The sequence below is a fragment of the Rhinolophus ferrumequinum genome, chromosome 3 (assembly GCF_004115265.2).
Source record: "Rhinolophus ferrumequinum isolate MPI-CBG mRhiFer1 chromosome 3, mRhiFer1_v1.p, whole genome shotgun sequence".
NCBI lineage: Eukaryota > Metazoa > Chordata > Mammalia > Chiroptera > Rhinolophidae > Rhinolophus > Rhinolophus ferrumequinum.
Window position 1 is genome coordinate 80,808,914 of NC_046286.1, and position 128,029 is coordinate 80,936,942.

At 39.0% G+C, this 128,029-nt stretch overlaps 2 protein-coding genes across 3 annotated transcripts; one reads left to right on the forward strand and one right to left on the reverse strand.

The window, feature by feature from the left end:
* The first annotated feature begins 26,469 nt into the window (after window positions 1–26,469).
* On the forward strand, window positions 26,470–54,742 carry TBPL1 (TATA-box binding protein like 1). The gene is made up of 7 exons (XM_033102463.1): window positions 26,470–26,771; window positions 48,119–48,297; window positions 50,267–50,349; window positions 50,511–50,574; window positions 52,119–52,222; window positions 52,315–52,409; window positions 54,214–54,742. The coding sequence occupies exons 2-7, from the start codon at window positions 48,163–48,165 to the stop codon at window positions 54,291–54,293; spliced, it is 561 nt and encodes a 186-aa protein (XP_032958354.1). The 5' UTR covers window positions 26,470–26,771; window positions 48,119–48,162; the 3' UTR covers window positions 54,294–54,742.
* A 3,269-nt stretch (window positions 54,743–58,011) lies between these two features.
* On the reverse strand, window positions 58,012–106,766 carry SLC2A12 (solute carrier family 2 member 12). 2 transcript variants are annotated; one of them, XM_033102459.1, is made up of 5 exons: window positions 106,552–106,766; window positions 86,802–88,142; window positions 70,230–70,352; window positions 65,695–65,827; window positions 58,012–58,601 (listed from the first exon to the last, which is right to left on the reverse strand). In XM_033102459.1, the coding sequence occupies exons 1-5, from the start codon at window positions 106,664–106,666 to the stop codon at window positions 58,454–58,456; spliced, it is 1,860 nt and encodes a 619-aa protein (XP_032958350.1). In that variant the 5' UTR covers window positions 106,667–106,766; the 3' UTR covers window positions 58,012–58,453. The 2 variants fall into 2 exon arrangements, with proteins under 2 accessions (XP_032958350.1, XP_032958351.1); XM_033102460.1 differs by lacking the exon at window positions 106,552–106,766 and adding an exon at window positions 102,312–102,510.
* Between the last annotated feature and the right edge of the window lie 21,263 nt (window positions 106,767–128,029).

Sequence of the window (128,029 nt, forward strand, 5' to 3'; positions counted from 1 at the left end):
AATCTCGCCTCCTCCACTAGCTGTGGCCCATGGCTCTAGGGACCTGCAGTGGGTTTGCTCTTTGGTTCCTCTGCCAAGTCACTGATGTGGGTTGGAGTGAGGGGAAGGGGTCTGGCTTATCTATTCCTCTACTTTACTCAAGAACTTATGTCTCTGGTGACTGGGGTTCAAAGGGAGGATACGAGAGGATGCTCCTTTATTGACTGTCCAATGTTGTGATCCTCTATTGCTTGCTGCTTCTCACTCGCCCTGGCTCTCCTCCGTGTTTAGTAAGGGCTCAAGAGGAAGTTCTTCTGCAAGCTCTTTTCTGGAGGTGGGTACATTGGGAGGGGAGAGGATGCTGTGAAGCCATCTTCTGCACAGTTGTCTGAAGTGGAATTTGTCTCTACATATTCACGTCTAGCTTTCCCAATCCCTTCAGACCCTGCCCTCTTGCCACTGGCATCCCTTCACCCTGTCATCAGCTCTCATCAGTCTGCTTTCTACTTCCAGTTCTGTTTTCCCCTGTTCATGTAGGTACATGGGCAGACTGATGAATCAACTGAGTAAACTGAAACCCCAAATATTCCTTTGGGGAACAAGATGCCAGTTTCATAGTTTTTTAGACACTTTCAATGGCTGTAAGCAATTATCCTGACTCTCCCTCCCTTACTTGATTCGTGGAGTAGGATAAGATACTCCTTCCTTGTTCCATGAGAAGTCAGTGAAGGATAAGCAGAGCTCCCACATAAGCTAACAGAATCTGACTCCCAAGACTTTTCCTACCCTACCACTATTTCCAGGTCTTCTGTTTATAGGACTGTAAGGGAGCACGAGGTGATGGTTGAGGTGGGAGGAAGGTGACGTTCACTGGCATAAAAATTGGAGGCAGCAAGCTAATCTGCCCAGTTGTCCATAAGCCTTAATAGAAATGTCAGCGCACAAATGTTTAATCATCCTTGGAGGGCATCGCCATAGAACAGAGTAGTTGATGCCCTTTTGTCCACAGCATATAGCTTTAGTTGCCATTTCTAAGCAATAGTTGCCATTAAAAGCCTCACTCAACAATTTGTGTATGAAAAATGAGAACGTTTTAAATTTTATTTTTCAGCTTGCTTTTTAAAAAGTCATGGCTACATATAACTTCAGTAGTTGTCAGGGGTTCGAGTGGATGAGGGAGGGATAAACAGGGGGAACACAGAGCAATTTTAGGGCAGTGAAAATACACTTTATGCTACTATGATGGTGGGTACACATCATTATGCATTTGTCCAAACCCGTAGAGTGTACAACACCAAGAGGGAACCCTAATGTAAGCTACAGATGATGGGTGATAATGATGTAGGTTCATCAGTTATAATAAATGTATCACTCTGGAGTGGGGTGTTGATAATGGAAGAGACTGCATGTGTGGAGAAAAGGGGTACACAGGAAATTTCTGTACCTTCCTCTCAATTTTGCTCTGAACCTAAAACTGCTCTAAAAAAATACAATATTAGAAAAAAATCAATAGATGCCATTACTGAGATGGCAGAGATGTTAGAATTATTGCTTCAATGAGCAATTACAAACATGCTTGAAACAAATGACAAAATACAAAGTTTCAGCAAAGAAAAGAGAAGTTTTAACCAAGAAGAAGAGGAAGGAGAAAGAGAAGAAGAACAAGAAAAGGAAGAGGAAGAAGATATAAAGACTAAATGCAAAATTTAGAACTGAAAAATACAATAACCAAAATAGATATGAATGGACGCAATGGCAGAATGAAGGTCACAGAGGAGTCAGCGAACTGGAGTACAGGAGAAGAGAAATTACTTAATCTGAACAAAAGAGAGAAAATACACTGAAAAAAATGATTAGGTCCTTATGGTCCTGTGGGATTATAACAAAAGATCTGGCATTGTATTATCAAAGTCCTGGAAGATAAGGAAAAAAAGAGCAGGACTAAAAAAGTACTAAAAATATAATGACTGAAAATTCCCCAACTTTAGCAAGAGACCATAAACCTAGAGATTCAAGGTGAGTGAACTCTAAACAGAAAAAAACAAAAAAGGGAGAGAGAGAAAGAAATCCAGAATAAAGATTTGACTAATGCTAAAAGTTTTCAAAACTAAAAAAAAAAACAAATAAATAAAAGTCTTGAAAGCAGCCAAAAAAAACTGGTACCTCAGCTATGAGGATAAAACAATTTGAATGACAGTGGATTTCTCATCAGAAACAATAAAGTTCAGAGAGAGGTGACCCATTATTTTTTAGGGGCTGAAAGAAAGAATTATCAAGGCAGAATACAATACCCAGGGACTATCAAGACAACCTCAGATGAAAAAAAAACTAAGAAAATTTGTCAGGGACAGATCTACCTAAAAATGACTAGAGGAAGTTTCTAAATAGAAAAAAAAAAAAAAAGATACAAGAAGGAACCCTGGAACATCAAGGAGAAAGTAAAAACAGGTAAGTAAAAGTATTGGTAAATACAATAGACTTTCATTCTCTTGAGTTTTCTAAATTATGTTTGACAATTGAAGCAAAAATTACTGTAACACTGTCAGATATGGTTCTAAATGTATGTAAAGGAAATATTTAAGGCAGCAATTATATTATAAATGGGGGAGGGTAAATGAACATGAAGAGAGGTAAGATTTCTATATGTCACTTGAACTGGTAAATGGTGACAGCAGTAGATTGTGATATGTTATGTATATATAAGGTAATGTCTTAAAAAAGCACTGATAAAACTATACAAAGAGATGCACTGAAAACACGATAGATAAAAAATTGAATTTTTACAAATATTCAAGTATCCCACAGGAAGTCAGGAAAAAGAAAACAAACACAGCAAACAGACAGAACAAAAAAACACAAAATAATAGACTTATTTCCTAATATATTATAATTACATTAAATGTAAATGATTTAAATATACCAATTAAAAGGCAGGAATTGCCAAAATGGACTTAAAAACATGACCCAACTATATGCTGTCTACAAGAAACTCACTTCTAAAATATAATATAGGTAAGTTAAAAGTAAAAGAATGGAAAATATATATATTATGTAAACAATCAAATAAAGCAGGGGTGACTATATTAGTATCAAAAAATAAGATTTCAGAGTGAGAAAATTACCAGTGAGGGACATTAATACAATGATAAAGAAATCCACCAAAAAAATATAACAATTTTAAATGTGTATGCACCAAACAACAGAACTGAAAAATATGTGAAGCAAAAATTGATAGAACTGAGAGACAAATCCACAATGATAGAGTATTCAACACCTCTCACTCGACGTTTGTTAGAACAACTAGCCACAAAGTAAGGATATAGAATAACCTCAAGAAGTTCTTTAAAAGGCTTTTCTTACTAGGATTATTATTAAAATATTTTCTAAAATTTGTCTATTAACTTTATAGCTTTTTATTTTAAAATCGTGGTTGCAGTTGGAATTTATTTCTGAGTATTATATGAAGAAGAGATTAAACTTTTTTTTCCAAGTGGATAGTCATTTATCCCAAAATAATGTATTAAATAATTATTTTCTTACTAATTCATTTGAAATGTCAACTTTATCACCTGCTCAATTCCCACATATGCTTGGACCTGTTTCTCAACTGCCAACTCCATTATTTGCACGACAAAGTGAGGAGTTTTCTACTTAGTGATGTATTCATATCCAACTTCTTATTCATAACAATTTTTACATTTAATGTAACGTTATTTATAATGTTCTTTTCCTCCAACTCATCTGAGTGTTGAAGCAATTTTTCCACTTGAATGACAACACAAAGTAGTGTGCTATATTTAAATTTCAGTTGAGATAATCCATAAATAAGGAGAAGAGCCAAAAGCATACACAATCCATCCCAGCTGTCAAATATTCTGAAACTTGCCCTTGAGTGTACAGAGGAGCAGTAGAGAGCTAGTTGTGGACCACATCAAATTGTCTGTGGGTAAGACTTAATTGACTCAACTGTGCTGGTTACATACAAAGTATTATGTAAAATAGAGTTCTATCATTTGCTACCACATTTATTCTAAGGGTGTTGTTGAGAAACTAACAGGGTATGCTTACCAATTTCACCAATGTTCCAGAACACCAAACTTGGTTGTGTTTCTCATGCCAAATGATTTATTTCTCTCCTTAATTTGTGAATGGTATAATGTGTCTCCCTTTGCACGTAGATGCTTGAAAGATAATAGGCAAATCATAAATAGAAAGATCACACTAAATATTCAGAGTCATGTAGTTAACTCGGTGCACTGACTCTACCACAGGATTCACCTTAGGTTTTTCGCTCTCATTATCCTTTTGTTATATTCTTTCATTTATTTTTAATTTTTATCCTGCCTTGTATTATCCATATGCAGTAGACAGAATAATTGCCTCCCAAAGATGCCCACCTTTCGATTCCTGGAACCTATGAATATATTATGTTACATGGTATGATGGTCTTCTTGGAAAGTCAACCTGACTAGCCTAAAGTCCCTAGTTCTTCAATCAGTCACTAATCTAGGTGTTGCTGTGGAGATATTTTATGGATGTAATTAAAACCCATAATCAGCTAAGTTTAAGTAAAAGAGAATGTCTGGATAATCTGGGAAGGCCTGATTCAACCAGTTGAAAGGCCTTAAAAGCAGAGCTGAAGTTTTCCAGATGAAGAAGACATTCCACCTGTGGACAGAAGTCTGTGCCTAAGATCCACAGAATGAATGCTCTATCCACTGTCATGAGATTCCATACAGTATTGCTTCTGATCAAGAAACTCATTTCACAGCAAATAAAGTGCATCAGTGGGCCTATTCTGATGGAAATCACTGGTCTTACCATATTTCCCACGAACCTAGCTTGACAAAATGGTGGAATGGCCTTCTGAAGACTCAGTTACAGCACTAGCTAAGTGGCAGTACCTTGCAAGGCTGGGGCAATGTCCTCCCAGAGACTGGATAAGTGTCCACTCTAAATCAGCATTCAATACATGCTTTGCCTGCAGTAGCCCGGCTTTGCAGGTCCAGGAATCAAAGGGTAGAAATGGGAATGGCTTCTCACAGTATCACTCCTAGTGATTCACTACTAAAATTTTTGCTACTGGCCCACAGGACTTTAAGCTCTGCTAGTCTAGAAGTCTTAGTTCTAAAAGGAGCAATGCTTCCACCAGGAGAGACAACAATAATTGCGTTAAACTGCAAGTCGAGACTTTTCCTCCAGCCACTTTGGTGTCCCCATTCCTTTTAATCAACAGGCAAAGAAGTGGTTATTCTATTGGCTGGAGTGATTTCTCCTGATGAAGAAAGAAATTGGTTTGCTAGGACATAATGAAAGTAAAGAAGAATATGCAGGAGATACCCTAGGGCATCTGCTAGTACAGTCAATTTTCCTTACTTGTGGGAGTTATGTTCTATAAAGCCGCTGTAAACAGAGTTAGAAACTATTGAACCACTGCTCCTAGGGGAAAAAAGATACTGTATGTTGTATGGGGCTAAGGTGTGAGCTCCATTCCACCTCAATCCCAAGGGGGAGAGGAGGAGCCTGCCATCTCATGGGGTGGTGAAGCTTCCCCAGGGCTACTCAGAGAGCTTTGTATGTTATTTGGGGGTGGGGATGGGAAGTGGCTCCCTCCTTGGGCTGTGGAGGTTACCTTTCCCTGTGGCAGAGGCAGGAGTGGGATACTGTGCTGGAATCTGTTAGGTTGTTATAAAGGTAACTGCAATTTAAAAGGTTAAAAAAAAAATTGCAAAAACCGCAATTAGTTTTACACCAACCTAATATATACAGAGTTTGTCCCCCACAGGAGAAAGAGAGCATACATGAGGTCACCATAGGCCCAATCCAAGCAGATCACCTGGAGAAGCAGAGGGACCCATGCAATAGGTTTCTCATTAGTGTCTTTGATTCAGTCTTAAGATCATGTTCCAATTCAGTCTATACTACACTGATACCAAATTTTCGTGAAAACATAGTATCTCTCCATGTTTTCTAGCCTAGCATTCAAAGTCTTTCATGATCTGACTCTACCTTCTTCCCAACTCAACTCCTTCTTCTTCTCCATCCAATGTTTTTGTTCCCGATATGCCTCTGCATCTTTTCCCTACGTCTGAAATAGTCCCATGATTGTGGCTCTATTTCAATTCTGTGAGATCCTATCCCTCCTCAAAGTCCAACTCAAATGTCACCTCCTCCATGAAGCCTTCCCCAAACACCTCAGCTTGAAGGTACTAGCTGCAGTGTGAGTAAGGCGGTTCCCAGAATGGGACAGATTGGCCTGATTAAATCAGCTAACAACTGGAAGAGGCATAACATTAGCAGGTTCCCATCAATACTGATTTGACTATTTAGTAAAATGTATACATCTCAGCCAAGGATGTACTGACAAAAAGGGACATAATTGACATAAAGAAGTAAGATCTCTATTCTATATTCAGAACTTCTGAGGAAGATACAAGAAACAGATGAAATTTTGTCACAAGAAAGGTACTTTTATGGCAGAATAGAGTTCATCGGGTTTTCACAGAGATTGGATGAAAGACCTACCTTGATAGTCAGTGTCCAATTAGAGGGCAGAAACCATATAGTAATCTGAATAAGGAAAGTTTAATTTATAAAGTTATTAACTGTAGGAGAGGATTAACTAGAAAGGGAGAACCCTGGGCCAAGGGAGTATATCCACAGAGGGAAGGAAATAACTTGGAAGAGAAGCCCCCTTCGCAAGGCTAGGACTGAGGCCTGACTGGAGAAGTCCACTGGACAGAGAAAATCGCTGGGTTGTTCTGGGCGCGAGCGGCTCCACAGCTGGTCTGAGCAGAAGCTGGCAAGCAAGGAATTTGAGCAGGGACTAGCATGCAGGGAACACTGCTCTGGGGTGGAGGTAAGCAGAGGCTGGCAAACGGGGAACCCCGCTGGGACTCACTGGGAATTTACCCTCTGGGAATTCTGCGAGGGAAAGCCATCCACAAGAGGTACCACCAGAAGAGATCCTGGGTAGAAGTCCCCACAGGGAAGTGCTGTGTTCCATTGGCTGCCAGAAGCTCAGCTGCCACACGTGCTGCAGGAGCCTGGCCTGCAGAAACTAGCCAGTCCTGGAGGCTGCTGGAAGGAGGACAATGGGTGAACAGAAAGAGGAGCCCAATCCTCTCCCAGTGGCCCTCCCGCTCCCTCTACTGACGAAGCTGAAAATCGTGCTGACTGCAAATAAATCCAGCTCCAGAACCGCGAATTAATCTGGAGCTGAGAGATGATACATTGATAACTAAAACACTGCCAAAACCATTATCTTCTTGAATTTTTATTGTTCTATTCAGGATACAAACGGATTTGTAAATCAACTTCCCAGGTACCTAAATCCCAGGATTTTTCTAGACGCCACCACCATCATCAAAGAATTCCAAGGAAACAAAAAACATTATTCAGACTTGCTCCGGAATAAATCTCTGCATACATTACCTCCCTGATGTAGGACAGCATGTACTATGGTATATAGTAAGCACTATGTAAGTGCGTGCTGCCTTTCTTTTTAATGTAACATGAGAAAACTGAAGCTTAAGAACACACAGTAAGTGATGTATATAAAAATTTGAACCTGGGACCATTTTATTAGAAAATAGGTGCTCTGGGGCCGGCCCGGTGGCTCAAGTGATTGGAGCTTCGTGCTCCTAACTCCGAAGGCTGCCGGTTCGATTCCCACATGGGCCAGTGGGCTCTCAACCACAAGGTTGCCGGTTCAACTCCTCTACTCCCGCAAGGTATGGTGGGCTGCACCCCCTGCAACTAGCAATGGCACCTGGACCTGGAGCTGAGCTGCACCCTCTACAACTAAGACTGAAAGGACAACAACTTGACTTGGGAAAAAAAAAAGTCCTGGAAGTACACACTGTTCCCCAATAAAGTCCTGTTAAAAAAAAAGAAAAGAAAAGAAAATAGGTGTTCTGTTCACTAACTCAGCCAGAATTTCTTGCCAAAAGACTAATTTGTGTGTGTGTGTGTGTGTGTGTGTGTGTGTGTGTGTGTAGTGTTGTGCTAAGAAATTCCAGGTTCTAGGCTGACAATGTGGTGCCTCAACTAAGGCCTTTGAGAAATCCTGCTAACAATCAACTGCTACTTTTTGGATGACATGTTTTGATTAACGCAAAATGCAACAGAAGTTATGATTTTCTCTATGAAATTTGATGGCTTCATTGTGAGCACACTTAAGAGTCTAGTTGTACACACATGTCCACTGGTGGGGGATTCTATCAGCCTTCTGTTTCTGGAGCACTGGGTAAGTGCTATCATTGTGCTAAGTGCCGTGTATGCCTTTTTCTGTGTAATCCAGGCCACAGTCCAGTGGGTAGGCATTACTAGGCCCATTTTTCAGATGAGGAAACTGAAGACTGGAGAGGTTAAATAACTTAACCAAAGTCCTCACCTAAGTGGTGGCACTGGGATTAGAATCCAAATCGGTCTGACTTGAGAGCTGACGTTCATCACCACACCATGAGGCCATCCACTGGCCGTCTGTTGTACACTGTATTTCAAATGTTCTCAATTTTTAAGTTTTAAAAATACAAAATGAGGTTAATATATTTTTCAGCTGCTTCCAATTAATAAACGAGATTTTTCGTTTGAGACTGCTATGCTCTTTTAAGAAATGTTCAGCTGTTTTACCAGTAGCAGCCCCGTTACCAACCTTGTTAGATTAACAGGGGAAGAGTTACTAATATGGTGCCCCTTGTCCATCCTCATTCATTCCAGGGGAGGTTGGGCAGACCCGGGGGAACTTGACATGAGCAATCTGCAACTGTCTAGGATGAGGATTGTGGCTGATATAGTAAATATTTTTGGTCTTGCGTCTTACCGTGCGTCTGCTTGCTGGAAGCATCCCACAGAGGGGATGTGCAACCCAAGCAGTTGAGTCCCCTTGGGCCTCCACTTTATGTTTAACCAAAAATAGATCTCAGTGCACATTTTCGTGCCACAAACTAGAGCAGAACTTATATAACTACTGAAAGAAAAACCTACTTAAAGATTTGCTTCACCATTCATTGCATTTTATTATCTCATTTATGTGACTATCATGCCAAAAATATCTGACTGTGACAAAGGAAGATACAAGGAGAATTTTAAGAATTTAATACCTTATAACATATTGTTTTAATTAACTCGATTTTATAAAATAAATTTCTGACCTATTTTTAAGATGAAAAATAGATTTCTGAGAGCCTTCTATAGGCGTCTCAATCCATGGACATTTGTCAGTTGTAATATTTTCCTGAAACTTCAGGCAGCTCCACAGCTAGGTCTAATGTCTGTTCCAGGAGTTCCGGATGTAGCCTGAAGAGGATTTTATGTTCTTGTAAATCTCACTAAACCACAATTACAAAAATTGGTAATTGCTGTTCTAATTAATGGAAATTCACCTTGCATAATGTCCCAGTTCTCACACTTGTTCTTGTAAGCTGCTCCATTCCGTTCTAGCATCACGCCACACGGTGGCAGTCTTGTTTCTCATTTCTTCTGTATTTTCACAGCAGGGATTCTCACTGTTAATGAATGGGTGTTAGGTTTAGAAAGAAACCAATTGATGGAGAACCAAGTTCTGGAGGAAACTAGTAGGAAAAGTAATGTGGGCCTTTGTTTCCTTATTTATAAAACTGAATTGATGTCCAAAGTCCCTTCTAGATCTAACTTATGATTCCAAAGATGACTGGACACTGAACCTGAATCTACTAAGATGGTGGGAAGAGGATGGTGGGACAAAGCCTTCAGGAGCAAGCAAAAAGTAGGGAAGTCGTGAGAGAGCGTGTGAAGTGAGGATGTTCGCAGCATTTTCCAAATGGAAGGCATGAAAACAACAAGCCCAGCAAACCTCTTGAGTGGTTAAAAGTCTCCAGAACAAAAGAAATTAAGGAAGATTGTGATGGAAGTTATAACAAGCTAGAAAACGCTGGTGTTCAGTATTTAACTTCCATATCCTAGAAAATGTGCTCAAGTCAATCCTTGTGTATAAAATGACCATCTCAGAGGAAAATTGATTTTATGATTAGAATCAATTTCTAACCATAGTAACTCTAACAGCTTCTAATATGGATGAAAAATACAAAACCACCCAATCCCATCAAGGCAGAGTTTTGGTGAGAGGGAGGAGCAATACATGATCAATAATATTGTTAACTCCTCTGAAGAACAATTAATACAAAGACAGCAGTGCACTACGTGTTTTTTGCCTGTGGTGTCTAAAAAAGGGGAGACAAAGAATTTAAAATGCCTTCTGCAGCATTCTTCAGGAGACAAAGTCTTGATCATATTGCATATACTATATTCGGTCTATTTGAGGTGAGTACTATTAAATAAGATACTATACAAGTTTGATAACGCTTGTCATTGAAAGTATCCAAGTATTTTTCTTCGGACAATTTTTCTGATCACCAGTTATCTCTGTTATAGAGAAAATATCTTACTCAAATATTTATTTGAAGACAACATAACAAAGTGTTTCAGAGCACAAGCTACGGAATCAGACAAAGCAAGTTCAAACCATCATGCCACTTGAGCAACTTACCCAACCTAAACCTTTTCCTTATTATTGTAGAGATATACTAACATATTCCAGAGGGTTGTGAGAGTTAATTAATGAATGTAATGTGTTGAGCAGTTTCTGGCACATACTAGATATCCAACAAATGGCAGATATTTCTCACTCCTTTCTCTCATCCCTAGAGAACCACTGATCTACTTTCTGTCATTAAACATTAGTTCGTATTTCCTGGAATTTTATGTAAATGAAATCACACAGTATGTATTTAGTTTTGCCTGACTTTTTTCACTCAGCATAATTATTTTGCGATTCGTCAATGTTGTTATTATCCGTATTCATAGTTCATTCCTTTTTATTTCTGAGCAGTAGTCTATTTTATGGAGACACCACAATTTGTTTACTCACCTACCTGTGATGGATATTTAGATATTTTCTTGTTCTGTGCTGTTACTGTAAAGCTGCCATGAACATTTGTGTTCAAGTCTTTGTATAAACATAGGCTTTCACTTCTGGGAGTAGAATGGCTAAATCATGATAGGTAGAGATTGAACTTTTAACATACTGCCAAATGGTTTTCCTAAAGGGGTTTTACCCTTTTCATTCCCACCAGCAGTGTATAAGAAATCCATTTCTTTCATATCATTAACACTCAGTATGATTTTTTTTTTAAATTTTAGCCCTTCTTTTAGTTGTGTCGTAGTATATTGCGGTTTTATTTGCATTTATCTAATGACCAATAATATTGAGCATCTTTTCTTGTGCTCATTTGCCATCTGTATATTTTCTTTGGTGAAGTTTCTGTTAAAATCTTTTGCCTTCTTGTTTTATTAAGTTTTCTTACAGTTGAGTTTTTAGAGTTTTCATGAGGCATATAATTTGCAAATATTTTCTCCAAGTCTGTGGCTTACATTTTCATTCTCTTAACTATGTCTTTTGAAGAATAGAAGTTTATTTTGGTGAAGTCCAATGTATTAGTTTGTTCTTCAGTGGGGATTATTTTGATGTCATACTCGTATATAAGAAATATTTGCCTAATCTGAAGTCATAAAGTTTTCCCTATGTTTTCTTCAAGAAGTTTCATAGTTTTATATTTTATCTTTAGGTGTAGGATCCAATTTGAATTAATTTTTATATATGCTTCAAAGTATGAATTAAAGTTGTTTGTTTGGTTGATTTTTTGTTTTGTTTTTTTGGTTTTGGTTTTTTTGTTTTGTTTTGTTTTTTTTGTCTTTTTGCAGGTAACCACTGAATTATTCCAGCAATATTTGTTGAGAAGCTCTGTTCAAGAATTTTGTCTACTTATTAAAATTGGCCAGTAATTTTCATATCTCGGACTCTTTTTGTCATGTTTTGGTAACAAGTCATTTAAGTTTCATAAAATAAATCTAAGAACATTTAATATTTTTCCATTCTTTGGAGCACTTTATGCAATATTAGAATTATTTTTCTTCGAGTTTGGTACCTAATGTTTGGTATCCACAAAAGCCATCTGAAACTGGAATTTTTGTGGGAAAATTTTGGCTATTAATTTAAGTTCTTAGGTGTGGCAAAATATGCTTTCTAGGTACTTGTCCTTACATTCTATATTTTCAAATTCATTGGTATATATGAATCCTTATAATATCCTGATTCTTTTTAATGTCTAGAGCATCTGTAGTGATGTCCCCTTTGTATTCCTGATAGTAATTGTTTGTACTTTCTCTCAAGTAATCTCATTTAAACAGAAATTTGTTATTTTTTATATATCATATGTTCTATTAAATATATGTGTTATTACATATATATATTAGCCATTATCTCTTCAGATATTACCTCTGCCCCATTTTCTCTCTCCTCTAATTTCTAGATTCTGATTAAATGTACATTATTCCTTTCTCCTCTATCATTTATGTCTCTTACCTTCTCTTCTGTATTTTCTTTTTGAGTCTGTTTCATTTTGTTAAAACTTTTATGTATTTAAATGTGTTTTTCCAGGACCCATCAGCTCCAAGTCAAATACTTGTTTCAATCTAGTTGTGGAGGGTGCAGCTCACAGTGGCCCATATGGGGATTGAACCGGCAATCTTGTTAAGAGCACCTCGCTCTAACCAACTGAGCTAACCAGCCGCCTCTGTTTCATTTTTTAAATATATATATATATATATATATATATATATATATATATATATATATATATATATATTTACCTATCTCACGGTTAACCAATTCTCTTTTCAGCTGTATTTACTCTGATGTAGAAGCCATCAGTACATTTTTAAATTTGTTATTATATTTTCCAATTCTACAAATTTCATCTTGTCCTTTTTCAAATCTGCTATGTATTTTTTGCCTACAGATATTTAAATTTTGCCTTTTTTATTAAACAGTAAGCTTAGTTGCTTTATTACCTGTATGATAACCTTCTGAATTCAAATATTAAGTATTTGTGGCTTTATTTCTATTGTCTGTTGTTTCTGGTGGTTCTTGTTCAAGTTGTCCTCTTTCCTTATGTGCCTGCTTAAGTCTATATATGCTGGCAATAGAACTTGAAAACTTATTCATGGGAATAATTTGAAACCTAATAGAAACCTACCTTCTTACAGAGAGGTCTGTGTTTCTTCTAGGCACTTAGGGACACTATCAATCTGAGATCATCTTGATATAAGTTCAAAGCTTGAAGTTCCCTGGATTACTGAGGTGATGAAAACGATCACAAGAGGACTTTTTTACTTCAGGTACATTCTTACCCTCAGGATATAGCCCTTCTGTGTCCCACCTTAATGTCAGTAGGATCTCCTGTTCAACTTTCCACTTTGTGCAATCCCTGGGCTACTGCTGTACCTTTCACTTTGTGAGGACATCAAAATGAAAAGTTCCAATTCTAAGGATTGGCCAATGCTCACACAGCAAAAACACCTTCTGATGCTCACTTACCTTTCTTGGTTTTTAATTTTGAGCTCATAGTTCCTTATTCTCTTTACAGTATTTGCTTTTACACAAAAGGCTTCTAGATTTTTCTCCCAACTTCTTTTCAGTAGTTTTTAGCAAGAGAATTTGTCAATTATCAGAATCCCGAGGTCCATTCCTTTCTTTCTGAGTCATTTTGCTATTATACTTTTTTAGGGAGTAGTGTGTCTCATCAAAATATTCAAACTTATTGGCATAAAGTTGTCCATAGTGTTCTCTTTTTAACTTTGCTATATCTGAAATTAAGACTCCCTTTTTCATTCCTAATTGTTCATGTTTGGGCTTTCTCTCATTTTTCTTGGTCAGACTCATAAAAGGGTTGTCTATTTTACTACTCCTTTTTTAAAAATCAACGAAATCCTCTTTATTTTCTCTGTGTTTTTTATTTCATTAAGTTCCATCTTTATCTTCATCATGTATTTTTCTACTTTCTTCAAGTTTTTCATGCTATTCTTTCTCTAACTTCTTAAGTTCAATAGTTAGCTCATGAATTTTGAGGTTTTTTCTTTTTTCTTTTCAAAAAAAAGGTTATTAAATGTGTTAGTTAAACCTTCTGTATCTCTACTAATTTTATATCCTTTATCTATCAATAATTCACAAAGATTTATTGGCATATCTACTCTGATATAAATTTATCTATTTCTTATCACATATTAATTTTTGCTTTTATTTTCCTAATATTAATATGGCTACTAGTGTTTATGGTACATATTTTTCTGGAATCCTTTGCATTTTTTTTTAACTTTCACAGTTTCTGTTCTTTAAATATAAAGAATCTTTTGGAGACAATATATTTTTCTTTCTTTTTTTAATCTACCAGAAAAATCTTTGTTTTAAAAGTGGTGAACTCAATATATTTGCACACAGAATAAAGTTAAATTATTCTTAATCCATTATTGTATTTATTGTATTTTCTGGGGGTTTTTTTGTTGTTGTTGTTGTTTGTATGAAAGTTTAATCTATTTACATGTATTATGTTTACTTGAAATTTAGAAGTTATTTCCACTATCTTATATTATGCTTCTTTTTTGTTCTACTTTGTTTTTTTTTTCCCTTTCTTGTCGTCTGTTATAATTGTTTATTTCTTTTATTCTTTAATTTTTGCCTTCTACTAGATGGGAATTTATATACTCTTTTATGTTCTCTTTATAATTGTAGTAGTCTTTTAGTAATTTTATTCAACAACTCAACAAAATCTAAACTTAACCACACCTTACCTCCTCTTTCAAACGATATATCAACGTCCACTGGCTCCCCCACCTTAATTGAGTTGCTACATATGCATGATAAAATTTCCAAAGTAGAAATAAAGTAAATAACTTCCCTGCCGCTAGAGAGTGAGATGAATTTTCAATTTAATTTTTTATTTTATAAATTTCCAAATAATGTCATTTATCTTAGTTGTGAATTGAATTGCTTATCAAATGACCAATTGAACTTTTGTTTCAAGAAGATGACCTACCAACACATATTTACCTCCTCAACCTTTCAAAATTCAATAAATTAGAAGAAATACAAACATAAAAATTAACTCACAGCAGCACTAAAAATGAGTTGGAGTGCTACAAGAACACCAGAACAGTGGAGAATTTCTGAGTCATATAAAGTAGATTTCACCCTATACTGTTAATTCTGAGAAAGGGAGAGGGATGGCAGAAGGAGAGGGCTTGTAGGAGACTTCATTTTGTGTGTGTATGTTTGTGTTGTCTGAATTTCTACAAAGAAAATATAGTCATGTATTATTTATGTAGGAAAAAAGGTTACATATTCATTTATAAATAAACTACATGGATAGAGATTTAATGGTGTAACCTAACAGAGCTAAGGATCTTTGAAACCCATACATTTGAAAAATGTCATAACAACTCTTCCAAAATGGGTTGTCACGCAGCAGCCTAGCCGATTGTCTCCTCGTGTCTTTCCTTAAGGAAAGAAGAGTCCGTGAGACTGTGCCTTCTTGGGACCTTGCTTCATCTGTATGCTTATGTCTTATGTCTCTCTGTTTGGCCCCCAAAAAAATGGTTTGTCAGCCAAAGACGGGTAAGATTTCTCACGGGAGAGACAACCTAAGACAGGCGGAACTATGTGGGGACCCCCATGAGCTACCATGAAAAATATGGAAAGGGGCATTGTCTCTTTCCCTGTTTAAAGAGAGCCACTGCTGACACTGGCTTTTCCTCTCTCCTGATTGTGAGAGAAGTGAGGAGAGCGATAATATCAGCTCTCCCTGTTTAGCTCAACAATAAGGTTTCAACATGAGAGACTTGTGCCCAGGAGGGTACATACCTTGATTAAATCATCATGGAACTTTCTGCTTCGGCTGTTTGCAGGCAAGGGTGATTGGTTTAAATCATTTTTCTTGTATGATGTATGAGACTCACAGACTGTGGAAAAAACAATGTTACTTCCTTGTAGGATCAATAAAAGCCACCGAATGGCCCGATTCGGGGCTCTAGTCTTTCACAACTGTGAGACCCTTGGCCCTCTGTGAGTTAACTGCATTAAGTCTCTGTTTCTTTCTTTCTTAAAAACCTAACCTAACGCCGCCCCTTCTCATTCCTTCACTGCCAGTGTTGCACTGGACGCGACAAAAATGGAGCAAAAATCAGAGACAGTGGAGATATTTAATCCATATGGAATTTATTTTGGTTATGAAATAAATATCTGACTATACACAGAGGGTGCCAAAAAATGTATACACATTTTAAGAAAGGAAAAAACTGTATTGATATATACTGATAACAAAAGATGAATACAAGTCACGTTTGACTTCTGCAGTTATAAGAGGTGCTCAAAGTCGTTACCATAAGCATCCAGACACTTCTGATTATGGTGAACTACTGTTTGAACAACGCTGACTAATTTGTTAACATCGCTTAAAATGTGTAAACATGTTTTTGGTACCCCTACTATATTTTTTCAAGTGGCTAGCCAACTGTCTGAATACTATTTATTGTTTACCCTCTTCCAAAAGAGTTGAAATGCCACCTTTATCATTTACTAGATTCCTTTAAATACATGATCTGTACATTCTAATTTTTTCCACTCATATTTTTGTCCTTCCCTGCCCAATTCTATACTGTATTAATTATTGTTGACTTTTAATGTGTTTTTATATCAGGCAGTTTAATACTCTTTTGCAAAATTGTCAATGTTATTCTCTTGCATTTTCTTTTTCAGACGCAATTTAGAATCTGATTAATTTCATTAAAATTATAATTGGCTATTGATTGGGATAATATTAAATTTATAGATATTTATTTATAAAATTAATATTAAATTTATAGAATTTGAGGAGAAATGACTTCTTTATGCCCTCGATCTTTTCCACTGAAGCAGTTTTAGAGTTGCTTCTCTTCTCTCCATCTTCTATCTGTTTCTCTCTCCATGTCAGCTTTGTTATCTCCTAGTATCATCCTCTTCCATATAGAAGAGGATATATCAGCCTGTTGCCCTCAATTCACAACTTCCCAGTTTAACTAATAGAAAAGGAAATTGTTTTTTGCTAGATGCACCTCAATAAATCCTGGGGTTGGACACTCTTTATCGTGGCTTAGTCATAATACCCTCTTCTCAACCAATCACAAGGACCAGAAAAACCACACAGTAATTTGAGCAGAGACAGTGCAATACAAAGAATTTTAAACTATAATAGGGGATTGGAGTATTGAGGGATTGGCTAGGAAGAAATAAAGAAAACTCTAAATAACATAGAAATAGCACATACAAGGAGCAGGCATTACCCTAAGGCTAAGATGGAGCACCCAAGGAAGAGCCCCCCCCCCCACCCCACATGGCTGAGCCCCATACCTTATTGGAGAGGCCATAGCCATGGCTCCCTGAATGACACTGAATTTGCCATGATGCTTCATACACAGAATTCACTGGACACCAATCCTCTAGGTGCTGGGGAAAGCAATTCATGGAGTGGTATCTTACTAGAGGCACTCTCCTAAAAAAAAAAAAAAATCACATGATGGAAATGTTTTGGGGATAAGCTGCATGTGTTGCAGGAAGCAGACACTTGAGAAGCTGCTCACATTGTGGGAGCTACATGCACTACCGGAACCTGCCTGGCTAGTAAGCTTCCCGATGCACCTTTCTACAACAAAACAATGCTGTATTTCTATGTAATAAGATACTGCTACCCTTATTAGAAGTGATGTTCTCACCTTTTCCCCAAAATAAGGAGGCAGAGTCCTACAAATTATTTCATCCATCACTGGCTATATTAATTAAACCTCAAATTCAGTTACAGTTCTACTGAATATTCTGTTACCTAAAGACTAATTGGAAAGTTAACTTTGGTAGTGAGTTATATTGTGGCCTCAGAAAGCTACGACTAAGTCCTAGCCCCCAGTACTTGTGAATGTGACCTTATTTGGAAATAGGGTCTTTGCAGGTGTAATTAAATTAAGGATCTTGGGATGAGATCATCCTGGATTTAGAGTAAGTCCTAAATCAATGGCTGGTGTCCTTATAAGAGAAAGAAGAGGGGGATTTGAGACACAGAAACACACAGAGAAGATGATATGAAGATGGAGGTGGGGGATGATGTAGATGCCTGATCACTGCATTGTACACTTGAAGCTGAGGCTGAACAATAATGAATGTCAACTACAAGTTTATATATATATGTATACACATATATATACATATATATGTGTATACATATATATATACTTACTGTATATATACATACTTACAGATGTATATATATGTGTGTATATATATACATATATGTATGTATATATATATATACATACACATATACATACATACACATATATATATATATTTACAAGACGCGGAGTACAACATTAGAAATAGAGACAGTGGAAATGTAATGGCTCTGTGCGTATCAGAGGGATAGTGGATGGGGGGAGGGGGGTTCACACAGTGTGAGGGATATAAATGATAAACGTCTAAGTATTACTTTGTCTTGTGCACCTGAAACTAATTAAAAAAAAAAAGATGGAGGCGGACATTGGAATGATGTGTCATAAACCCAGAATGCCAAGGATTATCAGGCAGCCCCCAGAAACTAGTTAAAGACATGGAACACATTCTCCCTCAGGGCCTCCAAAAGAAACCAACGCTACAAACACATTGATTTCGGAGTTCTGGCTTCCAAACTCCGAGAATTAATTTCTATTGTTTTAAGCCACCAAGTTTATGGTACTTTTGTTGCAGGAGCACTAGGAAACTATCGAATTTTCAACAACTTGAATATAAAATAAAAATGAGAAGGAGAGAAAGAAAATGATATAACAAGCCAATCGAAAATATGCAAAGATACTACAATCCCCATTTCTGTAGTTGTTCCCAAGACTATAACTAATATCTATGGCTTCCCTTTTCCTCTATCTAATTTGTATTTCCCTTACGCTCAGCTGGAACCTCAGTTGGTTGGGACTCTTTGCTTGGTGGAGTGATCTAAACCTTCATTTCCAAAGGGTCTGAGTCCTGAAACACCCTACCTTTTATTCTGGGTGGCTATAATTTTTCATTAACCTTGATATTAGACATGGAAATACTAAGAGGATCCCCCGAGAATCCCATGGGTTCTAGACTGTCTTCCTTGCCTCCATAGTGTACAAGCAAGCCAATTTCCCTGGTAGTGCCACCATTTGAGTATATAGTTCTAAACATTTACATCTTTGGATGGGGATTTATTTGTTATTATTAGTTTAGCAAGTGTAAGAGAGTTCAAAATTACTATATTTTGTGTGTGACTTTTCTGTATATTTTGTTCATTTTTATATAAATAAATGTATTAATGGTTTCTTTATACATCTGTATGAGTTATTTGTGCAATAAATACTTGGTAGAAGTAAGTACATATATATATATATATATAATATATATATAATATATTATATATATATCTCACTCTAGCCAGTAGATTACTCCTAATTTTCACTTTTTGTTTCAGGGGTATAATGGCCAGGTGGTAGTGTCATCTTCCCATTTAGTGAAACCATCGTTGCTTCTCCTGAAAGAAGTATTCTGTCCTTGGGGACTAAAGTTTCCACACAAGCAGCAGTCCAAGTTTCCAGGTAAGGGAGGAAAAATTCTGAGAGTGGATTATTGGGTGAAACTGTGAGAAGAGCCAGTGCCGCTGCCATATCTTGATTTATATGTATCCTGGCTATGAGAGAGAGTACCACATGATGGTCTCTGATCAAAATACAGAGGGTGCCAAACAAATGTATACACATTTTAAGAAAGGAAAACTCTGTTAAAATTGTAATACTCAATATATAAAGATAACAAAAGATGATTGCAAGTCACGTTTCACTTCTGCAATTATAAGAGGTATTCAAAGTGGTAGCCATCAGGGTCCAGACACGGGTTATGGCTAACTACTGCTTGAGCAACATTCACCAAAGTGTACACGTGTATACTTTTTTTTTGGCACCCCCAGTATACGAGTTTCCTGTGAGATAGAATACCATTTTTCCACAATGTTACCTCCCAACCGGGCCATAAATGAGTTTTTAGTAAGTCATCTCACTGTTCCGTTAAGCCAGTTGCTTCCAAGCGATAGTTCATGTGGTGAGATCAGTTAATTCCATAGACATGGACACATTGCTTCACGTCTTTTGCTGTGAAATGAGTTCCCTGATCAGATGCGGTGTTGTGTGGAGTGTACTGTTGGCAGGAATGTGTCGTGTCTAGCGCAACACAGGCAGTGAGGAAACGAGAAGGGGTGGTGTTGGGTTAAAAAAGAAACAGAAATCAAATGAAGTTAAATGCACAGAGGGCCAAGGGTCTTGCAGCCTCCTAGGACTGTGAGCCCCGAATCGGGCCACCTTGTGGCTTTTATTGATAAACACACAAGGAAGGAGCATTGTTTTTTCCACTGTCTGTGAGTCTCATACATCACACCAGAAAACTGATTCAAACCAATCACCCTTGCCTGCAAACAGCCGAAACAGTAAGTCCCATGATGTCTTAATAATGATGGTATGTGCCTTCCTAGGGACAAATTCTTCATGCTGAAACTAATTGTTGAATAAGGAGGGAGAGCTGATGTTATCACGTCACTGACTCACTTCCCAAGCAGGTGATGGGAAGAAATAGTCATAAGCAGAGGCTCTCCTTAACCGGGGGAAGGTGGGGCTGTGCCCACCGAGATCAACCCCGTGAGTTCTCCTGGTGGTCCCCACACGGTTCTGCCTGGCTTGGGTTGTTTCTCCCTTGAGAAATCTTACCCGTCATTGGCTGACTAACCATCTTTTTGGGGGCCAAACAGAGAGTCATGAAGCATAAGCACAAAGATGAAACAAAGTCCCAAAAGAGACGGAGTCTTCTTTCCTTAGGGAAAGGCATGGGGGGACAGTCGGCTAGGCTGCTGCGTGACAACAGGAATGTACTCTTGTGAGTTCACAGACAGTGATGCTGGCAGACCTATGAGCAGTAATGGCCAATCCATTTCCAGAATATGTGACTATTTTAATAAGGATGAGTCTTTGTTCCCTCAATGATGAAAGAAATCCAATGTAATCCACCTAGCACCAGTGACTGGTTCATCACCTTGGGGAACAGGGCCATACTGGGGACTCCATCCATGTTGTTCTTTGCTCTTGACAAATTAGACACCTGGCAGTAGTGTCAGCAAAGTGTGCGTTGGGAAGGAGAACTCCAGTTTGCAGAGTACATGCACAGCATGCATCCCTACTACCTTGGCACTTTGTTCATGGGACCACTGAACAACACTGGGGTGGCTGGGGAAAGAGGCTGGCTGACAGTCCAGCGTATGCCGTTTGGTGGACCTGATTATTAACAGTCTACTCTGCAGTGGATGCTTTTAGTGTGCCTTCAACTAGGTCACAAATATCTCATTCAGATAAATCCATCCATATACCTCTTCCACACACTTCCTCGTCACCAATCTTTCAATCCTATTCCTTCCAAATCCCTGTCCATCTAGACAAACCATTAGCAATTGCCCATTCTGGTATTGCTCACTCCAGACGTGGTAAACAAACAAACATACTGTTTGAATTATGCCCACTTGGAAGACTTTCCTTTACCACTGACTGTCCTTCAGACCTTGAGTGGGGCTGGGGAAGCCACCAGCGCTATCGGAGGTAGACTCTAAAGAAGGCTTCCATGCTTTAGGAGCTTATCAGGGGAGCACATTGAAACCAGGAGGCAAAACCCTTTCCTACTTCGATGTCTCTCCAGCTCTTTCTACTGACAAAGCTTAACATTGTGAAAGCTAGCAAAAGAAGCATATTTAAAGGGTCAAGATCCATCTTCACAGAGCAGTCATAGAGAATGAATTTGGAGCTGAGAGCAATAACTCAGTAATAGTATAGGTGCTACCTAGTTGCCCCAGCTTAGCTCAGAAACCCATGTCTCTATCAATCACTGTGGCTGTTGCACCTCCCATTTGGACTCACATTAGATTCAAGGTAGGAAAAGAACAGTAGTTCCCCTAAATACGAGGGAAGAATACTACTCCCAAAAGAAAAGGCGTCTGGGTTAACAAAACAATAAATGTTCCCTATACATCACCCTTAAGCTGCTTAGTACACACACACACACATACACACACACACACACACACACACACACACACACACACAGCTTTCCCCATTATGTATAGTTTGTCTTAACATAAAGCAACTATCCCACCTATAATTGAAAATGTACTCGATCTCCTCCCATTGGGAGGAGAGAACTCAATGTCACATCCAGCCCACATTCAGCATCTTTGAGTGCAGTCAATTTGATCAGGTCCAGATACAGCTAGATGATGAATAATGAAAATTTTCCCTAATGCGCAGACATACAATAAGGGGCGAGGAGGGGGAGGAATAATGAAAACTAATGAGAAAGGGCAAAACGGAGGTTCAATATGCAATGATTGTGAGACGATACCACATCCTGTTGGACAAGAATAATACCATGTTTCCCCAAAAATAAGACCTACCTGGACAATCAGCTCTAATGCGTCTTTTGGAGCAAAAATTAATATAAGACCCAATCTTATTTTACTATAAGACCGGGTATAATACCAGGTATAATATAATATAATATGATATAATATAATAACGGATCTTATATAAGGTCGGGTCTTATATTAATCTTTGCTCCAAAAGACACATTAGAGCTGATTGTCCAGCTAGGTCTTATTTTTGGGGAAACAGGGTAAGGGTAAGAAGGACATCGCTTTTCCAACAGAGAAATGAGATCTTCGGTCTAAGTGCCAAGATTTCCTTTGTCTATTATCCTCAAACACCCTGCCTTAGAGTAGGGAGAAGGAATCTCCTGAGACTGCCCTGACAACCGAATTCATCTTTCTAAAGAACAGACTGGGACTTTGAGACAGCACACCAGTAGAAGCCTTTTGTCAAGCTGAGGACTTTCTGGCAATACCTTAAAACTGACTTGGCTGCCAGTCAATGTCATTTGGGGGAAATCCATTAGCTTGTTATCAGAAATCTTGTTGCGGGGCGTCTGGATGGCTCAGTTGGTTAGAGCGCGAGCTCTTAACAACAAGGTTGCCAGTCCCATTCCCACATGGGCCAGTGAACTGCGTCCTCCACAACTAGATTGAAAACAATGGCTTGAGCTAAGAGCTGAACCACCACTGGGTGACCGGTTGCCTCAGTGGTTGGAACGCAGTGCTCATAACACCACAGTTGCCGGTACGATTCCCACGTGGGGCAGTGAGCTCCACCCTCCACAACTAGATTGAAAAAAAACCCCAGCAACTTGACTTGGAGCTGAGCTGCGCCCCGACCCCTACCCCAACTAGACTGAAAAACAACTTGACATCCTGGAAAATCACACTGTTCCCCAATATTCCCCAATAAAAAAGAAATCTCATTGGGATATAAACTTTGAATATGGACCCCCCCCCCCTTATGGTTTCTCTCTTAGAAACTGGCCTGGCAACTCTGTTAATCTCCCTAGATCTTAATTCACTTTCTTTGCCATAGATTTTATCTGAGGACAGAGGGAAGGAACAGGATGGGGTCAAAACCCACTTTACAGCATCAGACTCTATGCCCTATGTTGTATACCACTCAACTGGCATAATGATTAAGGGGGCACAGAAGGTATATGAGAAGTGTCCCGAGGAATGAGGCATGACTGACCCCACTGTTCTGCTAGGTCTTCACATTCCTAGTTAGTGACCGTGTTTCCCCGAAAATAAGACCAGGTCTTATATTCATTTTTGCTCCAAAAGACGCATTAGGGCTTATGTGCAGCGGATGTCATCCTGAAAAATCATGCTAGGGATTATTTTCCGATTAGGTCTTATTTTTGGGGAAGCACGGTATTAACATTATGTGAGGCAGAAATTTTAGTTGTCTCAACTGGCAAAAGTAGATATTACTATCTGATCCCTATCAGTATAGGATAACTAAACCACTGGCAGAAAGGACTCTTAACAATGTTGTTTATCATCCCCACTATCGCCTATCTTTTTCAGAAAGGCCATGCTGAACCAGTTTGTCTCGCTCATAGCACTAAGGAAGGTAAGCAGTAGCTAACATATTCCAATAGACTGATTTTGTTTTTAACCAAGTTCATAAAGCTAGAGGCTTAGTGGGAATAACTGTCATTAGTAAAGGATCAATATTTGTTTTAGATACCAACCCAACACAGACAAATGCTCTCATAAATATAAAATTGAATGCTTAGATGTCACAGGTCAAATTATTGAAAGTTTCAAAATGCGCTTCTCATTTCTATACCTATTTCATTGGTGATTGGTAATTTGCAGATTGGGTTTGGTCTATACAACAGATTTTAAGTAGCACTGATCTAACTGATAAAGCTCACGATTTGCCCAGCCTAAGTATCAATTTCTGTTTAATCAAGAGTCTCGGTTCAGAGCATACACTGTATATTCTAAGCTTGAATAATGGAGCACATTATAAGACCAGCAAAGGCCAGGCATGGTCTTTATCTCATTGTCTTACTCCTTTCATTGTGAAGTGAATTTCTTAGTCACAGGAATAGTGTATGGGCTAATGTGACAGTGTTTAAGCATTCAGTAAGTCTACGGAGAATGGTGCTTGCAGAAAAACCAAATCCAATTCCAGAATGAGGAACTATTAGAGTGAGACAAATTGACTGATCTATGACAAAAGGGAGCCCAAAGTAATTGACATGCTTGATACCAGGTATCTTGCTGCACCCAAGAAGGAGGGTGCCTCGTAAAGACCTTAGAACTGGTCACCATTGCTGTAAAATTGACTTTTCAGCAGTAGCAGTAATCACTGGAAGACTGCCTTTTCCTTAGTAAATCAAATCACATTACTTTACAGCTTAAAACCCTTCACCTCCCTATCACTTGGAAGAAAATCCAAATTTCCTTCTAGTCTACAAGGCCCTGAAGGTTCAAGGCCTTACCTTCTCTCCGAGTTCATCTCATGTCACTCTTCCTGCTCTAATCACCATTCCCCATCTATGCTAATACAACAGCAAACTCTTAGCACCCCCTCTTCCCTCCGCCTGGAACACTAGGCCACCCCTTCTGCGCCCATCCCTTTTAGATAACCGTTGAAATGTTACCTCTTACAAGTTGTCTCCCCACTACCTCATAGACACTATTTTCGAACCCAGCCTCTTGTTCAGTTTCATTATACCTAACACAAGCTATAATTATTTACTATTATTTGAAAAACAATTTTGTACAGAAATGGAAACGATGGAGATTCCATAATTCTGCAGCTTTTAAATGCTCAGATATCTTTCTGAGCAGAGTGGGAAGCAAAAGATCGAGGCATCCTTGGAGACCCAAATGGTTTCTACTCCCCAATTCCCCAGAAGTCAGCTCGCGTCTTCTCTTTCCAAAGGAGAGTGGCATTATCATTTTTCATCCACGAGTCACATCAATCACAGGTGGGTGCCTATGAGCCCGCCTCGTGGCCTTTCAGTAAGTCAGAGCTGCCCACAGACCTCATCCACGGCCAGAGGTTTCAGACAGCAGCCGAGCTGGGAGTGGGCTCCGGGGGAGGCAGGAGGCGCGGGGTCCGCACTGCCCCGACCTCCCGGGCAATTACTCGTCTCGCTCCCGCCCGCTGCGCCTCTCAGGCCACCCCGCCACCCCGCTTCGGGGCAACGAGGGAGCGCTCGGAGCGTAGAAGGGCCCTTCAAACTGGCGAGTGTGCTCCCCTCCGGATTCCTCTCGTCGTTCCGGGGCTACTTGGGTGCAGACCCGTGGAAAACTGCGGTCGCCCGGCTTCCCAGAGAGCGTCCTCCTACACCGGTCATCCCCACCTGCTACTTCTGCCCAGCGCCCCAGCCCTAGCCTGCAGCCGCCCTCTCCCACCGCCCATGCTTCCAGAAGCTGGCTACGCCGTGCAAAAGGCTACGGGGTGCAAAAGCCTCCGCAGTGCCTCCGGAATCCAAAGGCAGAGCCCTGACCGCACACCCACGTTAAGTAAGGAAGGGACAGGCCCCAGAAGTGTGACCTAAGATGCCTGCATTATCTATATACCTATCATCTACGTACCTACCTACTCTTATCTAATCTATCCATCCATCCATCATGTCAACTTCTATCCATTTTAAGACTAGGATTCGAATTCTTTCATGTGAGCGTTATCGCGAGGTCGTAAATTAACGCTTTTATTTTAACTGAAAAAGCGAAGTAGGACTTCTTGAGACAAGAAATGTCTTGGACTTGGAAAATAAATTCTGTTGTTAAGAACTAGCTTTGCTAATTATTTTAAATGGTGGAACTTTTCTATAAATTGAACGCGCTAACGAGAAAGTTCTAAGGTTTCGACAAAAAAATAAAGTCCATTTATTATACATTAGGCCAGAAATTACATCTTCATGTTTAGCTATCATCTAAAAGGGTACAATGGACACAGAGCTGTTTTCGAAAAAAATTTTTTTTTAAAGTCTAGCCCAATAGCACCGCCCGTCCCCCCTTACCCCACCTCCCCAAGTTCGTCGGCTGGAGGGGCCTGACTTCCGGATCAGAAAGGAGGAAGCGAAAGTGGGGGAAGAGGCGGGGAAAGTGACGGGAGCAGTGAGAGCCGGAAATGACTGGCTAGCGAGGCACCCAGGGGCGCCCTGTCCGGCGGCGCTCTAGCCCTCCTGCACTGTCTCTATGTTCCTCCGCGTCTGGTCTATTTATTGTCGCGGGGAAGCGGCGGCCGCCCCGTACCCGGAACAACAAAGCGAGAAAGACGGAGCCCGAGCCTCGGGGGCTCCTAGCAACGGGCCGGGGCGGGAGTTCCATGGAGACTGGGGAGCGTGCCCGCCTCATCATCATCCTTGTCCTCCAGCTTATCCTTCGCGTCCGACGCAACCGGCAGCAGCGCTGCCGCCGCGTCCTCTGCCGCCGCCCCCTCTTCCCACGGTAACCCCGTAGGCGACCCTGGGCGGGGGGAACATGGGCGGCGGGCCGGCCGGAGAGCCCGGTACAGGGCATCGGGGCGCTGGGCGGGCGTGTGAGGAGCGGGGGCTGGGCTGCGGGTGGGGTGTGCGGGGGCGGATGACTGGAGGAGAGGCGCTCAGGTGGGGGAAATAGGTCCCGGGGCCGAGGGAGTGTCCAGTTCTTCGGAGAACAGAGTGGTGTTTGGGGATCTTCTTAGGGATAACGGAGTGGGGGTGGGGCGTAACTGCTTGGGAGCGTTATCCAACGGGGTGTAGGATAAGAAAAGAGGTGTTTTATTTTTTATGTTGGCCACCACTGGGAAAGATAGGAGAAGGGAGATTTCCCCATCTGTCTCTCTGAAGCCCTCACCCAGGGAAAGAGGGATCGCGCAAAGATGCTAGGGGTCCGTTGCTTCCCAGAAAACTTAAGCAGCCTTTGCTGTGGCGGGAAGGCTCCCAAATAAGCACCATCGTCGGTCCCTGGTTCTAGTAATGCCAAGAGCCCCGCTTTATTTTGTGATTTTTATTAACCAAAAAATGTGCAGAAGGATCTGGAAACTGGGGAAGATAAAATGAATTGTGGGTAGGGTTAAGCAGGGGCAAGAGTCAGGATAAACGCCAAATAACATTAGCCAGTAAGAATCCTAAAAGTAAATTTAATTGGGAGTGACGGTTTTTAAAACTCTTCTGCCGAGATGTGTATCTGCGGGCTCTGTATGTGCTGGTTGCAATAAGGCTTAAACTGCAGTCAGTCCACATCTGTGAGCTCTCTAACTGCATCTGTCACCTGCAGTTCCAAAGCGACACTGGCGGTTAACCAGCGTGGGCTTGTGTATTTAGGGTTAAGAACAGTGCCTTAAAATTCGCTCAAGAAACAGAAGGAAATAAGCTTGGTGTGATTTTTGTGTGAAGAATCAATGGCAGATTCCCTGGGGAAATTGAAAAAGAGAACTATAAGGAGCAAGTTCAGCTATAATCTGCAGTCTCTTTGAAAGTTCATGGCAGTTCATTCAAATCGAGAAGGGGCTTTTATCACTGTCTTGTTTAAAGAATTATTCACAGTTTGGAGTGTCCAGTTAAGTACTTACTGGCTTATGTTATCTCTTTAAACCTTAAACGCTACTAAACTCTTTAAACGCCACTAACTATTTAATGGTTTTATACATTCCAAAACAATTCTAGGTCAGTAAATGAGGTTCTTCTGTGGCACACTGAAAAGGTCTCATATACACACCACAGTAATGCCATTTTTGTGTTCAGTGGGAACAGAGGTCTTTATATAAAATCGAAGATTACAGATGAAAATAAAACTGATAAATCACAGAAGCATTTAGGTCAAGCACAGCTTCTGTTTGTCCTCCACCTTTTTTTTTTTACTATGCCTGGCTTCTCTTAAAAAGGTGTCATCCTTATCCCCAGCCCCTCCTTTTCATATTCTCTGCCCTCAAAACCATTCTCAGAAACTGTAATGATCTATTGTGCGCTCTTGATTTTGACTAATGCCATAATATAGAGTTTTTCACTGAGGCTTTTTCATGGAATTGCAGGTCAATGTCTCTTGTTAAAGGAATCTCATGTGCAAAGAGGTGGGCTGTTTTCCTTTAACAAAGATGGGAAGTGTAAACACTGGGAAACTTAAAATTGCCTGTTAAGAATCTCAGAAGAAAAACCCAATATTGTCATCTCTAGGTTGATGAATCAAGGACCGTTGTATAATTTTTCATGCTAGCTGTTCTTCTCTAAGCGACATGCTGGGAGATGACCACACTGGAGGCTGTTGGATGTTAAGCTCCAGGATTTTCATAGTGCACGTGGAGACATAGTGAATTCCCCGTCTCAGGGCTGCCATCACATTCACTTCACCTAGACCTTATTTGCTGTTGCCTCTGTCCCTTCTACGTTTGAGTGGGGGTCAAGCCCTTCCACCTTTATTAACAATCCAATATCTGCTTTCCCTGCTCTCTGCTCTCACACTCCCAGCATTTGGTGTTGTCTTATTTCCTCTCCTTACTTAATCATGTCCCAATCAAAAATGATTTGTTATGCTATTTGTATTATTTCTGTTTCTTAGGGAGTTTTCCACATGCGTCCTTGGCCTGTGTATCCTTTTCATTAATCTTACTTTGTCTGTTGTATATTCCTTCTGTATCCCTCCCCTTTACTTGGAGAATTGGAGTGGTCATGTCAGATGTTCTGTATTCATTCTGAATAACTGTTGGTTATGCAATACAACAGGTAAGAGCCTTATGCTGAGAATCAAAAGACTATATTAAAATAATGCATGTAAAAATATTTGAACTTTTTAATAGAATAAACGGTAGTTTTAGAAGTCCAAGTGGTGGTACTATAATTACAGATATAGTCACTTTTTTAAGAGTAAAAGAGTATTGCAGAACCTGCTGTGTGTTTTTTAACTGAATCTTGTATTTTCATATTCTAAAAAACTTTTAACATCAGTCTTTTCTGATCATTTTGCATCCAAATATTTGACTGAAATGACATTTTGCCCAATTTGAGGGGTCATTTGAAGTATAACTTCCACAAATTTTTCTTCATGTGGAAAATTGTCATGTCAAATTTTTGTGGTTATGGATGTGGCATGTTATTTGAAAAATCAGCAAATATTGTATAATCTAGTTGAGTGGATATCAGTGCTGTTTTAGGTGAAGGAGGCCTGTGATCTGGTGATTGATTTCCTTTTGTTGCATCATAGACTGTGTGATGAAATTATAATTGCTATGAAAAGGAAAGTTTAAAATGAATTTAGAAGAATTTATAGTAGAATGTTTCTTCAGTGTCTCTGAGTCAAAACCTGTAGTGCTTTGAAAATTTAGCTGTATTGTGACATTTGAATTAATAAATAAAGATTTCCTGCAATTTACACCCACATTTGTTACACCTTTTATATGCCTGATGCCACATCAGGTATGCAAAGCTGGGTGAAAGTTGTTTCTATTCACGTGCTTTTTGTGTACTTGTAGATAGCAAAGAAATGATACACATGGATACCAAAATATGACAGACAAAAATTTGAATTTAAAATTTTTTAATTACATGTTGCCTGGTGCTATAGTTACTGGTGTATGGATTTCATCATGCCTGCAACATTAGAAGCTTCTTGAGGTTCAGGACCATAAGTCACTATCATATTGTATGTTCATGCCGTGTGTGTGTTTGTGTGTGTGTGTGCGCGTGCGTATTTTAAAGATTAACATGTTAATAGAAATATATATTTTTTAAAATTTTTTATTTCTTTTACTTTAGGGAGTTAATCTAGTGAATAAGGGGAACTTTTAGTCATCTAATCTACTCATAATTAGTACTCTAATTCTTGATGCCTAAAATTTCAACTTTGTATACTGGCTACACGTTATAAGCAGCAAAAACTTCTTAAACATGATTAGGGTTTTTATTATTTTAACCAATTCAAACTATAAAAATAACAGTTTACTGTCTTGAGTAGATACTCGTACAGTATTTGTTCTTGTCACATGACTCCCACTTTGGGAAATTTCAAAAGGGTAAAAGCATATACATATCTTAGGTCTTTGCAGGCTCCATGGATACAGTCAACCTTTTCTTTAGAAGAGAGATGGAAAGTGTTTGTGTGTGTGTGTGTGTGTGTGTGTGTGTGTGTAATTGTGAAAACGCGTTATTCCAGGAGTATGTCATTACTGGAAAGGAATCAGGTCATATCAGAAATTGTACACATTTGGTCTTACCCTGTGACAAAGGGTGATAAAATTCAGAATTTGGTTTAAATGGCTTATTTTGTACTGGAAGCATGCTGTTGGGGATCCCATAAAACATTAAACACACTAAGGTGAATTCTGGGCTGGTTCACATCAGCCTTCATGTGGGTCAATAATGAAACTGTTTAAAATTTCACCAAAAAATGCAGCACAAAAGTTTGCTGGCGACTTTGGCCATGCGATATTCCTCCATCAAGACAAAGTACTGAAAACTGTATTGTTGTGTTAAGGACAGAGTTTTCTCAGGACATGTGTGGATGACTTCAGTACTTGGTGTTGGCACCGTAGACATTATAGACATTGGTTTATGGTATGTTTTTGTTTTTAACTCATTTTTTTTTTAACTCAACATTTTAAAAGAAGTAAAAAATTGTTTTTATTCATGAAATGGTTCCACAGAATCAGGTGTTAACCTTCCTCCAACCGATAAATGACAAATATTTTCATTGTGAGACAATAGTTTTGATGAAAATCAGTTAGACTTTCTTGGGATCAGGGTTAGTATAGAGCCTCCGAGTGTGGACTCTGGATATAGGCTGCCCGAGTTCAGCTTGGTGCCAGTACTGCTTACGGCCTTGAGCAAGTCATTAAGTGTAAAGCGCTTAGGACAGCGCTCCGCAGAGTTAGCTGAAAAAACATGAACTGGTGCTAGTAGTGGTGCTCAGTAGTGCATTCAACACGAACCATTAGACCACTTGAATGCTTTGTTTCTTGCACTTGGAAGCTTTCTATTAAAGCATTGAAATTCTTTGTGCTCACTGACTGTTGGACTCATCTCTGCTGTTAGATTTTGGGAGGGGAAGCACTGTTGTTTTAATTTTGAATTGTCACACAGGCATCTGGTTATCACTTATGGCAGATGGACTCGGTAAAAAGAGACATCTCTGTTTCTAGGAAAAGGAAGGCCAACAAAGCCTGGTCTGGCTCTGTATCGCAGCTATTCAAAGGCTATTTCCCTGTGGACTCAACTGCTTGTTTAGCTGTGTGGTACTTCTGAATAAAAGCAATAGACCCCAATGGTTTCATTTAGCAGAATTAGTCTTTCTTTAGAAGACACTATTTTTTACTTGTATAACCTTAAATGATGGTAAACTTGAAACTTGTTGGTGTCATTGTCAAGCTATTTAACTTGAGTTTTCTGTGTCACTGTAAATGTTCTACATAGTGGCTATTGTGTAATTTTAGAGGTAGCTGAAACTGCTGCTCTAGTCCAATAATTCAAGAGGCTCAAGAGTGACTGTATAAGATTGCAAAATTATCTGTTTATGGTAAGGCAAACACCAAATACTCAGGCTACCTACTCGGGTAATAACTTGATAACTATAGCTTTGTTTAGCTGTTCATTGAAATAGCTAACTTTTTAAAGTTAAGTCCAAATGTTACAGTTTAGTTGTATGGACATTTGAAACTTCTGACTAGAACATAAATATTTATACTTAAATACAATGAATTGCAAACTCTTTTTCCAGTTTTGGCTCACATCCAGGTCTTGGTTTTTAGCTGAAATATTTTTTATAAAATAGGTACTATAGAAGTTTATATGGAATATATTATTAAACGTATGTTTTGCTTTAACTGTTCAGAGGTAACGTTTTAGAATTCCTTCTTCTATGTTGTGCTGTTTTTGTTTATTTGTTATAGTTAGTTTTTATACCCCTCCCCCCAGAAGATTGGCAAATATGCTTGTATTTAGAGGTGTGACTTTGTTTTCCTGTTTAAAGAGTATAAAGTCTAGTTGATACTCTTGATCTGAGTGATAACTACCTTGGCCAGAATAGATTTAGTATTGACGTAATATTGTTAACATTATTTCTGTAGTCATCATGGATTCTGGATCTAGGAAACATTGAGATAAGCACGGAAATGATGGCGCGTGCTCGCGCTCTCGTCTCTCTTGTTCTCTCTCTCTCTCTCCCCCTCCATCTCTCCCTCCCTCTCTCCCTCTCTCTCTCTCTCTCTCTCACACACACACACACACACACACACACACACTGTATTAGAGGATTTTTTAGGACAACAGGTCTCCAAGGTGCCAGTGCTATTGTCCATAATAAAACCTGCCTGTTTTGAGATAAAGATCTGTCTAACACATTGGTAATGGCGCCCTTGTGTTCTTTCCACCATACTTTTTCAGGGACAGATGCTACTGTCCTTCAGATGTGAAGATAAGAAAGCCCATGTGTAACCCAAAAGTGCATATGTGAAAATGGATTATTTGGTTTACGACAATAGTCAACATTTATAGAACCTAATTGTTGTTTGCACCTCAGCTAAGATTCATGGTGAACCTGAAGCTTTTGTGGAGCAAGAACCACATCATTCTCTTCAATTTGCCAGATAACTTTTGTTGAGCCCCAAAGCCTCTTTTTTTCTTCCCTGCTTACGGCTCCAGTGAGCTGCTTGGGTATATCCAGTTAGTTACTTGTATGCATGTGGAACCGCGTGAGGTCGTCATGGGCCTCCTGTAATTGCTCGTGGGTTGACCACATCCCCGCATCTCTGCTGGGTGCAGGTTACGGTTGTTTAGGGGGCACAACCATGTTGAAGACGCAGTCACCGATTCATTAGACCTTCCTCAACACAGACTTAGTGTGCTAATCTCAAGGGGCACTAGATTTCGTAACTCGGTTCTCTTTTTTGGTAGTGGTGGGACGGGGAGGCTGAGGTAAGAGATGTGACAGGTCTCAACAGTTCCCAACGGATAAAAAGCTTTGTGAATAAAACTTTAGTCATCTTCTCAGCAGCATATTGCTAATGTGAATCTTGAAGTCACTATAGCAGAGAAAACCGTTGGCTGGCTAGTAATCTTGAAAATTCTGCTTCCATACACAGTGTGGCACTACTTGGGTAATTGTTCATTTGTGTGTACATGAAGAACATGTGCCTGTTAATTTACTCTCTGTAGGCTTTTTGTTTGGGGCCTGTCAAATTGGAAGAGTTTCAAATGTATGAAATTATATTCTTAACTTAATTTGTCTTGTATTGTGTCCTCACTCTCCCTTTGTAAAAAAGAGGAATACTGACTTTATCATCAAGCCCTGTTGAATTGGATGGTTGCTGTGCTAGAATTAACTGACAGGATAGCCAGTCTGTGACCAGTGTCATGGAATGAACTTAGCTTGTGGACGAATTAGGACCCTTGGGAGTGAAATAGAGGGAAAGGAACTATGTATCAGAAGTGCTGAGGGTCTGTATGCGTGTCGTAATAAAAATAATTCTTCCTTACCTCAGAAATGTATTATGTTTCTGTATTTATAAATGCTCCTGGAACACAGTTGCTCTTCAGGATTTGGGGATCTGAACCCTAACCAATAACAACATGTTAAGTGCAGGAACACCAAGGAGAACATACCAGAAAGTGAAGGAAATAGTAGGATACTGTTGAAGAACTTGCGTGGTTTGGGGTTACTAAGCTTATTGTTACAGTGAAAAGCGTCTATTCTTTCCACTCAATCCCCTAACCCCACAATTCTTTCTTTTAATTGTTCTTAAAGCATTCATTTAATTCAGCAACTATTTATTGAGTTGATGACCCAGTGCCAGTCACGAAGCCAAATTCTAACGACGCACATTTATATAAAACAGTTCTCTTCAAGGAGTGTGTCACCTCCAGTCCAGGAGCCAGTTATACAGACAGCGCCTTTTCATTTGCTGTGCCCTCTGCTTGGGGTCTTTTCTCTGAGTTTCATATGGGCAGCTCCTTATCCTTCAAGATCTAATTTTAAAAATAATTTCTCATCTTTGAGGAAGGTAAGAGGCCTTCCTGGATCATTCCTTCTCAAGTTTCTCTTGTGTCATCTTTTTTCTTTATAGCGTAGATCACATTCTCTCATTACTTTTATTGCTTCTCTATTTTGTTTGTTTCTTCCACTGGAATACAACTGTCTTGACCTTTTTGTTCTGAGCTGGGTTCCCAGTGTCTAGCCGCAGTGCTTGGTTCACATCAGTTGCATACGGAGTCAATGCAATAATGAGTAATAATTTGTTAATTGAAGGAGTGGGGAAAGGGCATCCTAGGCAGATAGGAAATCAGGAAAGGGTCTGCTGTTGCAAGAGGAATGGTAAAAAGTTGAGACTGTTAATGTGTGTTGGAAGTGGGAAATTAGGTTACAAAACGTATATTGGAGATGTGAAGCTCACTGCATTCCAAACAAACTAGATTCTATTTTGTCCCTAAGAGCCAAGAGATATTTCTTTCAACAGGGCTGTAGTACCGTTAGGAAGATAATTCTGGTTGCCTATTTGGTAGATGGACCAGATTGGAGAGATTGCAAGCACTGAGTTCCATTAGAAGGCTGTAGCCACCATAACATGTGAAAGCCTAAAATAAAACATTGATGCTTTTGATGTGGAAAAGAAGCTAGATGAGAAGTTAACTGGGTATAGGAGAAAAAGACCAGATGAAGGGTGATTCTGAAATTTCTGATTCACGTGTGTGAGTGTTGGATTGTCGCTCCATTAACTGAAATTAAGAATCAAGAGACAGTATTTCTGAGGGGATTAATTAATTTTGGATGTGTTTTAATGTAATTAATATGCCTAACAGACAGTTAAGAATATGGATTCAGATCTCTGATAGGTCAGAATTGATGTAGTAGGAGCCATAAACTACTGAATAACAATAGCAATTGAAACCTGAAAGCTTAATGAAGAAAAGGATTTAGGCAGTGATCTTAAATTTCAGGGATCTTAAACTCATTTGAAAATATCAAGAAAACAGTGGCCTCCTCATGGACATGTCCAAATGTGTGTGTACATAAATCAGTAATTTCAAGGGATTCCTTACCTAACCTGTTGTTGAGCTTTTCAGGGCCTGGCATAGACTTCAGTTAAGAACTGAGTTAAAGAGCAGACAGAAAAGTATTTGAGATGGGAGGAGAATCTAGGAAAGGTACCACAGAAACCAAGGATGGGGGTGGTACCAGAGGGAAATTTTTGAAAATCAGAGGTTCCGCAGTACTTTATGACCAGGATGGGTCTAATAAGAGGGAATTTCAGCTGTGACACTATTCAGCAGTGAGCCATTCAATCATAACGTTTCATGCCACGCGGAGGCAAAAGGCAGATTGTGACGATTTAGTGCATGACTCCAAGTTAAGGAAACAATGCATGGTAAACAGAGTGCAGAAATCTTGATGTTCTCCGTGATAAAGTCCTGATATGAGACTATAGCCCCTTTTAAAGACTTACTTACTGAAAGGAAAATTCCATTATTTTGATGACCTATTGTGGTGTTTCAGCCCAGTGGTTCTCAACTGACTGCCCATGAGAAACAACTTGGAAATGTTTTAAAAATCAAGGCCCTACAGAGGTTAGTTAATCAATATCTTTAGGGATTGAGCCTCTTCATAGTTTTTGTTTTGTTTTGTCTTCTTAATAGTTAAGAACCAATGTTCCAATCAGAACATTTCCTTATCACTCTTGTGTGTTCTATGTAAGAAGCCTTTTGTTTACTTGTGTGTTATTATTTGATTACTCAGTTTACTATTGTTCTGGTTTTAAATCAGTGTCCTTTAGTCTTTCTCACAGACCTTAATTTCCAATTTTTTAAAAAAATGTATGGCTTTCTTTTGATCTTTAGCCAAGTTCTCCATATTTATCTTTTTTTGAGTGACATAGCTCTCCATCAATTAAAGATCTAACTAGTTCTGAGTAAAACAAGAAATTCTTTTTTGTTTGTTTGTTTTTAATTAAAATTTATGGGGTGACAATTGTTAGTAAAGTTACATAGATTTCAGGTGTACAATTCTGTAATACATCATTTATCACATTATTGGTGCTTATGTGTAGAACGAGTATTCATTTTATAATCCTGTTTGCTTTTAGTTAAGTATGTTAAATGTTTTTCCTAAATAGTAACAAAACTATTTTTTAACTGGAAAAGTTTGAACTCTATGCACTATTTCCCAAGCAGTTAATTTCATAATCTTACCTTCCTTTTCTTAACCTGGACGTCATGCATAGCATAGTACTTACCACAGGCTGTCTACACGAGCACAGGCATTTTTACATGAAGGGTAAACCTATGAAAACAGTTGAAAGGAAAGTGTCAAAATAGGAAATTTCACTTATGTTTTCACCTTGCAGTGCTTTCTCTTGACTAAATTCTTAATGAGCTGTCAGTGGTTCAAGTTTGAACTCTGCATTCACACTCGAAATAAAAATCAGAATACAGAGAAGTTTGAACTTTATGCATGCTAACCCTGACACCAACCAGAAGCTGAAAGAGGGTTTGTTAGCTACCTAGTGAATTAACATTTATACTTGCAAAAAAAAAATAATAATAATACTTTTTACAAAATTATGCTGTTTTATGAGCATCAGCTTAATGGCTAAATTAGTCTCACAAACTGGAGTTACTTATTATGGGTAGCTTGGGACAAATATCAAGGTACTCTAGAAAGAGATAAACTTCTACTCTTTTAAATGATCACCAGTAATATGGGAAAATAGGGAAACATGTAATACCTGTGGAGAAAACTGATGCCTTCCACTTGGAATGAAATGAACATGATAAATTTACACTTTAAATGAAAAGAACATGATAAACAGTTTTGTTGTAATTTGATATCCAAACCAGTTTACAACTATTTATTATGGTTTGAAACAGTTTTGTTGTTGGGACTTTTTTTCTAAATTTGCTGTTAAATTTAGCTATTTTTTTAAATACTACTTTCATTTATCAGATACATCAAAATTGTATTTTTACCCCTTGATTTTAGACTTGAGGAACATTATCTGTTTTGTGTTCCAAAGCTTGAGGACCGTAACAAATAACTGGAAATCCTTTCCATTTTTGAACATTTCTCTATTCGTGGAAGATGAAGAAAGGATATAATAATAGTAACAATGAGAAGAGTTAAATTTGAATGCTTACCATGTGCAAGTACTGTGCTAAGTTCTTTGCATGAAATTTCAATTTTCACAACACTCTGTGATATAGGTACTGTGATATGCATTGTTTTACAGATGAGGACATTGAGGCACAAAGGCGTTAAATAATTTACCCAAGGTCACTTGACTGATAAATGGTAGAGTCTGGATTTAACCCAAGTAATCTGCTCCAGAGTCTGCGCTCTTAAGTTTTAGTGTGTGTGTATAGATACTGCTTTTTAATAAAGTCAAGCTAACAATTAGCTCTTACATTGTGTTGAATGTGTTTAGTGCCTTGGGAGCTATGCCAAGACGAGGGTACAGAAATAAGTAAGATTTGCTGATCATGCATCTGAGAAGCTCATTGTCTGCCAAGGAGACATATATAAATAGGAAATTTCACTAGTGTTGGAAAATGCAATGATAGTGGTATGCATAGCAACATGGTAATGGGACTCAGGGATACTCTGGTTCAGTTGTGCAGGTCAGATGTCTTCGTTCCTTTGATTTCTTATTTTACCCATCATGGTTTTAATTACCTTCTATACTAGGGTTTCCAAATTTTCACCTCCAATCTAGACCTAGAGCTATCCTGAGCAACGGACTCTTATCTGATTGTTTTGTACCTCCTCTTGGATGTCTCCCAAGTTCCTTCAATTCAACATATCCAAAATAGAATCCTTACCCCTCCTTTCATCGCCCCTGCAAACCTGCTCTCCCTCCAGTGTTCCAGTCTCAGTAAATAGTATCTCAGGCCACAAATCTGGAGTCATCTTCCAGTTCCCTTTTCCTCTTCCCTGGATCAATCATGAAGTTCTGTTTCCTCTGTCTCCTGAAACCGTCTCTCTTCTGTCCACTTCGTTCCGTCTTCATCCCCCCTGCTCCCCACTACTGTCATCTCTCACCAGAACTGCTGTACTAGACCCTACCCTGCCTGCCTTTTCTACCCGTTCTTATCTTCCAGAAGTGGCAGTGATTTACTCGTATGTTTTAAAACCAAATACATCGTGTGAACTCTTGCTTCTCTTTTAGCTCTTGGGATAAACATGAACAAAATTTTAACACAGCCTAGAAGGTATGATTTGACCCCTCCCTGCATCTCCAGCCTGATCTGACGCCACTTTCCCATTTCACTGTTCCCACTCTAGCTATGCTGGCCCTCCTTCAGGTCTGAACAGTTTATACTTTTAAGTCACCATCTCAGAGCTGAGAGAACCTACGTTCCGTCTCCCAAGTCCTGTTTACTGCTGGATCCCCAAGCCCTAGCAAGGGGCCTATGCTTAGATTTCCAGTTCACTTGCTGTAGAATTGGTTGGATGAAGGTGAAGCTGAGCTATAGAACAAGGAGAAGTGGGCCAGTGTAGAAGTGGAGATAGATCATTTTTAACAGAAGGAATGGCATAGGCAGACAAAACGTTAATATTCTTTACATAGAAGAGTTTTTATACATCAGTAAGAAATCTTAGAATTAAGTGAACAAAGGATGTGAGACAATTAACATACAAGAAATACAAGTAGTAATATTTGAAAAATTCACTCTCATTAGTATTCAAGGAAAATCAATATTGTTATTTTTTATATCCCAGGTTGTCAACGATTTTTACAAAATCCTTTGTTGACTAGATACCACAACATACACATATGCCAATCTTGTTTAATTTGCACAAATACATGGGTTTAGCAGCCTCAAAACGTGTCTATATGAGCATAGAAAAAACTTAGTAATTACCACTATGGTAGGATTATGGGTGACTTTTTTCTTTTTGAGTTTTTCTTATGTAATCAGAAAATGACATGCTGTCTTCTTTAAAAGGTATATATTAAGACTATTGATTTGAAATACTAAATCTGTCCAAAATTTTGCTTTTACCTAATAGGAAATCGATATGCTAAATTTCTCGTCTTTGAGTTTGAATCCCTGAATTTCAAGTTATATTCAGTAAAAGTTTTTCTCTTGTCATCTGTACTTAGACATTAGTTAAAATTAATAATAATGTTAGCATTGACTAACATGACATTACTTTAGTAGAGCCTATTTAATTTGTGAGGTGCTCCTGTGGTGGTGAGTAAATGGTGGTATTTGCGTTTTACAAATAAGGATCGGAACAGTTCAGAGCTGTCACATAGCTTCCATTAGGATCCTCATTTTAAACATCTCAGTTTTCCTTACAGGTACATTTTAGTACATTCTGAAATAGTGAAATTCTTAAGTAGGCCACTGTCTAAACATTTGGTTATATATTCTTAAATTTCCAAACACTTCATTTGTTTTCAACTGAAACTTTTTTTATGAGAGTGTAAACCACTGACTTAATCTTTCGTTTTAATCACTCAGGAAAATCAGCATCATTTAAATCTATCTTCACCTTTTAAATACCATTACAAATATTTTTATTGACTGAAACATAAAATACACTCCTCTTTACTATTTTTTTCTTTAAATAGGTAGTTTCTGGCAACCCTCAGAGTTATTGTTAATTAATTTCCGTAAAAAAATTTTTGTAGTGTTAATACAGATTTTTTAAAAATTTAATAATTTATGTTGATGCAAGTTATTCACATGAATGCTACCTGCTTACCAGTCTTCAGAATTAGTATTTACATTTACATTGAATCAGAGATATAGTAGGTGGAGACATTCATAATGAGGATGGTTAAACTTCTGTTTAACTTAATGTACTGATGGCTTTGTATATCAAAAACTTTTGCTTTTACTTAAGCACTTGCCAGATGTTTCACATTATATGGTGGTATCTATATAATATTTTCCTTGGAAGATACAAGGGTCTTTGTAACCAAGCATACTGATACTATATATATATATATATATATATATATATATATATATTTTTTTTTTTTTTTTTTCATGTGGCTACAATACAAATATGCCAACCCCAAGGACTGGTGTATAAGCTCTTGGGCCATGCACAAAAATATTCTCATGATAGAATGTCACCCCACCAAACAAGTTCAAGGTTTTACAGTTTTGTTCACTGTCTATGCCATTGCCCCTTAGTGCATCTAACTTGCTTCCTTTACTGCCCCTTTGAACACAAATGCATGTTGAAGGGAAAGCAGGAGGTTCAGAATTGGGATGTTAATTTAGCTGAACTACCATAATAGCTGTAGACTTAAACGAAATTTAGTACGTAATTTCTAAATTTGTCTATAGTATATCTTTAAGATGTTAGAATCTGGGATTTTAGAATTAGATGGGTTCTTAGAAACCATCTAGTCTCATCTCCCACCTACTATCTTAAGACTCGTTCTATAACATTCCTGTTAGTTAATTATCTAGCACTATGTCCCCCTTTTTTGACACTTACCTTCTGTGGAGCCCACTACTTTGCAGTTATTTGTTTTTCGGTGTGGCTTCATGAGATCTACTTCTGTGTGACTTTAATTGGATCTCTCAGTTTCCTTTTTATTCAGATAGTTGCGAACAACTGCTGTCTTCTTTGTGCTAAATGTCCTGAGACTTTCCTCACACGACTCTTTTTATATCTCAGACCATCCTACTTTCCTCTGGATATCAGTGCTCTCTTTAAATGACACGGTCAGGATATTCTAGATGTTTCAGTAACAAAGGGACTATTACTCCCTTTGCTCTGGACAAGCCTATCTAACCTAGGCGTGTTTTTGTTCATTTGTTTGTTTTGTTTTCTTTAAAGTAACATAATTAAAACCCCATGTTGTCTTAGTGTAACCTATTGTGAAGAAAAAAAGTCTTTCTTAAATAGCTTTTAAAAATTATTATGGAAATTTTCAGACAGAAATGTAGGGAGAATAGTGTAATGAACACCCATATATATCTGTTGCCTAGATTTAACAATTGTTAAGAGATGAAGCAGTAATAGTGGCATTTTTGGTCTTAACATACAATTATACCTACTATCCAAATCCATTCTGTACCTCAGAATAGATTGTCTAAATTTGTTTGGTTCCTATGGCAAGATTCCAGATACCAAGGGAGTCATCTGAAACTTTATCCAAATCTATTTGTCACTAAGTTCAAATAGTGAAAAATACCTATAGTTTAAAGAAAATTACAGACATGACATTTCCCCTTGAATATTTCAATATGCATCTCTAAAAAATAAGCATATTTGTCTATGTAACCACTCTATTATTTTATCTAACAAAATGAACAGTAGTTCCCTATTATCGTTTATCACTCAGGACTCATGCTCAAATTTCCCTCAAATATCTCTTACAGCTGTTTTGTTCAAACCAGTATCCAGTGAAGGACCATAATATACGGATGTTGTGGTCATTTTAATAAAAATGTGAGCTTTACATTTTTCAGTATTAAATTTTATTTTATTGATACTGCCTCATTGGGCTTGGCTCAGCAATCAGCAAACTTCTTAAAGGACCAGATAGTAACTATTGTAGGCTTTTTGGTCATTTGGTCTTTGTCAGAACTACTAGTCATTACGTAAACACATGAGCATGATTGTTTCGATAAAACCTTTTTTGTAGAACAGCACTGGCCCTTTGGCTGTAGTTTGCTGATCTGTTAAGGTCTTGGTTTTCTCTGTCCATGTGACTTCACAAATTTTGCAACTGTTCATTAACCATTTGATTACAGCATTCAACTACGTGTGAATCCATCCTACAGTAATAGCTGCCATTTAAGAAACATGTTGTATGCTATGTACTTGACATAGATAATAATATTGGATCCTTAAAAGCACCTGGGAGGTGCAGTGATAATTGTTACCAGTTTCCAAAAGAGAAAAGTAAGGTGTATGCTGTACTATTAAACATGTAAAAGAACACCCTCTTTCTAAAAGGCAGAATGTTCAGTTTTCTCCATCTTGGTCACAGGCCTGGGTTGAGAGCCTATGAAGTGTAAGTAATCTGTTGGAATCTCAATGCAAAATGTCAGTTTCCTTACCTGCTATTTTGGGAGCTTTATAAAGAAGAGTTGGTTTAGATGGCATGTCTTACTTTTAGAAAAGAATGATCTACATAAGACCATGTGGGTTCATGTTGTGTTTGCAAATGAGTCCATATCCTTCTGCCATTTTCTAAATCATGGATGGTTAATTTATTTGGTGGTTAAACCTGTCAGGGCCCTCCCTCAGTATCCTCAGATGCAACTTGAATACACTTTAAGTAGCTAGAATCTACTTTCCTCTATGCTCATGTTTATTTAGTTTTATTCTTTTGGCTTTTAGTTATATTTTAGAGTAATTCTGTTTTGTTTTCATGATAGTGTTTGTTGTGGCCTTTCGTTTTAAATATCTTTTTACTGGTGTGGAAAATTTTAAATGTGGTAGTCTTGGATGCAATTTGTCTTAAAAGCCAGGAGGTGGCAGTGTTTTTCAGGTGATGCTTAAGGTTGCAGTTTGATGATTGCTGAAATATTGTTTTTAAGTACCACTAGACAGTCAGTGGACCTAAAGAACAGTGTGTCCTTGTCCATAAAATCATGGCTCGAGGAAGAAGTTGCTTCATTTTCTACAATGCATTTTAATAGAAAGCTAGAAATAGGACATTTCCTGAAGTTAGAACAGCTGCAGTTTTGAATTTTGCTTTTTATTAGAAGGGAATATTTGACAAACTCATACTAGGTATTTATTTAAGAAACAGGATGAAATACCTAATTAAACCGTCTTAATATTAAACCGTGGACAGTGGGGAAAATAGCTGATAATTTAAATCGAAATGGAATTTATTTTTTTATAGTAAATCTAATATATATTTGTTTTAAAAAAGAAAATCTAGACTCTACAAATAGAAGAAAAGAAGTTTTTTATGCCACACAGATGCCAACTCTGAATAGAATAAACCAAAATGAACTCTTATCGAACAATTTTTTTTCCACATTTTGGATCTCTGTCTACATTCATGCAGTTTTATAATTTGTAAAATCTACTAGTAGCCTGTTATATAAAACTGCTGTACTTTATTCAACCAGTCCCTTCCAAATGGACACGTAGGTTATTATTAACAAAATTGTGATATATAATACTATTTATACTTTGCTCAGTTGAATTATTTCTCCAGATGCATTCTTAACAGTTGACTGCAGTTCAACCTATATGCACATTTTAAATTATTTGAATGTACACTGCCAGATTATCTCCTGTAGAAAGTTTTTCTACCAAATTATAAGAGTGTTGGTTTACTCACACCTTCACCACCACTCTTTGATATTTGTCAATATAAATAAGTGGTATCTCATTCTTTTAAGTTAGCATTTCCTCATTATTAGGGAACTTAAAAACCATGTATTTCTAAAGGCAGAGAACTTATAAATAAATAGTCCATGAAAACTAATGATGGAAATTTAAATGTTGTTAGGATCCAGAGATAATCAAAACACATGTCCAACTTAAGACACACCTAAAGCACTTGGTTGTAATCAACCTAAATGTTGATAGGTAGGAGGCATCCAACTTACTTTCCAATGTAAGAAATTAGAAAAAGAGTAGATCTGTAGAAGAAAGGAAATGATGAACATAAGGTAAAAAATTTAATAAAGAGGATCAACTGACTGCTAATAGTTTTTGTTCTTTGAAGAAACTTAACAAAATAGAAAAAACATTCAGCAGGATTGAAGGGGAGAAAAGCAGTGATACGTGATATAAGGAAAAAGAAGTAAGTATACTACAGCAGAGATTTTTAAAATGTATTTAAAAATCATGAAAAATTGTATGCCAGTAAATTTAAACATTTAGGAAAACTGACTTAAGAAGAAATGGAAGACATCAATTACCTTAAAACTCTTCAATAAAATTAGTCTTTTTTAAAACCCACCAAGCAAACAAACAAGAAACAGATTCAGACAGTTTTCAGATAAGGTCTTCTAAACTGTTCTCCAGAGAATTAAAAAGGAAAGAAAGAAATCACCCTAACTTGTCTAATGAGTCTAGTATAACCTTGATACTCAAACCAGATAAGGACAGTCCAAGAAATGAATACTATAGGCTAATTCTACTTATGAACACAGATGTGCCAATCCTAAAGGAACTGTTAGCAAACCAAATCCATCAGTGTGTGTGTGTGTGTGTGTGTATTTATCATGACTTACTTGGATTTAGGAATGTAATACATATATATTGATAAAACACCAATTCAGCGTAGAGGTTCCCCCTGGAGGGAAGGGATGAGGGTGTGGTTTGGGAGAAATGAAAGGGGAGGCATCAACTGTATTGTAATGTTTATTTTTTAAGCGGGGTAGTGGGTACATAGACATTCATTGTATTATTCTTTGTTCCCTTTTGTATATCTTAAATATTTCATACTGTAGGGTTGGCAGGTGTGACTGCTTTGTGAGTTTAAATGTCACTTTCAAATATTATGTTTTTTTGTGGAGTTACTTAACATTCCCTTTGGAATTGTATAAACCAGTTAAAAATTTACATATAAACCGCATGAAATATAATAGTCTATATACATATGCATTTCCATGGATATTCTTTTAAAAGGCGTGTAGGGAAGAAAAACACTCCTAGTTCTTTTGCGTTCATATGAAAATAGGTGGCTTTGGAAGTTGAGTTTTGAGCTTGCCAACCTAAGTTTTTTCCATGCCTTATTTTAAAAGAAATACTTTGGAATTCTACGTAGATGAGAAATTTAATATAGACTGGAGAATAAAATGTTGGATTTTCTAGCATTCATTCACCATATAACAATTGACCACCTACTACCGTATGTGTCAGACTTAGGGTTGAGCCATGGGACTATCTAGACCTTTAAGATACAGTCTTTGACATCCAGAAGCTCAGAATTTAGTGGGGGAATAGATGCTTAACTCTAGGTAATATAATAGTCACAAGCAATTTGGAACATTTCTTCTCCACTGGGAATTAGTTTCCACCACCTTTTTTTTTTTTTTAATTTAAACAAAGTTTTATGTGTATTTTCAGGAATAACCTACGTACGCCTTTTGAACTACTTTTAGGAGTAATCAGTTCCTCTTCAAAGTTTTTTTACCCATTGATAAATTAGCTAGCTACACTTAAAAGGGATATGATAAGCTGTCAGATGCTCTGTAGAAACTGAGATTTGTCCCTTTCACTGGATTGCCATTCTAGTTATCCTACTTTAAGGGATATAATATGCTTAGCCTTAAGAAGTGGATGTTTGTTACTATCCTGTACTACTCTTGTGTTACAGAAGAGATAAACAGATTGAAAATGGGTCTTTTTTTTACATCTCTTCACAAATGTGGAGTCTTTCATGTAGGATGCCTGTTTTTAAAGTACTGACTTCTTCATAATTATATCTTTGATATAAGTCCTATTAAAGTAGTAATATTTCCTGAAGCTGCTTTCCAGGTTATTAATCTAAAATGTGAGCACTTAGTAACTCATGATATGATGAACTATGCCCATGACCTCATTTTTAGAATTTAAGTTGCTCAAGTACAGAAACAGTCATCTGTTTTAAATTAATTTCATCTATTTTAAATTAATTTCAGGGCTTCTTTGCATTCACAAAGATTTGCTTTACTCCTTCTTTCTTGACTTATTGTTATCCTACGTATTGTCGTTGAATTCTCCCCTCAGACAGTTCAGTACTTTAATACTCAAGAGTAGTAGATCTGAGTCAAATTGTTTTAGCCTGTTTGATGTAAAAAAATCTGTGTGAAACAGTAAATTTGACATAGTTTCTTCGTGCATAATGTCTCCTTAAGTTGTGCTTTTAGTAACCTATTCTCATGGGATGTGTGTCAATTAGGATTAGGTTTGACTACATATAACAGAAATCCAACATATGAGGGGCTTAAGATGGAAATTGATTTTTCTCTCATCTTCGTGAACTGAATTAGGAAGTGCAGGGATAATAAGGAGTTTCACGGGATCAGAGACTCAGGCTTCTTCTGTCTTGACTGTTCTCCCATCCTTCTCTTCCAGTCTCATGATTCCAAATGGCTCCCGTCCTCATGTCCAAACTCCAGGCAGCAAGAATGCAGAAGAGCAGAAAGGCCAAAGGGGTGTTTGCTGGCCTAGCTCAGTCCCTCTAAGCAGACTTCCCAAAAGACAGAACCGTTTCATTTCATATTTCCTTGACCAAACAGAATCATGTGGCTTCTTGGCTGCACCTGTTGCCACAGAGCCTGAAAAGCATAGTATTTTATTTCTGCCACAGTGTGCCCAGCTAGACATCTGGGTTCTGTTCCTTTTGAAAGAAGGGTGGAATAGACATTGGGGTAAGTAGTTAGGAGCCCCCAACTCGCAGTTACAATATGATCATGGGAAGTGATGCTAAGACATCTGTTCTGCCTATTGAGTTGACCTTATTTTGTCTATAATCACTGTCATTTTTGCACTGTTATTTCCCAGATATATGTTCTAAGTCCTTTTCATACATTTTTATAATCCCCACAACACCATCTATTACATGTCATAGATGAGAAAACCAAGGCACAGATAGATTGCATAACTTGCCCAAGTTCTAGTAACTAGTAAAGTGGTTAGTCAGATGTTGAGTCTGTTGCTGAAGATCAGTATTGCTAACTGCCTGTGCCTTCTGCTTATTACTCTACCCATATATCTATCAATCAGGGCCACTGCTACCCCTGCCCCACTTGATACATAAAACTCATTTAAGGTTGCTCAAACATACACAAAGAACAGAAAAAGGAGAAGATAAGCAGATTGAAGGGAGCATAAAAGGGAGGAAATACAGTGAAGTGGAGGTACAATTGATACACAGAATTGGATGTTGTATGTGTGACCCTTTAGAGGTGTTAGAAGTCTTGGTCTGACTTACTGTGTTCCATCAGATACTGAAAAGCAGAAAAACAAGGTTGAATTTTCTTTATTTGGACTCTTGGCATCTTCATTGTTTTCGTCACATAATAGAATCCTTATAAAGAATAGTAGTTCTATGTATCATGGCTGCAAGGAATCGTAAAGATAATTGTAATGGTATTATTACTGTTTTATGATTTTCTTTTTGTGGTTAAATAAGTTGAATTACCATTACTTATTTTTTTTAAGATGTGGAAACAGAATTTTTTAGCTGGTATGGGTCATATGCTCAGTACAAAGTGGGCTCATTTTTGTTTGTATATAGAAAAGCTCCTGTCATAGTTTTGAGTAGATACATATTTTGGAAGATTGTGATCTTGATGAAAATGGTGAATTACTTGTTAGAGCTCCTTGACAAAAGACTTTGCCTTACTCATGTTTTCCTCCAGTATCCTCAGTGTATAGAAGGTACTCAGTAAGTGAAGAATGAATGAATGAATAACTGGTAAATGAGAAAAGTCTGTTAATAAATGTTATAAATAGAATTTCTGCTTCTTTAAACTTAAGTCAATTACTCTATCCGAAATAGAGGAAAACTAGGTCATCCTTTTCATAGCCCTAGCAAGTGGGACATGGGAACCATGGAGTCCAGCCCTTGAACTTGGTGTGTTTAGAGAATTGCCATTACTGAGATACACCTGGAACACAATGGTTATAAAGGCAAGTGGCAGGAGATAAGTCTAGCAGGCTCCTGGTGTATAAAAGTTACTTATTAACTTTAAATAATGAAAGTTAGGTCCAGATTTGGAAGGATATTATATGACATGTTATCTTTTGCAAAATGGCATTTTTAGTGGGGGAAAGAAGGACATGATTTGAATAGTATTTTGAAAAATAAATAATAAAGACTTTTTTTGTGTGTTTTAGTTTTCAAGATTGTGAAAAATTTACAAAGCATTTAAGTTTAATTACTTTTTTTTTGTTTTCTTTCTCAGGATGTGATCTTCGTGGTGGGAAGCTAAGTTTTTAAACTACCCCAATGGATGCAGACAGTGATGTTGCATTGGACATTCTAATTACAAATGTAGTCTGTGTTTTTAGAACAAGATGCCATTTGAACTTAAGGAAGATTGCTTTAGAGGGAGCAAATGTAATTTATAAGCGTGATGTTGGAGTAAGTATATGAATTTTGGTATGTGTGCTTACATAGCCTAATTTTATTGTGCTATATGCATGTTATACTAAAATGTATTCACTCTACAGGTAGTTTGTCTCTTACCATCTGCTGGTTGTACTGGATACAACTGTGAGCCCTGTTGTAGAAGCGGCTCCTCCTCTCGTGAAGCGGCAGCTTTTGGAGACTTGTCTCCAAGTCTTACCAAACCCACTGGCTACTAGACATTTTACTGTTCTCGCCATTGCTTTTAGCTGAAGAAGGGGATGTTTATACTTTCATGTATACTTATTCAAATACAGTTATAGTTGAATGATGCCCAGGCATGTGTGTGTGGTAAATTTTGCAGTATGTTGGCCTATCCCACTTTAATTAGCCAAGATAGTTGGTATTCTTTAGTAACAAATTGCTGAAAATATCGTTCATGTCCTAACCTGTGCATTTTAAATTTTAGTTTTTGTTAAACCTGCAATATTTAAAATAAAAGCTGGTAACTTGCTTTTAACCTTAGTGTTTTGAGATTAACATTATAAATGACAGTGGGTGTTCATTTGGCTTTTATAAACCAAAGAATGATGAAAGATATATCTTATACATTTATTATAGAAATTAAGAATATATATGAAGGCTTTATTTATGCTCTAAAAATTAGATGCCAGTATACCTAGCTACATTATCATTATTTCCTAGTACTAGAAACTAAGTAAAGATGAATGAAATTCATTTAAAATTTTCAGTGTCCCACAATTAAAGATTTTCAATTTATTCAATAATGCCATCTTCATTTTTAAAAAAAAGAATAAATATATTTGCTAAAAAGTTTAGAGAGGAAAATGTCTAACACTACTTTTAAACTTTTAGCATGCCATATGGTGAAGTCATTTTTCCTAGGAAGGTTACTGAACAAGCTGAGTTGATGGACAAGCTGGTAATGAAAGACAATTAAATATGGAATGAGCTCAGTCTGGTGTTTCTCAGCCACTTGTGTATGAAATTTTATAATGTATTTTAGTTCAAATTTTATTTTGGCTCTTTGGTAAATTTTGTCTTCCCAGATTTGATAGAGCTTAGATTCTAGTTTGATAATATGGCACATGACCGAGAAAGGGAAGACGTCAAAATGTAACAGAAGTTTTAAGGTGAAATGTCTGATTCATTTGTGTTACATTATTCAGTAAACATTTATCTCTCTTACACATAATGGGCATATCATAAATATTTCCATAACTGAAAAGTTGCGGTGAAAATTTAAGTTTACATGTTATCTTGGACCTTAGTCCTTGACCTACTTATATTTACTCTGTAGGTAATTTCGTTCAACCCCATAGCTTTAAATGCCTTTCATATCTAAAGAAGTCTAGAATTACATCTCTAGCTCCAACATTTCACCTGCATTCAAGATTTGTATGTGGGCCTGGAATATGTAAGACAGTATAAAGTAGTGATGGGTACCACGAAGCAGAATAAAGCAGAGTAAGAATTTAATAGAGGGCAGTGAAGGGATGTTTGTTTTGCTGGAACAGTCAGGGAAGGCCTTTCTATGGAGGTGACATCTGGTGGGAGACCTGAATGAAATGAGAATATTGAAGGAAATATATTCCAGATGAAAGTAACAACTACTGCAAAGCTCCTGAGGTTTGAACAAATTTGCCGTGTCTGAGGATCCATGCAAACTGAAAATTCCAGTTCTGTGACCGGAGTGGAATGAGAGATGAAATGTTTGCATACTTTACATTGATTTCAAGCATTGAGAGACTTATACAGACCCGTGTAATCTTAATTAATTAAATGTTTTTTGTATTAATACATTCTTTTGTTCAGTATGGTCCTTGTTTTCAGAATGGGTGATTTGGAGCAGTTATTTCAATCTTGAATAAGCTTGGAGTATTTAAACATTAAAATAACCACATAGAGCCAGAACCATATGTGAAAAATTAATCCTTATTATGTAATTGTTTTTTTCTTTCAGAAAGTGTTAATGAAGCTTAGAAAACCTAGAATTACAGCTACAATTTGGTCCTCAGGAAAAATTATTTGCACTGGAGCAACAAGGTAAATGTTACTTGGGCTTTTAATTTTAATCTTAAAATTTTTCCATCATGGATAGTACATTTCTAGACTTAAAAAAATCATGTGTACAGTTTGTTATGTTCCTCAGTATAAAATTCATTTCCTGTATAACTGATAATCTTTTTCTTTCTTTAAAACCATAGTGAAGAAGAAGCTAAATTTGGTGCCAGACGTTTAGCCCGCAGTCTGCAGAAACTAGGTTTTCAGGTAACATTTTCAAAAAATATCCCAACTGCAAATACTCAAGGATTTATTTTTGTAAATTTAAAATTAATAGACTAAAGAAGTCACCACAGAAACTCCTCTCATGGTTGACCTTTTTCTAGTTTTTTTATAATGTTCTTTAGTGTAAAATTTTAGTAGTAAAACTTATCCATTTGGGTATTTGTAAAGGATCCTCGCTTTTTTCCAAATTCTTTCTTATAAAGAGACAGGCATGTCTCCTTACAAGTTAACTACCTTTTCAACTCTTTGAGTTTCTTCACTTTTTACGGAAAAAACAAAAACAAAAAACGTTTTTGATCATCTCAAGAGTTAGGTATGTCAAGATGAACAGAGAGAGCTGCTCCTGCAGCTCCTGTTGATATGTACACACTGGTTGGCATGCTTTCACGCTTGGGACAGTGACCATTGCTGGCAGGTTAATCTTGTCAGATATAATTTTGTAGAGGTATAAATTTGAATAAAATTAATGCACTTTATGGACTTGCTAAGTCACTTGCAAATGATGAGTAAATGAAAGAAAGATAAACATGAGCTATGGTCCCTGAAGAGGTGGGCCTCAGCTGTTTGGGATTTGGATGGGAAGTGATGGGAAGTTGAGTTTCCTTCTGATGATTTCAGTCTCCTGAGGTTGAAGGTGACAGGATGCTACTGAAGTGTTGCTGGGACGTGGGAGTGTTGGTGCTTGTGGAGAGTGGCAGTATAGAGACATGATTAATGATGGTACCAGGTGCACAATTTTATAACTTTATACAGCAGCTTTGTGCAAGTACTAAGATGGAGGATGCTTAGTTTATCCATAATTGTGGTTTTATGAGGAGCGTTTGAAAAGATGATAATAAGATGAAACCATTGAAGATATTGATAGGAATGACTGGAGTTATTAATTTGAGTTGATATCATTTTCTGCCTTGGATATTCTTGTCTTAGCATAAAACTGGAAATGTTGAGAGAAATCCCAATCAGTTAAAAGCATAATTTTACCACTTTATCCCTCACTCTATACCCAAAAATAAACAGACATCTAACTAAACTCACAAAAATGTCGTTTTACCTTACTGCGTATAAGAAAAAGTCTGATCTTTGGAGTTCAGTGTGCACTCAACTATTTATTGAGTTTTAAAGTGACAGCTCTTCCGTTTTGACTCTGGAGAGGAGGACTCCGCTTTGATTCTTTCCTTCACTATTCACTCTCCTATCCCCGTAGATTAAATATCCCATTTAAAGTATCAAAAAATTAAACTAAACCATAATATTCAAAAGAACTCAGATGAACTATTTTAATCATGCAAATATCTCGGGTTTTATTTATTTTCTTAATGAGGTTTTTGAGGCTTTTTTTCCCCTTTAATTATAGCATTTAAGGCGTCATTGATAACTTAAAATACTGGATCTATACTTAAGATATTTTTTTTATCTTGTTTGCTTTTATTTTTAAGGATTGAAACTTAATTATTAAGGATTTCCCTGATGAGCAGATTTTTCTGTTGTTTCAAAATAATTCACTGAGTTTTACTTCTCTCCTAAAGGTAATATTTACAGATTTTAAGGTTGTTAACGTTTTAGCAGTGTGTAACATGCCATTTGAAATCCGTTTGCCAGAATTCACAAAGAACAATAGACCTCATGCCAGGTAGGTCTTTGAAAAGTCAAGATAATTTACCAAATTTGAAATTACTTGTCAGGCTATAAATATTTATATTAATTGTGAGTTTTTTCGTATAGTTATGAACCTGAACTTCATCCTGCTGTGTGCTATCGGATAAAATCTCTAAGAGCTACATTACAGATTTTTTCAACAGGAAGTATCACAGTAACAGGTATTTTATGATACTGAAACCAAACTTGTCAGTTACGGATTGAATGAGATAAGAGGTGCCCATGCCAAAAGAGAAATAATATCTAATTTGTCCCCTTTAGTCACTTTTGCCCTTCAAGGGTAACCAGTCTCTTGACTTTTAACACTGTAGATTAAAATACTCCAGAGAAACACATTTTATGAACTTCATAGAGGTTTTACATAAGCAAAATATTTAACCATAATTCATCCCTATTTGTTATCCATTATGTATATTTTGCTATATCTTTTGAGTCTTGTAAATATTTGGAAGGGGTGGTTTCAAAGACTACACATAGATGTCAAGGGGTAGCATTAGCTGTGCAGGATGATTTTTAGAGGTACTGTGGTTATAAATTGTATGGACATTACTTAGTAGGCCCAACTTTTGGCAAAATTGAGTTAAGGGAAATTTCTTTAGTATCCTTGAATTTTTATTTTTATTCCTTCACTCCTTAGAGTAGAATAGAAATTATTAATTAACGCCTTTAAACGCTCAACAAATAAGTTTTAGTTTTGATTTATACCATGGGTTTTCATACCTTCCTTGGAGACTTTTAAAGCCTATTGCCAGGGTTCTGCCTGAATCTTAAAAATCATTGGTGGGGAGCAAGTCTGTTTGTTCCCTTCTTTCAACTGTCCGTTTTTACACTTCGGAACCCAGACTTCTGAGGGGCCCAGAGTCTATTGATGAATCCCTGCTATGTCTAGAATAAAACGATACATATGGAAAATCCATCTTTATTGAGTTAATAGGTAATTAACACCGTAACAAACTTGACCTGGGTTATTATTATGCATTATATACTTATATCTGGAATATCCTGGGACACATTAACAATTCAGTGAACACATGGTCAGTGTTGCCCGTGGACAAAGCACCATACTCTGTGAGGGGGTGAGGTGAGTCAGGAAGGAGCAGAGCAGGATAAGATGTGATCAGTATCGAAAGGGTACACAGTGGGTGCATACGTAGGATTTCAGGATCTTTCAAAGGAAGTATTTGTTAGGGAAACCATATTTATTCAAATTGGATTTTATGAAAATATTTTTTATTGTCCACTTTTATGTTTCTTTTGAGCTATTTAAATGAAAATTCACAGTTTTAAAGAGTTATTCCTATGGAGGAATATAAATTGTATAAATTAATAATATATAGTGTTATATAAATTAATTAATATGTAGTGTCACTTTATTCCCTTGGGTTTTTTTTTTGTCCGATTGACTAAGCTGTGAAGGTGAGGTGGCCAGATTAGTAGTAAACATGGTGCTGCCAAGTAGTCGTAAATCTGTGCGCATTTTTAGACCACGTAGTTTATAACAGCCTCTGGTTTCCCAACTTTGGAAGCAGCTTTGTTTTGCTCTGCTGTGTTCCTCGATATTCCTGGGAGCTTCAGTAGTAGCCTAACCAAAAGCCAGATTACAGTGACCAAAAGGACAATACTCATCTCATCCCATCAGTCATTTCTTCCTTTAATAAGCCTAGTATAGCACATCTCACTCTCTTCCGAGATTGGTTGTGTGCATTTTTTTTTAAAATATACTCCTCACACTGGTGCCCCCAAACAAGATGAGGAACACCATTTTTGTTTCAGATTTCCTTTCATTGTCCAGAAGAAAACGTTATTCTCTTGGTGTTTAATATGACTGTGTGTATAATTATGTCAGTGTAGATTTTTTAAGACAGTGATCCCAGAACTGCTTGGATATTTCTCATTCTGACAAGTGAGCTTTTTCCTAGCGCTCTTTGCCTCTTCTCACCCCTTCCTTCATTGTGTTTGTTACAGGGCCCAATGTAAAGGCGGTCGCTACTGCTGTGGAACAGATTTACCCATTTGTGTTTGAAAGCAGGAAAGAAATTTTATAATTCATCGCTTAATTGGTTAGAATCCCTAACTGAGCACCTTTTAAACCTGCTGCACATTAGACTCAAAACAAAAGGAAAACTGGACCAACAGTAATTGAGGAAATAGACTCTTTTATGCGTTCACGGCTACAGTGTAAGCACCAGTCCCTTTGGATTTTATTTCAGACCTTGCTGTAATATAAAAAGGAAGTTTACAAGACATGACGTTGCTGCTTTTACACAAAGACATTCTATTTATTTTCGCAGTAATTCTCATGTCCCCATAAGCAGAGCTGTCACAGTGTGCACTACCTTAAATTGTTTTGTTGTTATTTTTTTCCAGTTTGAGCTAATGTGTTTTATTTGTGAATAGTCTTTTACATTTTTGTATGCTGAATATGGGCACCAAAGAACCTGTAAAAGTTATCTTTTTCAATTGAATGTGCACAAATAAAAGTTTGGAAAAGGTCTCTCTTCACATCCATTCTGTAACTTTTATTCCCCATTTTCTATTTTAATAAAAATTGTATTCACAATTCTTTTTTTTAATCTATGCAAGCTTAGACTTTTGCTAAAGTGTGTTGGCTTCTTTTTGAAGTGTGTTTTGTAAATATATATATATGCCACGTGTATATAGTCTTTTAATGCTCTGTTACCAAATATCAAATAGGATTTTTTTCTTGCAGATTAGAAATAAAAATGTGTATAAATTCTAGGGAACTGGACTAGAACTTTATAGATTAAGCATAATGTTTTATGTTGCCAATTTAATATGATAGAAAATGTTAAATATCTTTTAAAAGTTACAAAATTGTAGTTTTAAAAAGAGAAACCTCTTATCTACAAGATGGATATGAGAAAGAAGCTGTGATGGGTTGTACCTCATATGTACCTTTGTTATTCTGGAAAGACTCAACGCTTGGTGGAGGGAAGTAATAATCTAGGTTGGTACTCAAGGCTATACTAAGAGTCTTGTCAGAAGTTGATATGTTGTGCTATTTTAACAAGAAGTATCCACAAGCTGCCTCTGTGCCACAGTATCATTATAATATAGTTCAACTTGAACTCTAAAGCCATTTTGCAAGCTGTCTCTCTCCCCTTGCTGTGTCTTATTTAATGGAGCTAAAGAGTGACTATTCAGTATATGAATGGCTACTCTGAAAGTTAAAATACATATGCATTTGTGAAGCAGTGGTTCTCTGGCTCAGCCACAAGCCCTGGCTGGTGACACAGGATCAAGCTTGCTGCTGTTGGGCTCTGCCACTGCATTTAGGAGTTTGGTATAACCAACAATGGTTTTACCTAGAATAAAACTGAGCGGAGAGTCAAACAAGTGTCTCAGTTAGGAGAAACAATATTCTAATGGAATTTTCCTCTAAAACCTGAAATTCCAAAATGGTTTGAAACATTTGCGAAAAATTGCAACGTCTTAACCTCCGTATTCTTTTTTCCTTTCCCTATTATAAAATCTTGAAAACCTAGCTTAAGCACTGCACTGAAAAATACATACCATTTTACGTTTATTTGCATCTTCTTCTTGATGCCTTCCCCTACCCTGCCTCTCCCTCATAAGCAGGGGGCAAAGGCTAACTTGTATATATTTTCTTTCTTGTGAAAGACAATTGTGATTTTTACACTTCCGTTCTTTTTTTACATTTGTGTTTATTTGCCTCATTTAAAGTTCCAGTAGGGAGAGAGAACCTCATAAAATAATAGATAATAAAATTCAATGAAAAAGTTACAGGTTCTGAGAAGACCTTTAAATTTTTGAGATTTTCCACTTAGTTTTAATTGACAGTAGTTAATAAGTGACTTCTTGTTTTGCTGTGTTCCCAAAACAGAAATATAGAAAAGGGGGAAAAACTTGATTATATGGCCAAGGTACAGATCCAGGTGTCCTAACATTTTCAGTATTTGAGTGACTTGAAAACTAGGTAGATCAGTAACTCGTCAAAATGCTTTCTCAGAAAAGAGGAAGAAAGACAATCTGACCGGGTCTGGTTTCAGGGCTGCTGCATGAGCGTCACTTGGCAAAGTGTCACGGATAACCCACAAAACTTAACAGAGCTGGTAAGAAATGAGTGCGTCTGATGTCTTCTGCTGGCTTTTCACAAGTGCTGTAAATTTTTTTATAAATAAAAACTGTGAATATATACATACAAATTATAAGTATTCCCCCTTTTTTATTTTTGAAAATCAAAAAGCTCTGATTGGAGGTGCATTGTGTAAAAATTAATTTGAAGACAATTGTTTAGGTATAGACAGGAAAAAAGAAAAATATAAGAAAGCGTTTTAAGATACTGAAGTTGAAATCACTAGTAATAAACATAATAAACATAAATACAATTTCCTGCCCATTTACAATGAATGGCTAAACCAAGAAATAATTAAAGTGTTTGAACTTCAAAGAAAACACATAGTAAATGTTAAATATCTTACATTCTGTGATGCTTCCCAAAGAAAAACAATTTCACATTGATTACCTGTCATGGTTTTTTAAAAAATCTCAGCACATAATTCCACCAGAGATTCATAATGAGTTTCTTAAATTGACACTCTATAGAACACACTTTCCCTTTTCCTTCCAAAACAAACAAATGAACAAAAAACAATGCATACTCTGATTTGCATGTCAAATGACCATGGCAGAATTAAGATCTCAAAACTCCTCAAAATTTCCCCTGCCAATTTTAATTAAGATAGTACATTTCAGAACCAGGACTTGAATCATTCTTCTGAGTCTCTGATAATGCAGTTTTACTATTTTTTACATCGGTTATAGTCTACTTTGTTACAAGGAAATATAGATCATACACCCTTATATCAAACTTAGGACAGCTTGTTATGGGCCAGTAGGAAAATTCTAAGCTGAATAAACAGGGCTTTTGATTTTTAGGATTCTCTTTTCTTCAGGTTAATCATATTTTTGCATTCCTTTTCAAGTTAGATTGTTCATACTTTGTTTTTTATGTCTTCCATAGCTTATAATATTAGTAATTTAATGGGTTACTACTTATGTGGTTTGAGATCCTTTACTGTAGATTTTCTATCATATCCAAATTTTATTGGTAAAATGCCTCACCAAGTCTTAAATTCAACTGGAGAAATACACACGAGAGCAACCCATTGTCATGTGGGTGAAAAGCCAAGTTGGCGATCTGTGTTTCATCGTAGAGAAGAACATAGTGAGGGAATTGTCCTGATGTCGAGTGTCATTATGTCTGCAGTCATCTGAAAGCATCGATCATCTTCTGCCATAACCTGAGGTAGTGATAATCCTGAGGAGTGCAAAGAATTGCAGGAAACTCTCGGTCGCTGTTAAGTTATCATGAATGCCATACAAAGAGAGAATTTTATAAGCGTAGCTTAATAAACCAGACCTAATTGCTTAGAGATTTGGAAAAATAACGTAACGGCCCTACTCCTAATGTTTTAACAGCTGTTTCTAAATAAATATGGTCCCAGGATTTTGAAATTGTCCTCTCTATTCATATTTTTTTAAATGGATGGGAAAATACTTATTTTTCTCAACTATTGCAGAATTATTTCTTATAATACTTTGTAATACTAATATGATATTGGTAAAAGATATTTTGCATTACATTATAGTTCATAATTTGTAAAATAAGATGCATACTCTTTGTACTTGTTAAACTATAATTAGGAATTATCACTAAAATCCTAGCCAGGACTGTCCTAATCTAGAACATATGTGTAGTTGTCCACATTGTATCCTGGGTTTTTTGTTTATTTGTTTGTTTGTTTTACACAAGACCCAGTGCAAGTAGTGTCTTAGTAGACAAAAAACCATAAGCTCGTGTTTAGACCACTTATGTGTCTGAATAATAAAGCTGCAAATGGCTTAAGGCAAAGGTGATTCCATCACTAGTTCATAGTCTTTCAAAGACTGCTCTGTGAAAAAGGTGGAAAGCATTAAACCAGCCAGTATTTTTTTTTTTTAAGGTATCCTGTTCAGAGTAAGAAAGAGATCACTTGGTACCTTACACTTCATTTACCTTTTGTGGGTGGAGATTAAAAATTATCTTTATAATTACAGGGGGTCCCTTTAAAACTAGCTCTGTCACACTAAAAAGACATGGGAGTGGCCAATATATATTGTTATGAAGGCACCCTACTAAGTGTTCTTACACTGTATCAACCTTTGGAAGGTTTTGAGGCCATTAGGTCTCTGGAGAAAGCTGCCTTGGTTGTCCACACAGCTTTTTACACTCGAATAGCTGCTCTTGGGGTTTTCTTTTTTGAAGCTGTTTTGGCACTAATTCCTCTTGGTGATGACTCATAAAACAAATGTTGTTTTTCACATAGTTCCTGAAAGAGAAAGAGGCACTAATGAAAATGTCAGTCTTTGTTTACAGTACTTAACAAAAATGTGCAGGCTGTTATTTTTTACATCACTCTGGGGCTTTAATGTTTTAGCTATCCAAAAAAAAAAAGGACAAAATCTTTTATTGCAAAGCCTTGATGTATCATAAAATTCAGGATACCACAGAACTTTGGTCAATCTCATGCAAAGAGTGAGTGGGTGGGGTGTCTTCTCAGAACACGGCATTCCTACATGCAGAGAAGGAATCCAAGGATAGTACCATGTTTCCCCCAAAATAAGACCTAGTGGGACCATCAGCTCCAGTGTGTATTTTGGAGCAAAAAGTAATATAAGACCAGTCTTATTTTACTATAATATAAGACCGGGTCTTATATTAATTTTTGCTTCAAAAGAGACACTGGAGCTGATGGTCCGGCTAGGTATTATTTTCAGGGAAACAGGATATTACGTAGCACTAATGGAGGCCACATCTCAAATCATCTTTTTTTCCCAGTTTTCAGACTACCAATATACCTGTATTTATATCATCTGCCTTATGCGTTATCCCCTTGCTCCTGCATTAACAAATTATTTTCTACAAGATTATTCCCTCAGCATAAAAATATGTTCTAGTATTTTCCGTTTATTAAAAACGAGAAGGCCATCTTTGACCCTCTCTCCCCTTTCAGGTATTTTCCCCTGGGATTAAACCAGTTAATCAGTTGGCCACAACATACCTGGTAGTATGGTGGGTGCTTTGGGTAGAGAAGATAAAGACCCCTGCTTTCCAGGTGCTTACATTTTCATAGAGAGGAGAAGCACATAAGCATGTAATCTCAAGTAGCAAAAGTGCCCATGAGAAAATAAATGGGCAGTGAAAAAGAATGGCTTAGTTGGAGGGAGGTACTGTATCATACTGGCGTCTCAAAAGGGGTGAAATCTGATCAGAAACCAGAATGAAGTTAGGGAGGGAACCATGTGAAGAAATGCAAGTTACGTACTTGTGCTTTTAGAAAGACCAGCATAGCTAGAGCATGTCAAGTATATGAATGAAAAATGGGATCAAAAGATTTTTTTCTTCTGGCTGGCGGCGGGAAGGGGAGAATCCACCCTAGATTTCTATACTGATGGTAAGTAGAGATCCAGCGGAGGTAAAATACAAAGGATACAGGGGTGAGCATGGAAAGTGCCCTGGAGAAGCGAAGGGGAGAGGGCGTGAAGTGGTTGGCTTCACCGAGGAATGATGGAGTTAAGAGAGACCCGGGGGGATAGTGTTTTGGATACAAATACTGATGTGTGGAAGGTTATGGAAGTTCCCTTCTGATTGTGTCCATTTTCTCAATGAAGTCAGAGCAAGGCCATCCGCCAGGAGTAAGGAGGGCTGAAGAGGTGAGGTTTCCAGAGAGAAGGTGGTATTGAGCAGTTGTCTAGGAGGGAGGCAATTAATGGACCAGGAACGTATGTGATTATTGAGGGCCGCTTGAGGTCGGGACCATGACGTGAAATGAGACCCAGCCCTCTGTGTGCTTCCTCAGCCATGTTCAGCTGTGTGACTGCAGACTCCCACTTGGCACGCCTTAAAATGTAAATCAGATCGCAGCATTCCCTTGCTTAAAATGCTTTAGTAGCTTCCCATTGCACTTAGAATGAAATCCAAACTCAGCCAGCAAATCCCTACACACCAGTCTCTACGGACTTCCTAACCGAGTCTCAAAGATTGCAGCCTCCTGGATTTCTTTCGATCCCTGGAACAGGTCAAGTGTTTTTCTGGGTTAGTCTTTGCGGTAGCTGTTTCTCTCTGCCTGAATTCTCTTTCTTCCTATCTTTGAAGGGGGTTGGCTCTTGATCACCCAGATTTTATCTTAAATGTTATCTCGCAGTATAACTTCCTCAGGTGACCCAATCAAAAGTAGCCCCCCGATTGTATCTCACTGGTGCATTTTAGTTCTCAGGGCATATTTGCTTACTGATTAATGCTGTTGTAGCACCTAGAACAGTGTCCAGCATATAATATATGCTCAGTAAATATTTATTGAATAAATGAATTTGTATGAATGAATAAAGGAACGGCCGCATGAAATTAACTGCTAAAAGTGAAAAATAAGCCTCAGAACTAAAATATTTACAAAATGTTAACTTGTTGGGTTTCTCTATATGTTTCCACTTAAACTGGGAAAAAGAATAAAAGTCACAGCTGAAATAGCACAGGTAGCAAACGTCCCATTTTGAGTTTGTAGCTGACAAGGCAGAAGTTCAAAATAAAATCCTTTCAAATTACATTATTGTCCAAATCTTTCCTGACCTCTCAGCTTGTATTTTATAAGAAACTTAACAACCTTGGAAGAATATTTGTTTTTTCAGGCTGGTAGGAATAGGAGTAAAAGAACCCAACTCCAAACATGAAAATGTTAAGCAATGAGTTAATCGATATTATGAATAGTTTCCTTTCTGACTCCTTAGCCAATCCTTGGGATATCCACCTCTGAGTTACCGGTTTCCCTGGTGACAAACGGTAATTCACTGTTTCCTTACCTCCTAACATAAAGACTCCCTTAACTCTGCTGGGTCCTTCCTCGGTCTTCCAAGTTCGCTGCAGATTCCCTGTCCTAGCAAGTTCCCTGGGCTTTCTGCCACCCCACTTAGCTAGTTCGACAACTTTTCAATAACATTATGTATTTCATTTTGTCTGATATTTCCCTCCAGGGAAACTAATTAGCATGTATACTTCATATATACTTTGATTAATTTCCACAATTGTCTGCTTACGTTTTTTTTTTTTAAATGGGTGATTCTAAGTATATGTGTGTTTAACAGTTCAAGTGTGATAGGTGAATTTAACACACTTAACGAGTTCTCCGTTTTCATTTTAAAAGCGTTTGCCAATCTGCTGCTTCAAGTTAAGACAAGCCCCACGTTCTCTAGGGTGGCATAAATAGGGATTTGCCAAGATTTCTGAAAGCAACTTTGTTTCCTGTCTGTCCTCAGTGCTGGGCTTCCCCACAAGGGATACTGTTACTGCTGCTACCATTCAGTTTAACATGAAGAATTATTTTGCCGCCTCATCTTCCATAATTATTTGTGCCAGTGCCCTTACCTATTTGTTTTTCATACCAACCTCCCATTGGATCTCTCCTGATTTGCACTTTATAACTTTCTTGGATAGGGTATGGATTTAAGTTTGAGTAATTGCGTGACTCAAAAGTAACAGAAATGTGGTTCAAAAACATTTCCTAATTCAATCTTACTAATTTAGACAGATTCCTTCCCCACCCCAAATTCTGACTGAATAGTTTCGTTGAGTTTTAGATCATATATATGTTCTTAAGGAATGTCTTATTCAGGTCACTAGATGGAAAGATGGGCTTTTCTGAAATTTTGCCTTCAAATTTTCATTTGGTTTGCAGCGTGATACGTTCTGACAGCCCCCTATGAAAAATAGATCTAAAAGTTTCTTAACTCATCCAGAACATTCTGCTTTCAACTTAGACTTTTTAAGAAAAAGTGCAATAAGGAGTGATAACAGGGAAGGTCCTTAGCTTCCTTCAATTAATTCATTATTTTCTCCCTGCCTCAATTTTTTTTTTCTTTTTAGTTAGTGTTGCTCGCAAGAATTTTAACAAATCTTTATTTCTGAAGGAATTTTTCTCCCCCAGCTTGTAGATGTGTAGCTGAAAAGTGCATATACACAAGGTGGATTTTTCATAAAGCCAATGAGCTTGAAGCCCGGGACTCCACTTGCACAGCCCTTCCAAGACCCACCCACATAGTCACGCCTAATTTTACATTCATAATTTGTATTATTTTTCTTAAACCGGGCCCTCAAAGCCTTTGGCTCCACAAAACATGTATCCGCCCCTGCTTGGCTACCTCTGTGCTGAGCACCAGCAACTCCAATGTAGATATTTCTCCTCAGCTCCAGCTCTGATGTCCACGTACTCTTCTTTCCTCTCCACCTGCATTCTCCCAGAGGCGCTTCACATACAGTCTGCAGAAACTGAACTCGGTATTGCCCCGACCCCCACCAGACTCCTGCCTCCCAAACCTGTCTTCCTGCTCTTCCAGGTCTTAGGTGCGTGAATGTCCCATTGTATAGTGGGTTCTCTAAGCTACAGAGATCCTGGTTCCCTCCATTCCCGCAACTGCCTTTTCCAGTCTAGCTCCGAGCTGTGTAGTACTTTCTATCCCTACACCCCAGCCAGCCCCATTGTTTCCTCCAACTGACTCCTAGAGGTCTCCCTCATTTCCATTTTCCATATTTGCCAGAGTGCTCCTTCCAGAATCGGGTTCCTTTCCCCCATGCTCCCTTGTTTCTAACATGACGCACTCACTGCCTTCAGGATAAAATCCACATTCTTTACCAAAACAGATAAGACTCTTCCCGACAGCTCTCTGCCCTGTGCTCTGGGCTCATCTCTCAGCTCCCCAGCTCAGAATGTGTCCTGTCATACCACACCGGTGAGTGTACCTGCCTCTGCTTGTGACCCCCAACTCCGACTCCCTCCCGTTCCTCTTTGCCCAGATAACTCTTTCAAGATTCCACCTTGGCATTGTCTCTTTCAGGAAGCTTTTCTAGACAAACTCCAATATACATAACTTTCCTTTGTGCCATCCAACACAGTAATGGTCTGTCTTCTGGTCTGCCTCCTAAAGTAAAGCTCTGGATTCTTTGTCTTATAGCTTCAGTTCTTTCCTAGTATAGTGCCTGGTCCACAGTAGATGGCCAACAACATGTTGAATAAATAGTATCTGCAGTGCTGGAGAGGAAGTGCTGTGGTTTAGTCGGTATATCTCACTTACACCTCTTCCTCCTCCCATTGCACAGACTATGTAAGTCACATCCTATGACCCACAGATCAAAACCTGTATGGTTTATACTATTATCCGTGATCTAATCCCTGCATAATGAATTCAGCATTGGCCTTGTCCACAAGTTACTGAACTTAACAGTGGATACTTTTTAGTCATCTGCTGGGAATCAGTATTAAGCTACCGTGTTTCCCCGAAAATGAGACCTAGCTAGACAATCAGCTGTAATGTGTCTTTTGGAGCAAAAATTAATATAAGACCTGGTATTATATTATATTATACCCGGTCTTATAGTAAAATAAGCCCCGGTCTTATATAAGACCTGGTCTGATAGTCAAATAAGACTGTGTCTTATATTAATTTTTGCTCCAAAAGACACATGAGAGCTGATTGTCCGGCTAGGTCTTATTTTCAGGAAAACACAGTAAGCACTGTAAAGTTTACATGAGAAAGATACTAGGCAGAGACCATTTCTGGAAACCAAAACTTTATAACCTAGTTAAAGAGGTGAAACCACAAGAGTGTTAGCTAAGGCAATAGGGAAGACAGTGGGACTAGAAAATACTGAAAATCCAGGAGAAGAGAATGCTTTCCAGGGCTAGTTACTCAGGGCTTTCAGGATGAGGATTTGAGGTGGCTCTTAAGGCATAAGGATATAGAGCTAAATCTTCAGAAATACCTATAATGTGGGAATAGAAGGAGAAATAAGGAGATACCATATTTCCCCAAAAATAAGACTGGGTCTTATATTAATTTTTGCTCCAAAAGACACATTAGAGCTGATAGTCCGGCTAGGTCTTATTTTCGGGGAAACACGGTACACATGGGGATGATTTGTTTTACCTAAATAGGTAACTAATGTGAAACAAGCTTTAGGGAAGGATGCCCAACAGATTTGGAAAACACTGGTGTCCTGGCATCTCAGTTCTGGAAAAGGCCTCAATCTGTCAGAAAGGTTTCCAGTTTACAGATGAATGCATCGAGTTATCAAGATCTGAGGCTATTGTTTGAATCATCTACTGTAATTAATAGTCTTGTTCAGATTCGAGGCTCGTTAAGAAATCCAGTCATTTGGCTGCAATGTGCAGAGAGCCAGGCAATGGTACATATATAGCCAGCCTTCCTGACAATTGTAGTTTTCTTTATAAATGAATAACTTTCATTCTAATTTTATTTTTTAAAAACCGCCTTTTCTATATCAAAAAGTAGCCCTACAATTTGATACTTACCTTAAGGCTTGAGGTAAATGTTTTGCTTTACTAAAGCGAAATGTTTTTAAATTGTAAACCATTTAAAAGTGTATAAAGTAAAATGAAAAATTTCTAGTCCTGCTTACTATACACCCTGATAAACCAGGATTAACAGTTTGGGCTATATAAGTATGTATGTACACCTATGCCTACCATCAGTTTATGTTTATTCTTCCTTCAGATAAAAGCTGAAGATCAAGATGCCCACAATTTCATGCAATCATACATTTCTCTCTAGTGTAGCGAAAGTATTTTTAGAAGAAAGTCACAAACTAAATATGTAGTTTCCCCCCGTTATATTAAGACCCAAGAACAAGTATCTCTACATTTTCAAGTAGAAGGATTTAATCCAAGAAGAGGAACAAGTTCCCCCTTCCTTCCTGGCCCCTGTACATCATCCCCTTCCCTAGCAGTTAGAAGTAGGAGTTCCGCTAGTGAAAGAAAACGGGAGGTTTTCTTTACAGCCCATTTCTAAGTTTAATTGTTTAAGTGATCTCTCCAGGTGAAATTTATTTAACCGGTTTTCTGAATGCCTATTCGAATAAGCAACTCTTGATCTTTCTTAAGCTTACTTTGTGCCATATTTGGAATAATTGTAGACAGTTAAGCCTGAATTTTCCTGATAATCTTAGTTTTAACAAGTGTTTAAGGCTTAAAGAGACTGGCAGGGGTGACAGCTGGAAGGACTGAAGGCCACGGTTCTAGCACAGGGTGAGCCTGAAACCCTATAAGACCTCCCTGAAACCCCAAACAAAAAAACCTCCTGTGCAGGGAAGCTAGGGAGAGGGGAGGGGTTCTTCCATCATTACTGAAAAGAACTTTGAAAGTTTCACTTATTGGAAAGCACTGGTATCCTAACTTCTTAGCTGAGTCACCCACATTAAATCCATAACAGAGAAACTGGATTTATGCTTTGAGATATAGTTTTAAACCTCAGGGAATATGCTAAAATAATTCAGACATTATTATGATTTAGTTGTATATAAAAGCTGCATTTTTGACCCCAGAGTGCTGTTCGGAGATCCATGTACACCATACTTACGCCTTCGCCAGCTCCATTGATATTTGTTCCAAAGAGCATCCCTTTGTCTCAGGTATAAACACAACAACAAACACCAGGGCTGCGAGACTCATTATTGCATATATAAAGCACACCCATGGCAGACCAATGAGATCTAAAAAGGACGAAAGAAACTAGTTACAAATGTGTTTTGTGTGCTTTGCTCCCGCATTTGGAGAGCTGCTTCTTAGCATATGTATAAAAATGCATGTATTTTCAAACACGCAAGGTAGTATCCAGGGAAATAGCCATCACAAATTTAAAATATTCCCAGCCTCTGAAAGTTTCATGTTTCTAAACCACCCCAGCTTTCTCTGGTAAAATAAACAGCAGTCTTGTAACTAGTTTAAACCCAAAGCCATCTTCTTAGTGAGCATGCTTTTCTTTTTCAAAATGGTAATATAATATGCTTTTTGCAAAAAGAGAACCTGAACCAACATAGAAACATATAAAGCTGAAGGCGAAATATCTCTCTCCTCACATTCCACAATTCCTCTCTAGGAAATCCCTGCCATAGAAGTTTGGTTTCTACTTAGGGGACATTTTTAAAGACATATTTATACAGATGGACTTTTCTTGGAATGAGCTCACCCTTTTTTGACTTGAATAAATCATTTCAAGTCTAGTTGGCAGTATTTTATCATTTAGTATCTAGCAGCATATTTGTGATGCTTCTTCCTGGATTCAGAGGAAAACACAGTGATAATGGTTCCAATGAAAGGAATTCACTTGCTCAGATGCGTCCACAAGAAGCAGGATGGATTTCACCTGCTCACCTAGTTTTTCTTCTGACCACTTCTTGCCAAAGTTACGGTCCCTTTGTAGTTACAGACCAAGGTCAAGGTACATTAACTTGGTGAGAAACGGCCCCCAATGCACTTGAATCTGCCATTTGCATTGTGCTACCCCCTGGCTCAGCAGCAGAAAGTCCATTGTGCCAGGGAGTCGGGAGAAGGAAGCTGGCTCTGAACACAAGCTCAGACCAACCACAGGCTGAACGCGTGTAAATAGCCCTTCACAGCCACAAGTCATGATTGGTCAGCCAGGAAAAGTAACCCACACAGTTCCATACAAGGCAGTTTTGTAAATGCAGTGTGGAAGGAGCTAGGCATATTCACCACTTGTCAGTCGGTTGTGGGGATGAGGGGAGCAACAGGAAGAAGGCACGGCCCGACAGTTCTTCTGGCTGGTTTATTTTAACTCCGATCCCTCTGCTTTTCTTGCTGCTAGCACCGGGGTTTGCCCAAGTGAGTGCTTAATAAAGTGCTTGTAGAAGTGGCCCTTCTTCCCACTTTGGAGCATAAAACCAGAATATAGAGGGTGAAAGAAACCAAAAAAGGTTGTCTCATTAGATGGTTGTGATGGAGCGATTTCAGTAATGTGCTCACCACTTCACAGATTCTCGCTGCATGGTGCGCTGTCCCTGTTTAAAGGTATTCCTTACGAATTCTTAACCTTGAGTCTACCTTTCAAGAACTTCTGTTCAGAGGTTCTGCTTTGTCCTCTGAATCGTCTCTTCCCATCGCTTCTTCAGGACATGCAACCCCATCCCTTCCCTGCGCATCCTCTCGTCCACGTCAGACAGCCTGAACTCTTGCAACGGTTCTTCACAGACCATAGGTCACATGCCCATGTCACCAGATTGCACTTGCTTGGTGGACACACTGCAACCCTCTTAAAACATCTAAACAATTCTCTTGAAAAATATACTCAGAGCTGAACTCAATATAGCAGCTGTATCCTGACCACTGCCGAGTAAGTTTATCTCTCTGGAACAGTCTGTGTCTGTGGGGACAGAGTCCCAGTGAGTGGTTTCCAGGCTCTCAGCCTCATGTGGAAAGGTGCTGGCTTGGTTATTAGATGGCCATCAGCTGTAATCAGATGGCCATCAGCTGTGACTGGGCTGCCATCAGCTGTTACTCATTGGCTATTAGCTACTAATATAACTGCCATGGCTATGCTAGGGAGTTGGTTGGTTGGTTGGATGGCAGGCAGGCAGGCAGAAAAGTGGACCACGGATTGTAGCTAGCAAGTGGGGTTAGCAAGAGTGGATAGCAGATTGTGGATCGTGTGGATCCTACTTCCTGTGTCTCGCCCAGCCACCAGCAAGACTGGGGTGCAAGAAGACCTTATGTAGTGGGGTACTGGCAGATGTTTGCATTTGTGTCTTGACCAGCCACCAGCGAGAATATAGTGGCATGACTCTCCTATGTATGGCTCCATGGGTGTTCCTTTCTGGCCTCACCATATCCTGCATTCTTGTGCGGGGAGCAGGACCAGAGACCCCGCGTGACAGTGTTTATCTATCTGGGCAGATGAAATTGCACTCAAAAGGTTGGTGTCCAAGGGCTCGCTGCCCTTCTGTGTTTCACTTGGAAAATTGATTTTTGAAAGTATAGAATTTCAAACTTAGTCCAATTAAATATCATCCGCAGGTTTCAGATCATTGCAGGATTTTTAAAACAGTAGATATGCTTTCCCAGCATTTGTTCTAAAGCTTATGCAGAACTTCTGAATCTTCTGTAGCTCATCCTATACGTTAGCTAGCCTTCCGAGAGACTTGTGTCATCTGTTTTTGTCCCTTATCATTCACATTCTTTCTTTCATATTTCTCTTTCTCCATATCAAACATCAGACAAGGTTTGCGTCTGTGTGTACATGCGTGCTCGAGCGCGATCTTAATAGGAGAAATATGGTTAGTGCTAATACCAGTTCCTTTGTTTCCTTTAATCTTGGACTATTTCTAAAAATGTAGGAAGGATATAACATAAGAAAATTGTATATAAAAACTCAAACCATGCTTATTTAACAACTCCAAAATTTCATTTCAAAAAGTAGATGTGCTCAAAAAAAAAAAAGCAGTTTACAAGATTCAGAAGTACTATTATATAGATATATACTTTTTTGAGTCTATATCCACTTTTGAAAATTTATATATAATATATATATGTATTATTCACATTCATCCAGTTGTCTTAGAATTTGAATCATTACCCAAATACATACCTTGCAATTGATTGATATGTCTCTTATAATTTAATATTTCACCTCCTTTACTCCTCACCCCACCAAACACACACTTTATATTTTTAATGAAGAAACTGGGTCATTCATTTCATTTCAGTCTCCCCAGGCAGGATTTTGCCTATTATCATATCGCATGACCTATCCTTCGTGTTTCCTGTAAACTGCTCTTTAAATCTAGAGGCTTGGGGAGATTTAGATTTTCTTGTTTCTTGGTTTGCAAACTTTATATATATATATATATATATATATATATATATATATATATATATATAACTTTATACATATAATATGTAAATAAAAAAAGGAAAGAAAGAAAACTCAACTTTTGGTCAATTTTGGAGGATATTGGGGAACAACCTCACTATTTCAAAAACTAGAAAATAAAGGGAAAGTTTCAAGCATTTATGTTTCTTACGTGACCCATATTTCAGGGTAGGCAAATAATAATTAGTTATTAGAAATTTCTTCTAATAGTTATAGAAGAAATTTCTCCTTAAAGAAATATTACAGATAAAAATTTAGAAGGAACAATAGAATGAAAATAACGAATCTGGGCAATGGTCCTCCAAGGAAGCCGACAAATGGAGATAAGCAAACAAGATGTGCCTCAAATGGCAGGACACACGCCATCCCCTTTGAAGGAGGCTGCAAACAAACAAGAAAATCTAAATCTGCTCAAGCCTCTAGATCTAAGGAGCAGTTTACAGGAAACACAAAAGACAAAAGGTCATGGGATATGTGACGACAATTGGCAAAATTCTGCCTGGAGAAAACTATGAAAAGAATGACCCAGTTTCTTCATCAAAAATACAAAGTTGTGAGAGTACAGGAGGGAGGAGGTAGTAAAGAAGGTAAAGGGAGTCAAATATATCGTAATGAAAGGAGAACTGACTCTGGGTAGTGAGCACACAATGCAATATACAGATGATGTATTATAGAAATGTACACTTGAAACTAAATATCTTTCCAATAAATTTAATTGAAAAAATAAAGTTGTGGGGGAGAGGAGGAGAAATGGAGATCAAACCTACAAATTATAAGACATGCCAATCAATTGTAAATTATATATTTGGATCGTGATTCAAACAAACAATATAAAAAATAATTATAAGACACTTGGAAGATTATGAATACATATGTTGATTGCTACCGAGGGATTCTTAATATTTTCAGGGGTGATAATGATATTGTGGTTATAGTTTTTAAATGTGTTGTCTTTTAAAGGTCCATGCTGAAATTTTATAGACAAGATGATATTCTGTCTGGGGTATGATTTAAAATAATTTAGAAGGCAGAGCAGGTGGTGCTACACATGCGTTAAGATTGACAGCCGTTTAAGTGGGGTGGGAGGGTCATCAGTTCCTTGCCGTTCTCTTTACTTTTGAATGTGTTTGAAAATGTCCACACCAGAATGTTTTCCAGGTGAGTGTACTTCCTTAACATTTGTCCCAAAAGCACAAACACACTAGAGGAACAGGATGTGTCCTTACCAGTCACGGTCAAAAATGTCAAAGAGATGAGGAGGTTGATGCCCCAGTTCATGCTCGAAGTTAAAGCCATGGCTCGTCCTCTGATTCCACCGGGGAAAATCTCACTAAGCAGCAGCCAGGGCACTGGAAGAAAAGGCAGACGAGGCAGGGAACAGCAGAATTATCAAAAAGCCATTGAAACTGAAGGGCCAGCCCTCGTCTGTCCTGCACGATGTGTGTTTGGAGAGCAGGGCCATGTGCTCTTCCCTTACCTGCAGCCAAGTGAGACAGGGTTGAGGAGAAGCACAGGGAGCCTGACCATAGTCCCCAGGCATTGGGCGAGGGACTTACAGTGCTGCTATGGGATCCAGGCCTGACCAATGCCAATGTGAGGAGCAGTGGTTGGGGCACAGAACCTCAGGCTCAGTCCGCTGCCCTACCTCTGGGCCTTTTCGTGTCATCTCCTTTGGCCCTGACCTTGGAGAAGCCCAACATCACAGCGACTGAGTGGGAAGGAAATAAACCTAGGAGGGCGGGCGGGAGGAAGGAGGCAGCTGTTCTCAGTTCTCCTACTTGGGCTTCCAAGCTGGATGGAGAGACGCTCTAAATTAAATAGCTCTCCAAGATTTGAATATTATACCCAACTAAACATTTGAATTTCTGAGGAGAGACTCCTCTTGGCACGAAAACTGATCAGAGGACTTTTTATTAACTGAGAGTGACAGGGAATCTTATAGGAGTTGCCTGACAGGATTAGAAAGGGCAGTAGAGGAGTAAATTAATTTGTTTCCTGCTCACAGCCTATCAAACTGAGTTTACCTAATAAAACAGCTGTGAGTGCTTACAATGGACTGAGCACTTTACAAACCTTATCTCATTTGATCTTCACAAAATCTTACAAGACAGGAACTATTACTCCCTCTTTTATAGAAGAGGAAAGTAAGGTGTTAAGGACTTCATAATTTGTCAAGTTCACAGGGCTCAGAAGTGGCAGAAGTGGCATTGAGCCCTAGCAGTCAGTCTCCAGAAATCATGCTTTTTAATCACGGTGCTCTCTTGGTGGTGGCTGAACAAATGTTTGTTAATCAATAATTAAATGTGGAGCACAAGCACCTTCGATTCTGAGGAAAGAAGGACTTAGGCACTGCCCCAGCACTAGTTCTGCTGACAAAGTCACCTTGTGTGAGAAAGCCAGCATTTAAATGCAGACCAGCTGCATCACCCTAACCCAGAGGGGGTGGTGGGAGGAAGAAGCAAGAAGCCAGGGAGGGCCCCACTACCCAGCACCCACTTGGACCACCTGTGCCAGAACCAAGCATTCAGCCGGGCCTCTACTTTCCCAATGCCTCTCGTGACACAAGAAAACATCTGATTGTAACTTTGCTGTTTGAAAGTAAGAAAAATAAATTAAATTATAGGAGAGGGCTGGAAACACATTTTTTTCTTGGTTATCTTCTACAAGTGAATCTATAAAGGGTTAGCTTTAGGGCCTGGAAGGTAATTACAACAGAAGGAACATGATTATTGCTGTTGTTCTAATCATCAGGGAATTCAAAAATAAAAGTCCATATTTTCCCCCTTCACTCCCTTCCCCCAAAAAACCTTCACTAGATTCTTGCAGATTCTATCCTTGACAACCAGTGAAATGCTCAGATAACCTTGTCTTGAGCTTTGCAAGACCTGGGGAGCCGGCTCTGAATAGCATGATAGCTGTATAATTCTGTGAAGCCTTTGTAATGACCTGTTCTTGGGCAAATACAACATAAAATTATGTAAATCCTTACATAATTTGTAAGGATTTGTAAGCTAAACAATCTGTGCCACAGACCAATCCCCCTCTGTACCTTCCTGCCATGAATATTTAACATGGGAGGGGGTGAAGCGGAGGGTCCCTTATGCGGCCTTTGGCTTTAGCAACTGTGAGAGGAGCGGGGGAAGGGACACTCTTCCATTTTCTTTTACTAAAAGAATTAGTGCAGGTTTCCTTCATCTATTTTCATCCCCACCTCACGGCCTCTGAAACACCCTTCTTCCCCTCCCCACCTTTCATCACGATGGCCTTTGGAATTATTTGGTGAGGTTTTAGGAAAGTCATTGCTGGGGTCATCAGAGCCATGTTGGACACAGATGAGAATGAGTCGATCCTGCTCTTATAGAAAGTGATGGGTCTCGCCAACAAGAAGATAGGACAGCTGCACAAAGTACTAAGTGCTCAGTCTGAGCTGTCCAGGGTTTGCCTAAAAGCACCAAAGATCCACACTGAAAACCTGTCCTAGGCATGCATTCAGTGCAGCAGCTGAGCTTAAGTTCTTGGGCAGTTCAGCTAGTCAGTGAGCAATGAACTGAATACTGAAAGAGAGACTTCCTCAGTGTCTGATGGAAACTTGTTGTCAGGCAAACCTTGCACCTGACACTTCAAAAGATACTGTTTCATTGCTGAAAGCTTCTACTTTTTTGATCTAGTGGAAAGAATTCAAGAATTGTCACTTTGGTTTATCTAATAGGTGAACTGGATGTTGCAACAATTGACAGGTGTTTCAACGAGGATAGCTCAACCTCCTATTATGGAGCCTGTCAAGTCACAAATAAGGAGAATATTATTTTAACAATGATTTCAGAAACATAAAATCACAGGTTTTCAGATCCAGAGAGTGAAATAAAAAGTCAAAATGACACTTGCTGCAAGATAGACCTTACTGAAAAGGTACGAGTCTTTCCATGGCTGACTTAGGAGCAAGATAGTGCCAGAATCTTACAGACCTCCATGTGCCCTGGACATGGGCTGTGAATGCCCAAAGCAGAAGGACTGGAGAGGCTCTGTTTTAGTTCATAAGGAGCACAGATGGATAAACCATCACCTGCTGTTTTATTAGGTTGATATTTATAATGACAGGTGTAAATTTTCTTAAAATCACTGATGTTTTTTTCTAATGAGATGGCCTAATTTCTCGTCCAAGGAAAATCATGTTACTGTCACGTGCCATAGTAAAGAAGTGGCTCTCTCTGATGGTCCTCATTATCCCCTACCTACTCTGATGATAGACCTACAGGAGATGCTTTGTGCTATTTGCTTGTGAGGAATCCACAGAGTATTCAGAGACAGGGTGAACCACAGTGAGTGCAGCCATTGCAGTTCAGCATGTCCTGAGGCAATGCTCCTTGTCCTCTATTATGCTACCTTTAACCCTGTCATCCCAGGACTACCTCAGCAATACGTGCCTCTGTAAAGGTCAGCATCTGCCCACATCTTTAAGGTCGTCTCTATGCTTCAGGGATTGAGGGAATTTTGGATTTGCTGGAAGGTAAATGTCCACAGATACTGGAAGTCATATTTCACATGACATTAAATCACCAGGGCTGCCGGTCAGAACTTGCCTGATCCAGATGAAATAGGCGGATAGTGCTTTACAGCTGCACAGAGTATCCTAAAAAGACCATGAAGGACAAATACACTGAAGTGTCTCTAGGCGCAGTAGAAGACATGGACTTAGATGAATCGGGACAGTCAATGGAAATGACTACGTCCTACCACATGTGAGCTGCCATGTTTATCTCCTCCCTCCTCCATATTTTTGCCATTGCCACAGTTTTTCCCACTGAGGGTGTCATTTCACTCCCTGTGCTTTCAGATTTAAACCCTGCAGCTCTCTAGGCACACTTTCCATTTGGTTTGAGATCTTCCTGAATCCCCTGGCATGCTAACCCCAGGTTTGAAAGACTCATGGAGGTCTTGAAGCTCTTAACAAAACTCCTAGCAACTTTGGAGGAACTTCTACACTCAGCCTGCAGAGTTTTCAACAACTTGATTTGCCAGCCAGAGTCCTGTACAGGAACCAGCCAGTGTCCTGTACTTTGTAGGAGTGAAGCCAAATCTTATGGCCTTTATTGTCTTTGCAAGCAGTATGCAGCACACCTAGCTCTCTCATTGCAAACAACTACCGAAAATGTGGATTTGAAAGGGAATATGCCCGTTTCCTTCCAACCAGATGTTTAAATTCTGGCCTCATAAGTTCCCTAAATGGGAAAATTACGTTCTTTAAAAAAACATAGCTCACCATAGGCCACCATCTCCAACATCAACAATGATGTGGCAGCTTTAATTTATTTTTATTTTTTGTTTTATCCCTTTTCTCTGTCTCTCTGAGTTTTCTTCACTCCTTGCCTTTTAAAAGAAATACTTTACACCAAGCGGGCACCATCTTTTCTGTGTTGGGTTTCTCCCCCGTGGCTAAATCTGAATCTGAATTGGTCTGGTGAGTTCCACTAGGACCACCCACCCCAACCCAGCTCCCCCAAAGCCAGAGGCACTTTCTCAGTGAGCCGCCAGCCCCACCCACATTATATTCTTTCTTGGAAAGCAATTGGGACTCTGTGGGCCCCAGGCAGGCAACAACTGGCCTAGCGAGGTGTGCTCTGAGACTTTTGCTGAGTAGCTCCAGGCTCAGCACTGGCACCAAATCAGAATCTACATTAATCTGGTGACCACAACTCTTCCCACTGTAGTGACTCCCTGCCTTAGCCAACTTGCATACCACGTGAGGTTTTATCAGTGGCTGAACCTTTAGTGAGCCAGCAGGTGGCAGCAGGCCTCAGAGTGTCCTGGCTTTTTGCAGAGCTATCCCAGGCCTAGTACTGGTGGTAGCCATAGTTAGTTCACAGTGTGACCTCTCCCACGCACCTCCACGGTTAGCACAGGCAGTGAACAACCATGGAGCACTTCGTAGCTCTTACCAGGTAGTCCCTGACTGGTCACAGGCAGTAGGTGACCAGGGCCTGCACCGGAGCCCCTCCTAAGAGGCTCTAAAACCAATATACGTGGAAGATGGCTTCAGACCACAGCAGACCACTGCCTAATTAGCCCCACAAGTGGCGCACACAAAGGGTGATCTCAACAGGCACCAGAGCCCTCTGGGGCAAATCCCATTCAGTGGAGTATGCCCCCTGCATTGCAACCCGTAAGGTATGGATATGGTCAAACCCTACAGCCAATTAGCCTAAGGGTCAATCCCACCTACTGACGTGCCAATAGCAATCAAGGCTCAACTATAACAGGAGGACACACACAACCCACATAAGGAACACTCCTGGAGTACCCAGCAAGTGACCAGGCAGACTGTGCCAGGGTTCCACAAGGAACCTACTACATAAGGCCACCCAGCTAAGACTAGTAGACAGCAGATCTACCTAATATATAGAAAGAAACACAGAGAGACAGCTAAAATGAGGAAATGATGAAATATGTTTCAAATGAAAGAACAGGAGAAAAATCCAGAAAAAAAACCTAAATAAAATGGAGGCAAGCAACCTACCAGAGACAGAGTTCAAAACAATGATTATAAGGATGCTCAGGGATCTTAATGAGAACTTCAACAAGGAGATTGTCAGCATAAAGACAGACAAAGAAACCGTGAAAAAAACAGAAGTGAAGAATACAATAACTGAAATGAAGACTACACTAGAAGGAATCACCAGCAGATTAAATGAAGCAAAGGATCGAATCAGCAATTTGGAAGAAAAGGTAGCAGAAAACACCTAATTGGAACAGCAATGAGAATAGTGTAAGAGACCTCTGTGACAACATCAAGTATCACAATATTCACATCATAGGGGTACCAGAAGGAGAGGAGAGAAAGCAAGGAATTGAGAATCTATTTGAAGAAATAATGACTGAAAACTTTCCTAACCTGGTAAAGGAAATAGACATACAAGTCCAGAAAGTGCAGAGTCCCAAAAAAGATGAACCCAAACAGTCCCACACCAAGACACATTATAACTAAAATGGCAAAGTTAAAGACAAAAAGAGAAACCTAAAAGCAGCATGAGAAAGGCAACACTTATGAAGGAGCTTCCATAAAATTGTCAGATGATTTCTCAACAGAAAATTTGCAGGCCAGAAGGGATTGACATGAAATATTCATGAAATTTATACAAACTGCCTTGGAAGATAGAGATAGTGTTTCATCTGGAGCAAAAGTGTGTTTACTATCCAGTAACTTAATGATAAAGTCTCCCTGCAGGGAAGAAATCAGGCTGGCTCACTGTCTATTATAAAAGATTGAGGTTCCCTAAGCTTGGGGTTCCTCTTGTCTAAGGTAACCCATCATGTGTGTAGGTATCATCTGACCCTCTTCATGTTGCCTGTGAGTATTAGGGTTTGGGCAACTGGTTCAAATGCTGATATTCTGACCATTGTTATTGCTAGAAGTAACAAACGTTCCTTTGTCTCTGACCAGGCTTTCTTGTGTCTTTTCCAACAGGCATGAAACTATGATAGGCTAACTTCGTAGCTTGCAAGTAGGCTAAAATGGCCAGTTTGCAATTCTTGAAAGTTTGATTACTTGTGGCTATGGCATAATTTTTCTACAAAGATCTTTTATTATATTATTATTATTATTAACTTTGGACTGCCTATTCATATCTGAGGGATTTAATATGATTCTTAAGCCTGAGATAATCCACTGAAATATTTCTATAAGCTCTAACGCTAATTAAGCAAGCAAAAATAACCCCCAAATTCCAGGTTCAGATTTTCACATATTTCTCTTAGGAAAACCATAAAAGAATTACCTTGAACAATTTTTGGTGAAGAGTCAAGATTAAAAACATTCAATTACTAAACCAAGATAGGAATAACTATCCCATGATGTGGCTAATCTCAATCTTATTTATTTATTTTTTCTTTTCAGGGGAAGGGCTGAGTCTCACATTTGGAGAAAACAATAGAAATTTGGAAATAAATATTTTGTCTAATACTATAATTTTTTAAATACCCTTAATCTTAATATATTTCAAACATGAACGTTTTTAGTCATCAATTGACTTGGAGATGGCCCTGCATTCTCTATTGAGTAGCTTTATTCAGATATAATTTTTGGTCAGATGTGCATGGGATTCTACCCAAACCACATTCATCTCTCATTCCTTAGAGATTGACTCAGATTCATACCAGAGGAAAATCTGAGTATCAACATTAGACTAGAGAGAGACTTCCCATTTAATCACAGAAGCTGAGAGTATGCCAGAAACATCTCTTTTTAGATTTTGAGATGTTTTTGACTTATCTAACAAATATTTATTGAGCCCCTATTGTGGGGCAGGCCTAAGGTTAGGCTCGAAGAAAGAAACAAAACCTTTTGTGTGCACACAGGACATGTAATCTAAATTAGTTGCACCAACTTAGAAGAGTGGACATTTGTATGTTTCTCGCCTACATTACATTTTTCACCTTTCACCAAAGCCTCGAGATTTTCTGTACAACCTGTCTGGCTTCCTAGGAAGCTCTCTTGACTATAGGTAATTCAAAATTGAACCATACTTCAAGCCACAAATCTATTTTTTTCAGTCTTGACCCAACTGGACTGGTTTCTAGAAGGGAGGTGAGGACGACAATAACATCATAATTCAATATAAGACTGTAGAGCACTTCCTGTGCATCATGACATGACTTAAGCAAATGGCTGCTGAGGTCAATGCTGCCATTATCAGAACTATTCTTCTCATGTCTAGACCATAATCAGACGTTTAATAGCACCAATAACTGAGTGTGTTGAGTCCATGCTGCATATCAGACACTAAACTAGGTACACTTTATACAACTTGCTTCACCCCACAATCACACTATGAGATAGACAGTATTGCCCCACTTTCTAGATAAGGAAACTGATGCCTTCAGAGATGAATTGACTTGCCCAAAGTCCTATATTGTGAAGCTGGGGCTCATGGTCAGGCAGTCTGATGTCAAAGCCTCATCCAAATTCAAACACTATGTTGTACAGCCTCAATAGGCTTTCTTGCTGTTTTCCTAAACCTTTAAGCTCATGTCCCCCTCAAGTCCATTTGACCAGTCATTCTCCCTGCTTAAAACTCTCTCCTCCCAGATCTTCACATTGTTTTCTTCATACAAGCCTTGGCCCAAATGTCACCACCTCATAAAGGCCTTCAGTCACCACCCAACCCAAAATAATCCTCCTCCAAGCACGCTCTTTCATTTAGCCTTCATTTTTCTCTATCACTAAATTTTAACGCTTCTCTTTTCCTGAAGTTGTATTATGCATGTGTTCATGTTCTTGCTTATTGACCATCCCCACACTGGCTCCATGAGGGCAGGGAGTGGATCTCACTCAGCCATCTCTAAATCTTCAGCACCTGGCACCATGCCCGGTACATCATGGGTGACAAATACACATGTGTTGGATAAGTGAATGAATCAAACTGCTTTTCCCCTCTCTCTCCTCTTCTTGGTCACTCCAAGATGCTTTCTTGCTGGAACTCCTGCCTATTTGGTAGAAGAGATTGGGGGAGGGAGGGTGACTTTGTTTCACTTGTCCTTTACTCTTCAGTGTAGGGTTCTGCTCAAATGTATGAAGACAAAGGTAGTAAAAGGATGGCAGTCACAGCCCAATTACTGAATTTAATATGCAACCTTGGACAAATTCCTTTCATTTGCTCATAATGAAAATATATTAATCATGAGATGGAAGAAGAGGCCAATTAATTTACAGACATAGGAATTTGGAAATTTAATAAAGCCCTGATAATTATTGTGAACAGAACCGCCACACATATTTTTTGCGTTACAGTGCCTATGTAAGAAAGGGTTTCTATGCAAGTATCACCTCAAATGAACTCATGAGATAATCATTTTCTGCCTTGGGTTTGGGCTCATCTCTGCTTTACTTTTGAAGCATGAGTAGAATAGAAATCTTCATGTGGCTCTAAGTCCTCACAATGTCAAGAATCTTCAGTTCTCCCCAGAAGCTTGAACCATGATAAAAATATTCAGTCATTAAAAGGAGCTAAAATGATGAGCAGGACCACTCCAGAAATACAATAGAGAGTGAGGTTAAGATTTTGAACATATTTAAAGGGAAATAAGGTATGGAAAACAGAATGTTTAATAACAGTCTCCAATAAAAGTGGTAGAGTATATATCCTGATTTTATCTGATGGAAAAGTTTTCACATTAGTTATAGAGAAATGGAGGCCAAAGGTTCTTTACGTCTTTGAGCCATGAACCCCTTCAGCAGGTTGCTGAAGCTTTTGGATTCCTTCTTAGAATAATATGTTAAATGCATAAAATACAATACCAGATTCATCCCCCCTCCTGAATTCCAGATTCTAGGACAACTCTATTATTTTACAGTTAGGGAAGCAGAGGACCAGAAAGTAAAATGACGTAAGACATACGCTGTAACCTAAAAATAGAAACAATTTTTGACAGAAAAAATTATGCTGGGATTTAATACAATTAAGGAATGTTGTTCTAAGCCAAACCATGTTTAAGAAGGTTTAATAAACATGGTATAATCTTGCTTTCAATTTTAGTTTAGAACAACAAATACTTTTCCCTTTAAGCCTCTGTTTACAGAAAGGATTTGCTTTATTACAAGTGATCAACTCTCTAAATGAAATACTTGAGCAATAATCATATTAGGTTAATAAGTTTTAGAACGCATTCAAGATCTGGTATGAAAACCTTGCTCTTAATTAAAATCTTCTTTAAACTCCAGCTGGTTCATGCATTCATGCCAATGCTCTAGAATACAATTTCGGTGATTAAATTGGAATTCCTATGGTGTGTTTTCTTTAAAGGTGAAAAATAAACTACAAACTGAATATGGACATAAATGACCGACTCTTAGCAAGAAAAATAAAAAGGACGATTATTCAGATCCCTTCTAAAAGCTCTAGGAGAACCAACAGCCCCAAACCACAGAGGGGAAATGACTGCTTGTTCTGCTTACAGTGGCGAATTCAGGATTCTGTGTGTCAGGCTACATGTCCCCCAGCCTCAGGGGGACCCATTCAGTCCTTGGAATTTGCAGTTATCAGTTGTAGAAACCACAAGATGAAGAGTTTTTTTTCCCTTTCATACACCCAAACCTCCTTCAACTCTAAGATCCTCTATCTCACTAGTATTGCTTGTTGTCCAAGAAATTCTCAAGGGGAGTTTCTTCTCTACGTTGAAGCAAAAAGCAGAGGTGTCTAAAAAATCTGGGACTACTTTAAGGTACTGTGTGTCCAAAATTCCCAACTGTCTATGATTTGACAAAGAAAAGCTCTAAATGCCTCCCGTTAGTCATTTCCAAGAACTACTAACTCTCTTGCATCTTTCCTTATGAGAAAAAACAGAACAAGTTTTAGAACTCATGCCCATGTGATGGAATATTCTGAAAGGAACTCATGATGGTACCTGGTAGGAAGAGGAGTTTCTTTGACAGTCTAGCATTTCAAACTCACATGGTACTTAGTTTGCCCCCTAGATAGCTTGACACATGTAAAGATGCATGATTTGAGGTGTTTTTTCTATATCTGCATCTTGTTTTTAAAGTCTTTCCCCACTTCCCTCCTTAGAAACACAAATGTATGCCTGCATGGTTTACAAGCAGACTTATGCAGTGCTCACTTAAAGGGAGAGAAGAAAAAAAATGAAATGTCATTTCTTTCCTTAAAGAGCTTACAATCTAAGCTCTTTCTTACATTCTAACCATATTCTGGCCAATAAACCAAAACAAATGTCTAGAAGCAATATGCTGTATCAGTATGGACTAAGTTGTGTTACCATACTATAACTTTCATTTATATAATATATCATACTCTATATCATCCAAAATACACATACTTTAGCTCATGTGGTGCTCACCTATACTCTGTGAGATAAGACAAGTGTTATTATGCCCAATTCATAAATTAGAAGCAGTGTCAGAGAAAATGAATGACTTAAAGATCACACAGCCAATACGGATTAGAACCGAAGTTTTCTGATTTTAAATTCAGGCTTATTGTAGCCCAGAACTGAACTATTCTACATTAGAAATAACTAGTAGTTCATACAAATAAAGACCTCTAAGACATGGAGTGAATGCATAGAGGAGAGAAGAATTTCATTGAACTTAAAGATAGGAAGGATTTGGGTAGAGTAAAGGGGGAAGGAAAAGAAGCCACAATAAGAGCTTTGTGTCTCTTGACTTGGGCATAGAGCAGTGAGGCATAAAGAAACCCAGAGAAGTAAAGTGGTGCCTCATTACACAAAGCCAGGAGGCATCATTCACTTTATAGTCTATGTGGAGTTTACAAGTACTTCTGTATGAATGGTGGCCCTGGAACACAACTCCATAGAGTACAGTGTAAATGGTGCCCCCTAGAGTTGTGCAAATGCCTTGAGACAGTTGGGTGAGATGATGGAGAGTCTTAAAAATCACACAATTTTTCCCTCAAAGATGCGTGATATAGTCGTAGAAAAAGCATGGAATTAGGCTTCAGATGCCTAGGGTTCTGGTTTTTAAATCTGTGTGATCTCAATCTCCTGGAGCCTGTTTCTATGAAAGGAAAATGTTGGACTAGATCATTTCTAATCTCCTTTTCACCTTTCAAGGCATTTGACTTCTCTGATACGGTAGAAAGTAGGACTCCATGGAAAGTGTGTGAGCATTGGCAACATGTGGAAAATGGTATTTAAGAAACACTGGTACGGAGGATGGATGGACTGAGAAAGGCCTAGGACTACAAGAAGGGTCTCCTTGCAGGCTAAGAATGAGACCATAAGAGCTAGGCTAGGATGGCAAAAATGGGAAGGAAGAGATGAACACAGGGGCCATGGATGAGGGAAAATCAAAGAACATTTGGTCATTGACTGGATTGGGAAAAGGCCCCAGAGCATCAAACCTGAGTGACTAGCACAGTAACTGCCCAAGAAAAAGAAAGGGAAGTTCCCCTGGTGTGAGGGGATAAGAAGGCAACATTGGGCTTCTTGTGTTTGGCTGACAGTGAAGCGTCGAGTGGAAAAGTGTAGTACTCGTTGGGCAAAATGAAACTAGAAGTCGTGAGACGACTGAACTGGAGATAAGTGAGAGGCATCAGCTCAAGGGAGATAATTAACGTTCCTGAGAAAATAAATATGAAATCTTTCAGAATGCATTAGCAAAAGAGTGTTTTTCGATTTTATAACTAAAGAAACAAAAGCCAAGAGACATGAATAAAATGACCTCACCTCTTTTTTAACGGAGATGGAATGGGAGCTTGTCATATATTTTCACAATTAATGTTTTCATGAAAAAAAAATAAATGTCTATTACAGCAATTGAAGACAGAATACAGGGCCTTTGACCTTTTCAAATATTTCTTTCCATATTCACATCTATTTTTTCTTACTCTAGAGTTTATTACTCTGGCGGTTTTGCACTGTGTTAATTTAGCTAAGCTGGAACTATGTTTCCCAGCATTCCCTTCCATGTGTAGTTCTGGGTTAGGGTTGGCAGGAAGAGAAATTTGCATGAGACTTGGAGGCTAAAGTGACACCTAAGCCCTGTGCTTGGGGTGTTGGTGCAGGGCCCTAGACATCCCCGCAGCTTGTGCACATTGTTGTGACCTGCTGGATCTCCTTGTAGGTGTAGAGGAACAGCTAGTGACACCAGATCTCCTGCTTCAGCTTCTCCAACTACTCGGCCAGGCACATTGGAAGGGCTCTATGGAAAAGAATCCCAGTTTTTCTGCACGTGGCCTATGTCATCATTCAAGTCTATGCAGTGAGAGACAGATGTGGGCTCCAGTTCATTCTCAGGGGTTCCACTTTGTCCTAGCATGGTCCGTTGTCTTTGCTCCCCTGAGGTGAGTGCAGCTTTACCTCGGGCTTGCCCTGCTGACCTGCAGAGACTTCAGGCTGCAGCCAGGCCGAGGCAACAGCCTTCCTCAGGGTTCTTCACCAGCTCCCCTTCATGGCCCTGGGTAGTGACGTTCCTTTTCTTCTACTCGTCCCCTTCCACACTTTTGCTTTCTCAGCACAACTGTGTTAGGTCTAATCCCTCTAGGTAATTCCTTAACCCATATCACACACAGTGGTTCTGCTTCCCTGATAGAATAGCTCATACTGTCTTATTATCTAGGCCTTTCTATACCCAGCCTCCCTTTAATTGACTATGCATTTCACTGATTCTCAAGGGACCATTAGCTCTCAGAAAAGGGTGATGAAATTTTAAAATGCATTTTCATATTTCTAAGTAGCCATCATGATAGACTGAAAATGAATATTAAAGCACTGGCTACAACGACGTCTGGGAACACTAACTAGAGGCTTCAGGGGGCTGATCCCGGGAGCCTCCACAGCACCTAGAACTACCCAGCTTCAGTTGTTACGTGAGAAAGAAAGAAACTCCTATCTTGCTTAAGCCACAGTTATTTGGGTCCTTTTTATAGCAGAACTTGAATGTTAATCAATATACGTATTAAACGTTACCTTAATTAAGTTCAGTTATGCAAGTACATGCATATCAAAGACTCCTGTATTGTGATCATTATCCTCCTTCTGTTTTATCCTGTGGCTCAGCCTTATAAAAAGTACATGCTGACTCAACCTCACTGGACTTCAGGAAAAGAGAGACTGTCTCTATCTTGAATAAAATGCAGTGTGGCCCGTTTAATAGCCTCATGATGTCCTGTTTTCATTCGTCCTTACTTCTAATGTATCTTCCTGGCGAGGACTGAACTAAAAATAATTAACATTTACTATCAAAACCAGCGCAAGACTGCCTGTTCTTGTCTTGGGCTAGGGATTAACACTGAATTTCAGAAGACAGTATGTTTTCATTTTTTGAGCAAGCCACTTCACTTCTGAGATCCAATGTCGTCATTTGTAAAATGTGCTGCATGCCCTTTCTTCACAGGCTTGTTGTCAAGGTAAAATGTATACCTCCAAAGTATGTTTAAAAACTTCCTAGCACAGTATTTGATATAATAAGTGTACATTAGTTGAATTTCAAGCTTAAATTATATTTTAAAAGAATTCATATAGAATACTATCTAAGTCATGCAAAAAGGTAAATAAACAGCCTCCAATAATTTTTTTCCAAAATCAGATTGTGTTTCCTGAAAAGGGGAACTCTTGCTCTAATACAATAATACATCAAATGATATATTAGTAACTTAGGATTTGCTATATTTTTCAAAGTTACCCCAAAATTAAAGAGAGACGGGTAGGATTAGCTAGGAAAGATTCTTACCATGAATACGTTGGTTCTGGAAACTTAACATCAATGGCTCTCATGATATGTGCTATGTCATAATCTCTGCCAACCTGAAAGTTTCTCTGAGTTAAACCAAAGAAGGTATCCTTTTCTTTTTGCTAACCTTTTCTTAGATTCTTAATTGATTCTTGACATTTCAAATGATTAGATCAAGTAATTGATGTAAAAAGGAGATATTTTTAGTTTTATGAATATGCAGAAAAAAAGATGCTGGCAAAGGAAATATGTGGAACAATACCACCTGAAGTTTACCAAAAGAGCAAAATCTTGTACCTATTGACATAAAAAAAGTTCACAATGTTATGCCTGGTTACAAGATAACACTCATATCTTGCCCTTCTGATAGAGTTTTGAGTTCCTGAAAATAAAAATATAAGATGCTTGCTCAGATTTCATTAGATTTATATATCTGAGTAACCACATAATTATTGTATGGACTACATGTTTGTGTTTCCCTATATGTTGAAATCTTAATCCTCACGGTAATGGTATTTGGAGATGGGTCCTTTGGGGGGTAATTAGGTCATTAGAGTGAAGGCCCCATGAATGGAATTACTGCCCTTATAGGAAGAGACAAAAAGAAACCAGTTACTCTCCTCTCTCTCTCTCTCTTTCTCTTTCCTCCCCCCACCCCCTCTCTCTTTCCTCCCCTCTGCCATGGGAGGACACAGCAAGAATGTGGCCATCTACAAACCAAGAAGCAGAATCTGCAAGCCTCTTGATCTTGGATTTTCTAGCTTCCAGACTGTCAGAAGTAAATGTTTGTTGTCTAAACCACCTAGTCTTTGGTAATTTGTTATAGCAGTCAGAAACGACTAAGACAGGTACACACCCAAGATAACTGAATCCTGAAATAATGGTAAAAATCCATTTCCAGGAAACTGTTCATTAATGGTATTTATTAATATCATTGTTAAGTCTTAAAAAGCAGGGTCAAGGTTCAGGAAGAAGTCAGACAGATCTGAGGTTGATAGTATTGTAGTGTTTACTCTGTCTGCCCATGGGGAAATCCCTTATGGGGAAATCTGTCTACTCAGAGTGCCAGAGGTAGGACCAGCTTCTGGTCATCCATGTTTTGGACCGTGTGGCCCAATCTTGCCACTACTGATTAGACTATGACAACCACCTACAACTTAGCACAACAAAAAACAGAATCAATCAGATTCCTACTCTCAACTCTAGAATTTCAATGAATCATATCTAGAGACTGGTCTCACTTAGAAGTGGGAGTAGACTGAAAGATGAGGAAGAAGAGTTGGAGGAGAGGCCATATCAGCCATGTGCAAGTTAAGTTATTAATTAACTCAGATTGAACAAGCCAAACCTGCTGGTTGCTGACCAGAAAGAAGAAGACACAGGGAGTATAGCTCAGTACATTCAACTATAATCTCTTTGAAGACAGGGACACTATATGTCGTGTTCATTACTGTTTCCCCAGCATTTAACATAGTTCTTCGTTATTAAAAAATTAGTCACTCCATACATACACTTGAATGAATAATTAATGAGTAACAGTGGATCATTAACTCAGCCCTCAAATAACTTTCTTTCCAGAAACATTGTCCAGTTCCTGGCACCAGAAACCTACATTGGTTCCTCTTTCTTATTCAACACAGCCCATGTCATTTTATTATTCCTAATCTCCAACATGTCCCTTTATTTGAGCAAGTTTGTTTGGTCCTTGATCCTTGTCAACAAAAGCTTTAATACTAACCCTGTTAGAGAGAGAGAGAGAAAGAGAGAGGTGAAGGGTGGAAGTTTAGTGTGGTAGAAAGAGACTACCCTGGATTTTTAAGCACTTTATTTTCTAGTGAAATGTACAAAAGACCCTTCACAATTTCCCTACAAAGAGATTTAAACTTTTGATGTGAGGCTAAAAACAACCTATTCTAGGAAATTCTAGAGAGTTTGTTCCAGAGAAGTTTTTAAACTTTGCCATTGGATAGACACATAACATAAAACACCCTTGTATCTTTCTCCCTGTAAATTGTTTGTACTGTGTTCAAAGGGAGTAACTTGACTCCCACTCTCCTGTTTAATAGACGAGAGTAAAGCACCCTGGGAGGTTACTCTAGTGATAAAATATACTTTAAAATAATGCATTCTCCTTCTCAACTCATAATTTCCTTCTTCTTCATTATTATTGGAATGTATCCACTATTGCATCTCTAAGAAAATCTTGATTTTTTTTTCTTTCACCTATGAAGACCAGATGATATGTAAAAACATACCATCCCACTAAACTTTGCTTTCATAAAGTAATATATTCTTTTAGGCAGTAAATATCTTTCAAGGTCTAGTTCATCCCGAATCTGTTGGTGTTCAAGTCTCCTCATCTGACAGATAATGGCAAACTTACCCTTCAGGTGAATACTAGCCCTGCACATTTCACAAAGCAGATATAAGCCAAGCATCCTTTCTGCATCAGTAGAAATATCAAGTGGCCAATATTTCCCTGTCCTGCTCCTAGTAGTTCTATACACAAGATATATTATAGCTGTGGGATACTCTCACTGGTCAAAAGCAATACATTAATATTCATAAGGGGTGAGAGGGAAGGAATAAAAATACTTACTCGGTCCAAGACCAACTGAAAAAGCAGCAACATAAACAAGCAAGCTGGCTAAGGATAGCCATTTCAAAAAAGGTGGGACTTCTGCAGGGTCTGTGACTATCTGGTATTCAGTTTGGCTCAGTCCAGCATTTGGGAAGGATGCCGAGGTCGTCTCTCCTCTCTTATCCACATCATTTTTCGTGGGCATTAGTGAGCTTCTGCTGTGGGATGTGATCCCCTTAAAGGGCTCTCTAAAAGTGTTGTTACTGGCTGAGAGGTTTCTTGGTCCATAAAACACAGACTCATCCAAGGACTGGTTGATAGGACTATGGCTTCTGCAGATGTTGGTGACGTTCATGTGGACATTGAGATTGACGATGCCCATGGTCACCAGTGAAGCTGCCATCACGGAGGAGCCGACACAGAGGAAGGTTTTGCTTCCGACATGGTCTACGAGAAGAGTGGCTGGGATGGTGCTGATGACCTTGACCACCCCAACCCCTGTGGAGGCGAGGCTAGCTGCCTCATTGCTGTGGAAGCCAACAGATTTCAAAACAGTTGATGCATAGAATAATATGTTTGGCTGGCCAGTGATTTGTACAAAAAACACCAGTGTTAGGCCTATCATTATTCTGGTCCTCATGTTGTCCTTCGAACGAAACAGATCCCAGAAACTATACTGATATTCATCTTTTAGGGAAGACTTGATCACTGTGAGTTCATCTGTTGTAGCTGAGATGGGTCGCAACCTTCCCAGAACCTTGCTAGCAGCTTCCTCCTGTCCTTTCATCACCAGAAAACGGGGACTCGGAGGAAGAAAGTACATTGCAATGGCTTGCAAAACTCCCAAAGGAATAACAAGGCCGAACATGTACTTCCAGCCGTGGGAAACATTAGCAAATGCGTAATTTGAAATGTAGGCAAAAAGAATGCCAATGACAATCATCAACTCATTCAGTGACACAAGAAGACCTCTTCTGTGTTGTGGGGCAATCTCCGCAATGTAAACACAGGTGGCAATTGAAGAGAGTGAAATGGACACCCCTACAGCAATGCGTCCCACGATAAGAACTGTGTAAGACAAGCTGAGTATCAACACGAGGCTTCCAAGTCCAAGCAGGCAGGAAGACAGCATGATGGCAGCTCTTCTTCCATACCTGTCAATTAGGACCCCTCCGGTGAGAGAGGTGAATAAGGCCCCAATGAGGAGAGAACTCACAAACATTTCCTGCTCATGGCAGGTCAGGGCTAATAAGGTTCTTATCTGAAGAACAGCACCGGAGATGATCCCAAGTTCATAACCCACCAGCAGGCCACTGACAGCGGCTGTGACAGATGACAGGAGAGTAAACATGCCGCAACCTACAAGCAGAGGGTAGAAACAGACATGTCAGTTTTGAGTTGTTCTTTTAAACATTTTATGTCTGAGTAGAGACTTAACCTTCTGTAAGTGAGTTTTTCATAGCACTGAGTATAAACACACAGAGAAGTATAAGAAAATAATATGCTAACCAAAAAACAAACAAAAAAAGGTTAAATATAAAAGGAAAAATGCTTTTTCTTTTATTTTGGGGAGGAGAGGGGCGGAGACATTTAGGAAGTCGTGTCCTTCTGTTTGTGATGTTGTTATGTGTCCAGCAGATAGCTATGCAAGATAAGCAGATGACAGATGATGAAACGAAGACTGAATAAACAAGAACACACTTCAGTTCCTGCGTTGGCATTGGATCAGAAGTTCAGAGAACCCACTCCTCAACCCAGTTCCCTAAGGCAAACCCTGGAGAGTAGGATAGAGCAGGTAGGAGCCTCAAGAAATGCTACTGTCTTCCCATTGGGTATCCTGGGGAAAATGAAGCCCAGCCCCCAGGAAGCCTTCCTCATGTCTGTCTCCTTGGCCACACTGGGCCACAGTTGGCTTTTGCTGAAGTGCAGGAGGACGGGGTGGGGAGTGGAGGGGGTGTGAGTGCCTTAACAAAGTTAGAGCTGTGTCAGAAAGAAGGGAGAAATGGATGCCGGGGAGGAAACCAGCAATATCCATTACTGGCTCTGAGTAAGGAGGGAGGGATGGAACATGGGGAAAGAAGAGCAAAATGGACTCTATGTTGTTCTATCATTATAATGTTAAACTCTGAGGGAAAATGGCACAATGATAACAGTTACTAATTTTCAGTGGTAGGTACACAAGTGTTTGTTATATGTTTGTAACTTGTCAAAACTGAAACCAAACCAAACCAAAAGTAGCTGAAAGGAGACCATTGCCGGGGCAGGAAACAGCAGTGAGTGAACCAAGCCTGAGGACAGGAAAGCTGTCATCATGCTCTAAGGCCTGTTAGGCAGCCAGTCCATCATGTGGGGCACAGCAGGAGCTTGGAGACGTAGGTGGGACAGGGCATCCGTGAACGTGGGTAAATACAAAGGGGACACTTCATCCAGGGCCTAGCACGTCACAGGGGCAACTTTTTATTGTATTCCAAGGATAATGAGGTCAATGCCCACTGACTGGCAAGGTGGTGTTGACACTCTGAGTTTCTTGCTGCTGTGTGTAGATGAGTCAAGAGGCAAGATAAGTATCAGGGAGGAGTGTGTTGCCTTAGTCTCAACACAAGATGATGGTAGCTTAGACTTGAGTGTGAGTAGTGGAACTGAAGACTCATAGACTCAACAGTTAGTTTGAATGACTACACTTGCTCATGAATTGAAATTGGAGCATGAGGAAGTGGGTCAGAAGCCAAGATGGCTCCATGGTTGGAGCAGTTGGTTGGGTGATACACTGACCCTGGGAAGACTGGGAAGAGAACTGGCTATGAATGGGAGTAAAAGGAGCAGTGGAAACCAGAAGTTCCATCTTAGACTTTCTAAAATGTTTTGCTTGTTTTTAAACATAAGACATTAAGATGAGCATGTCAGGTAGGGAGTTGAGTATACAGATTTGAAAATTAAGAGGTAAGTCAAGGCTGGAGATATGTATTTGGAATTCAGAAGCATGCATTTGGTATTTAAAGCCATGGAAATGGATGAGATCACTTGGGGGGGCAGAATAGAGGGAAAGGAGAAGCAGGACTGGGACCTAGGGAATGCCAACATTTAGAAGAGGAGGCAACAGCAAAGGAGACGGAGAAAAAGCAGAAGTGAGATGTGTGTAAAAAGCACTAGAAACATGTGCTCGGGCACACAATGATCGCAGGCTGAGCTAAGGCTTATTTAACCCCACCAATGTGGGGGATCGAGGGCGTGGTTAAAAAAATGTTGTTTAGCACTGGTGAAAGGAGGAGGTCAAATAAAGGTGATCCACACCTCTTCTCACCACAAACATCCAAGGTATTTTACATCTCCAGGAATCTGATGGGATATGGGAAAGTGGGAGACTCCAAAAATAAATTTAAGAAGGACTGGCTATTTAAATGGAGGAGCAAATAAAAATTCACTAATCCATAATAAAATAAAATAAAGTACTTTATGAGCATTGCAAACACAAATCATTAAATTGAAGTTATATCAGCAATTCATCCAGCTAATCAGAAAAACAAATAAATATTTGCACTATTGCACAGCAGGCATTTTCTAGACACTTGGGGTACATATGTAGCAATAAAACAAAACAGATGTGGTGCTTGCACCTCAAGAAACTTAATATTCTAGCGATATCTCTATTATCTATTATTTCTTATGTACTGTTTTAATTTTTACATGCAGAATGACTTGAAAGTACTCTTTTATAGGTTCACTCATGTCTTCAATTTCCACTTTTTTTTTCCTGTGTGATCTTAAAAGCCTCAACAAATTCCTCTACCACAGGAGAACTGGGTCAAATTCTTACATTTGGCTGAGAATATTATATTGCTTCATATCTCTACTTATAATTCTTCATTTTATCTATGTTTCATGTGCTGATTATCATGTGTGTTTTAGCTATTGATCTCTGATAGTCGATTGGAGAAATAAGGGACTTGGAGAATGAAACACTGGAGAGGTATAGTGAGTGAGGCAATCCAGAAGGGGACTTAGAGTGATAGAGCACAGCAGGAGGATACTGAATCAAGGACATGGGGGAATAGATGCCAGAACTACTAGAGTAGCAGAAGATTGTCCTTGCCACTTTGTCCTTCTCCTTCCCCTTCCTAGTTTTCCTCTTTTTTTAGATGGGAAATAGTGCTTCCCTACAAAAGGAAAGACCCCTTGAGATAGCAGAGTCCCTTCCTTTGATGCTCTATTAACCTACTTTAGAGACAGTCCAAGGTGACAGGTTAAGGAAAAGTGGGGGTAAGGGGTGGGGCAAGCCAGCTTCCTGTAGTCTGGGGAAAATGTCTTCCAACAGAAGAGGGATTCAGCTTTTTCTTCTGCTTTCTGGACTTAACTTCATATACCTAACTCTTTTAGCCAGTGCTCATAGGACATTGACAGACTGAGATGTATGCAAAGGGTCTGGAAACCATCCCAGTTTGTCAATGTCCCTCTTGAGACCCAGATGCTAGTACTGAGCATGATTCTTTAGAGACATAATAAATTATTTCTATAAGAATTGGTTAAACAATTTTTACAAAATTAAAAAAATTAAATTATATATCACATTATCTATCTATCATCTATCTATCTAATCTAGCTAGGAAATTTACATTTAAAAGCTTAAAAAATTGTATTAGGATATTTTATGACCCTATTACCACACGACGGGGGCGCATACCAACATAGTTTATATGCTTCAGAATTATGCTAAAGTCTTCATTGTCTGAATTTTATTTGAGGGATATACTTTCCCCCATTATATGCTTTAAGTGGTACTGCCCAAAACTAGCTTTCCCACTCATCTCATGACTGCTACTTATTGTTATTGAAGTTCTACTACAATCCTCAAGCCTCCCATCCTGGATTCTGAATTCCAACTCAGTGGGGAAAGCTAGTCTGTAATGCTCCCAAGATTGCAGCCCTGTGACACCTTAGGACTTTATAGGGGTTCAGAACTAGCCACCCAAAGATATGCCTTGGTGGTATGCAGATTATTTTGAGCCTAAAGGCAACCAAGACCATGCAGGCTTAAGAGAAACTTCTGCTCCCCTCTTAACTATCCAGAAGAATTTAAATTAGGGACATGGCCCATGATAAGGGTTATCACTAGAAATCACTTTTTACCTTCCTATGTGGCAGGGCAAACTAATAATTGCTGAACATGTGCTGTCCCTGCAATTGCTTCTGAAGCGCCAGTGTACCTTAGCTCAGAATGTCATATATACCTCAAGTTTTCTTTCTGTCTCTGACTCTCATGTATGTGGAATTTCCATATATGTGTATGTAATTAAATTTGGTTATTTTTTTCTTGCTAATCTGTCTCATGTCTATTTGATTATTAGACCGGCAGAAAGAACCCTGAGGGTAGAGGAAAGTGTTTTCTTCCCATTCAACTTCCATCACAGGTAATTTTCCTGGTGCTATTTTACCACATAAAAACAATGAAGAGAAACATAAGGAGTGGGCTTTTCCTGTGTCAACTTTTTGGTTGATGATGATAGAAGCAAGATGTTATCCTATGGATGTCAGAAATTAAAGATCACTTTTCCCAGAAATCTGGCATTGAACAGGAAGAAAGAGGATGTGGCAAGAAGGTGGGGTTTATGTTTGCCTAAACACAGATGGGAGAGTTTGGGGCAGCTGGATGGACAAATGAGAAACAGTCAGTGCTAGAGGAGTAATAGGGTGAGGAATCATAATTAATGCCTTTTCAAAAAACACCCAGCCTGAAGTCAAACAGCCTGCCCTTAACGTTCCTGATGAAGTTGAACTTCGCCAGCCGTTTTGCTTGTGACCTTTGCTTTACAGGAACCCTTCCTTGACATCCCTGTGTTCCCCAGAGGGCCGTAGGGAATTGTCATCCTTTTGTGGACATCACAGTAGTGGCAACTATCTGGTGATTGGCTGCTGGTCCCCACAGGATGTTGGGTCATGCCTGCCCTCTGTGTTGCTGATTTGCTAGAATACCAGCCGTGTTCTTTTTGAAGCAATGATGATTCTTTAATAAGGTAATGAAGTAAAACTCTTCCTATCAAAGATGTGATCACAACCAGGAGGCTTTATGCAAAGGAGAGTGCCAAGACCCTCAGCAAGGGCAAAAAGGACAGACAGCCCCCAGAGGCCATGAGACTGCAGCCAATATTACAAGAGCTTCATTGTCTGCCCAGCTCATGGTGACTCAGATGAAACCACACAACTAAATGGCCTGCAATGAAACACAATTTTTCCACAGTATTTGAGTTTCTGTCTGCTTTCTTTTTTCCTTTCTTCACATGTGCCCATCATAACATATGTACATAAAGGACACACAATAAACACTTGCTGGCTGACTAAATCCTATAACAGAATGAAAAGCGTGCATACACACGTTTGGTTTGGTTTTGGCAGGCTGCCAGGTAATTATACAGCTGGACCAACTTAATGCTTGGAAGACAAATTTAGAAGACCTCCTATTTCTTGTGTTGCTCAGCAAAAACTTGCAGTGGCCCCCAAACGTCCTTGTAGTTGTGATCTCCCCTTTCTCTGCTCCTTCTTCCTGAACACCAACCCGTCTTTCAAGAATTATCACAAGAGCCACCTCCTCTACGATGACCACCTGCTCTGCCTTATTCTGCTGCTCCACTCCTACCCCCTCAGTGCTTCCACTGTGCACGGAATGTGTGTTTTCAGGGCACCTGCCACATTTTAAAGCATTCATTTATTTACCTGTTTGTCTTCCCCTATTAGACTGAAAGTTCCTTAAAGCCAAGAACTCTGTTTCACTTATATCTGTGTTCCCACTTCTAGTCTTTGGCACAAGATAAATACTCAATACATGTTTGTTGGGTAAATGAATAAATGAATGAATGATAACAGCACTCCAGAATACCAAACCTTGGTCCTCTTCTTCCCAGTTTTGTCAGCAGGCTAAGGTTAATACCTAGTATTATGTAATGGTTAGCATATAGAACTTTATCTTTACATAAATGCTTAGCATTTGAACAGCATACTGTTAGCATTTCTATAAAGCTTTCAGCACTACTATTAGCTAGTTAACTTGAAAACCATTGCATAGACCTTAAAATGTTTCATTGTCACTTGTATATTTATATTTTATTAAATGTCAGCTCAGTGCACGGACATGTTCTCTAATCAATCAGACTCAGCGTTTAATGGTCCCTTTTCAGGGGAGCAGATTTTTCAGGTCCCACTACAGTCTCTAGGTACCAATTCTTCAGCACATCCAGACTAACTGCTGTTTCTGGAAAAGGCTGTGCACTTCCCCAGACTTGTGCTGCTCTTCATGCTGTTCCCCCTCACGGCATGTCCTTACCCTACTTCAGTCTGGAGAAACTGACTCTATCTTTGAAGATCCAGCTCAAATATCCCCTTTACCAAACCGTTCCAGACTCCCTTTCTTTGGTTAGCATTAATCTCACTTCTCTCTTTGCATCCATGGCCTTATAGCACCCTGGATTTACTGAGTTACGTCTGTCTCTGCTTTAGATTGGGAGTGTCTGTATGGGGGGGGGCACACGGTGCCTGGTACAAGAGCTCAGGAGAGACTGTTGGGTGCCACAAGGAGGAGTAATGGCTTAACCAGAAAGCTGCTTCACGCAATTTCCCAGAGGGTACCTCCCATGAACAGTTGAGGTGTGCTGTTCCCAATAGCTGTCAAAGGTCCCAGATACTGCCTTTTGGCTCTGGACCATGTGTGGTTCTGTCTGTGCTGGTTAATATTGGGCATGAGCCAGAGCCTTTTTCTAACTACTATTCACCTCTCTCGCTGTAGGTCAATCCTCTCTTTAGCATATAATGAAACTCTGACCAACGGAAAATTTGGCCTCTCTCCATACCTACTATTGTTTGACCTTTTGCAGACAAAAAGATAGGAACTTGGCTTTTTTTCTTGTTTCTCCAATCCTAGTTTTGATTAGTAGTACTTTCATAGACACACTTTCCTGAAACCAGTCTTCTCGAAATTCTATTGGCTAGGGAAGCATAAAGCGGGGACATTGTTTAAATTTGTACATTAACTCTTCCCTGCATCTTGCTTTGTTTTTAACTATCCTTTTCTGCCTGATTACTACATGTATGACTTTCATTCTTTTTTCTCTCTCCTTCCGGCTCCTTCTTCTTCCCCTCTTTCAATGTGAAACACTCTCAAGGATAAGTCTGGGTGATTGTTTCTTCTAAGCTTTTCTGCAACTAGTTGAGTTCTACTCAGAAAAGATTTCTTCTAGTCTTTTTGGTTTTCCCCCCCTATTTATTTAGTAATAATTCTTTATGTGTTAGTTATATATATTCCTTTCCTCTCTCACCTCTTGCTCCTTGTCCTTTTTATGTACATCTAGAATAGCTTCTCATCTTTATCCTCCACATCACAGATTTCAGCTAATAATTCTGCTCTTGCAGTTTTAGTCTTCTCACATTCTTTCCATGTCTTAGACAGGTCTATTTGCATCTCCATTCTCAGGTAGTTCCTCTAGCTGTACCTCAGTTTACTCTTATTATTAGATGTTGTCCTAGATCTTTTTTTCAGAGTCTATTTTCACAAATTTATACAGAACAAAACTCAGATACTTTACAAAATTTCTATGTTTCCTGTAAAAAGAAATTTTAAAATGCATGCGTTGCCTTGGTATTTAAAACGTACTTGCCAATAACCAGATTTGTTACATTCTCTTCACCCAGCCTGCACAAATCAGTGGCATTTTTGACTGTAAGAAACCAAGGCCCTGACAAGGGCTTAAAACATCATGGCATTTATTGTTTAATTGGTGAGACGACCGGCTTGAGTTTGGTGTCTCCAAGAATTCATTATCTATCCTTCTGTTCCTCACAGGGCTGGCTTTTGTCCAGACTTGTCATCATATGGGCAAGGTGGCTGCCACAGCTCCAGGCATAAGATTCTCTCACAGCCAGTTTCAAAGGCAAGACACAATGAAAGAAGGCTTAGGGCAAGACCTTTTTCTTTTTATAAGGGAGGGAACTTTCCAGAAGCACCTTGAAAGATGATGAGGTTCAGGACACAGTACACCAAAATATGGCACCTTGGCATGTTGAATATTTTAAGCTGAAGGAGTTTAAGAAAATGACAGAAGCAGGAGTGTTCCTTTGGCCTTTCCCTCACTCTTCCCCCTGAAGCAGGTCATAAAACCCTGTAAGAGATGCCCTCCCTATACCAGGAGAAAAACAATCTTATCTCCAAAGAGAGGCCAGGAAGAATCTGAACAAACAGGCCTTGCTATGTTTCCCCCAAGTTGACTACACTTACCTCATACTCTCTAAGATATCATATTTCTACATCAAACCTGGCATCAAAATACTCAGGCTTAACCATTTCTTCAGGTCTTCATTTCCTTATGAAGGCTCTCATGTCTTGTAAAACTTATATTAAATAAATTTGGATGCTTTACTGCTGTTAATCTGTCTTGGTCAGTTTAATTTTCAGACCCAGCCTGGGAACTCAAAAGGATTGAGGAAAACTTTTTTCCTTCCCTACAAAATTACCCTAATGTCTCTTTGACCAGAACCAGTGGGATCCGTGGTCAAAGTTGGCTGCAAGAGAGACTGAGAAGTGAGTATCTGAATCTTTTAGTTCCCCAGATGGCAACAGCAGAGGGAGTTGGAACAGCTCTTAGCTTGGCAGTGTCTGACCTCATTCTAGCCACTCGGTTGCAGTTGGAAATTCCTCTTAGTTAGACCTTAGTTAAACCTCGACAATTGATGTGCACAGCCACTAGCCAAATTTCTGACGTTTAGAAGTTATTTTTTTGGTGTGGCTCCATTGAACTGAGAAAGGAATTTTTTCTTGGTCCCCTGACTATGAATAAGGGATATCATTCATGCATTATTTCAAGCGTTTGTAGTTCCTTGCTTATCCAAAAGAGTCCATACAAAACTACAACTTCTATAGCACGTCATCCCGGTGGCTCCTCTAGGCTTTGTCCCTTCTTACATTGACTTCATGTCTCAAAATGCAGTGGGCACTGTCTTTCCTGTCTAGCCCAAAGCTGCAATCTTAGAAATTGTAGCCCCTACAGAGATATAGAAAGAGAAGTAATAATGGCAAGATAGGATTGGGAAGAATTGCACTGCGAAGCAAAAACTTCTGACCATCTGAGAAAACAGCTCTAGGGGCTACAGAGAAGTCTTCTGTGTCTCTGGAGGGTGAAAATTCTCTCAATAAGGGATGCAGTCTGTGAAAATCTAACATTGTACTGTCTTATTTTATATATGACATCCACGTTTGCATTTTATTTGCAGTTAAGTTCTAACTCATCGAGAATATAGCTGGCTTTAGTGCTATTGTACGTGTGCAGCTCTTTCCATGTTTTCATGGGGATTTTCAATAGAGTTAAGAGGGGTGAATCTGGAGAACAAACTGGCAGCCATTTTACCTAGAGACTTGATGTCTCTTGGATGGAGGTTCTCGATGTATGAGAGATGTGGTGAACTATGGACATTTGAAAACTGACAAGGTCTTTAAAAAGGATCCTCATCCCGTCAATGATTATTGGCTGTTGGAACAGTAGTAAATAACACACATATCTGTATTTCAAGATTTTAAACACCCATGGATGTGATAAGTTTTTTTTTAATTCTAAGTGCTAGTGAATGCAAAAGTAGCTTTCTGTCATTTTATATTTTCTAATCAATGAATACAAAATGGTGAAGACTATTATGCGAAAATTTGAATGTGTTTTTCTATTTAAAAAGGAGTCCATGTACTCAAAAATGGTTGCAAATCACTCTTAGTGCTGTTTAAATTATTTATTTAGGGATACAAAATGGGAAGGAAATAAATAAAATTGTAAACTCTGTGACTGTAAAGCTCTTAGGAAAAACACTTTATTTACTAAAAAATAAATGCCTGGGTGTTAGGTGAAAAGCCCATAGGGCATGTTGATAATACACAGCCAGACTATGAGAAAGAGGAAGAGAGAAAGAGAAAAGGCCAAGATGTTTTATATAATATAAAGGGAGGATTTTGACGTGTGTGTGAGAGAGAGAGAGAGAGAGAGAGAGAGAGAGAGAGAGAGAGAGAGAGAAGAAGAAGAAGAAGAAGAAGAAGAAGAAGAAGAACAAGAAGAAGAACAAGAAGAAGAACAAGAAGAAGAACAAGAAGAAGAAGAACAAGAAGAAGAAGAACAAGAAGAAGAAGAAGGATGAGGACGAGGAGGAGGAGGAGGAGGAAGAGAAGGAGAAGGAGAAGAAGGAGAAAGAATAGCTAAAAGAGCTCAGAAATTGGAGAAATAGAAGAAAATGTCAGGACAGGTTGTCAAGTTGTGGGAGGTAGAAATGGGGACAGAACACAAGGGAACAATTGGGCAAGAGGTCTGTGGATTTTAGAAAATACTGGTTTATAACAAATTCCTTATGGTGGATTCGACAAGAGGATTTTAAGAATGGGCCCAGCTCTCTTCAAATCATTAGTAAAAATCTGTAAAAGCTTGTGTGAATGGGATTTGAGTACATGAAAGAAAAGGAGCTATAATCCACATATGGATTAGAGCAGAAGTAAGATAAAAGACTAATGTAGGAAGTGAGGGGCAAGAATCCAGTGGAAACAGGAAGTAGGTGCAAAAAGCAATCAGAAGAACCACAAGACTCTTGAAGACAGGGCAGGAGTGAGAAGCAAGGAGGCATATAGATTTAGCCTTATTGGAGCTGAAGCTATTTTTATTTAAAACTCAAAAGAGTGGTGACTCCATAAAGCTAGAGGATTTGGAGATATGAGATGAAGTTTTCCAAGACCCCCTACTTCGGTCATCATTTCCATTACTTTCAGAAACTTTCTTGATTTCTCTTGAACTGATATGGTCTCTTCCTAAGTATTCTTCCTCCTAAGAATTCCTTCTCTCATGGTACAGAGCACACAAAAGTGCATGATATTGTCCCTGCTAATGTCTTCAGATTCTTTTGTCGTCTTTTTTCCTCCCCTTTGAAGTCTGTACTCTCATCACACAAAAATATTTGCAGTTCCTGAAAGCGTCATTCTCTCTTCTCCAAATTTGTATACAAAATAATTACTCTACTTAGAATGCTCTCTGTAAACCTCTTGGCTTCAGTTATGCTTTGTTGATTCAGCTTAGCCACACTGTCTTACAGGATCCTTCAAAAACTGGCTTAACTGTCCCCCGGGCACTACCAGAGTATTATGTATCTGCCCACCTCTTCCATTGTAGGTGTTCTGATCTCGTTTCTCCAATTGCTAATAATCATCTGCATTACCTGGATGTCTCTTGTTCATCCATGGACCCAGAGTCTAGCATCATGTCTGAATCATAATAGACATGCAAAATTTGTTAAATGATTGTCTTGTTGTTATTTAGACTCTTATCTTTCTGATGAGTTGGTAAAAATCTGTGGACATGAATCACATCTTAGACTCCTTTTTTCACCCTGAAGTGTCTAGCACCATGCCTCTCAATAAGTATTGCTGAATTAAAATACTCTTTAGTTTAGCTCAACAAACACTTTTTTACTCATGTAACAATTCAGCGTGTACCAAGTGCCAGCACTGTATTGGGCATGGATGGCAGACAGGACAATCAGCAGGGTGGTCATGTGAGCTCTGTGTTGAGACACTTCCTAGGTTACATCTGGATCTGATGGCACAAGATGGTGGCACTTGGGCTCCATGCATGTGATCCCTGATGGAAATACAGAGAAAAGGCATAGTTCTTACCTTTTCTAAGCACTTGCAGTTAGCTTAGAGCTCTGATAGGTACAATAATATATATTTTATCTGGGAATTTATGCTCTTATAGAAAAAGACATGTTACATGTAAAATTAGGAAATCAGCTAAACTAGAATGCAATAAAGTTCTGAAGTGAGTGTAATGCGAGTACTCAAATTCACCAAACAGAGCAGGAAGTAGAGACATCAGTGCTGGATGGTATTAGAGGTCAAATGGGCCAAACCCTGGATTGGATATAGGATACTGAGCTTCAGATCTCTGTGCTGCCATTTATTATCTGCGCTGCCTGGAATAAGTCACTTTGCTTCTCTCCAGGAGGCACCTGGGCTTAATGGTGAGGGTACAGCCTGGAATCAGAGTGCTTGATGTTGACATGTCCCTTAACCTTTCTGTTCTGTGTCCTTCATTCCTAAAACAAAGATAGTATTACCTACTTCATAAAGTTTTTATTGAAAATAAATGAGATAGAGGTACATAGTAGTAAATGCTTGGTAAATGTTAGTTGTTGCTTTCTTAGCCTCAGTGTCCTTATCTGTGAACTGTGGGTAATATTACCTCATTGAGTTGTTATAAAGATAAGAAGAAATAATTGTGGTAGAAGCTCTGGGCCCATGATAATCATTCAACAAAGGTTTTTTTTTCAGTATGGATGATGGGGCAAAAGGAAATAAAATAACAATTATGCCTTTTTACAAATTCTTAGATTCATTTGTTTTTGGCAGTACCTACATAATTGGGCCTACAGCATGAAACATTCTTCCTGTGATTTTGCCTTAGGGTTTTTACAGCTTTGTTCCTCAATGGAAATGAAAAAATATCATCAGTCTGGGGATGCTATTTCAACATACAAATTGATTCTAATTACTAATTTCCCCCCTATTCTTAAAAAAACTTTTCACCTCTGAGGCTGAGATGCCATTTCAGGCAGGTTTCTAAATTTGCCCTGCACATTGCTCCCAACTCTGACTTCCACAAAGTAGGGCAACAGGTGAGCTCAGGAGCAAAATATTTTGGACAAAATAATATGGACATAGTTAAGTCTCAGAGATTAGCAATGCCAGGTAGACCTGAGTCATAAGTGTTTCTGAGAAATAATTACTTCCAAGGGAAGCACAATTTAACAGTTTAAAGTTAAATTACACTTGATTTACTTAAGGAAAAAACAAGCAAAAAAACCACTTCTTTAAGTTAAATGAAAAACTGCATTTTTGCTCCCTGATATTTTGGCAGCACCATAGAAAGTGACTCACGGTTCAAAAATAATGAAGGCTCCTAAAATTAGAATAATGTGATGAATTACTTTAGTCTTATTATTACTTCCTTAAATTGTATAGAAAATTTAATATATCACTGAGGCGTAGCCAGTTAGCAAATGCGTAAATAAGTGTGTTATGACATAGGAAGGAAAATGATATCATTGAGCCAAATCAAAACAAAATAAAATAGAAAAAAACCTATATGAATGTATGATTTACTATAAAGCTAACATATTTGACTTAAAGTTTCAGCTGGGAAGTATTTGGGGGGACTCAGGTTTTGTACCTTTAACTGAGATTGAGTAATTTTTGAGAAAAAAATGTAATGAGAAATCATTCTTATCTGATATTTGGTCTTAGGGGAAGCAAAGTTTGGTACCCCAAAGTATGCCTTTTGGGGTATTGGTTATTTTAAGCTGGTTATTTTTTAAGAAAAGAAAGACTTAGGAAACACCTTTGATCTTCCCCCTAACTGCTTAAAATGTTTTATATAGAGGATCTGCTCCAAGAAGAGAGCTACCGTCATAGACAACTATAATTTAATATGAACTTGGTGTGTTAGGGAAGAACCTAGAAGGCCCCTTTGATCAAAGTCCTCTCTGTGTCCCATTGTTAAACATGGCCCAGCAAACATTTATTTACCAAACATTTGCTTTTCCATCTCCATGTGAATTGTCTTCCTGTCATATGATGTCCCAAACCACAATATTCCCCCTTCTCCTTAGCTCAAGATGGCATATAAGCCTTAAATGCCCAGTCTGTCCTCCAGTCTCACATTCTTATGGGACCCCCTGTATGTACATTTGTACTAAATGTTGTTATTTTTTCCTGTTAATCTGTCTCATGTTATTTGATTAGTCCAACCAGAAGTTAGAAAGGTAGGATGAAAATTTATCTTCCTGCCTCCACAGGTCAAATAGCTCCTTGGGAATGAGACCATTTCTACTTTTCCTCTTTCTAACCACCATAATTTGGTGTCCTTTTACATGGCTTTCATTGCCTATTGTATTCAATAACTCATTCTCTTGGGGAAGACTGTTACTGAGAAAGAAAGAAAAAATTGAACCAGGGAGTGCTGACTCTGCTCAATTTAAGAATCTTATAAAACCAGTTCTTGCTTATAAAATCTGAGTAAATAGCTGCTTCAGCTCTTAGAAGCCCAAGCTAATTGTGCACTAATGGAGGGTGGTTTGGAGCTCTCAGAACTTTTAAACCCTGAAGCTAAAATAATACTTGGGTTCCTCCTATTGAGAAAATGCTACCTATAAAAGCAAATTTAAGAACTATTAGGTTGGTGCAAAAGTAACTGCAGTTTAAAAGGTTAAAATTAATAGCAGGGGTGGCCGGTTCGCTCAGTTGGTTAGAGCATGGTGCTAATAACTCCAAGGTTGCTGGTTGGATCCCCTCATGGGCCACTGTGAGCTGCACCCTCCTTAAAAATAAATAAATGGGGAAAAAAATAATAATGATAATTGCAAAAACTGCAGTTACTTTTGCACCAACCTAATAACTATTTTTCGAATGAAAAATAGAATTCCACACATCTATAGCAATTAAAAATTGCATTTTAAAATCAGCTGACTCACCTTTGATATGTACCTGTAAATTGGAATTTCCTCAGTCAGCTCCAGAGTGGATTCATTACACTTTGAGCTCTGTTTTCACCAGCTACTATAAGATCTGGACCAGCAGAAAGTACCCCCTTGAGAATTCACAAAGAATATGTCTCGAGGGCTCACATTAGGGTCCTATCAGCTACCACCAGGCATGTTCCTGGGATCTCTGGGTGTCAGCTCCTGCTGGCAATCTTACCAGAGACAAGGGTAATGTTTAAAATATTTAACAACTGGGATAGGGGCATTGACCTATCAGAGCAGACATTGGCTGTAAAACCAGTTCAGGCACAGTGGTGTCTGCCAGCTAATTTCAGTCACTCCAGATTAGCAGCACTGCTTGGCGTCTCTTTGGCCTGGCTTCGTCCATATCTGTCAGGCCTTGCCACTACAGGCTCCCACACGTGTGTGTCTGCTGCTGTTGTGGCAGCCAAGAGGTGGTCTGTGACAAGTGACAACCTCTCTGCCCTCTTTGGTGACATGATCTTAAAGGGGAATAAGAGCCTTTTAAGATCTGGATGGGGCGGCCTGGTGGATCAGGCAGTTGGAGCTCCGTGCTCCTAATGTGGAAGGCCGCGGGTTCGATTCCCGCATGGGCAGTGAGCTGTGCGCTCTACAGCTACGACTCAACAATGGCTCTCCCTGGAGCTGGGCTGCCGATGTGAGCCGCCGTGGGCTGCCGTGGGCTGCCGTGAGCGGCCAGTGGCCAGCAGCCATCGTGAGTGGTCAGCAGCCAACGAGGTGAAGCGTGAGGCTCATAGAGTCTGTGGTGAAACAGCTCCCGCCAACTTTGTTTAGAGCCTTCTCCCTGCCTAGATCTTGGAGAAGCCATTTGCTCAGTCCTTGCAGTCTCAAATTTACACTTTTAATGTGATTTCCAACTGAGGTTAAATACATAGTCAGAGAGAGATAAGCTAACTAAAATGAAAAGGGAGATCGTTAGCTTTAAATATGATCTTATTTCCACACAAAAGAGTCCATAATTTCTCATATATTCACATGTCTATAAATCCTGTCACTTCCTTGGGAATATCAAACTACATGCAAAAATTTTTTGTTATCAGCCATTAATTTTTTAAATACATGTTTTTAAAACACAATAATTTTTGTCACAGGTTTTGTCACTTTACTTTTTAATATATGAAAACCTGAAGAAAAAAAAAAGGCAACGGCCCAGACCTGGGTCTTACTATAGTGACTCGTCTGTTGTTGGAATCGCTTCTCTTACAAGTTACTAGGTCAAGAGGGTTGGCCTGACTTTCTCTTCCCTGGGGATAAGTTTATTCTCCAAAGTCCCTTCAGTCTTACAAGTAGACTTCCCCTTGGGCTGCCCAAGGAAGCTTGAGAAAGCTGGGCCTCACTGGATTCAAGAGGGCCGGGTTAAGCTAAACCTGGAGGCCCAATACTTAGTAGGGACACAGTAAATTGCCCCAACGAAAAAAAAAATGACCTGCCTAACCAGAGTAACGATGGATATGAGGTTTGCTGAGTGTGATCCCACTCGAGGAACCTGATGAGGGGTGGGGGGCTACACGGGATGAGAGGAAGCAGGGAAGCAGCCAGGCTGCAGACCCTTCCTTTCTCTACCTCCCTTCTCTCCACTAGAGCAGGCCATGATGACCTGTCTTACATACTGACCACCTACTCGGCTTCCGTTTGTACAAAGTTCACAGCTTTAAACATATTTGAGAACAACTGCCTTAGAGTATTCATCTGATTAGAAGTGTGCATTTATTAAATTTCAGACTGTGGAATCTGGCACTTAGGAGGGTCTTAGAGAGCATGGAGTGCAACCTTTTCAGCTGGATCAGAGAATCCAGTTCTAATGATCTGGTTTCCAGTGCATTCGGTGGCTAGACCTGTAGTGCTGAGAACCTGCATTCATACAATGGATATTGTTCTTGGTTTCTGACCTTTTGGGCAGATCCAGAGGAAAAAGCAGTACTGGTGGGGTAAAGAGCGACTTAAGGAAAACTTCTCCCTAGCCAGTTGTTTGAATCATGAAATTAGAAGAGACTCAGAGACCCTGTGTCTGAGATGGAGGAAGAAGCTTTAGGCCTTCTGGGCGAGAGGCTGCCAGGGTCAGCTTTGCACCAGCCACTGCATGAACGTGGGCCAACCACACATCTTCTGGCCTCACGTTCTCCTTGTGTGAGATGCTCCAGCAGTCCACGTTTCTCATATTACCTATATCTGTTGGTTCTAGGCACCAGAATTTCAAGCTGAGCTCAATCCTGCCCTATCAAGTCAGTTACAACATGTCTACAAACACTGAAAAATTTACTAAAAATGTACCCACTTTGAGTCAAAGATTTTTGAAAATGAATTTATATTCATTAGCTTCTAGTTATTGGAACAGAGCATTCTTTTCAGTTTAAGAGGGGTTGGAGAGGAAGACCTGCTAACACTTTTTATTGCGCACACTAACATTAAGGGGGTGCAATTACAGAGCTTAGGACCTCTGTTTTGTTTCATTTTTCAGTATCTCACATGATTTAATTACCTTGTCCTGGATTGTATAACTCATTCCTCTTTGGCTTTAATTTTTCCATCTAGGGCTATAGAAAAACTTGCTATCTTCAAATGTAGGAACAGTATGATAATTTTAAAGCATATTTTAAATACTCTGAATTTCCTGGATGAAACATTTAGGCTTCCTCTTGTGCATAATAAAGGTTCATTTAAAATTAAACTTAAAAGATAATTTGTGGTATTTACTCATTTATTACTTTTCAAGAACATAAGTCATTGCACTTTAAACAGAAAATTGTGCATGCATTCAACCTTTACAAATATGCATACATCTTAAATTCCTTTTAGATAATTGTAAACTTGTGCAATTTAACCTATCAAGAGTATTCTGTGCTTTCAAAGCCATATCCAAATTTAATAGTCAACTTTTAATTGCTACTGTGGAGGCCCACCCAGGACAAAATTTTTCATCTTCTTTGTGCCATTATCACCGACACTATTTAGTTAACCTTTTTGTTGATTTCACTACCTCAGCTAGTCCTTCAGCTCAATCTTGCAGAAATTCAGAGAGGAGAACTCTTTAAATCTTTCCTCTTACCCCCCAATACAAGTTTCCCTTGCCTGCTTTTAGACTGAGGAGTCAGTGAACACATTTAGAGAAAGCTCTGCTTAAGAGAGGGCTAGGCTACATTGGAAGATGACCCCAGATGTTATTCATTCTAGAAGGGGGAAAGTAAGAGAAGGTTGAGCAAGAAGCAGGACAGGGAAGAATGACAGCTTCTCAGTTCCCCAGGAGGTACCACTCTGTGTCTCCATGAGGGAGGTCGTGGCTGCAATTCTAAGATCAGACAAGCCCACAGTGCAAACATAAGTATACAGATCCATTTCAAGGTGAAAGGTAGATGCCTTTTGTATCATTTGGTGTTTTGGATTATTCATGAAATTCCAATATATGGTCTAGGAATGTATTATATGGCTAGGGGGAGCAGAGCTGAGGAAAGCAGTAGGAAGAAGAAAATTATCTGTGTTTGATTTCATTTCATATTACCATTCCTTTCTATTCCTTTGAGAACCGAATGAATAGGAACAGACAGCTAAAAGTGTGCAATGTTTTTGTGGGAGTTGTAAATGTGGAAGTGAAGAAAAACATTTGGTTTAGCAAAGATAACTGAAATGAATTTAAACCTTTCCAAATTTCACCTCCAGAAAGAAAAGTATTAAAACCTCAGTTCGAAAGACCACTTTTAAAGAGAACAGGAGCAAGGGAGCAGAGGTTTTAGGCGCTGAATAAAGCTCCAATTCATTACAGATCCTGGAACCTAAAAAACCAAGCTGTGTTCATTGATTATGTAACTAATAATTTTATGAAGCCTACTTAAAATAAATACTGATTTAAAAATTATAGTTATAATATCCACTTGTTGCAGATTGTCTATGTGTGACAATAAATGCCAAAGTGGGTGTGTGTGTTTACACTTGACTATCTTACCAATTGTCCCAAAATGAAAAAGATTTATACATTGTATTGTCAATATAATCGATGGGACCCAGCTTACCAGTAGTGGGCCTTCAGCCTTCGCATTATAACTTCTTGTCACTCCTCCCACCAGATCTGTCCCCTTTTCTCTGTGCACCTAGCACACTGATATCTAAACACACGCACACTGCACACAGGAGTGAGACACAAGTTCAGCTTGCTGCTACTCTAGACAGTCCCCCAAGCCCATTTGCCTCACTTTACCTCTGGTCCAGGAAGGATGCCTGCCGCTGCTGGCTCTGTCGCTGCCATCAGTCTCTTCTGGTCTCCCCTTCTGGTTCAGCAGACTGGGGCCCTCTGTGTTTTCAACAGGTACCATAGTCACGTAGAAGTTACAGCCGTTCCCTCCGCACCAAACCACCCCGACTTCCCTCCCTGACAGCAGTGGTCACTTTCCCCATGGTCGCATGCTAAAGAAGGTGGAAAAAAAAAAAAAAAAAAAAAAAAAACTTCGAGCAAAGCCAATGTGATTTGTGACCAACTTTGTTTCTATTTCAGAAGGCTTTGCCCTTTTCGGTGACACAGGCAGTTGCTATTCCAAGCAGCCTATCACAGGCAGGGGGTGGGCCAAGTCTCCGAGGACTGTTTTTGCCTTCAGATGTAGAGTTGGGCGCAAGGGGTTAAAAGGCTTGGGAACAAACGGGAGCTCTGACTGACTTTGCGTTTGGCCATCAGCGAGGGGTAGCGCTTGTGTTCTTGCACCTTTGAAAAGAAACCGAGAAAAGAAACATGCAGATTCAAACACAGGCTGAGAGTGAGGGCCCAGAATACTAACAGATGGTATCAGTTAATCTTGCAGCGAGAGGAACAATTTATGCCAAGACATACCAGAAGGAAAAGTGTGTCACATTTTCAACAAGACTGTCATTCCAAGAGTCATGACACTTACCAGTTTACACAAAGCATAAAATATCTTTATTGTTTTAATCTGATTTTAGTCTAGGTGAATGCCTTGTATACTTTCTCTCTCTCTCTCCAAGGCCTGTCAGACAAATCAGGGCCTGAGACCAAATACACACACACTCAGAATGCATAGATTCTTTGGATTTCTTTTACCCTGGGATTATAGCAAAGTAACACAATTGATTCATGCATAGTGGTCTTTCAGAGAGAAACGAACTCTGAATCTTCTGCCAGGTTATGTGGTAGCCTGATTGTAGGAAGAAGGTACTTCCAGTTCAGAAAGGCCAGACGAGATGTCGCATTGTGTGGGTATGGTGGTCGTATAATCTGAAGCAAAATCTGGCCATGCGAAAAAGAGTTTTTTCCTGATTTGTGAGTATGTTTATATAAAAAAAACTTGCAGCGTTATGACACTTTACTTTCCGTTATGTATTTAGCAAATCATATTTATTGAAAAATCTTGAGCGGACATTAGGATTATTTTAGAAAACCACTGGAAGTGAAAACTAAAATTGATGGAGCACTTACTATGTGCCAGAAATCGTGCTAAGGGCACGAACTCAAATGATTCTTCTGAGAAAAACTTGGGAGGCAGGGACCCATATAACAGAAGAGGAAATAACTTGCCTAAAGTCTCACAGCGACTCAGTGACCCAGCTGAGACTATGAAGCCAGGTTGTCTAATGCTATCACTCTCCTATATCCTAAATTCCCAGGCTTCTCCTCCTCTGATTTTCTTGGCTTCTTTTACTTTCAGCCCATCTTGACATTAAGAAGATGCCATGAAATATGGCTTTTAGTCCTAGTCATTCCTCCAGACAGAGAAAAGAATTTGTACTTATAGAGGCAGAAGCTGAACCACATGGAACTCACTTTTGGCATTTTAGCTGGATCATAACCCAGCTCTAAGTTAATTTATCATTTGTACATTTCCTTTGCTCGTCACTAGCTATTTCTATACTTTTCTTGTCCTTCAGGGAATCAGGTAGCAAATGAAAAAAAAACCCTGTAATAATTAAATTAGTATTTATTACGCACCTATTGTATGCCTGCTGATAGTGCTGGAAAATGGAAGTTCTCCAAACATAGCCCGGCCCCCTCCTGATGAAGAGGTGAGTAAGTAGTTCAGAATTCCACAGATCAGCTTGTCCCCATTAAAGAACATAGTACAATGACGCTTTAGTTTTTATTAGTTCCCAGGATGTGCCATGATTGTAGACGCAGCAGCTTTCATCTGTGAGACACATATTTCTCATCAGCTCTCCATATTCTCTCAGCTTCTATCTTCTTTCAGCTCGGAACCAATGACCGCAGTGGGGGGCATGTTCTTACAATGAATCAGTTGTATAATTGTTTTGTTTATGATCCCAGGCTCTGTGTCTCCAGCGGCTTCTTGGCACCATGAAAGTGTTGAGGGGTTTGTTGTAGTCTTTGACTCAGCAAAAGATAAACCCAATTCCAGAATTCCTTAGAATGGCTAAAAGCAGTTCAACGATTCCCACTTTGCTTTCCATAGTCGAACCATACAGGAACTCCAAAGGCATAAACCAATAAGAAATCAAAAAGACTAAGCAAACGATGCCACTGACTACATTGTCTGCTGGTGCGCTGTTCGACATTCCACTATTGGCCTGACATGGGCCACTGGCTATCCCAACTCTGTTCTGTGCTCACTTTACTCTCTTACCTCAGGTAAAAGTTTAAGGAGAAAATTCTTTTCACCTAGGCTAGAGGAAAATATTCTCCTCTCAAAACTTCCTTAAGAGCCTTGTATTTCTCCTTCACAGTCTTTTGCACACTTATAATGTATTTATTATAGTTACACACAATGATTTGACTAAATCCACCTAATCTGCTAAATAGTAAGCTCCACAAGCGTGTAGATTATATCTTTTTGGTTCATTACGATATTCCAAGTGCCTGGCACAGAGTAAAGACTCAGTAAATATTTGTTGGCTAACAGACTGATTCCTGTAAATCCAATCAAATTTAGCATTACTAGAATGTAAGCTCCAAGAGGGCAGGCACCTTTGTTTTTCTCGTACATACCATATGTTCATCTCTGTATCCCCAGCTCCAAGCACAATACAAGGCATGTAGTAGACCCTCAATAAATACTTGTTAAGTAAATGAGCGCTCACAATGGAGTTTTTAATGAGCTGAATAACTATTTCATTTTTTAATATCAAAACCCATAGGATGGTCGCCTATAACACTTTGTCTTCTCTCTCCTTTCTGTGAATCTTTTTAAAACAAGTATCACCACAAGCTGTCCCTTCTCCTTGGAGTTTGAGCCACTATCATCATTAAAAGCTATTCCTGCATTCAAGGAATGTATAATCAGCAGACAGCAGACAGACAGTTTACCCCCATAATCCCAATCATTTTGCTACATACCATTTTAGACCACTTATTCCTAAGGCTTCCAAATCCAGAAATACATATCATGACTTATAAATTGACAAAACAGGTAAAAGGGGAGGAAACAGAAGGCAGACAACATTACATGCATCCACTCTATGCCAGGCCTAATTTTTGTGGCAATTTTTCTTAAACTTCACAACTTACTGAAGTAAATGCTATTGCCTCCATTTTGCAGAAATCGAAAGTTTATGGATCATATCCCTGATCAAAAAATAGTTTCCAATGTTTTATCTTGAAAATTTTGAATCATAAGGAAAACCTAGATTCTACAATCAACATTTCACTACGTGTGCTCTTTTACCAGCTATCCCTCTATCAATCCCTTTATCCATCCATTGATCCATTACTTTTTACACATGTCAAAGTTAAGTTGAAATGCTTCACTACATGTATCATTAACTTGAGTTCAATATTTGTTTAGGTTTTTGTTTTCTTTGAGACATTTTACACACAATGAAGTACACAAATCCTAAGGGTACCATTCTGCGAATCCAGAAAAGCTCATACATATGTACAATCCAAATCCCTATTAAGTTACAGAACATGACCATCAGCCCAGAAAGTTCCTTTATGTGTCTTCTGAGTAAATTTCCTCCTCAACCTCTGGAAGCACCAATGTTCTGACTTGTGTCCACGTGTTACCTCTGCCTGTCTTAGCTCTTCATATAATAGAATCATAGAGCATGTTCTCTTGTGGAAGGCTTCTTTCACTGAGCATGATTTTGAGATTCATCCATGTTTTTGTGTGTATTAGTAGTTCATTCTACGTAGTTCCGAATAGTATTCCATCAGTGAATATACCACAGTTTATCCATTTTCCTACTGATGGAAACCTGGGCTGTTTTGTTCGGACTATTAGAAATAAAGCTGTTATGAGCATTCTTGTTCAAGTCTTTTTGCAGAACATAACATTTCAAAGCACAGGGGTCCAAGTTCATTCGATTCCAAAATCCACATGTTTTCTACTACACCCTGTTGCTTCTCTGCGGTGTAGCCCATTGCACTATGTTTATGTGAAATGTACCGTAGGAGTTTTTTATCCTAAAATGGTTCATTACAAGGTAAGCACAAATGGGGAAAAATGACCTTTAAACAAAAAAAAAATCCAGACACAAATTCAACTCTTTATTATTAACCATATTGCAATAAAATACTCATGCTGGTATGATGGTTTGGAAGAAAATTTGTTATTTTGCCCGTTTATACTATCTAAAGAACTCCTTTCTCTAAAAGTTTTCTCTAAAGCTTTTTCTCTAAAAGTTGTCAAAGTAACTTTTTTTCTTATGGGTAAAATAATACCAATCGTAACATATTGATTAAAGTTCCTCAGATCACAGATATGTCCACTTGATATAAAATTATATAATAAATCATTAAAAGGTAGCAATGGAAATAAACGTTATTTCTATTATTTTAAATGGGAAAATCAGAGTAGAAAATTGCATGCTAGATACCATTACAATAATTAAAAAAAAAAAATGTATGTGTGTGTTGGTAGAGGCTAGAAGGGAACTTGGAAAAATTAAAAATAACTAATATGTTGGAATGTAATCTTAGGCCACATTAAGGAATTTAGACCAGTCCTAATCATGTACAAATCATGTGTAAAAAATATTTACTGAAAAAATTGTTTTCTTAATGTTGTTATAATGTATATCTAAGAATAATTCTAAAAAATGTTCTTCAAAGTTAGGGCTGCCATATGCTCTTGTGCAATTTATACACTATGCAACTATAGTTGGGTCATTTCGAGTCATAGACAGGAGAGGCTTTTTTGTTTATAAAACAGGAAATGATAATAAAAATATCATTTAAAAAGGGACAGCTTTTCCTAATGTGCATAAAGATGCATTTGGCAACTAATCAGGCTGTTCAAATTATAATCTTCCTTTACGTTGCACTGTCTTAACTATTAGTTTGGCCTCTGTTTGCCTTTGTACTGCTTAACTATATAAACTGAGCACCCATCTCCATTCGATTAGCTATTTTTCAAAATAAATTATTTCTGATTTTTAAATCTTCAGATCTATTAACGTGCTCTTTGAATGGAGGCATTCACAAAAACAGTTATTCAATGACTAAGCCTTTCCTTGTAGGAAGGGAAGGTTATCCTTCCTTGTATACCATGATGTCAGAAAAAGTTGCTCAATCCTGTGTGACAACAGCAGCCTTTATTGGCTTGGGAACTCTGGTCCGCCTTCATTACTTGTCTCCTTATTTACTGGTCAGTGAGGGGAATACTGCATAGTAGATCGACTATGTCCCACACAGAAGCTGGAAAGGTCCCTTTTCTGGCTTCCTTTACACCTAGGGTCAGGCTCTGACATGCAGATCACACATCCCAGATTTTGCATCAGAAACTTGTGGCATGAAGCAGTAGGATTCACAGGCCCCATTCCCTCAATGATGATGGCAGTGGTTCTGGTCACCATGTCCAGTGTTCAAAGTTACTAGATATATGCTCTGCCCCAGGTGGCTGGACCATCTCAGAGAAGGACTATGGGAATTATTCTTGACTGCAGAGTCTCCAGGTTGGAGTGAGTTTCTGAACTCATCTAGCTGAGTCCTTTTTTATGTGCGCAGAGGCAGAGTAATCACAAAGCTAATAAAGCTGAATACTCAGGACCCCTCACTCATATTGGCTCTTCTGAAGCCATGGGAGGGACCCAGCAATGCATTCATATGTTCATATATTTTTGTAAAATCTTCACAAGTAAAATATGTTAAGCATAGAGCCCTGCAATGATTTACTAACCTGTTCTCCTTATTAGACTGTAAACAACATGAGGGCATATTGTGACCGACCACTTTCTTCACTGCAACTCCTCTAGATTCTAAAATGGTGTCTGAAACTTTGAGTTGCTTGCTAAATATTTGCTGAACGTAATACCAAAGAAAAGGATGGGAAAGAGGATGTAAGCAATCAAAGTTCAAGTTGATATTGTGTTGTTTCATTACAGCATGATTTTGAAAGTAGGTTCTAGAACTAGTCTTGGTTTTAACTCTGACTGTACCACTTGCTAGCTCTGCAACCTCTTTATGCCTCCATTTCCTCATCTCTAAAATGGTATAATAGCACCCATCTCCGAGGATTGAATGAATTAACATGTGAGTACACTAAGTATTTAGAACAGTATCTGACCACAGTGATCCTCAACAAATGATAGCTTTTGTTATTGTTGCATTCAAGGAACTCCATAAAAGTATAAAGTAGTAATAGAAAAAATGCTGGTTCAAGAGTAAGATAAAATAAATTATAATGTTGGAATTTTTTGTTTGTTTCTTTACTATCCACATGACTTTGGGCAATTCCAATCATCGCTCTAGACTCAGTTTCCGCATCTCTAAGACATATACTTGCTTTGCCTAAAGCTACTAATTCTGTTGCCACACAGCTAAGCTATCCACCTCCCCCTTCCTTTTTTTGGACAATATTCTTGTAATTTTGTTTGGGAAAATTACATGCCATTTTGGTGGAACTGCCAGCTAATGTACACCAGCCGCGAGCCAAGGAGTAGGCTTGTAAGTGCCTGCCATGACAACCAGATGCTCTATCCCTGAAACATGAGTCTTGAGAGGTGACAGAAGCACTGTACCTGAGTGGAAAAGTCAGTCATTCCCCATGGCAAAACCCAGAACAGACCATCCACTAATTTCTACTACTCATTTCTCCAGAACTTTCCTGGTTCTACCCAAGACTTTGTTCTTCCTATTTTTTCCTTCAGTTCTATAAACCACTTCAATATGAAGCAACAAATTCATTTTTGGCTGTTAGTGTTGACCAGAGTCCAAACATTCCCTAACATAAACCTTCTAAAAGGAGTTTAGTTAAGAAAAAAATCAGATAAAGTATCTGAAAGCACTTTAAGCACCATTAAGGCGCTATATAATTGATTCACCAATGTGGCTATATGAGAGAACCAGGTTAATGCTTAGTCTATTTGTTTATTCATTCAAATCATGCTCTCTCTTTCTAACTAAGGATAGAAGCAGCATATGACAGTAGACTGGCAACTGATGCAGTGGTGATAAACCAGAAAGGTCCCTGAATCTCCAGCCTTTACAATCGCATGACCTGACTCAACATTTCACAGAGCCATGTACCCAGCTGGAGGCCCCTGGGAAGATCGGTAACTCTCAGATGAAAATCTGGGGGCTGGCCTTCCCTACTAGGAGAGAAGGTGAGACGGGAAAGCACCAAGTATAAAGGATTGAGGGTATGTATGTCTGTATTTTTTAACCTTCATCTTTAGAGAGTTTACTCGTGAAATGGCAGATGTCAACGTTGCAGTCCTTCTCTCCTTGTTGACAAATAGAGCTGATACCTTAAAGCTGAGAGGATCAATTTAGCCATTAAGAAAGGAATGATCTGCTAGGACAGATCTTCCTCATTCATCTTCTACAGAGCTTTGTTGTCCCTTAAGAAACATAGGCATTCTGAGGGATTAAAAAACGAGAGGGCTTTTTCATTGTTAAAAAGTCTGAGAAATTTCTCCATATTATAGTGTGGGGACAGAGTCCCAGTGAGTAGTTTCCAGGCTCTCGGCCTCACATGGAAAGGTGCTGGCTCGGGTATTAGATGGCCATCAGCTGTAACCAGTTAGCCATTGGCCACTAATATATATAGAACTGCCGTGGCTAAGCTAGCAAGTGAGGATTGCAGCTAGCAAGTGGGGTTGGTGGGTTGGTTGGCAGAGAAGCAGACGGCACATTGCAGATCCTCTGGCTCCTGCTTCCTGTGTCTCCAACCCAGCCGCCATCGAGAATATAGTGGTATGACTCCCCTACCTATGGTTCTGTGGGCGTTCTTTTTGGCCTCACCATGTCCTGCGTTCTTGTGCGGGGAGCGGGACCAGAGACCCCACATGACATATATGCTGTTCTTGAGTCACCAAAAACATTTTACTATCTAAGAAAAATTTCAGCATAGACACTAAATAGTTTTAATGTGGATTTCTCTTAACGTCTTTAATTTTAGATCCTTAATTTCTCCACACACACACAAAAGCAACAACAACAACAAAAAAACCCATTAAGTCTTAGGAAGGCACAGTTTGGGAAATTTGCATTAAGATATTTGTGGGACCAGGTGGCTTTGCTCACAGCAGGCCTCGAATCTGAATTTGCTCTTCTCTGCTGCCCCCTTTTGATAGAAAAAAAGAAGATCAGGTTTCCAGTTACAAGGGACTGAGGAGATGGCAGTTAAGTTACTGTTGGTGTCTGTCTGTCAACTGGGAAAAGAGAGCATGTCAATCGTGGACGTGACATTTGTCAATCATTCTATGCAGTTTTTGTGCCTCCCATTAGCTACTTTTTTGTGCTGCATCTATGCCTGACCAGGTGTCCTTGGGCCCTACAGTAAAGGGAATATAGACATTCATTTAAAAACTCAGTCATCCATCTATATATTTATTGTGCGCTTACTATGTGCCTGGCACAATACAAGGTGACTACCAGAATCGAACAATGAATGAGGCACTCTTGTGGAAGAACTGGAGACTTTTCCAGACTGTGTGACTACATTCATGGCACCTGTTCCTGACCTTCCTTTTGACTCTAACATCCTTCCGTTCTAAATGTGGCTCTCAAAGACTGAATGAACACTTCCTTCTTCTTATTATATCCAACAACCACCATTTCAGTTTTCGAGATCCCAAATTCTATTTAAATTCTATGGACACTTAGCTTTTAGTTATAAATGAACTCCTTATGTTCATGTAATTTTTGCTGTCTCCAGAATTCTTATGTCACTGTCTTACACTGAGACTTGAGGCAGAATCTATCACTTGAAGCTACCGTGGGCATGGAAAGGTATTAGTACCAGGAAGAAATCTTAATGGAATTCTTAAGGTGTAAAGGAGCATGAGCCTTTCTAGGGCTCAGGAGAGTTTTTCTGATGCACAATCATTATTGAGTAAGTAAACTGATCTATAAAGGAAGTCATTAATTATTATATAGTAGGATTATTAACTTCATGTTATCTTTTATTATTAGAATTACAAAAAGCATTTGTCAGCTCAAAATTACTTGTGCCGCTGAACCTGATGTGGACCCTGGGCACTGCAGATGCTACTCTCACTTTGCCTCACCCCTGACAAAGGACTGACAAGGACAGAGACTTGTCCAAGGTCAAGGTGCAGGTCAGTAACAGGACAAAGATTAACGTCATGACCTAGTAACTATAATTTTCTCTTTCCTTAGTTTCTCAGGCACTTTCTGTTTTCTTCTGTACATGCTAAAACATTTAAACATCATAGCAAGCAATATAAAATGTACTGCTCTCACTTACATGTGGAATGTAAAGAACAAAATAAATGAACAAACAAAATAGAAACAAACTCATAGATACAGAGAACACTCTGACGGTTGCCAGATGGGAGAGGGGATGGTGGGGTGGGTGAAAACGGGGAAGAGATTAAGAAGTACAAATTAGCAGTTACAAAATAGTCATGGGGATGTAAAGTATAGCATAGAGAATATAGTCAATAATATTATAATAACTATGTATGGTGCCAGATGGGTACTAAACTTGTCTCGGGGGGTGAAATCACTTCATAAATTATATAAATGTCTAACTGCTACTCTGTACACCTGAAACTAATACAACATAATATTGAATGTCAACTGTAATTTTTAAAAATTCATAAAATGTATCAAAGGGCCAAATTTGCCATGGTCAGTCAGGGAATTAGATGATGAGTAGACTTTTTGATGAATATTCTCAAAGGAATTTTATTTTAATCATCATCCTAATATGCATTACATACTTCCCTGTCTTAGTTAACATAGGGTAGGAACCAGTCAGAATATTTTCTGAATTCTTCTGTGTGATCAGTGTATTGCGTTGTTGTACAATGATGTCCTGAAGGGTAACTGATGTGTGAAACATGAAGCCAATTTAGCTTCTTCACTCAATTGCTTCTAGCTGGTGACCCTCAAACATTTTTTGCTCAAATACACCTTAAAATAATTTGAAAACCTCTTGAAAACTTCTGTACCTCTTCACATATTTTAAGGCTGATATCTAAATGTTTTACCATAAATTTAAATAGTTGCAAAGTCTATATTTTCTAGAGCACTGTATAATGTATATGTTCTTTAAATATATTTAGTAAAAGCAAGGAAGTATAGATTCAGTCGTGGACAACATCTGTCACATATCATGGTAGGCCTCTGTGTCACACCAAAAGTTAAATAATACTTTCCATCAGGAAATATTTAAACTATTTTTTTAAGTCCAAATAAGCATATTAATGAGCGTCTTCTGTGACAGTCTTCTCATTTCTGAATTCTTGTTCTAAATTAGATTGATGGTAGGTGGAAAGAAGGAAAGGGATGTGCCATGAGTTGGAATCTGAGACCTGAACTTTGCATGAGGAGCAGACAGGCTCAACACCCATCTCATAATGGAAAAATTGTAAAAAAAATAAATCAACTAGATCCATCAAGTCCTAAATGCATATTACTCAGAGAAATAATCCAATATAAATAGGCTACATTCTATATGACTCCAAATATATGGCATTTTGGATAGTGGTCCAAATATATCGGCTTTACAAATATTGTATAAATTCCACATGAATAATTTATAGAGATAACTGAGTGTGTCCTCCATCCCAGCCCATCCCCACCTGGGCACCCACGGGGAATCAGGGCTTGAACTACCCTGCCTCGGGGTTGTTGAGAAGCCAACTATTGAGAAGGCAACAATGCCTGACCCTGAGAAGACATGCTGACTTCTGGCTTTGGTTTTGCCAAAGTCCAGATTGATGGAGGGGGATTGTGCTGGATTATCCAACAGCCAGCGGGAAGGTGGGACAGTGCTTGGGGCTTATACTAGTTTCTAAAAGAAGCTGTAACAAGGTATCCCAAACAGGGTAGCTTAAAACAACAGAAATTTATTCTCTCATAGTTCTAGAGGTTAGAAGTCTGAAATCAAGGTGTCAGCATGCTGTCTCTGAAGGCTCTAGGGAAGAACTCTTCCTTGACTCTTCTAGCGTCTGGTGGTTGCTGGCCATCCTTGGCATTCCTTGGCTTGTAGGCACATCATGTCAAACTCTTCCTTCATTGTCACTTGGTGTTCTCCTTTTATGTCTGTATCCTTTCTGCTCTTCCTTTGAGGATGTCAGTGATACAGGATGACTCCAGTCTGACATCATCTTAACTAATTTTAACTAATTACATCTGTAAGAACCCTATTTCCAAATAAGATCATATTCTGAGGTTGCAGGAAAGACATAAATTTTGAGGGGATACTGTTCAATCCAGTACAGGGCCAAAGAGCCAGAAGCAACACTTGACAAGTGGGGCTTTGAGAATTGGGGGAGGAGACAGAGGGTTTTGTGGTGTCACAATTAGTGAGGATCCTAAATGCTTTCCTCAGGGGATCCCAGAGAGGTACCAGGGCCGGGCTCACTGTGGCTATCTGCTGCACTTAGAGGGGTTTGGGCACAAAGTGAGGTGACTACCACCTCAGCAAAGATTCCAGGATCCAAGTGTGCCCTGAAGCAGCAAAATCACCCCACCAAGGGACTGTGGGGCTTGTAAAGGAGAGGTCTCCACTGTAGATCAGTGACCAGAGGGTCCTTTTCAACAATGTGACTTCCACGTCATTTACCCAACCTGGTAGAGAAGGAGCCCCCAAATGACTGAGAATGACTTTTTTTAACCAATGGGGGCTTATATAGTAGATTTATAGGAACACAAAAAATGTGACATTCCTTACAACCTGTGATGTACAATGAAATTCATAACAACTACACATGAGGAATAGTTACAGAATTTATCTGAATTCTTATACAATGCATGGCTGATTATAACCATTAAAATTGGTCGCCATTGATTCTTTGACAAGGTCTTGACCCTTTTCGAGAATTGGTCAACAGGGCTGAGTGAAGAATTCCATAAGTCACTATTGATTTGGGGAAACCAAGTGGATTTTCAAATAACATGTTGGAAAACAAAACAAAACAAAACATAAACTGTAAAGTGCTTTGAAACTCTTGGGCAGACATTAGGCTAGATGTAAAACAGAAAATGTCAGAAAGAAAACACAAAGAGAACCTTGCTTGAGTTTATTGAAGAGATTTATCCTGCTGCACACTGCAGGAGAACCTCATGAAAGGGAAGGACACAGATGGAAATCTTTAAGGTCTATATCTCGAATTCTGAATTTCTTTTAAAAATTAACCCTTTTCAGGAATACAAGAGCAGCCCCAGTGTCTGCCAGCCGGGCCATGCCATCTGAGTAACAGGGTAAGTGGTTGAGATTGATAGTGGAAGAGGCCTGGGGTAGAAATCAATCAGAAAATAAGTGACTGTGGGTCCCAGGCTGAGAGAAGTGGGAATATGAAGTAGATGGCACCACTGTTACAGATACCCAAGGCCAGAAATGATATCAACTGATGAAATATCCCAGGTACATTATTAGTCTGCTAGGGCTGCTGTAACAAAGTACCATAAACTGAGTGGCTTACACAACAGAATTTACTTTGTTGGTTCTAGAGTCCAGAAGTCTGAGATGAAGATATCAGCTTGGCCATGCTTCCTCTGAAGTGCTAGGGAAGGCTCTGTTCAAACCTCTCTCCCAGCTTCTGGTAGTTCTTTGGCTTGTGGAAGCATAATTCCAATCTTTACACGGTATTTTCCCTGTATGTGTCTGTGTCCAAATGTCTTCTTTTCACGAAGACACCAGTCATATTGGATTAGGGGCCCACCCTACTCCAGTGTGACCTCTTCTTAACTAATTACATCTGTGAAGACGATTTCCAATAAGCTCACATTATGAGGTTCTGGGGTTTGGAATTTCAATACATTAATTTGGGAGGTGGGCTCAATAGGGACTCTGCTCAAAACAACCTTTCTTCCGACATTCTCCAGAATGTCTAAGAACATCAGGAGAGAATTTTTAAAAAAAGACCAGAGGACACTGCAGGCCAATTCCCTCTTATACCCACCTTAAGGGTCTCTATACTAAGGGTCTTTATACTAAGATTAGAGTCTTTGGTAGAGAAGTTGCTGGCTCAGGAGATTTAGACACTTGTTACTTGGGACTTATTCTTTTAAAACAGGGTACGTGCAAAGCTAAGTGCCTCAGCTTGCTGCATACTCACCCTCACTGGATTCTGTGTGCACTCCCTCTCCCCATGCCAACTGCTCTCTTATCCACTGAAGCAGGTAAAGAAAAGGGGAAGGTGAGAGGCCTGGAAGTTATTGCTCACTTCACTGAGTACCAGAGCAAGGCATGGATGGGTTGACTTCAGTGGCCTGCATCCTACCTCTGTGATAGATGGGAATTTACCACAGACACAAAAAGCTTTGGTGCCCTCCGGCAGGCTTTGGGAGCTTGGTGTGGGTACCCTTCCACAGGCCATGCGGAGGCACAGAGAATCATGCTTGTCTGGGACCTCATCAAAGAGACGTGGCTCTTATTTGGTCCTTAAAGGAGTGGCCCTGAACCCAAGTGAAGTGATTGCAACATGGAGGAGGCCCCTGTGGCTCCAGTAAAGACAGGGAGCCCTGCCTAGGCTCATGGTAGGAAGATTCCGAGCAAGCCACTGATGGTTTAGGGAAGCCAGAGGCCTGTGTTTTCTTTTCTTATGCTAGACTGCACCCAGGAATGAAAGGAGTGTGTGTTCATGGTGATCAGTGATCCTGTAGAATCGGGTAGGGGGCAGGGAGTGGAGACACTGTGTACAATAAGAAACTAGGCTGAGCGGGCTCCTTTGGTTTTTCCTTTTACTCCACACTACGAAGGTCCTGAAAATGGGAGGAAGAATAGTGAGGAAGGAAACAGCACAATTCCCTAACCCTAACCTGGAACCAGATCTATTTTTTGTAAAAAATTGACTCTCTACCTCTCCAGCTGTCTTTAAGCCAAACACTGCTTCCCCACACTTGAGGTTTACTCTGGGCTTCATCAGATTAAGAAAATTCCAAGCCTGGGAATGCATATAGTAAGTTGGGGAGTTGCCTCCCGGTACACCTGCTGTGGACGCTGGCTCCCCTGACTAGTAGAACCAGAACATCTGGGGAAGATCCCTCTCTAACTGACAAGCTGCTTCGGGTGGGGTAACTAACATCCTAGGAAACGTAGACCTGGTCCTTTTAGAGGGAACACGGGGTAGAGGGTAGTTTTCTTTTCAGAGACTTCAAGACTGTGCAGAGAGGCGGGAGGGAGAGAAGAATGATGCAAGATCATTTCTTGAAAATATCAGTTTGTATTTGCATCTTGCTGCTAGGGTGAGTTTACCTCCCCCATCCCAGAATATAGCCAGGCCGTTGTGTTCCCAGCCACCCTCGTGCTTTTGTGTGGCACTGCAGGAAGTAGCGGTTGCCAGGCATCCAGAAGACAGCCCTCCTCCTGGCTTTTGTTTTGCCTAGGCCTGGGCTCATTGAGGGGAATTAAACTGCCTGAGAGGAAGAATAAGTGGAGTGAGTACTCGGGGTTGAAAAGATCCAAGAAACTGTAGGGGAGGAAGATTTTCGAGAGACACCATCCAGAAATGGAAGGGAATGGGGGGGCTTTTCTGATTTCCATACCTAGAGAAGCAACATCCTCCCCGCCATCCAGACACACACACACACACACACACACACACACACACACACACACTCCCACTACCTTGAACATTTGGGCAAAGCTGGCAGACTCTCAGAGGAATGGATTCTAAGTTTACCCAGAGAGGTTGCTCCTCCTCTCTCCACCCAGTTCTTGTGGAAATTAGAAAGCAATGTCCCAAGCTGTCCCTTTCACACATGGATTGATGAACAGAGTGCAGAATAGATTTCACTTCCTACTGGCTCCTTCACTTACACAAACCTGCCAGTCCTTTCTCGTCCCAGTTCATTATAATTAGTATTAATTCTTCTATTGGATTTTTCCACATGCCTCCAATTCTCACTATAATACCTCCCAACTTTTAAAACTAAACTTATTTTTACATTTTTAATACTTATAATATTTATGTTTTTAGTGTCTCCAGCTCTAGTTAATTTATTCATGGTTTGTCTATAGATTGTTTTTTTTTTTTTTTAATTTATTGGGGTGACAATTGTTAGTAAAATTACATAGATTTCAGGTGTACAATTCTGTATCACATCATCTATAAATTACATTGTGTGTTCACCACCCAGAGTCCGTTCTCCTTCCATCACCACATATTTGATCCCCCTTACCCTCATCTCCCACCCCCCACCCCCCTTACCCTCTGGTAACCACTAAATTACGTTCCCCAGATTAATTTTCAAAACCCCGTGGCCATCTTGTGGTTACTGATTGTTTTCTAATCCCCTCACCTTTCCCCTTACCCCCAGCCCCCCCCCGCCGCCCATCTAGCAACCCTCAGTTTTTCCTCTTTGTCTCCAAAACTGTTTCTGATTAGTTCATTCACTTATTCTTTTCTTTAGATTCCACATATAAGTGAGATCATATGGTACTTATCTTTCTCTGTCTGACTTATTTCACTTACATAATGTTCTCTAGGTCCATCCATGTGTTGCAAATGGTAAGATTTCTTTCTTCTTTATGGCTGCGTAATACTCCATTGTATAAATGTACCACAGTTTCTTAATCCAGTCATCTACCGATGGGCATTTTGGTTGTTTCCATGTCTTAGCTATTGTGTATAGTGCTGCAATAAACATAGGAGTGCATAAAGATTTTTGAATTGGAGTTCTGGATTTCTCCGGATAGATACCTAGGAGTGGAATTACTGGTTCATAGGGTAGTTCCATTTTCAGATTTTTGAGATACCTCCATACTGTTTTCCATGGTGGCTGCACCAATCTGCAATCCCACCAACAGTGCACAAGCGTTCCCTTTTCTCCACATCCGCGCCAGCACTTGTTGTTTGTTGATTTATTGATGATAGCCATTTTGACTGGGGTGAGGTGGTATCTCATTGTGGTTTTTATTTGCATTTCTCTGATGGTTAGTGAGGTTGAGCATTTCTTCATATGTCTGTTTGCCATATATATGTCCTTTTTAGAAAAATGTCTCTTCAAGTCCTCTGCCCATTTTTTAATTGGGTCGTTTGTTTTTTTGGAGTTGAGTTGAGTGAGTTTTTTATAGATTTGTGATATTAATCCCTTATCAGATATATCATTGGCAAATATCTTTTCCCATTCAGTAGGATCTCTTTTTGTTTTATTGATGGTTTCCTTTGCTGTGAAAAAACTTTTTAGTTTGATATAATCCCACATGTTTATTTTTTCTCTTACTTCCCTCACGCAAGGGGATATATGAGTCAAAATCTTACTCTGGGTAATGTCTGTGAAGTTTCTTCCTATATTTTCTTCTAGGTATTTTATGGTTTCAGATCTTACATTTAAGTCTTTAAGCCATTTTGAATTTATTTTTGTATATGGTGTAAGGAGGTGGTCCAGCTTCATTTTTTTGCATGTGTCTGTCCAGGTTTCCCAGCACCATTTATTGAATAGACTGTCTTTACCCCATCGTACATTCTTGCTTCCATTGTCGTAGATTAAATGGCCATATAGGCATGGATTTATTTCTGGACTCTCTATTCTGTTCCATTGATCTATGTGTCTATTTTTATGCCAGTACCATGCTGTTTTGATTATTGTAGCCTTGTAGTATAATTTGAAGTCAGGTATTGTTATACCTCCCACTTCGTTCTTATTTCTCAAGATTGCTGAGGCTCTACAGGGTCTTTTATGGTCCCATATAAATTTTAGGATTATATGTTCTATTTCTGTGAAAAACGTCGTTGGTAGTTTGATAGGAATTGAGTTGAATATGTATATTGCCTTAGGCAGTATGGACATTTTAACTGTATTAATTCTTCCTATCCATGAACATGATATGTGTTTCCATCTATTTATATCTTCTTTCATTCCTTTCTTCAGTGTCTTATGATTTTCTGAGTACAGATCTTTTACTTCTTTGGTTAAATTTTTTCCCAGGTATTTTATAGTCTTTGGAGCAATTGTAAATGGGATTGTTTTTTTAATTTCTCCTTCTGATGTTTTATTATTGGTATATACAAATGCAACTGATTTCTGAATATTAATTTTTTATCCTGCTACTTTACTAAATTCATCTATCAGCTCTAATAGCTTCTTGGTGGAGTCTTTAGGGTTCTCTATATATAGTATCATATCATCTGCATATAATGATAATTTTACTTCCTCCTTACCAATTTGGATGCCTTTTATTTCTTTTTCTTGTCTGATTGCTGTGTTAGAACTTCCAGCACTATGTTGAATAGAAGCGGAGATAGTTGAATAGAAGTTGAATAGAAGTTGAATAGAAGATGTTGAATAGAAGCGGAGCACTATGTTGAATAGAAGCAACCTTGCCTTGTTCCTGATCTTAGGAGGAATGGTTTTAGCTTTTCCCCATTGAGTATGATGTTAGCTGTGGGTTTGTCATATATGGCCTTTATTATGTTGAGATATGATCCCCCTCTTCCCACTTTCTTAAGGGTTTTTATCATAAATGGCTGTTGGATTTTATCAAATGCTTTTTCTGCATCTATTGATATGATCATGTGATTTTTATTTTTCATTTTGTTAATGTGGTGTATCACATTAATTGATTTGCGGATGTTGAACCACCCTTGCATACCAGGGATGAATCCCACTTGATCATGGTGTATGATCTTTTTAATGTATTGCTGAATTCTGTTCGCTAATATTTTGTTGAGGATTTTTGCATCTATGTTCATTAGAGATATCGACCTGTAGTTTTCTTTCTTTGTGGTGTCTTTGTCTGATTTTGGGATCAGGGTGATAGTGGCATCGTAAAAAGTGTTTGGGAGTCTTCCCTCCTTCTGGATTTTTTGGAAGAGCTTGAGGAGAATAGGTGATAATTCTTTTTTGAACGTTTTGTAAAATTCACCTGTAAAGCCATCTGGTCCAGGGCTTTTGTTTGTTGGGAGATTGTTGATTACTGATTCAATTTCCCTGGTGGTAATCAGACTATTCAGGTTTTCTGTTTCTTCTTGAGTTAGCCTTGGAAGGTTGTACGCCTCTAGAAAATTGTCCATTTCTTCCAGATTGTCAAATTTGTTGGCATATAGTTGCTCATAGTAATTTCTTAAAACTTTTTGTATTTCTGCGGTGTCCGTTGTCACTTCTCCTCTTTCATTTCTGATTTTATTAATTTGGGTCCTCTCTCTCTCTTTTTTAATGAGTCTGGCTAAAGGTTTGTCAATTTTGTTTATCTTCTCTAAGAACCAACTCTTGGATTCATTGATCTTTTGTATTGTTTTTCTGGTTTCTATTTCATTTATTTCTGCTCTGATCTTATTATCTCCTTCCTTGTGCTCCCTTTGGGCTTATTTTGCTGTTCTTTTTCCAGATCCCTTAAGTGTGAAGATAAACTGTTGATTAGTGATGTTTCTTGTTTCTTTAGGTAGGCCTGCAATGCTATGAATTTCCCTCTTAGGACTGCTTTCGCGGCATCCCATAGATTTTGGGTCGTCATGTTTTCATTTTCGTTTGTCTCGAGATATCTTTTGATTTCTTCCTTGATCTCCTGCTTGACCCATTCATTATATAGTAATAAGTTGTTCGGCCTCCATGAATTGGTGTGTCTTCCAGTTTTTTTCCTGTAGTTCACTTCTAATTTCATAGCATTGTGATCAGAGAAAGACAATTGGTATGATTTCAATTTTCTTAAATTTATCAAGACTTGTTTTGTGGCCTAACATATGGTCTATCTTGGAAAATGTTCCATGTGCGCTTGAGAAAAACGTGTATTTTGCAGCATTGGGGTGAAATGTTCTGAAAATATCGATTAAATCCAAGTGGTCCAATGTATCATTTAAGGCTGTTGTTTCCATATTGCTTTTCTGTCTGGAAGACCTGTCCTTTGTTGTCAGAGGTGTGTTGAAGTCCCCTACTATGATAGTGTTACTGTTGATCTTTGTCTTTATGTCAGTCAGTACCTGTTTTATATATTTAGGTGCTCCTATGTTGGGTGCATAGATGTTTACTAGGGTTATGTCCTCTTGTCGGATCAATCCCTTTATTATTATATAGTTCCCATCTTTATCTTTTAATATGTTCTTCATTTTAAAGTCTATTTTGTCAGACATAAGTATTGCAACTCCAGCTTTTTTCTCATTTCCATTTGCATGAAATATCTTACTCCAACCCTTCACTTTCAGCCTGTGTGTGTCTTTTGTTCTGAGGTGAGTCTCTTGTATACAGCATATACAAGGGTCTTGCTTTCTTATCCAGTCAGCCACCCTATGTCTCTTGATTGGAGCATTTAATCCGTTTACATTTAAAGTGATTATTGATAGGTACATAGTTATTGCCATTTTAAAATTTGTAGTTAGGTTGTTTTGATCTTTCTTCTATTTACAGAAGTCCTTTTAGTATTTCTTGCAATGCTGGCTTGGTGGTAATAAATTCCTTTAGCTTATTTTTTTCTGGAAAGCTCTTTATCTCTCCATCAACTTTAAATGATAGCCTTGCTGGATAAAGCAATCTAGGTTGTAGGCCTTTGTTTTCCATCACTTTGAGTATCTCCTGCCACTCCCTCCTGGCCTTCAATGTTTCTGTAGAAGTCATTTGATAGTCTTATGGGAGTTCCCTTGTATGTAACCCTCTGTCTTTCTCTTGCTGCTTTTAGGATTCTCTCTTTGTCTTTAAGCTTTGCCATTTTAACTATAATGTGTCTTGGTGTGGACCTGTTTGGGTTTATCCTGGTTGGAACTCTCTGCACTTCCTGGGCTTGTATGTTGGTTTCCTTCATCAGGTTGGGGAAGTTTTCGGACATTATTACTTCAAATATGTTCTCAATCCCTTGCTTCCTCTCTTCACCTTTTGGTAGTCCTATGATGCGCATGTTGTTGCGCTTGATGTTATCCCAGAGGTCTCTTAAGCCATCCTCATTGTTTTTTATTCTTTTTTCTTTCTGTTGTTCCGTTTGGGTGATCTCTGCTACCTTGTCTTCTAAGTCGCTGATTCGATCCTCTGCTTCATCTAACCTTCTGGTAATTCCTTCAAGTGAGTTCTTAATTTCGGTAATTGTGTTCTTTAGTTCTAACTGGTTGTTTGCTATGATTTCTTCTTTATGTCTTCTCTAAGCTCCTTAAACATTCTTATCACCAGTGTTCTGAACTCTGTCTCTGAAAGGTTGGTTACCTCTGCTTCATACGGTTCCAGTTGTGAAGGTTTCTTCTGTTCTTTTATTTGGGACGTGTATCTTTGTTTCCCCATTCTGGCTGACTCTCTGTGTTTGCTTTGATGTATTAGGTAGATCCCCTAGAGTTCTTAGTTCTTGCTAGGTTATCTTATGTAGTATGTGTCCTTTATATTTGACTTGCACTACTTCGTTCTTCTCCTCTGCGTGTGCTCCAAAGATGACTTTTGTGTTGTGTATATTGTCCTGTTCAAGAAGATCTTTAATTGCTTTTTGCTTGTGAGTATGTGGGGTTAACTCCTAGGCTGACTCGTTGTGAGACTTGGCTCTGCCCACCGCAGGGCGTTCTGCTGCGTGAGGGTTGACCACTTAAATGTGGTTTGGCCTCTATGGGCTCTAGTGCCTGCAGAGAATTCCCTCTGGGTGTGTGACTGGTAGGTCAAACCAAGTAGTACTCTGGTTTGGTCTGGAGTTGGCCTCTGGATATGTTGAATCTTGTGCCTCTTAAGCTGGGCCCTGGTAGGGCAGTTTCAGAACAAAGCAAATCACCAAGCACAACAACAACAACAACAACAAAGAAAAAATCAAATACATTCACATGTAAAAACACCCGATAACCCCCACTTGACACAGGCAAAGATATCAAAGATATAAAGATAAAGCAAAACAAAACAAAACAAAGCAAAACAAAAAGCAGCGCCAGTCTTGGCTTAAGCCCACCAAGTAATGTCCAGGTTGTCCTCTGCTGTACCAAAGAGCCCCCTGCTTATTGCGCAGGCAGAGCCGGTCACCTGGTGGCCAGAGTGACTTTGGGACTGCAGACTTAAATGCGTGGGCCTGAGGGGTCTGGATGATAGTTTTTACAAAGTCAGTGCAGTTTCTGCTCTTGCCTGCACATATGCACACTGAGAGTAGCACCACCAGCCCTGTGTCCAGTACTCCTGAGTCTTAGGGCACTTCTTCAGTGTGTGTGTGTGTATGGGGGGTGCGGGCGGGACATTTCTGAGCTGCTGAAAGCCCAGAGCTGCGTCTGCCTTACTGCTGATCCCTGGGAGTGTCTCTGCAGTTGCACTTGCCCCGCCCTAGGCAGGCCAGAAAGGGTGGGGTCTGGGGATGGAGGGGTCTTCTCTCTCCCAGCCCAGCCGCGCGTCACACTCTTGCCGCAGGCCAGAAAAGGTGGTGGCTGGGGGTGGAGGAGTCTCTTCTCTCCTAGCCCAGCCAAAATCACACTCTTCC

Bases quoted from the DNA above. Each gene is read 5' to 3' on its own strand.
- TBPL1 (XM_033102463.1), top strand. From the start codon at position 48,163: ATGGATGCAGACAGTGATGTTGCATTGGACATTCTAATTACAAATGTA. The intron at 52,223-52,314 runs GTAGGTCTTTGA...TTTTTCGTATAG, and splicing joins AACAATAGACCTCATGCCAG to TTATGAACCTGAACTTCATC. The intron at 52,410-54,213 runs GTATTTTATGAT...TGTTTGTTACAG, and splicing joins AGGAAGTATCACAGTAACAG to GGCCCAATGTAAAGGCGGTC.
- SLC2A12 (XM_033102459.1), bottom strand. From the start codon at position 106,666: ATGGTACCTGTTGAAAACACAGAGGGCCCCAGTCTGCTGAACCAGAAG. The intron at 88,143-106,551 runs GTAAAGTGAGGC...CTCTGCTTGTAG, and splicing joins GCATCCTTCCTGGACCAGAG to GTTGCGGCATGTTTACTCTC. The intron at 70,353-86,801 runs GTAAGTATTTTT...CTTTTCTTCCAG, and splicing joins TTCAGTTGGTCTTGGACCGA to TGCCCTGGCTGCTGCTTAGT.